This window comes from Musca autumnalis, unplaced genomic scaffold (assembly GCF_047663935.1).
Source record: "Musca autumnalis isolate F117 unplaced genomic scaffold, ASM4766393v1 scaffold_2, whole genome shotgun sequence".
Lineage (NCBI taxonomy): Eukaryota > Metazoa > Arthropoda > Insecta > Diptera > Muscidae > Musca > Musca autumnalis.
Genome location: NW_027411755.1, coordinates 236211372 through 236324940, shown reverse-complemented (window position 1 = coordinate 236324940; position 113569 = coordinate 236211372). Strand labels below are relative to the sequence as shown.

Here is a 113569-nt window from a genome sequence, read left to right as displayed (position 1 = left end):
TTCCTTCTATAGAAACCCTTTTTGACAATGATTTTATGTTGAGGAGCTTTTGTTTCACCCTGAACGCATATTTATCTCACACACATTACTTCACATTGCCGCTTAGAACCAAACCGATTATCATTTCCTCCACAACCTCCATAGTTGAAACGAACGCAGGAATTATTTTGACGAATATATGTCCATGACGGTCTATAGTCCATGCACCAAACTCTACTGGGTCCATTTGTTGCAGGTGGATAGGAACACATTGCTAAAGAGAAGAATCATCAGATATTATTATATAAAAAACATACTTAAAACATACTACTTACTTTGACATTGGCCACGGGTAATAACCATCGAGATTCCTAATACTATGAGTAATAAATTCATCATTCAGCTTAGAACTAGATCACTGTTTAAACAGAACCCCAATGAAATGACAATGAGAAATATTTTCTATTGCGAGAAGACTTGAAATAAAAATCGTGTAGAAAAATTGTTGTGACCACAACTATTCATAAATGTTAAATATAGGTGCGGTTAATTGCAAAGTATTTACTTTAATTCGCTTTGATTCAAGTTTATAGTAAGTTTATATAAAATTGATTTAAAAAGCGAATATACTACTTCACAACACTTTTTATAAGAGTTTCGACTTGTTATGGCGCCCAACATCAAATTAAGTCACACTTCTCTAGAACGATTTTTTATAAGGGCGAAACCTATAGCTCTGCGTGTTGCGTGTGCGTTCAAAAATACAAAAACAAAATACATGTATTTCTAATTGAAAACAACAACAAATACATGTATTTTGTTTTTGTATTTTTGAACGCACACGCAACACGCAGAGCTATAGGTTTCGCCCTAAAACAAAAATGTGAATTACCACACAATAGCTGTGTTCCTTTACTTAACTGCAAAGCGTTCCTTAACCCCGAAAAGTGGCAAAACTGGAAGCAATTTTTAAGAGAGTGAGAGGGAGCGAAAATGTCTTCTTCTACCACAGGCTACCAGCAAAATTTCAGCAGGTAAAAAATGGCAGAACTGATTTTTCGACTTTTGTTTGACGATTACTTCACAATGAAGAAGAAAATGGACGAAAAACAGAAGAAAAAGTCGAACGCTGACAAAACTAAATTAAAAACTGTGAAATAAAAGACGAAAATTGATTTTTTTATGTTTCTTTTTGACATTGCTACCAGATCTACCATTTTCCGTTCCTTTACTTTTCTGGTAAAAATATTCATGAGAGAGCAATTTTGACAATTTTCTCTTTTACCACTCTTACCATTAAAAAAGTAAAGGAACAAAGCTAATATAATCGTTTCTTTATATCGAGTTTTTTCTGTAACGTAGCAATTGGGTGCCACCGTGGTGCAATGGTACGCACACCCGCCTTGCACACATAAGGTCGTGGGTTCGATTCCCCGGCCAGGCAACATCAAAATACTTTTCAACGGTGGCAAAATACCCCTCAGTAATGTTGGCGACATTTCCTGAGTATTTCAGCCATGTAAAACTTCTCTACAAAAGTGGTGTCTGAGACACGCCGTTCGGACTCGGCGATAAACTGTAGGTCCCATATCATTGAGCTAATATGAATCGGGGTGCACTCATTGATATGAGAGAAGTCTCCCCTGTCCCTTATGGGATGTTTGTGGAACAATTATATATTATAATTATTCGTCGCTAGCAGCTATGTATGTTATAGACAAGACCGATTGTAATATAACGTTGGGCGCCACAACAAAGCGAAAGTCTATAATGAGTTTTGTGAAATGAAATGTTATAAAAACATAAACAATGTAACTCTTTTCTGCATCTTTGTGCCCAACGAACAATTGGAGGAGCGAACACCGAGTCGGATCATTACTTTATTGTTGCAAAAGTTCGCAATCCGTCTAAAGTTGCGGGCACAAGCCGAAATTGGATATAGGAAAGTTGCAAACATGTCATACAACCGCAAAAAAATTCAATCAACTTAGGTAGGTTAAATTAGATTAAAGGACGCGTTGCGCTCATAATAGAAAGGTCTTCATTTTGTTCATCAAGTGCTAAAAAATAAGTTATAGAAAGTAGATATTGTGGAAATAGAAAAGAATATTAAAAAACAAAATAATGTAAGTACTTAGAAAAGAAAGTGCTTGTCGTGTATCGTGGTGCGGCCATTTCATCTCGTTACACCCATTTAAGGTCTTCGCCAAACAGAAACAGGCCCTTTGACTCAGGTTCTGAGAAAGCTGTAAGGGATTGAATCGTATGTTCACCCATGATTTACATTCTCGTGGTCGTGAGCATTGCTCGATTGTTTCTGTTCTTCTCCATAGACAGCCTGCAGTAGTCAGCCATTTTATATTCTTCCCATTTCGCTGTAGCCCTTGATTATTCTTACTTTGACTTTCAGGTCGAACTTCTTTAGGGAAAGTTGAAAGGTGGTTTTTCGTTTGGAGAGGATTGGACAGATTGCCTTGAAAACCTTGGACCTGGTTTCCTTGTGTTCAATCCGGTTAGTGAGGTTATCTACTTCCGAATTTGCTTACCACCTTAAGACAAACTGCCGACGAACATCTAGCGGTAGTGCATCGACCTACAGTAAGCACTCTTTTCCTTAGCGCGGCGATATACGATAAAGTTGGGTCTATGGGAACATTCTCGACTAATTTCATTGTCGAGGTTCTATCGTCGACTGCATCGTACCACGGAAGACTAATTCTATCGGATTCGGCCGATGAACAGTCTTCCTGGATTCGCGACAGATCTGGTTTCATAGGGTTAGGGTTTTCCACTGGGACAGATGATAGCCTATCAGCGCAATTACAAAAGTATTGCTTTCTCCATGGTAACAGCCGCAAAAACCTTAATTTACCAAGGAATCCACCAAGGTCGTGCGGCTACCGAAGAGAAAAATGCGTCACATAGGCCTACTCTACAGTGAGTAGCAATCTTAGCGCACCAGAGAGGTATTTCGAGAAAAAGAGAGAGGAGAAAAATATTTTCCGCAGGAAAAAGAGGGAAATGGGAAAGCGGGATTGTGGAAAAATCGATGAAGTCCGAAAATTCGACCAAAGAGTGAAATCTCAAACTGACGCCGTTGGTCATCCTCCTGTATAGATCAGCAAGGTAATTTGGTAACAGATACAGATTATATTCAATACACACGAAGACGACGAAGATACCGCAGATCCAATTCCAGAACATAGTTTTCAATGTATACCGCCCGACCTAGATAGGGGATAAAAGAGCAATGATCCGCTGAAGAATAATAAGGCAGAATTACTAGCCGAGCTGTACAAAACCGTAAGCCACACGCTGATAAGGTGTATGCATCAGCTACACAGAAAAAAAATTGTAGCCATTTGATAAAGAAATTCAAAGATTCAACAAAAAATTTATCGATTTTCCAACAATAAAAAAATTGTCATATTGACAAATTCGATAAAATTATTTGATCACAAAGTAAAAATACTGTTTGATAAAATAAAATTGTAATATTGACTAAAATATTTATTGAATTTGTTTATCTTGAACTGATAAAATATTTCACATATTGACAAAAATATTTATCAAAATATTCCACATTTTGCTTGATAAAAACAAAACATTTTTTTGTTAAAAAAAGTTGTTGAATGCATTATTTCAATCGGTATAAAATTGTCATATTTACAATTATTTCGTTGTTTTTTTTTTTTTTTTTGTTAAATACAAACCCATAGCCACAAAAAAGATACATACACACATTTATAAATGGTGGTGGTTATTTATTTAATAAAAACGCATAAAAATGCCAAAAAAAAAGCAACAGCACACACATAGGTACATAAAATAACAGATACATACAAGAAATAACAGATGAAAGAAAGAAAAACGGAATGGAATAATAAATAACAGAAGTACATAATTATTTGGTTCCACACTTCAATTTTAATAAAAGAAAACAAAAACAATCACTTTTAAATATAAAATACAGGGAACATCGTTGAACGCTTGTCGTTAGTTGTGAAATAAAACACATTCTTCTGCCACATTGAAAATCATCAGCGGGAAAATGGATATCTGTAATTACAAATATATTACATACATATATCAAATATATAAAATGTATTGACGTTATTACCAATATCACATACGGTTGCTTCTTTGTCCAATAAAATATTCTTATTGTCCTTTTGCAGATACGTGAATTCAATTATAAAATGTATTGGGAATTTAATTTACTTGAAAGACACCTTTGCTTTAAGAAAACACAGAACCACTGATTTATTTCTGCGCTACCGATCCACACACAACTACTGCTTTAAAGAGACTGCCAAAACTAACCAAACTGACGGTTAAAAAATATTATCTGCCTAACGTAACCACCAAACAGAACAAAACATGAGAACTCGTACCATTTTTTCCTTCCCTCTTCGTTTGTTAGATTCATAAAAAACTGTAAGAAACTTATTGTATACATACAAGCCTTCACTCGAGCACAAGTAGATAAACAAACCGAATGCCAAACAAACGCATCATTCCTCCATTCGGCAAAAGTGCCCATAAACATAGCAACGACACTCACATCTCACGAAAAAACACAGCACATTGTTGTAGCGCGCGCTCTCTCTCTCTCTCTCTCTATGCCGTAAAAAAGTTTTTTTTCTCTCGCTCTTGAGAGGGAGAACATGCGATAAACGTTGAAACCTATTTTAACAACAGAAATTCATTAATAACCATAAACAAATTTTAATAAATTTTTTGTTTGAAATCGTTTATCGATCGCTTTCTAGTAACATTTTCATGTTTGATAAACATTTTCCCTATACATTCGTAATAATTTATCACCATTCGACAAAAATATGGTGATAAAGCTTTTAATCAAAATTTTCAGGGTGGCTTTTTTTCTGTGTAGTTAGCACATGTGAAAACGTGTACCCGAAGATTGGAACCTGAGCATCCTATGTCCCGTCCACAAGAAAGAAGATAAGGGGCATAAGTATGCTCCCTATTGCTTATAATATAGTTTCTGGGATACTGTGCGAACGACTAAAGTCGAAATAATTAGGCCATGCAAATGCGGCTTTAGACCTGCCAAATCCACGATTGACCAGATATTTACACTGCGACAAATCCTGGAAAAGACCCATGACATGCAGATCGAAACTCTCCATGTTTTTGTTTACGTTCAAAGGGTTTCAAAGCAATGTCTGATTTGGGTATCTCCGCTAAGCTCGTTCTTCGTTGTAATATTTCAACTGATACCTTGTCCGAACTTAAAATAGGAAAGAACTACTCCGAACAGTTCTGTATCAAAAGAGGTTTCAGACAAGGATACAGTGTGATCAAGGCTATACGAGATTCAAACGTCAAAATAAATGGCTAACTATGCCTATGCTAACTATATTGACATCATTGGTCGATCAGTAAAAGAAATAGATGATACATTTAAGAAGGTCGAAGGAGAATCTTCTAAAGTGCGTAAAGTGCGACAAGTCCAAGTTGATGGTATGGACTCCCAATGCGTACATAGAACTTGGACCAATTGTGCTTCGTATAATTTTGAGGTACAAAAACACTGCTACCCGTGTTATTGTATGGTTCTGAAGCCTGGGTACTTACGCAAGCAGATAATGCAGTGCTTGGTTTATTTGAGAAACCAATTCATAAAAATCTGCGGGCCAATATGCGTTGACGACGAATATCGACGTTGTAAGAACCATGAACTGTATCGGCTATACGACATCAGTATAGTTAAACGTATCGAGATACAAAGATTAAATTGGCTAGGTCACACCGACTTATTCTTTATTTGGCTTAAAAGTTTGTGTATACATACATGTATAGATCTTGGATTGGGCGCCAGAATTACATGTTAAAAGAATTCAAGAGTGCATGTCAAAAATTTCCTAAGATAAAACCGACGATTGGACGTCAAAATTAGTCTATTAACGGATGCACGATTGGGCGCCAGAATTTCCATATTGCTCACCATTAATTCTCTATCAACAAAACCACTATTGGGATTCAGAAATTCTTTATAATTTGGCCACAAAATTTCATTATGATAATATCCCGGATTGGACACGAAAATGTCTTTATGGAAATAACTGCAATTGTTTTCTTTATGAAAATAACAATGATTGCGTGCCCGAATTTCTATATGAAAAGTCCAACCTTTAGTGAAAATATCCATGATGAAAATAATCGGATTGTTAAATGAAACGAGAATTGATAGAACAATTTGTCTATTATCAGTTTTACACTTCCGTTACACATGCCAGTGAATTGGTGCCAATTGAGTACATGTATTATACTCGAAAATGCCGAAAAAGTGTTCGACTGGCATGCAGTTTTCTTGTGTGTTTACACATACCAGTGCAAGTTCAATTTCAAAATTATTTTAAGCCGCATTAACACACAAAATTGCATTATATTTCAGATTTAAAACCCAATTCACAACATATTTTATTACTTCATTCAAATTAAACAAAACAAGACGACGACGATAGTGAAGTCTATCATAGTTATAAGTAAACTTGACACTAGTTTTATAAGTTATAAATATTTTCCCTGAAGATGCAATTTAAAGGAATTGCGAAATATTGGAAATAATAAAAACAAAAACATGACCTCAAGCTCGAAAACCACTTGTTTAATTTGAATACAAATACAAAAGGTCGAACAAACAGCACAGGAGAAACATATTTTATTACTTTTTTATTTTATTTAGTTTTAAAAAGATTGTTTTCAATCATAAGCATAATGAATGTGGTATTGCCGCCTTTTCAATATTGTATAATCCCAGAGGGGAAATTATTTATCAACCTATATATGCATGAAAAACATCAAAATTATGTCTTTACTAACCACTAATATAATATATTGCAGCTACCAAGACGTATTATTCCTAATCTTTTTGAAAATATGCATTAAATCTTTGCATTCTTAAAAAAAAAAAAAAAAAAAAACAAAAATGTACATGGATTAAAAAATAGTCTCGGCAACTCTTTTTTCATTTTCGACATATCACTGGCAGCCAGCTCAAAATTTTGCTAGCATGAAAAATTTAGTGCCAGTGGAGTCGACAATTCAAAAAATGTAATTGTGGTAGTAAAATATTGTGTATGTATTGAATTTTTCGAACTGTCACTGGCATGTGTAAAGGTTGGGTTACGTATGGTCGCCAACATATCCAGAAGCCAGAATATTAATATAAACATGGCCGTGATTGAGAGTCAGAAGTGGCCTATTAACATGTCCACGAATGGTCTATTAACATACCCAAGTTTGGGCACCATAATTGATCATTAACAAACCCACTGCTTGGCGCTAGAATTTTATATTATCAGGATCTCTCTCGGAAAATTAATCATATTCTGATACCGCAGCATGATAGACGACTAAAAAAGACACGTGTCTGTGATTTTCCCATTACTTTTTGAACTCCTGAATTCTACCTGGCAATACAAAAAATTCAAGCGGAGAACGCCATGATGTCCCAATATTCCATCTTCAATATTCCATCTTCATTTTTCCGATAACATAAAGGAACAAATGTCATCGTAGTATAAAATAGTAGCTTCTTGCAGGTTCTTGAACAAATCAATTATTTTAAAAATTTGGCGTACAGAAATAAAGCCCCATGAAATAACATCCCAAATTGAAAATGAAAAAAGGCCCCCAAAAGGTATATGGGTAAATCCTGCGTGACGAACGCTACATTTGTACGCGTTTTCGGGCAAATATATTAACATTTTTTGAACTTTCCAGATAGATGCATTGAATCTATACATGGTATTTAATAGAATTTGAGAGCACTTTCAAATGCTATAAAAAAAATTTTTTTATCAAGTATAATTAGCGGAAAGAATTGATTATAAGTTATTGTGACGCACGCTACAAAAAGTGGAAGTAGCCTCCGACCTTGTGCTATGTTTTCATAATTTTTAGCAAATTTTGCATAATAAAGCACACAAAATGAAAATTTTAAAAGAAAGATGAATATAAGAGAATTCTAAAACAATTAATTTTTAGGCAAACAATTTTGTATTTTTTTTCCAAAATCAGCGAACCTAATGTGACGCACGCTACGTGATGCACGCTACATTTTTTCCAGTATATAGTAAATAAAAACCAGTGTATTTATTTTAACGAAACAATGTATATTTCTTGTAAATAACGTTATTTAAGTCATATGTTATGTTCATAAATAAGTTTATCAATGCGTATATGTTTATAAATAAATTTTATGTTTTAATGAATCTGACGTTAGTGCGATTTTGAGCGGATTTTTGTTATATGACGAAAAATAATGTTTGCTTTTAATTCCGGGAATGCTCTTAACGTTAGCCCATCTCTCCGAAAGAATTCCAGCTGATTTTTGTATATAACTACTGCTTATATATAAAATGAAAATACCATTTGTATTCATTTTTGCCAAATTAAAAAAAAATCATGGGCATTATTAAGAACAATATTCTGAGCTTTTACCATTTTCCAATTTTTTTTCTTTACGACAGCTCTGATTCCGTCTACTGCACCCTTTCCGTGAGCAGTTGCAAAAAATTCCACTCAAATTTTTCTTTGAAAAAGGGTATACTACTTAAAATGAATTTGTTTTTAAATTGACTTGCACATCCATCAGAAAATAAATATAATATTAACTGAACTCAAATCGCTACGAAAACAGAATAAAACAAAAATAAAATACAAGAGAAAGTGAAAACAGAATTAAAAGGCAAATTTTTTTTTTTTTTATTTTTTGGGAGAACTCAAATCGTGACGAACGCTACAGAAATTAATGCACTGTAATTTTTTTATTTTTTATTATTGTAGATTTTTTTTCTATTTCCTTAAAAGCAGGATATTAATTTAATTTAAATTTATAGATGAATTTAAAAAAAAAAGAAATTTCTGCCCACAGTATAAAAAAAACATAATTTTTCGTGACGAACGCTACACCGCTTGGATCTGTCTTTTCGTACCTAATTTCGCTTTTTCCAAAATAGTAAAAGATAATATTTTCTGTCAAAATCTAAGAGAATTGAGTTAATAACAATATAGCTTTTGAGTTTACCACTTATGTTAACACTAAAGTAATAATATGAACATGTAAAAAATGTACAATTTTTGTATAAAATTAAAAAACCTGAGGTAGGGTAGAATTTTGTAATAATTTTTGTGTTAATAATGATAGAAAAAAAAAGTTTTTAACATATTTCTAAAATTAGATATCCAGTCTAATCTTCTGTGAAAAAATAAATTAATTTGGATAAAATAAAAAAATTTTTGGCTGGTAGACTGTTTCTGGGATTTGCCCATATGGAAAACAACAACAAAGCTTTTGGGGCCTATTTCCGTCTTTTTGGGGCCAATTTGTCTTCACAACAAGTAAATCGAAAATTTGAAAATCAAATTGGGGTCTAAATAATGTTGGGGTATAATTGCATTTTTCATTGGGGCCTTTTGGCACATGTTTAGGGCCCAAATGCAATCCAGTGTTTAACAAAAACAACAAATTAGGGTGAGTATTTGAAACTTATTATTAAGAAAACGAAGAAAAATTAGGCTGTAATTTCATAAATTTTATTAAGAACAAAAAAAAACAATTAAAAAATTGTTAAGTTCGGCCGAACTTTTATACCCTCCACCATAAACGAAGTAAAACGGAATAATTATTTTCTTTCCTGTCCACAATTTTAGGCGGAGATATTTTGTGACCACTGATACCTCTAAATAAGGTAAAAAATCATAAAAAAATGTATTCAATCCGTCGGGAACCTTATATGAGGCTAAATTAAAGTGTGGACCTATGGTTTTGGTGGAGAAGTATTGTGACCACTGGGAAACTCAAATGTCGAATTGCAAATACTTCGGTCAAAAATTGTAGCTAAGATCCAAACAAGTAAAAAAGTATCAGTCGGCTTTGCCGACAGAGATATACCCTCAGCCTGTGTATACTGAAACAATTTGTTCCCCAAAAACATGTATTTAAGAGGTTTTAAAAATTTTGGGCGTTTGAACCGACAAAATGTTGATTAGGATTAAGGATCAGAAGTTTTGCGGAGGAGATACTAAAAGGAATGGGTCGAAATTGACCATTATGGAAGTGGACCTCCAGCCACTAAATATGGTGCCTATGGGGTTTTTAAACCCTTCGGGCTGTTTGCTCAAGAAGTATGGACTTGCTCCTGAAAGAAACTTTTACCATCGTAATTGAGGCAGCGAATGCAAGTTGTTTCAGCAAAAAAAAAATCAAAGTGATTCGATATCAGGTCTTAAAGTGAAGTTATACTAAATTTTGTGTGGGAGGTACCGGATGGAGTGGAAAAATATAGTCCATATTTGAACCTGATCTATATCTGGTAGATATATTAGGATGTGTAAAATGTGGACCAAATCGGTCACTCCATTCAAGAGTTATCGTGCGCACATTTTTTCCGAACATTTTTGAACTTTTATGGGGGAGGTACCTGAAGGAGTGGGCCGTTATAGCTTATCATCGAACTTAAACTAAGTTCGGATAAAATATTACGAAGGCCAAATTTTGGACCGAAACGGCAGATCCGTTCGAGAGTTATCTTGCGCTCCAACCACTACACACGCTGTCATGGGGTTTTTTTGCACCTTTCAGCCTATTTTCTCAGGAAGTATGGACTTGCCCCTGATGAAACTTGTACCGTCGTATGTGGGGCAGTGAATACAAGTTGCTACAGCAAAAATCAAAGCGATTAGAGAGCAGGTCTTAAACTGCACTTTTCCGAAATTTTGTGTGAGCCAAATTTTGGACATAATCGGTTGATCCGTTCGCGAGACAGACAGACGGATGGACGGACATTGCTAAATCGACTCCAAATTGTCTGAAACGGATTTCGTCCAAACATACTAAAACCATTATTTCGATGAGGCACATTTTGCCCGTATGAAAGTGTATATACCCCCGTTTAGCATAAATGCTGAGGGTATAAAAACGCTCCGCTAACTTGTTATCGGCGATTATTTTCTATCGCTTTACGTAGTACAAACTTTAAATTTAGTCGCAGAGACGATTGACAACGCGACACGACTCGTGTCGCAATACGAAATCGTCCCATAAAGCACTCTAAAGACGCTTCAGATAACCTGCGGATCCGTCTGTAGACATAGGCACAATAAACGCTTTCTTATGTCCCCAGTTTATCACAGCGAATTTCACTGTGTGAGTCCACTCGAGAGATGTACTACCAAGTGAGATCTGGAGTGTCATGAAAGCCTGCCTCACAACTTCATCATCATCATTAGCCGCGATGCCAACGCAGGACATACATTGTAGGGCAGCAGCACTGCAACTAACGACAGAGGTGAGACAGTCTTTGATTTCATATATACGAACAATCTTAATATGTATTACTTTTTGTTATCAGGCAATTTTTGACGAACTTTCCATGTAAAAGTGTGGTCCGTCATCCACTTTATCAAAATTGCCTAAATATTTGAATTATCCGTCTCATTCAACAAGCGTCATAAATACATGATTTAAACTAAAATTTGTTTGCTTCATTCAAAACAATTATAACATAACTTATGACGATTCGTCCGTCGGATCACATAGGCTTGTCCCTTAAAGGGTCCTTTACCTCTTTATCAATAACCAACAAATAATACGCAGTTTTTTTTTTTAAGTTCCTACCTCTTCGAACTTTAGGTGTATTGTATTTATTTTAATTTATTATCAGTCAATTAATTTGTTTCTTAAAGAAAATGTAAACAAAAAATATTTCCGCATTTGGGTGGTGCAGGATAAACAAAGTGGGAAATAAAATTTCTTAGAAATTAAAAAAAGCGAAAAAACATAAATTTTGTTTATTTAAATTGCAAATGGTCATAATGGACATGATGTTGTGGTTTTTGATTATCTAATTGCCCAGGTTGCTCATGATCGCTTACACTTATTATCTCTTCGTAGATTTGATGAGGTATATCTTGTGGAGAGGTATCCCCATAGGTTATGTGTATGGGTTTGTTACATTTATCTGATTGATTGGCATATGCAAGAGATTTGCAATTACATTCTGAACACATGCCATGTAGAGGAACTTCATAACCTGCTGCATCATTTGTGGGAATGATGCCATTTGCCTCTGTCGTCCCTGGAATATTGGGAATTTGTCGTACAACATCAAAACGCGCAGAGGGATTGGGCACTTGATTTCTCACACAAGAGAAGTTTTTATAGTACGATAAGTGGAACATTTTCTGGCAATATATCCACATGTAGAGTAGCAGGAACAGAAAGGCTATGCCCAGGGGTAGCATAAATACAATGATTAGGGCCTCGGCTCTTTGGTTGCGTTTAAATTCCCATTGATCTCCGTTAGGACCGGCACTATAGAGTATGGCATTAACTGGTATTTGGGGAGTGGGGGTTGTGGAGGTGGTGGTCGATTCTGCGGTGCGAGCTAACTCCTCTGCTTGTTTCTTTGTTTCGGTGAGGGCTGGGGGATTTTCCGCCGGTACACATTCAAGGCCATTGACATTTATGCGCGATATAAACTTATCATATTGCAGCAGGCGAAACTTTTCCGGATAGCCATGGGCAAATTCATGTAACCACAAACAATCCCAGGGATTGTGATCGGCTTTCAAACGCATTTGCAATGTTTGCCATGTTGGGAATTCTTTATTCACCTCCTGTAGGGCCTGAAGATGATTTCCCCTCAAATCAACATAGTGGCCGTTGGGTATGGCAGCCATAAGTTCATAAAGAGAGAGGCTATGTAAACGATTTCCCCTCAACGACAAACGCTGGAGGGATGTTAAATTTTGCAACCACTCATGAGGAAAATATTCCAATTGATTTTCACTTAAATCCAATTCTTTCAATTGATTTTCATAAGCGTGAAATTCTTTCAATGCATTGCCCTGCAAATTAATCACTGCCACGCTTGAATGCTTATCGATCAGCGTAAATGACTCCAATGAACAGCGTATTATTGTTAGATTGCCAAGAGCATGGGCATTGATCAATTCGACAGCCGTCGCAGCAGCACCACCTCCACCATTATCTATTGCCGTATCGGCCACATAAAGTGTTTGCAGTGTTTCGGGCAAGTGTAGGAAAATCTCTGACGTCATTTGCTTTAGATCCACCAAATGTATGGTTATTGCTGCTGTATATTCAAATAAATCAGCAGATTTCAACATCAGCACCGGTTCTTTGTAGATTTTCAAATGTTCCAATGCTTTGAGAGATCGCAAGGCTTTACTCTGTATCACCTTAAGGGAATTACTTTGTAGCTCAAGGACACGCAACTGGGGCTGGTGACCTTGAGGGAAGCTGTCATCATCAATGCTGGCAATTTCATTATGCTGCAAGAGTAAATATTCCAATTCTAGGTGGTCGCCGTTGTTGTTTTCTCCACCGTCCATGCACTGCAAAGGCGCCAGAGATTCCATGTGAAAATGTTGCAGTCCCACTTTGCTGACATTCGCACAGATCGGCAGAAATTCCAAACCATATGTGTGTGCGTTTAGTGATGTTTGGCAACCGTCCAGCATTACAGCTTGTATGCCCACAAAGCGACGTTGCCACAAGGCTGAAAATGCTGGCATAACAACAACCTCTTCCACTTCACCTTTAACATCCAATCCATTATTTTCCAAATTTTCACTTTGTTTTTCCAGGCAATCAATCTGCATGGCAATGCCATTGGCCATTTCTAAATTTTGATATAACTCCGCACGAATATTACATGCATCCTCGTTTGTCCAACAAGATTCATCATTGCTCCACACTAATTGGAATCTTCCAAACATCCATAACAAAATTACAAAATATTCTAAAAATCTGCTCCACACAATTTTCATTACGCATTAACACCTTGTCGTCGTTTTGGTTTCGGAATCTGTTTTGATTTTTTTGCACTACATTCGAAAAGGCGAACGCGTACGAATTTGGAGAAGGAGATCGTTCCGATACGTTCACTTTGGTTTCGTCTAAACAACTACTGGCGAGTATTAATTTTCTTTTCCACCCAAAGTTGAACAAAAAATACGTACGAATATTCTTCTCAGAGAAAACAAAACACCGCCAACAAACAGCAAATGATTCAACAACTGTTGCCGCCGCCTCATGGATGCCTCAACCCAATGTTTTGATATCTTTTCACAGTTGATTTGGCGATTCCAAAATTTAATGTTTGTTGTTTGTCTTTCCTTTTGGTGAGAGTGTTTGGCGCTTTTCTTTCGTTCGTCAGCAATTTTCAATCTGTTCAATCATTCAATTTCCCGCTGTGAATACGCAAATGAAAATTGTGAGTGTCGTCGTCTCACCGTCCAATTAGCGAGCAAAAGTAATGAGCAGTGGGAGAGGTTGGGTGGTCTGTTTACTAATAAATTATTCTGCGAGCCCATCATCTATGTCATACAGTCTATAACACCTTTCTTAGATGATGCGCATGAATGAATGAATATAAATATATATTTTTTACAGTGGCTCAGGGGGAGGAAATTGGCAAAATAGAAAAGGAAAAATTATATACACATAGAGTGGGACACATGAGGAGATTAATCTGCGATCTTTAAGAGATATTAACTTTTAAAGACTTGAACTACAAATAAAGAATAATGGCGCATGTATTGCCGCTTTAAGGCGTTACTAACTTTTGTTTAACATGTTCCGGAACATGCAGGAATCAAAATTTTTACCACCATTACTTACTTACTTAGCTGGTCCATTACAGAACATTTGTTCCATAGACCGAACTAAGAAAATATCTCCAATTCTCTCTGTTTAGTGCTTCGCTTTCTGGAATACCGCGCCTTGCCATCTCTTCATTCACTTGTTTATATGGCCTAGCCAACGCAATCGCTGCATATCGATACGTTTAACTATATTGATGTCGTTGTATAGCAGTTACAGCTCGTGGTTCACACGACGTCGATATTCACCTTTTATCAGTTTTGATTTTTTGTTGGGCTTTTCTTGGTCAGATGAATTTTATGACAATAAAACGAGTTTTATTTCATTTTTTGCTCGACGTTTCGCCGGCTTTTTTCCAGCTTTTTCAAGAGCTTTTTTATTATTGAAATTCTGGTAACAATTTAGAATTAGATTTATAATCGATTAAACATTTTTTCAACTATTGCACTTTAATTATTACTTACTTTATTTACTTTTCATAACTATTCATTCTTATTAATATTAAAAACTGGACTCCGCAACACATAATTAATATAATAAAATAAATAATCAAAATAAAAATAAATAAATCACAGTAAATTAAAGCCAAATCACAGATGGCGTTACGTTATTGCAATGGAATACTGAAGGTTTGTTTTATCTTTGTCTTCTTTTGTGTTCATAGATATGCCAAGTCGTTGTTGTATACGTAGGCTTTTAAGTGTATATCTTCTATTTTCCCTTTTCTCCATGGTAGAATGATAAAAGGTAATCGCATCTGCCAAATTCAGGTAAATACAACCCTGTATGTCTGTACGGGAGCGTGTCAAATACAGAACAACAATAATGTGAAATGACATTTCATAACAAAAGTCAAAAACATTTATTTGTGATTATTTTTATGTTATATTGAATATATCAACAAATCCCATGGCTGGTAAGGCGCACATATAAAAACCAATTTCAACACCACAAAGTCTCAACAACCCCACACTTCTAGATGCTGCGGAAACGAAACGATTGGGAAATTAATCAAAATAACAAAAGAATCTTCATGCAACAACACCGAATATATGTATTTATATGAAGTAATTGACTGTGGAAACTTCTTGGATTCAATCAAATCGAATGCACAAAGTCAAGGATGACATACATTTTGGAAAAGCCGCAGCTGAATCAATTTCAAACAGATTAACTACAGTATCAACAAATCAAGCCGCATCGACATAATCACATAATTATTAATGAATGGACCGGTCTGTGGTAAGATATGCGGCGCCAGCGTGGTACGAAAATGTTAGTAGTAGAAGAATATCCAAACGTGCCAGAATGTCGCCCTTGGACAGCGTGCATCCTCATTATATTCATGAGGATACGAAGATTTTACCGATAAATCAACACAACAAGATGTTGTCGATACAGTCAATACCTGTTTGTTTATGTTTTTACCGCCGTGAGCATTCCCGTCACGATCATGTGGACAGGCTTCCCCATCCAATCAATTTAGTAGAGATTTGCATGACCTAGAGAGAGAGGTCCAATGGTATAAACGAGAATTTCTAGATCAAGACTTTCAGGCCGACTTCAATAGCATTCATACTGACGCAGTTGCGCAGGCCTACAAAGGTACAGTGGTTTTAGCCCAGTTAAGATCCGGGCGATGCAGCCGCCCATATTGGGCCCGAATTGATGTCACGATACCCAACACATCCCCGGCATGTGGATTGGGACCACACAATACGTTGCATGTTTTCAACTGCCCAGCTAGCCCCACTCACCAGTCTCTTGATTCTTTAAGGACAGCGCCAGTCCAGGTTGCAGAATTTTTGAATCTGGATACAGAGGAACCAAGTACCAGAATAAAATATACTAACAAACCTGTTTGTGATGCTACAACAACACAACAATATATATTGAGAATTGCCTTCTGACCAACACCTTCACCACAACAACAGCAACTATTGGCTGTTGTCAATATTGCACCGAATCAGCAAGAACAACAAATACCTATGCAAACACAAACATTCACGACCATTCCCACAATTGGCTGGGTCAAATCATCAATATTCCAAGCTGACGTTTCCAGTGTTACAGCCATGGTTAAATAATGTGTAATAGACTATTGAGATAGTCTATTACATAGGATACACCACACTGAAAAGTTTAGACAGACAATTCCTGACATCATTACTTTTATAGATATAAAAATCTTGCTCATTCTTTGTGAACTTCTATTAATAAAAAGGCATAACAAACGTTGTTTCACTTTTTAAATTTGTATTTATTTATTTATATTGAAACTCAGTTTAACCGCTTTGCAGGAGTAAATGCTTTGGTTTCTTTCCTAGAAAAGTCCCAGACCTTAAATAGATTGCCATCATTGCCAATTTTGCATAAACCAGACACCAAATTTCTTGTGTAATCGGCATTTCTTCGTTAGGCAGAGGGCAGTAATGATCTTTCATTTGGATTCGTGAAACAACTTAGCCAGAGTATGAAGTTTGTCCAAATCTTTGCAGGCTGGCTGTGTAAAAATACAATGATTATCATCAATTACTTCATGTTTTTGCAAAGCTCCAACGGTTGGAGCAGTGTAGGGTAAACCAACAACAAAATCAGCATTTTTAATATGTAAATCGCTTGCATTTTTTGAAGACTGGATTGATTATAACGATTTTTTTCGTTTCAATTTAAAACAAATTCAAATGCAAATTTAATTTTAACTGACATTTATAGATACATATGTACATGTAAACACACATATAAACATTCTCTGTCAAATTCATTTTGACAATGAATGTACTTCAAATTCAAAATTTAAAAAAAGATTTGAATCATATGTTAGCATGAAACTACCTTTATTCTTGTACCATGCTTTTCTCCTTGTCTAATATTTTGACGTTTTTCCAATCAGCTGTATGACCATTCTCTTTCATCGCAGATTGGTCCGTAGATCTTTCGAACAATTTTTCTCTCAAACACGCCAAGCACTGCCTTATCTGTTTGCGCAAGTACTCAGGCTTCAGAACCGTACAACAGCACTGGTAGTATAAGTTTTTTGTTAAACGTTTTTTTTGTTTGACGAGTTGTGACTTTGTTTTTAAACTGCTTACTTAAGCCAAGGTAGCATCTGTTGGCCAATACAATTCTTCTCTTTATTTCACAACTGCTGTCGTTTCTTGTGTTTACGGCGGTGTCGAGGTATACGAAATCTTTTATTACCTCAAAATTATAGGAACCAACTTCAACAGTTGGTCCCAGCTCAATGGACGCATTGCGCGTCGACGCCAACAACGTCTGGTCTTCTAGCCGTTTACCGCCAGACCCACTTTAGCAAATTCTCCTTCGACCTTCATAAAGGTATCGGTTACTTCTTTTACTGATCGTCCCATGATGTCTATATCATCAGCATAAGCAAGTAACATGTGGCTATTGGTGTAGATTGTGCCACTTCTTTTGACGTTTGCCTCTCGTATAACCTTTTCTAGCAGGATGTTGAAAAGATCACACGAAAGGCTGTCTCCTTGCCTGAAACCTCTTTTGGTACAAATCTCTTTGGAGAGGTTCTTTCCTATTTTAATTGAAGATCTTGTGTCAGTTAGAGTCATTTTACAAATGAGCTTTGCGGGAATACCAAATTCAGACATGGCTTGGAATACCTTTGAACGTAGCGGGCTGTCGAAGCCTGCTTTATAATCGACAAAAAGGTGGTAGGTGTCGATCTACATCTCTTGGGTCTTCTCCAGGATTTGTCGCAGGGTAAATATCTGGTCAATGGTGGACTTGCCAGGTCTAAAGCCGCATTGGTATGGCCCAATTATCTCTTTGACTATAGGCTTTAGTCGTTCGCACAATATCCCTGACACTATCTTGTAGGCGATAGGGAGAAGACGTATTCCCCTATAGTTGAAGCGTAAAGTCTTATATCCTTTCTTATGGACGGGATACAGGATGCTCAGGTTCCAATCGTCGGGTACGCGTTCTTCCTGTCTGATGGAGCTAACTTACTGATGCATTCACCTTATCAGCGTGTCGCCTCCGTTTTTAAACAGCTCGGCTGGTAGGCCATCGGTTCCTGCAACCTTATTATTCTTCAGCTTGTTTATTGCTGTCTTTACCTCATCTTGGCTGGGTGGCATACATTCAATACCATCTTCTGGGATTGGATCTGTGGAATCTTCGTCGACTTCGCTACTATTGGACACCAACAGTTTGGAAAAGTGCTCTTTCCATATCCTTAGCACACTATCTGTATCAGATACCAAATTACCTTCCTGGTTTCTACCGGAGGATATACCAGTGCCAAAACCATCAGTTTGATGTTTCACTCTTTGGTAGAATTTTCGGACTTCATGTTGTCTCCTGTACATCTCGATTTGTTCACACTCCCGCTTTTTCATTTCTCTCTTTATTCTGCGAAAAAGACGTTTCTCTTCTCTCCTTTTCTCCCGATATCTCCCTCGTGCACCACGCTTTGGTATTGATTGTAAAGTAACCCTATATGCCGTATTTTTCTCTTCGGTAGCAGCACGACACTCCTGGTCATACCATGGATTCCTTGGTGGAGGTCTCTGGTATCCAAGTACTGATTTTGCGGCTGTTTGCATGAAGTGGGCAATGTTTTGCCATTGTCCTGATATGGTATCGGAACGAGGAGTGCTTTGATTAAGCAATTGGGCCAGTTGAGTGGAATATGCTGTGGCTATCAGTTGTGATTGCAGCTTACCGATGTCCAACTTCCGTGCTGTGTCTGTTCGCACTTTCCTTGCAACGTTTAATCTGGTACGTACGTTTGTTGCAACAAGGTAGTGGTACGAGTCTATGTTTGCACCTCGAAGCGATCGTACATCCAACACGCTCGATGTATGTCTTCCATCTATCACAACGTGATCAATTTGATTTGTTGTTCTTTGATCTGGCGACAGACAGGTGCCCTTATGAATATCGAGATGCTTAAATCTGGTACTGCTAACTACCATGTTTTTTTGCAGCTGCAAAGTCTATCATCCTCATTGTCAGATGTTTCACTGTGGAGACTGAATTTCCCAACTGTTGGGCCAAAGATATTCTCCTTTCCAATTTTGGCATTAAAATCGCCTAGAATAATTGTAATGTCATGGGCAGGGCAATGGACATAAGTTTCTTCTAAGCGCTCTTAAAATATATCTTTGGTCTGTTCGTCCTTGTCCTCAGTGGGAGCATGAGCGCAAATAAAGCTGATGTTGAAGAATGTTGCTTTTAATAGAATTGCAGCGAGTCTTTCATTCACTGGGGTGAAGCTGGAGACCAGATGTTTTAACCTCCGAGCAACCAAACTCATGCTTTGTGTCACGGCAGCAATAATACAGTGCATCACCTTTAGTTGTTGTTGTGACGCCTTTCCCGTTCCATCGTATTTTCTGTATGGCAGTAATGTCGGCCTTGTACTTTTCAAGTACATCTGCCAATGCTTAAACTGCACCTTCTCTATAAAGAATGCGAACATTCCAGGTGCAGATTCGCAAATAATTTTCCTTAAAACGTTTGCGGAGTTCGTCAACGTTAGAGGGGTTTGTTTTTCTTTTATTTCGTTTTTTCATAGTAGGCCGTTTTTCTAGGGGAGGGTTACTAACCAGACGCCCAAACCCAAGTTTTGAACGCGCGGCACATGTTAGCTCACTACCTTTAACGGGTGTTAAAGGCAGCTACCCCAGGTGACACCACGGGGAGGTCTGTGTGCACTTGAGAACTAGTCCTCTGCACAATCGGAGCCCCCGTGGATCTCCGCTTTTCTTTTCCCCCTCAAATCTGGCAACTGTCGCCGACGAAGCAGTCGAAATATGCGGCACCTTATGCGGCTGCTTGATCTGCCCCATTTTCTGCACCAACTTCGTAGCGGAGAGAGTCCCACTAGTGGGTTCTGACCGTTTCGTTGACTTCGGGGTCGAAGGCGTTGGGCCGCCCAACCCTACTGCAGACACCAAAGATGTCCGCAAAGGACTCGAGAAGCTTGACACCCCCTGTACCTTTATCATAGCCTTAGGGCGGAGTCAGAAGATCTTCTCAATTTCTCGGGTATTTGCGCTCAATCCGCCTCACAAATAGAATTTTCAGCCCGATTTCGGGAAATTCCGCCTGAGTTATCTCGGTGGGGTTCCTGCCGATGTATTTCGTACAGTCATTTATAGCCTTTTGCTACTTATATCTATCCTTGCGTTGTCTGTCCCTGCTTTTCCTGGTTGTAGGGAACGTGAGGCCGGTTACATGGACAGTACAGGCTTGTGGGATCCGACCGACTCTTTATCGTCCAAGCGAGTTAGCCTCTCAATGTTTCGCAAGGTTTCAGCTGCCTATGGTAAATGAGGAAAATAATTCCTTGGACGCTTGAGATGGGATAATTGTAATATCAACCTCATCATCAGTCAGAGGGAAGTCTTCCCAGTCACACGGAGGTGGACTCTCCTAACTCAATCAGAGTTAGGAGATCTCTCCTGCAGGAGATCGAGCAATTTCCTGCACTGTGGTTATATGGCGTAGCTAACATGGTACACGGTCGCGGTCGTCATGCTGTCGTCCCCGTCCGAGGAGAGCAGTTGTTGTACTAGGTGCATCGTTGTCCGTTGTCATAGCAGAAGTCAATTCCGATGGTGTATCAGAGTTTGATATTTTCTGTTTGTTTTAAGTTTAATATCATCCCTAGAACTGAGAACAATCATAGCCCTCCTCTACCATGATTAGGGCTCTAATACTCGTTGAGGCGCCCAGGTATCACACCAGGCCCCGTCCTAATACAGTTGGTACCCTAACTGCAAACCTTTAGAACACCGATGGGCACGATGTTGCGTAATATCCCGTTGTTAGGGGATCTCCTTTTTTAGGAAGAAGATCAATAACCTGAAATAACCTTTAGTCATACCGAACTCTCTGCCTATCCCAGTGCAATCCACTTGAAGTGCAGGGTTTGCATTTTTAAGTGCATTATCTAGGAAATAGAAGAGTTGTGAACTTAAGCCCCCACATAGCTTCAAGATTGTTATACACCGGGTGTGGTGATATCTCCTCGGCTGAGAGGACAGTTGTATGGTATAACACACTCCTCTTCGCCCTAACAAACTGATGATGATTTGCCGATAAAAATAACACCCGCAACTCTTCGGAGATGTCCCGCCGTTGAAAGTAACAGCTATTCAACCACCCTTCTTTCCCGGATTCGATAGTGATTTAACCGTTACGCACAATTTACTTAATCATGTACCAATGTTGCATTGCCTCAGGTAATCTACCCGTATGCTCGCATACTAGCCTGTATACATCAAGAGTATGTTCTCTAACACTTCAGGGTTTTCGGAGTTCGTACGATGAAAGCAAGTTGCCAGGACACGTCATTTATCAGACCTGCTACATTGGTGGTGCGAGCTATGGCAATCTCCTCTTCGTTCAACGTGCAAAATGCCTAGGATGGAATGCCAAAACTCATGATGATTATTGAAGTCCCTTAGAGACAAATGGATATTGGCCTTCCAAAGGGAACTAATGTCGGGCATATAACGCTGAACGCAATGTGTCGCTAGAGTCAAATTTATGCGATATAGGTCAGTATGGGAAAGACTGGTGTTTAAGGAAGGCAGTCCTCCTACTCTTCATCTTGTACGATCCTTGGGCAAAACCCTGAAGCCATCGCAAGCAACAGGTGATGGTGAACATTGTTTCCTGGATTTCGGCGACCACGATATTTCTCCGACTCATAAAGTCCACAATTTACTTGACTTTGTTGGGAAGACCGTTGCTTTTGAATTCCAGGGATGTGGCATTTCCTGGGCGCTGAATAACAAGAAGTGGTGTTTGGTGATTGGGATGGCTCTCACAGTAACACCAAAGCAAGTACTGCAACGAAAGCATCTCCTTGTGCTGCTTTACTGGAAGAATCTTTGCCTTCTCATGTAGATGGTCCACTGAAGACTTGAGGAGGCACCCTGTTGCTGTTCTCAGGGCGGCATTCTGACAAATTTGAATCACTTTCCAATGCGTATCAACTAAATTCGGGGACCAAACTGGCGCCGCATAGCTTAGCACAGACCAACCTATCGCGTTATATGTGGTCAACAAGGTTTCTTTATCTGCACACCAAGTGCTGCCGGCTAGGGACTTGAGGACCTTGTTCCTACATTTCAGTTTGTCGCAGATAGCTGTGGCGTGTGCGCACGACGTGAACATAGTGTCGAGTGTGACGCCTAGAATTTAGGGGCAGTTTGTGGTTATAATTCTGCTACCATCGACCACAATATTCAACTCTCTTCTATACTGCGCCGTCCATGTGGTGAACAGAGTGGCTGTAGATTTTGTGGCGGAAATCTGCAATCGGTTAAATTGGATTTCAGTCTTTCACAGATGTCACCAGGGAAGCTACCTGACGCCAGGATCGTATAATCATCCGCTACGTTACGATCTCAATGTCGTCTGTAGGTGGCGGAATGCAGGAAAGGTAGATGTTAAACAATTCCGGAGATATCACCCCACCTTGGGAAGCTTCCTGTTTCAAACTACGGGGTTTGGACTTCTTGTTCCTGAATTCCACGTACGACTGGCATCCACACACACAATTGATTATCCAACGTTTCAGACTTGGTCGGAAGGTTGTCTGCTCAAACAGCGTGGAGTGCCTGACAGTATCAAAGGCTTTTGAAAAGTCAACCGCCACCATCACCGTTCTATCACACGGCCTTTCCTGGTTGAGACCTCGACAAATATATGTGGAGATGGCGTGCAGCGCTGTTGTCGTGCTGCTTACGGAATCCATGCTGATGATCGGCAACTGGATAGCTATTTCTGACACTGGAGAGGATTAAGGCCTCAAGGGTCTTTGCTACAGGCGACAAAAGCGAAATCGGCCTGTACAATTCACTTTTGCTGGCATCCTTGCCTGGCTTCAGTAGCGGGACCACCCTGCCCATTTTCCAGACAATGTGGGTGTCTAGCGACAGGTTGAGAACTTTAGTGAGATACTCCACTCCCGGCTCATCCAGCTGTTTCAGCATTACCATGGAGATTACATCAGGGCCCAACGCTTTGGATGATTTAGCGTTCCTGATAGCATTCGCAACATCATCCATTGTAAACTGTGATGGTTCATCTTCTGCAGGAAGACTTATGTATGGGCCGATTCCGTACAGCGAGGCGAGTCATGTCGCGTCGTCTATCGTCTCTGCGACAAAATTTAAAAAATGCACTACGTACAGCGATAGAAAATAATCGTCGATAACAAGTTATTTTTATTTTTTTTTTATTTTATTTTTATTCGTTAGTAAAAATGAACGGCGACAGCTAATTTGTTGTCGCCGGAAAATGAACATTACGGCGACAAAATTTGACGTCGTCGTGCGACTTTTGCCATACGTAATGGAAAAATTGCAACTGGCAACGCGACACGACTCGCCTCGCTGTACGGAATCGGCCCATTAGTAATCTTCTTTTCGCCCTGTCACTCCCGGGGTGCTCGACAAACTGCCGATTAAATAACTTGCGCACCTCTCCGGGTCAATCAAAGTAATCTCGCCAAACGTGACTGAGGTTCTATCTTCCCTGACTTAACCGTTACCCACAATTCACTAAAACCGTCACCAATGTTGCAACTCTTCAGATGATTTAACCACTTTTCCGCTTATGCTTGCCGGCCAGCCTGTTAACTTCCAGTGTCAGCTCCTTGACTCTAGGGTCACTGGGGTTGGCTCGAAGAAGTCCATTTGCTAATCCCGCCGCCTATGCTGGGAAGTTTGGTCTTACTTCGGGTTTTCGACCAGCAGGTATATGGCTAGCGGCTGCAGCAGTGATTATGGGGGTTTTCATGAACGACAATTCCCCGTGAATTTTTTTAATTTCTCCCTTAAGTTGCAATGGCGGAAAGGCAAAACTCACGTGGAAATTTCATTCATGATAACCCCCCCTATGTCTCGGAACGTCCTTTCCGCTACCCGAACATCAGAAGGATTGGGCAGTTCTCTGAAGAGGTGATTGGTGAACTCTCTGAAACCTGGGCAATCAGCTTTCTTACGATTGACGAATGTGCGGCGTTTAGAGGTGATGAAATCGGTTGGTCTGCTTATGGAGACAATTATGAGGAGATGGTCTGATCCAAGGGAAATGACGGTATGGCAGGTAATGTCATTTGTCAGACCTGGTGACACGATGGTTATGTCTGGCGAACTGTGATGATGTATCGGAACGTTCTTTTCGCTACCCAAACATCAAAAGATTGGGCAGCGGTGATTGGCGAACTCTCTGAAACCTGGCAAATTAGCTTTCTTATGATTGACGAATGTGCGGCGTTAAAAGGTGATGAAATCTTGTGGTCTGCTTTTGGAGACAATTATGGGGAGATGGTCTGGTTCAAGGGAAATGACGGGCTGCCTGGTAACACCATTTGTTAGACCCGGTTATACGGTGGTTATATCTGTCGAACTGCGACACTCTCCTCTAAATCTGGTAGGAGCGTCCTCATTGACCGAGCAGAAGGTAGAGCTATCAATCTGCTCAGCCAGCGCTATAACTCCCTGGTCGTTTCCGAGCGCCGAATGTCACATCTCATTAAGGTCCCCCAAGACCAGACGATTATGGCCTTCCAAAAGCTTGCTAATGTTAGGCTTGTAATCTGGGATACAGCTATTTCTCGGAGGAATGTATGCGTTCAGCAACTCTATGTCGGCAATTTCACACCTGACTGCTACCCACATACGTTCCATGTACGGGTCATTAGAGACAGTCTCAAGCGAGATAGGTCTTTATTGGACAGACTGGTGCAATAGGAAAGCTAATTCCCCACCTCCACTTCTGGTGCTTCTGGTTGTTGTTGAGCTTGATTTCCTGCGCGGCCGCGACCTTGATCTTCTTTCCACTATTTCTTCGATCTTACCTCGGAGTCTATTGCAATTAAATTGCAAAAAGGATGAATTTGGATTGGATTCGAACAACAACGGCTGGTGTTAAATGCTGTGCGTGGGATTGCTGCTGAGGGGACTGCAGGGGAGTTTCGTAATCTGACGACGACTCACAGGGGGCTGTGTTCGCACAGCATGCAGCAACATAGTTCCTGTCGTAGTCCCTCGCGTGGACAAGTCCAGAGCATACCCTTAAATGCACCCACTCCTGACATCTATTGCATCTCACCGATGTTTGGATATTGGTGAAAATACAAATGTGGCAAACCGAGCATAAATATATTGGTCCTGGGTTTTCCTTCTTCCCGACACGGACCAAAAGAATTCGGAGCAGGCATTCCGGAATATGCTGGAATATGCTGCTCCCAACACAGAAAAACGGGTTCGGCCTGGTCTACACAGCTTCTATTTGGTGTGAAAGCAGCTCGTTCATCTCTCAGAATATTTCCCCTTGCCTTTGAATTGTGTTTGTATTATGGCTTCTTGAATTTTGTATATGGTGTTGAGCATGGGTGGCGTAGGGGATGAAAGATACCAATGAACGGTCCTGACCGGCTTTAACATGGCAAAGTCCAGGATTTATCTTGGTCCCTCTCTCATCTCAAGTGGACACTGACCTCCCCGTGGTGTCACCTGGGGTAGCTGCCTTTAACACACGTTAAAGGTAGTGAGCTAAAATGTGCCTCGCGTTCACCCATAAGAACATTAAAAACTTGGGTTTGGGCGCTGGGTTAGTAACCCTCCCCTTGAAAAAGCAGCCTACTATGAAAAAACGAAAGAAAAGAAAAACAAACGTTTTAAGGACCATGATATGCGTATCTGCACCTGAAATGTTCGCACTCTTTATAGAGAAGGTGCATTTTAAGCATTGGCAGATGTACTTAAAAAGTACAAGGCCGACATTACTGCCATACAGGAAATATGATGGATTGGGAAAGGCGTCACAACACCACCTAAAGGTGACGCAATATATTATAGCTGGCATGACATAAAGCATGAGTTTGATTGCGGATTAGTAGTTGGTCGGAGGTTAAAACATCTGGTCTCCAGCTTCACCCCAGTAAATGAAAGACTCGCTGCAATTCGATTAAAAGCAAAATTCTTCAACATCAGCTTTATTTGCGCTCATGCTCCCACTGAAGACAAGGACGAACAGACCAAAGATATATTTTACGAGCGCTTAGAAGAAACTTATGACCGTTGCCTTGCCCATGACATTAAAATTATACTAGGCGATTTTAATGCCAAAATTGAAAAGGAGAATATCTTTGGCCCAACTGTCGGGAAATTCTGTCTCCACAGCTAGACATCTGACAATTGTATGAGGCTGATAGACTTTGCAGCTGCAAAAACATGGTGGTTAGCAGTACCAGGTTTAAGCATCTCGATATTCATAAGGGCACCTGTCTGTCGCCAGATCGAAGAACAAAAAATCAAATTGATCACGTTGTGATAGATGGAAGACATGCATCGAGCGTGTTGGATGTACGATCGTTTCGAGGTGCAAACATAGACTCGGACCAAAGGTACGTACCAGATTAAACGTAGCAAACAAAGTGCGAACAGACACAACACGGAAGTTGGACATCGGTAAGCTGCAATCACAACAGATAGCCACAGCATATTCCACTCAACTGGCCCAATTACTTAATCAAAGCACTCCTCGTCCCGATAACAAAACAGGACACTCCATGCAAACAGCCGCAAAATCAGTACCTCCACCAAGGAATCCATGGTACGACTAGGCGTGTCGTGCTGCTACCGAAGAGAAAAATGCGGCATATAGGGCTACTTTACAATCAGTAGCAACGCGTAGCGCATGAGAGAGGTTCGGGAGAAAAGGAGAGAGAGGAGAAACGTCTTTTCCGCAGGAAAACGAGAGAAATGAAAAGACGGGAGTGTGAAAAAATAGAGATGTACAGGAGCCAGAATGAAGTGCAAAAGTTCTACCAAAGAGTGAAACATCAAACTGATGGCTTTGGTACAGGTATATCCTTCTGTAGAGACCAGCTAGGTAATTTGGTAACTGATACAGATAGTGTGCTCAGGATATGGAAGGAACATTTCTCCAATCTGCTGGTATCCAATAGTAGCGAAGTCGACGAAGATACCACAAATCCAATCCCAGAAGATAGTATGGAATGTATACCACCCAGCCAAGATGAGGTGAAGACAGCAATAAACCGGCTGAAGAATAATAAGGTTGCAGGAGCCGATGGCCTACCAGCCGAGCTGTTTAAAAACGGAGGCGACACGCTGATAAGGTGTATGCATCAGCTAGTTAGCACCATCTGGCGGGAAGAACGCGTACCCGACGATTGGAACCTGAGCATCCTGTGTCCCGTCCATAAGAAAGGAGATAAGTCTTTATGCTCCAACTATAGGGACATAAGTCTTCTCCCTATCGCCTACAAGATAGTGAGCACTTGTGCGAACGACTAAAGCCAATGGTCAACGAGATAATTGGACCATACCAATGTGGCTTTAGACCTGGCAAGTACACCATTGACCACATATTTACCCTGCGGCAAATCCGGGAGAAGAACCAAGAGATACAGATCGACACCTACCACCTTTTGTGTCGCTTATAAAGCAGCCTTCGACAGCCCGCTACGTTCAAAGGTATTCCAAGCCATGTCTGAATTTGGTATCCCCGCAAAGTTCATTCGGCTTTGTAAAATGACTCTAACTGACACAAGATCTTCAGTTAAAATAGGAAAGAACCTCTCCGAAGAGTTTTATACCAAAAGAGGTTTCAGGCAAGGAGACAGTCTTTCGTGTGATCTTTTCAACATCCTGCTAGAAAAGGTTATACGAGAGGCAAACGTCAAAATAAGTGGCACAATCTACACCAATAGCCACATGTTACTTGATTATGCTGATGATATAGACATCATGGGACGATTAGTAAAAGAAGTAACGGATTCCTTTATGAAGGTCGGAGGAGAATCTGCTAAAGTCGGTCCGGCGGTAAACGGCGAGAAGACTAAGTCAATGGTGTCGACTCGCAATGCGTCCATTGAGCTCGGACCAACTGGTTCCTATAATTTTGAGGTAGTAAAAGACTTCGTATACCTCGACAACGCCGTAAACACAACAAATGACATCAGCTGTGAAATAAAAAGTAAGTCCCAATTTACATTGGGCGAGTTTACTTGCGGCAATTGTCATTTTGTAGGAGAGAGAGGTGAGGCATATGGTAACCCTTTGCCTCTCAGCACCCTCTCTCACCTACAAACTGACAATTGCCGCAAGTAAATTGGGACTAAGAAAATTGTTAAGTTCGGTCGGGCCGAACTTTTTATACCCTCCACCACAATTTTCAGTCATTTCGGTGGATTAATGTGGCCACAACCTTTAAAATACCGAAAATCGGAAAGTACCGTTCTATGCGGGCTATATAATGGCGTGGAACTATACCTACAAATTTTTGGGGGAAAGTTTCATACCCCCAAAGAACACTAAATACCAAATTTCAGCCATCTTGGTGTGATAATGAGGCCAAAACCTTCAAAATACCGAAAATCGGGAGATATGGTCCTATATCAAAATGTGGACCTATATAAACGTTTTATGGTAGAAATGTTTCTTAGCCTCTGGAAATACAAATTTACAACCGATTCTGTTGTCAAATGGGACTAATACATTCAAAATATATTAAAATGACGTGTACTTTATATGGGGCGTTATATGGGGGCTATACCAAAACGTGGACCTATATAAACCAACTTTGGCAGGAATGTTTTTTGGTCTCTGGAGGCAAAAAATACCAAATTACAACCAATTCGGTGGTTAAATGGGACAAATATCTTAAGAAATCCCAAAATTTCATCCACCTACGTCAATCCGTTCGGACGCTAGAGTGATTTCCACAGACGGACGGACATGGCTATATCGATGTAGAATTGCACGCTGATCAAGAATATATATAGTTTGTGGGGTCTACAATGTTTATTTCGAGTAGTTACAAACGTAGTGTCAAACTTAATATACCCCCATCCTATGGTGGAGGGTATAAAAAGAAGAATTGTATTGGCCAACAGATGCTACTTTGGCTTAATTAAGCACTTTAAAAACAAAGCCACAACTCGTCAAACAAAAATAACGCTTTACAAAACACTGATACTCCCCGCGCTGTTGTATGGTTCCGAAGCCTGGGTACTTGCGCAAGACGATAAGGTGCTTGGCGTGTTTGAGAGATAAATTCTTCAAAAAATCTACTGACCAATCTGCGTTAACGGTGAATATCGAAGTCGTATCGAGATGCCGCGATTGCGTTGGCTAGGCCATATCATAAGAATGAGAGATGATGAACCCGCTAGAAAGGCGTATAAACTCGGGCCGCATGGCGGTGCACCCAGAATTGGCAGGACAAAGAATAGATTGCCCAAACAAGAGATGACAAGGCATGGTATTCCAGAAAGCGAAGCACTAAAAAGACAGAATTGGATATCTTTCCTTAGTTCGGTCTATGGAACAAATGTTCTGTAATGGGCCAGCTAAGTATGTTGAGCAGGGTTATTCCTCTCCAGTTGTTACAATATTCGAAGTCGCCATTTTTGGATAACTGCACAACGATGTCTTTCTTCCACGTTGGAGGCAGTCTTTTTTCCTTCCAAGCTGATATGATGTGAGGTCGATGTAACTCAGCTACGGTTCTGTCGTCTGTTTGTAGAGCTTCCGTCGGTAAACAGTCTTCTCCTGCTGCTTTGTTACTTTTTAGTTGTTCTATTGCTTCTTTTATTTCGTTCAAGCTGGAAGGGTTACACGGTATTTTCAGTTTCCATTGGACTGCTATTGTACATTTCGTTATCTTCAATTACATTCCTCACATTACTAGTTTCTTCGAAACGTTCTATCCATCTTTGAATTTGTTCATCATTGTTAGTAGCTTACCATTATGATATTTTATTTCCTGTCTACCTGTTTCCTTGTCTGTTTTTGCACATATTTTCTTCACTTGTTTCGCTAGTTGTTGATATTGCTCTCTTGTGACATTGATGTTGTTCAACTGCATCTTAAGTTTCCCTCTTTGAGAAATTGGATTACACCCATGTTTCTTCCGCAACTTGGTGATATGTTAATGTGATGTCTTCCCATGCCATGTTGGCGCACAAAGTATCTTTGCAAATATTTAGTCAAATTTTCAAATTGTATTTAATACTTTTCTTTGTTATTATATTTATAGTTTCGGCGTGCCAATACGGTCTAAAGTACATGCGTACTTATAAGTAAATGTACTCTCTCCTCTACATACTTCTCTATTTTTTGTTTATAAAAATATTTGTACTGACCGCTTTGTTATTCAATCCACTGACCGCTTACTAGCTAGTGTGTCTGTTTAATGTGTTTTCTCCTAAAAAAGATGATTGGTAAACAATAAATACACAACTAGCAACAACAAGGAAAAAACACAACCAACAAATGTTTACAAAAAATAGATTTTTTAATAATAAATATGCATTACGTGACGCCAGCATGGCTGCAATAAGTTGATCAAAATGTTGTATTTATATGGAAGACATATGTATGTTGACAACAGATCAGACACGCTCTTCTGATTAAATTTTGGAAAGAATAACAAGAATGATTGGCCAAATATAAATCTATAACTCAACACTTTGTCAGTTCACCTGTGTATCACCAATCTGACATCAGTTGTTATTCCCATGAAAAATACAAACGTCGTTTAATACTTTTAAGGCAATTTATTAGAAAATAAAATAAATAAGACACATTCGGTTACTCCTAAAGATTTTGTAAAATAATCAACTTAACTAATATTCTCATAATATTCTGAAAACAAAAATAATATTCGAGAAAAAAGACACAGACAATAATACAAAAAATAAAATAATACTTTATATAAATGCACATCAAAGAAATGAAAATAAATGATGAAAACTAAAGGTGGATTTCACACAGTCCCGACGAAAATCTTCCGTCTATTTCAATACTTTCGAGAATCACGTTGTGAAACATAATACACAAAATTTTATAAAAACATATGGTCTGTTCCAGAACTGCAAGAATCTACTATTTTTTACTATTTTTTCCGATAACATCAAGGAAAAAATGTTATCGTAGTAAAAAATAGTAGCTTCTTGCAGGTTCTGGAACAGAGCAATACATTAAAAATAATAGTAATAGTAATGCGAGTATACCAAAATATTCAAAAAAAAAAAAAATAAACATAATACTACCCACTTTCATCGGTCTTCAATTTCTTTTGTTTAAAGAATTTCACCGTTCCACCTTGAACTTTACCATATGTGGCGGCGACTTGTAAATGCCGTGAAATCCATTGTGGCAGCTTGCGTTGAATATTCTCCCTTGCATACCGTTCATCCAGCAAATAGACACAAGCATAATCTCTTATATGGCGCACGGATCGACCAATACATTGATTAACAGCTTTCATGCACAGATTCTCATAATATTCTGCACCAGAACCAGGTCCCAGAGTTTTATCCAAATACGACATACGTTCTTGAATTTCCGGTGAATTAACATAGGGATATGGTAGACCAACAACAATAACACCACGACCCAAATCATCGGCAAAATTAAGACCTTCACTTAGCTTACCACCCACCACGGAGAGAAGTAAAGCTCCTTGTTGATGTTTTATTACACGACTATATTCAGCCAATATTTGATCAACATTTTGTTCAGCCGAGCTGCCGCCGCCACCGCCAGCATCACTACGAGGTTCACGAAATACCCGTTTTTTATTTGAGATTCTTTGTAGGATACCCGACTTTTGCAACTGTTCATAGACACTATTTAAATAATCATAGGAGGGTAGGAAACACACCAGACCAGCGGGTACCACATTACACAGATTTTCCAAAACACTACAAAGTTCGTTGAGCTAAATGAGGGAGGAAGTACGGTGTACACTTTAATTTAGGGATGCCTTTGCATTAAATTGAATTGTTATTTACCATTACTGTGGAGGATCTTTGGGAGAAATTAAAACACAAATTACGTCCACTTGGTCCCTTGGTTACAACAAATGGCAAGACAGCATCTTCAGGTACCACATGGTCATAGAAACGTAGCTTTACACGTTCAGGGCAGGAGCTAAATAATTGTTCCGTCAACTCATTTGTTGGCTGCATAGTTCCACCGGCAACAATTATCTAAAAGAGGAGAATGAGGAAAGGAATGAGGGAAATGGGTTAAAGAATTGTGGGAAATTTAGATGGGGAGCAACTGGGGATTTTTAAAGATTTTTAGGAGATCTCAAAGATGCCTGTATATTTGGATTTTTGAAAGGTTTCAAAGAGGGGTACAAAAGTGGATTCTTTAAGGATTTTTGAAGGGTTTCGAAGATGCCTACAAACGCGAATATTAAGGACTTTTGAAAGGTTTCGAAGAGACCTACAAACGTGGATTTTTAAAGAATTTTTGAAAGGTTTCGAAGAGGCCTAAAAACGTGGATTTTTAAAGGATTTTTGAAAGGTTTCGAAAAGCCCTGAAAACGTGGATTTTTAAAGGATTTTTGAAAGGTTTCAAAGAGGCCTACAAACGTTGATTTTAAAGGATTTTTGAAAGGTTTTAAAGAGGCCTACAAACGTGGATTTTTAAAGGAAAGGTTTCGAAGAGGCCTAAAAACAATTTTAAAGGATTTTTGAAAGGTTTCCAAAAGGCCTGAAAGTGTGGAATTTTAAAAGGTTTCGAAGAGGCCTACAAGCGTTGATTTTAAAGGATTTTTGAAAGGTTTTAAGAGGTCTGCAAACGTGGATTTTTGAAAGATTTATAGGAGGCCTACAAAAGTGGATTTTTGGAGAGTTTTTGAAAGGTATCGAAGAGACTTAAAAACGTTAATTTTTAAAGGACTTTTGAAAGGTTTCGAAGAAGCCTAAAAACTTTGATTTTTTAAGGATTTTTGAAAAATTTATAGAAGGCCTACAAAGGTGGATTTTTAAAAAGTTTCGATGAGGCCTAAAAACGTGAATTTTTAAGGATATTTGAAAGGTTTCTAAGTGGTCCACAAACGTGGATTTGTAAGGATATTTGAAAGGTTTCGAAGAGGTCTATTTGAAAGGTTTCGAAAAGGTTTGAAAGGTTTCGAAGAGGTCTACAAACGTGGACTTTTAAGGATTTTTGAAAGGTTTCGATTTTTTTACATTTTTGTAAGGTTTCGAAGAGGTCTACAAACGTGGACTTTTGAGGATTTTTGAAAGGTTTCGAAGAGGTCTACACACGTGTACTTTTAAGGATTTTTTAAAGGTTTCAAGGAGGCCTACAAACGTGAATTTTTGAAAGGTTTAGAAGAGGCTTACAAACGTTGATTTTAAAGGACTTTTGAAAGGTTTTAAAGAGGCCTACAAACGTGGATTTTTGAAATATTTATAGGAGGCCTACAAGGGTGGATTTTTGAAGAGTTTTTGAAAGGTATCGAAGAGACTTAAAAACGTTAATTTTTAGGAATTTTGAAAGGTTTCGAAGGGGCCTAAAACTTTGTTTTTTTAAGGATTTTTGAAATATTTATAGGAGGCCTACAAAGGTGGATTTTTAAAAGGTTTCGAAGATGCCTAAAAACGTGAATTTTTAAGGATATTTGAAAGGTTTCTAAGTGGTCCACAAACGTGGATTTGTAAGGATATTGAAAGGTTTCGAAGAGGTCTACAAACGTGGACTTTTAAGGATTTTTGAAAGGTTCCAATTTTTTTTACATTTTTGTAAGGTTTCGAATAGGTCTACAAACGTGGATTTTTTTTACATTTTTGAAAGATTTTGAAAAGGCATGAAAACGTGAATTTTTAAAGGATTTTTGAAAGGTTTCGAAAAGGCCTACAAACGTTTATTTTTTAAGAATTTTTGAAAGGTTTTAAAGAGGTCTACAAAGATGGATTCATTAAGGATTTGTGAAGAGTTTCGAAGATGCATAAAAACGTGAATTTTTAAAGGATTTATGAAAGGTTTCGAAGAGGCCTGAAAACTTTGATTTTTAAAGGATTTTTGAAAGGTTTCGAAGAGGCCTGAAACTTTGATTTTTAAGGATTTTCGAAAGGTTTTAAGAGGGGTAAAAAAGCGGATTTTAAAGGATTTTTGAAAAATTTATAGGACGCCTAAAAATGTGGATGTTTAAAAGGTTTCGAAGAGGCCTAAAAACGTTGATTTTTAATGGATTTTTAAGAGGTTTCGAAGAGGCCTACAAAGAAGGATTCATTAAGGATTTGTGAAGGGTTTCGAAGATGCATAAAAACGTGAATTTTTAAAGGATTTATGAAAGATTTCGAAGATTCCTACAAACTTGGATCTCGAAGAAGCATACAAACGTAGATTTTTAAAGGTTTCGAGAGGTGAATTTTTAAAGGATTGTGAAAGGTTTTGAGGAGGCGTACAAAAAAGATTTTTAATGTCTTTGAAAGGTTTCGAAGAGGCATACAAAAGTCGATTGTTTTACATTTTTGAAAGGTTTCGTCGAAGAGGACTACATACGTGGACTTTTAAAGATTTTTGAAAGGTTTCGAAAAGGCCTGAAAACTTGAATTTTTAAAGATTTCGAAGATACCTATAAACGTGGATTTTTGAAACGCTTCGAAAACGTGGATTTTTCCAAAGGATTTTTGAAACGCTTCGAAAACGTGAATTTTTCCAAAGGATTTTTTAAAGGTTTTGAAGAGACCTACATATTTACGTGGATTTTTTAAGGATTTTTTAAATATCCTTTCGAGGTAAAATGTTTTAAAGGCTTCGAAAGGCTTACAAACTTGGATTTCATCGCATGGTGGATAGGACTCCTCACCCAGGCATGTCTGGAGGGATCTTCATGATCCAGAGAGATCCACTAGATCAGCAAGCCTAACATTAGCAAGCTTTTGGGAGGTCATAATCGTCAGGTCTTGGGGGACTTTAATACGCATCATGAGATGTGGCATTCGGCCCTCGGAAACGACCAGGGGGGTTATAGCGCTGGCTGAGCAGATTGATAGCTCTATGTTTTGATCGGTCAATGAGGACGCTCCTACCAGAATTAGTTCGCCAGACATAACCATCGTGTCACCGGGTCTGACAAATTACGTTACCTGGCAACCCGCCATTTCTCTTGGATCAAACCATCTCCCCATAATTGTCTCCATAAGCAGACCACCCGATGTTATCACCTCTGAACGCCGCACATTCGTCAATCATAAGATAGCTGATTGTCCAGGTTTCTGAGAGTTCACCAATAACCGCTTCAAAGAACTGCCCAATTCTGATGTTCGTGTAGCGGAACGGACGTTCCGAGACATCATCACTGCTGCAGCCACTCGCCATATACATGTTGGTCGAATACCCGAAGTAAGAACAAACTTCCCAACAGAGGCGACGGGAATAGGAAACGGGCGCTATTAGCTTTGTTGAGCCAACTCCAGTGACCCCAGAATCAGGGAGCTGACACAGGAAGTTTACAGGCTGGTCAGCAAGCATAAGCTGAAGACTTGGATAAATCATCTGAAGAGTTGCAACATTGGTGCCGGTTTAAGTGAATTTTGGGCAACGGTTAAGTTACTCTCGAACCCCGGAAGGAGAGAAGATAGGACCTCAGTCACGTTTGGCGACGTCACATTCAATCAACAGTTTGTCGAGCACCCCGTAGTGACAGGGCGAAGAGAAGAGTACTACGTCACATCAGATCTCTTCCTGCAGAAGATGAACCGTCACCAATGGATTATGTTGCGAATCAGGAACGGCAAATCATCCAAAGCGTCGGGCCCTGATGGAATCCCCATGGTATTGTTGAAGCAGCTGGATGAGCCGGGAGTGGAATATCTCACTAAAGTTCGCAACCTGTCGCTAGCCACCCTCATTGTTCCCGTAGTCTGGAAAATGGGCAGGGCGGTCCCGCTAATGAAGCCAGGCAAGGATGCCAGCAAAAGTGAATCGTACAGGCCGATTTGGCTTTTGTCACTTGTGGGAAAGACTTCTGAGCTTGAGGCGTCAAAAACAGCTATACATTTGCCGATCATCAACATGCCAGCACAGCACGACAACAGAACTGCACGCGATCTCCACATATATTTGTCGAGGACTGAACCAGAGCAAGCCGTGTGACAGAACAGTGATGGTGGCGCTTGACTTACCAAAAGCCTTTGATACTGTCAAGCACTCCTTGCCGTTTGGGGACATCGAGCAGTATCTCCGTTCCTAGAAATCAAGTACCTACGTTCCTGGAAATAATGTGAAACAGGGAGTTCCCCAAGGTGGGGTGATAATTCCGGAACTGTTTAATATCTACCTCTCCTGTGTTCCACTCTCTCTAGCCTTGAGATTGTTACGTATTTAGATAATCGACAGTGGAGATGAGCACAGAGTTGAATGTACTGGTCAATGGTAACAGAATTCCGACCAGTAACTACTCCACGATTTCTCATGCAGACAAAGAAACTTTATTGACCACATTAACACGATAGGTCGTTTCACTGGTAAATTAAGCAGCGGTAATGGAGTCCGATAACATGAGTGAAACGCAATATTCAAACCTGTCAGAAAGCATCCCTGAGAACTGCAACCGGGTGCCTCATCATGTCATCAGTGGACCATCACAATGCCATGCTTTTGTTGCAATACTTGCTCGGGTATTACTGTGTGAGTGTCATACTAATCATCGTATGGAGGGTAGGACTCCCCCACCCACGCAGGTCTGGAGAGATCTTCACGACTTCTAGATCAGCAAACCAGGTTTGGACAGCATCACATATGCAGTCGCAGATGCAATACAAAATTATCGCATAAATGAGGTCCTCGCAAATGGACCTCAGATGGGATGCAGCCTTCAAAATTCCTATAGGGTAAAAATCTGCCGCATATTTTTAACTGACCTATCAATCTCCAGTACTCAACTTTTATTGCATGAATATTAGGACCAGGATGAATGTCTGGACTGGATTCGGATCGGTCTGAAATTTTTATCACAGGTAGGGCTTGCAGTGCTGATCACGCCAATGTATATATCATGGGCAGGAAGCCCATACTTCCCGAGATATAGGCTCCGAAAATTCAAAAATTCCCTTGGTTTTGACGATAAGTTGGCCCATATCTCAGGGATTATGAACTTCCGCAATAAATGTTATATATATTTGTGATCAGGGTAACGAGTCCTATCTGTGGAAAAAATTTGGTCCCGATCCGAGCTTAATGCTTAAACTCATCTTAAGCCGTTTAGTTTAAGTCGAAATTTTTTCATATATAGCCGGCCTTCGGCCGGGGATTTAAGACTTTCTCCTATGGACAGGAACAAATCTCGGCTAACGCGAACAAAATTTTCCTTCAAACTGAAACTTTTTTATATCATCGATCCAAATCCAGTCCGTATATTCAACTTAGGCCGAATTTTATATTGCAATATTGTACGTTAGGACAATATGTTAGAACAATGTTGAAATAGCAGATGAATTATTGCCGGTACTTGGCTCTTTTCAAATCAACTTTACAAAGCAGAAATAAAAATTACTTACCGCTCTTGCTTCCTTGACAACATCTTGGAAATGAGATTCGGGGCGAAGTAAAATGTACTTCAGACTCGGTTGTGAATCATATTTGTTGCTGCCGGTGTTGGTCGACATTTCATCGGTCGCATTTACAAGAATCCGACCATCTTCAGCTTTTTCACAGAGAGCTTCTAAAAATGTCAATAAAGGCCGTAAAGAAGATATTATCATAGTTGGTGCTTGCTTCTTCTCCTCAGTATTGGGTGAAACTTTAACATCTTCCACCACTTCTTGCTTTTTCTGTTTATTCGATTTCGATAATTTTTCTTCATGATTTTGTTGAAGGCGTTTTAGAAGACCAACCGCAGCAGCTGATTTTCCGCCACTCGCGGGTGGTGGTTGATTTTCACTGGGTTTAGGTTCCATGGTAAGAGTTTTGGCAAAGCCTTGGAGTTTTTGTGCAAATCTTGTTCTCTCACAGAATTTGAGCAACTCATAAAGATCAATGTTGAAAAAGTCTCCCTCGGACATTAGCTCATAGGTGCACAGCATGCGAAATTTGTTGGGTTTTTCATTTGATTCTGCAACGGTGGGCTGTGTCGCAGGAGTAGTAAGCAGTTTCACAAGCCTTTTTATTACAAAAATTAATCTATTTATAGACAGTAAATTTGCAGAATTAAAACGTGAAGCATATTTCATTTTATAGGCCACAATTTGATGTTGTACCGACTGCAGCTGACCCAATGTTATTTCACAGCTATAAATATCCGATATACAATCCAATAGATTATGGGCTTCATCGATGATCACAATAGATCCTCGCAAATCAATTCCAGCCAATTCTCGACTTTTCTTGTGCAACAACAACTGATAGGGAAGCATTACAATTTGCCCCATTTGTGTTGCCATTCGCGCTGAATAATAGGGACAAGCTTCCAACTGTTCTCCTTCGCTTACTAAATCTTCAATATCCAAAATTTCAGCCAGAGAAAGTTCACTTAGTTCTTGGACAAGCGATTGAGTTTTGTGTGGGCATTTTCCCACAGATTTCATATTAACACGTGATTTTTTCTTGGCACAGCCATCACCATCACAAGATGTTACCTTGCTGTTGGTATTTTTGGCCATATCCAAACATAATTCATTAATTAGGGCGGTATTTGTGATTTTACGTAGATCTTTGTGTATACACAGCTGCTGACGTGATGCCATTGAAACGCAGCGCACACGTTCTCCATAAACTGTGCGTTTGATTTCCTTTACCACTTGAGCCAATTGGGTATGGGTTCGACTACAAAAGAATATTTGTACATCACGATATTTCATGGGCTTCTCAGATTCTATTTCTTCATCCTCATCATTGTTATCAATTTCTTCCAATACTACATTTTGTTCATCTAAAATATCTTCCTTTCCTCCAGTCTCCAAAATTGATGTTCCCTTCTTTGATTTCTGTCCATTGGCTACTTTCTTTTGTTTGAGGGATTTTTGTTTTTCTTTAATCACCTTTAGTTTCTCTTCGTATTCGTCTAGCAGCTTTTTTATTTCTTTCAACTCTAGCAACTCCTGCTTCTGTTCTGATGTCTTGGAGTACATTGATATCCAATCAGAAGCCACATTTTGTTCTTTTTCTAATTTCTCCACTTCTTTGCTTACCTTTTCTAAGCGCTGTAAAAGTTCTTTTCGTATCAAGGCTTCATGATCTTCCAACCATTTAAGGGCTGAACATGTTAGTGTCAAAGATTTACCTGTTCCGGTAGGACTTTCAAAGATTCCAATCTCTTTGTTTTCCAGCACTTTGTAAAGTTCGATCATCAGTTGTTGTTGTATTTCATAGGGAGGAAATGGAAAATGAAAATCACTGGGAGTTGGCAAGGTGTCTAGTGGCTCGTACATTTTTGTTGTAGTGTCAGTGGATCATTGTGGAACTGTGCGGTAGAGGTGGAAGATGTTGTGATGTTAACTATTTTTCTAATTGAAGAACTTGTTGATTCTCACACATCTCGTAAAAAACACCAAAATGAAAACAAAACATAAATAAACTGACAGCAAAAAAGCGCGCGCAATCGCGTTAAAAACACACAGCCGTTTGATATTTTTAAACGCCGCTGCACAATTTTGTGCACCGAAAAAAATGTTTCTTCTTTATTAACAAGTAAAAAAGTGTCAGTCGGCTGTGCCGACAGATATATACCCTCAGCCAATGTGAAGCGAAACTTTCACCTCCGGACAGATCGAACGTATTTAAGGTCTCTTCAGAATTTTGTGGCTTTTTTTAGATATTTCTTGCCGACAAAAACGTGGATTAGGAATTAACTGCACTAAGACACAAGACCGATATGGGCCATTTTAAAAGTTAAACTAAATTTTGATAAAATATTAGGAGATCCAAAGTTTGGACCAAATTGGTTGCCCCATTCATGTGATATCGTCCTAGCATTTTAGTGAATTTTTTTTAAATGTTGGGGAGAAGTACCGGATGTTGTGGACCGGTATTGCACATGAAACTAAGTTTGGATATAATATGACAAAGACCAAATCGGTTGAACAGTTCGAGAGTTATTGTGCTCTCCGACCGCCACATACGGTGACATAGGGTTTTTTACACCTTTCGGGCTGTTTTCCCAAGAAATATGGACTTGCTCCTGAAAAAACTTTTACCGTCGTAATGGAGGTAGCGAATGCAAATCGCTTCAATAAAAATCAAAGTGATTCGAGAGCAGGTCTTAAGGTGAACTTATCCGAAATTTTGTGTGAGAGCTACCAGAAGGAGTAGACAAATATAGTCCATATTCGAACTTGATCGATATCTGGTAGATATATTAGGATGTGCAAAGTATAGATTACATCGGTCACTCCCTTCAAGAGTTATCGTGCGCAACATTTTTCCGAACATTTTTGAAGATTTGTGGGGGAGTTACCTGAAGGAGTGGACCGATATAGCCCATCTTCGAATTTAAACTATGTTTTGATAAAATATTACGAAGGCCAAATTTTGGACCGAATCGACAGATCCGTTCGAGAGTTATCTTGCGCTCCAACCGCTACACAAGGTGTCATAGGGGCTTTTTGCACCTTTGCCCTAATGAAACTTGTACCGTCGTGTGGAGGGAAGTGAATACAAGTTGTTGCAAGAAAAATCAAAGCGATTCTAGAACAGGTCCTAAACTGAACTTATCCGAAGTTTTGTGTGGGAGGTACCTGAAGGATTGGGCCGATTGAGTCCATATTGGAACCTCATCTAAGTCTGTAAAAATTTCACGATGTGCAAAGTGTGGACCAAATCGGTTACTCCCTTCAAGAGTTATCGTGTGCACAAATTTTCCGAACATTTTCGAACTTTTGTGGGGGAGGTACCGGAAGGAGTGGACCGATATGGCCCATCTACGAACTTAAACTAAGTTTGGGCAAAATATTACGAAAGCCAAAATTTGAACCGAATCGGTTCATCCGTTCGAGAATTATCGTGCGCACCAGCCAGACAGACAGACGGACGGACATTGCTCAATCGACTCAAAATTGTCTGAAACACATTTCGTCCAAACATACTTGGGGTCTAAAACCATTATTTCGATGAGGTACATTTTGCCCGTATGAAAGTGAAAAATTTCTTTAAAATCCACGATTGTTAAAAAAATATAATTTAAAAAATTCAAGATTAATTTAAAAAATTCAAGATTAAAAAAATCTTTGAAAAATTTACGATTTAAAAGAAAATATTCTTAAAAAAATCCACTACTTTTGAAAAATGTTCTTAAAAAATTCACATTTAAAAACAAAACTCATGATTTTTAAAAAAATATTCTTCTTAAAAAATCATCTAAAAATATTCTTAAAAAATTCAAATTTAAAAACAAAACTCATGATTTTTAAAAAATATTGTTCTTAAAAAATATTAAAATAAAATATTCATAAAAAATTCACATAATTTAAAAAAAATCATGATTTTTAAAATATATTCTATTTAAAAAATATACGATTTTTGAAAAAAAAAATCCTTTAAAAAATTCACGATTTTTGAAAAAATATTCTTTAAAAAGCCACTATTTTTGAAAAAATATTCTTTAAAATATCCACGATTTAAAAAAATATTCTTTAAAATATCCACGATTTAAAAAAATATTCTTTAAAAAATCCACGATTTTTAAAAAATCTACGATTTTTGAAAAAAAATATTCTTTAAAAAATCCTCGAACCCTGAAAAAAATATTGTTTAAAAAATCCAGGATTTTTCAAAAATGTTCTTTGAAAAATCCAGGATTCTTGAAAAAATATTCTTTAAAATATTCTTCTTTCACATTTACGATTTTTGAAAAGATATTCTTTAAAAAATCCATGATTTTTGAAAAAAAAATCATTACAAATCTACGATCATTAAAAAATATTCTTAAAGAATTCAAATTATTTAAAAAATCATGATTTTTGAAAAAATATTCTTTAAAAAGCCACTATTTTTGAAAAAATATTCTTTAAAATATCCACGATTTAAAAAAATATTCTTTAAAATATTCACGATTTAAAAAAATATTCTTTAAAAAATCCACGATTTTTAAAAATATATTTTTTAAAAAATCTACGATTTTTGAAAAAAAAATATTCTTTAAAAAATGCACGAACCCTGAAAAAAATATTTTTTAAAAAATCCAGGATTTTTCAAAAATGTTCTTTGAAAAATCCAGGATTCTTGAAAAAATATTCTTTAAAATATTCTTCTTTCACATTTACGATTTTTGAAAAGATATTCTTTAAAAAATCCATGATTTTTGAAAAAAAAAATCATTACAAATCTACGATCATTAAAAAATATTCTTAAAGAATTCAAATTATTCAAAAAATCATGATTTTTTTAAAAATCCACGATTTAAAAAAAAATTCTTTGAGAAATCCACGATTTTTGAAAAAATATTTTTTAAAAGACTCACGATTTTTGAAAAAAAATCATTAAGAAATCCACGATTTGTAAAAAAAAAAATTCTTTGAAAAATCCTCGATTTTTGAAACAAAATACTTTAAAAAATCCACGATTCTTGAAAAAAAAAATATTCTTTAAAAAATCCACGATTTTTGAAAAAATATTTTTTTAAAAATCCACGATTTTTGAAAAAAGAATATTCTGTAATAAATCCATGATGTTTGAATATTCTTTAACAATTCTACGATTTAAAAAAAAAATATTCTTAGAAAATCCATGATTTTTAAAAAAATATTCTTTAATAAATTCACGATTTTTGAAAAATTATTCTTTAAAAAATCCACAGTTACAACCCTTTAAAAATCCACTATTTTTGATTTTTTTAGAGGTAGTTTACACTATCTATTAATGTCATATGACACGAAATAAAAACATTCCATATCTACCCACGCAGGTAATGTGGAGACGTAAGTTTATTACATTTTTGCTGGTGTCGACGCACAAAGAAAATGGCGTAAGGAAAATCCCCAATATTGCACATATTTGTGACTATATAATGATGGAAAATTTCATGTCATATGACATTTACATACAGTGAAAACTACCCCTTAGAGGTAGTTTACACTATCTATCAATGTCATATGACACGAAATAAAAACATTCCATATCTACCCACGCAGGCAATGTGGAGACGTAATTTTATTACAATTTTGCTGGTGTGGACGCACAAAGTAAATCGCGTAAGGAAAATCCCCAATATTGCACATATTAGCGACTATATAATTATGGAAAATTTCATGTCATATGGCATTTACATATAGTGTAAACTACCTCTTACTGTAGTTGCATTTAATGCATGTTCGCTTTTTAACAATCAATTGGTCTGTACCTTTACTTTTGAAAGTGGTAAGACCGGCAAAAGTAGCAAAAGTTGTAAACTGCTATCATATGAATTGTATGGTGTCTGAAGTAAAGGAACGCTTTTCGAGTAAAAAGTGGTAAAACTTGAAGATTCTTGCACGTAAAGGAACAGAGCTAATTTGTGTATTTTGACGCCGTTACTTTTTCTGCTATCAGTACTTGATATTTACTTATATGAGTACTCGGTATTTACTTATATGACGCTATGTGTGAGTGTCATTTATTTGCAAGTGTTAGTGTTTGCATAAGGTGTAGCGGCATTATATGAAAATTGAATTAAAAATATTTTCTTATTAAAATTCCTGGAAATACATAAAAACTGGAAGAACCATGGTTGATTATCCCGATATACTAAACTTTTCTCGAGATGAGCTATTGGAGGAATTCTGTAAGCTCTTTGATCGCTATCAAGATCTGAAGGAGTCAAATGAAGCTGATACACAAAAAATACACGAACTCAAACGATCATTAGATACTGCCACTGCTGCCCAAGCCTACTTATCCCAAGAGTTGGAGCAATATACGAGCAGCGAAAACAATCAGGATGACAATGAATTGCAAAAGGCTCTGAGTGAATTGGCTGAGTTAAGGAAGCGTCATAGTAAGCTGGAATTATCCTATAACACTTTGCAACAAGATCACAATGCACTGCTGGAAGAAAATGCTGCACTTACGAAAACAATAGAAGAATTGACTAAACGTAAAGAAAGTGAACCAGCTGTGGTTGAATGCAAGACTTCGGAAGAAGATTTGCAGCGCATACAAATGTTGGAGTGTGAAAATATGGATTTGTTACAGAAAATGGAAGATTTTCAAGAGCAAACTGTACGCTATACCCTAACCATAGCAGAGTGTGAGGTAAGTTATAATGGTCAGTATTGTTTGTTTAGTAAGAGGTTTTAAAATTTTTTGTGATATGTTTTAGAAAAATATCGAAATTCTTCGTGATCAAATCAACTGTTTAGAGGAGAATTTACAGTCGAAAAAGGCAGATCTTGATGAAAAGGTTCAAATTCTCGAAAGTACTCAAGAGCAATTGGCTGAAGCTAATGCCCAAATTGCAATGTTATCGGCTGCTCCAGAAAATAATGGTAAGATTTGAAGCTGATTTTTAAAACGTTTTCTGTTCAGTTTTTGGTGTTTTTATTTCTTTAATACTGCAATTATATGTATGAATGTCTTTCTTTTTTAGATCGCAAAGGAAACTCCTTATTTGCCGAAGTGGATGATCAACGCCAGGCCATGAAACAATTATTAAATTCCCAAAAGAAGAGTTACATGCAAATGAAAAAGATCTACAATGAAAGTGAGCATGAAATTCGCCGTTTAAAACGTGAAAATATTGCCATGCATACTGAGTTGGAGGCATGTAGTGCAATATTTTGTAACGCTGATAAAATTTATCAAGGTACGTAATGCAAATATGATTCTATAAAAGTCATAGAATATTTTGTATCTTATAAAGCTTGAATGTTTTTCATATTGTCCAATTTCATTCAAACACAATTTATACTATAACCTCAAACATTTGATTTTCCACTACCGGAGGAACACATAAAATGCAATATAATAGAAAGTCTATTGCATTGGGCCATTGCAATAGACGCTTTTAGAACTAGTGGTCGTTTAATGCTACCCACCCCACACATGTACAGATTTTGTGATGCTATTATGACTGGATGGCAATGACCTTTACTCGGTAGACACACGGTGAAAACTTTCTTAAGCTATTTTTAAGTTTTTTGAGAGAGGGGAGAGGAGGGAGATCTCTGTTCTTAATTCACACCAAAAACTTGAAAATTACATAGAAACTTTTTAGTTTAAAGTTTTTTGTGACTACCAATAATCGTCAATTTTTGAAGAATATTTTTTCGGATTATGAAAGAATATTTATTCAAATACATTATCGACAACTTAACGCATAATTTTTCAAAAAGCGTAAAATTTTAAAGAATATTTTTTCCAAAAATTTGGATTTTTTAAAGAATATTTTTCCAAAAATCGTGGATATTTTAAAGAATATTTTTTTAAAAATTGTGAATTTTTTAAAGATTTTTTTAAAAATTTGTGGATTTTTGATGAAAATAATATTTATTCAAAAATTATAATATTTTTAAAAAATCGTGAATTTTTAAAGAATATATTTTCAGAAATCATGGACTTTTCAAAGATTTTTTTCAAAAATCTTGATTTTTTTTAAATTATTTTTTTCATAATCGTGGGTTTTTTAAAAAATATGTTTTTCTATGGATTTCTAAAAAAATATTTTTTCATTATAGTGGATTTTTTTATAAAAATATTTTTTCTGATCTTTGATTTTTAAAGAAATATTTTTTCATAATCGACCATTTTTTAAAAAAATATTTTTTCACAATCGAGGATTTTAAAAAAAAATATTTTTCACAATCGAGGATTTAAAAAAAAAAAATATATTATTTCATAATCGTGGATTTTTTAAAAAATAAGTTTTCATAATCCTGGATTTTTTAAAAAATATTTTTTCATAATCGTGGATTTTTTAAAAAATATTTTTTCATAATCGTGGATTCTTTAAAAAAATATTTTTTCATAATCATGGATTCTTTAAAAAATATTTTTTCATAATCGTGAATTTTTTAAAAAATATTTTTTCATAAACGTGGATTTTTAAAAAAAATATTTTTCATAATCGTGGATTTTTAAAAAATATTTTTTCATAATCGTGGATTTTTAAAAAAATATTTTTCATAGTCTTGGATTTTTTAAAAAATATTTTTTCATAATCGTGAATTTTTTAAAAAATATTTTTTCATAATCGTGGATTTTTTAAAAAATATTTTTTCATAGTCGTGGATATTTTTAAAAAATATTTTTGCATAGTCGTGGATATTTTTAAAAAATATTTTTGCATAGTCGTGGATATTTTTAAAAAATATTTTTTCATAATCGTGGATTTTTTAAAAAATATTTTTTCATAATCGTGGATTTTTTAAAAAATATTTTTTCATAATGGTGGATTTTTTAAAAAATATTTTTTCATAATCGTGGATTCTTTAAAAAATATTTTTTCATAATCGTGGATTTTTTAAAAAATATTTTTTCATAATCGTGGATTTTTTAAAAAATATTTTTTCATAATCGTGGATTTTTTAAAAAATATTTTTTCATAATCGTGGATTTTTTAAAAAATATTTTTTCATAATCGTGGATTCTTTAAAAAATATTTTTTCATAATCGTGGATTTTTTAAAAAATATTTTTTCATAATCGTGGATTTTTTAAAAAATATTTTTTCATAATCGTGGATTTTTAAAAAAATATTTTTTCATAATCGTGGATTTTTTAAAAAATATTTTTTCATAATCGTGGATTTTTTAAAAAATATTTTTTCATAATCGTGGATTTTTTAAAAAATATTTTTTCATAATCGTGGATTTTTTAAAAAATATTTTTTCATAATCGTGGATTTTTTAAAAAATATTTTTTCATAATCGTGGATTTTTTAAAAAATATTTTTTCATAATCGTGGATTTTTTAAAAAATATTTTTTCATAATCGTGGATTTTTTAAAAAATATTTTTTCATAATCGTGGATTTTTTAAAAAATATTTTTTCATAATCGTGGATTTTTTAAAAAATATTTTTTCATAATCGTGGATTTTTTAAAAAATATTTTTTCATAGTCGTGGATATTTTTAAAAAACATTTTTTTCAGATCGTGGATTTTTTAAAAATTTTTTTCAGAACGTGGATTTTTTAAAAAATATTTTTTCAGATCTTGGATTTTTTAAAAAAATTTTTCAGAACTTGGATTTTTTAAAAAATATATTTTCATAATTTTGTTTAAAAAACAACTGTTTTATAATCATGGATTTTTTAAAAAAATAAGTTTTCATAATCGTGGATTTTTTAAAAACTATTTTTTCATAATCGTAGATTTTTTAAAAAATATTTTTTCATAATCGTGGATTTTTTAAAAAATATTTTTCCATAATCTTGGATTTTTTAAAAAATATTTTTTCATAATCGTGGATTTTTTAAAAAATATTTTTCCATAATCTTGGATTTTTTAAAAAATATTTTTTCATAATCGTGGATTTTTTAAAAAATATTTTTTTTAAATATATTTCCATAATTTTGTTAAAACAAAAAACAACTTTTTCATAGTCGTGGATTTTTTAAAAATATTTTAAGAACGTGGATTTTTTAAAAAATATATATTTTCATAATTTATAAAAAATAACTTTTTTATCGTCGTGGATTTTATAAAAATATTTTTCATAGTCGCAGATTTTTATAAATATTTTTTTTGAAAAATGTGTAGTGTATTTTTTAATCAAATTTTTTAACAATGGTGGATTAAAAAAATTGATGTAGCGGATTTTTAAAAATATTTTGTTCATTTTTGTGAATTTCTTAAAAAATATTTTTTCATAGTCGTAGATATTTTTGAAAAGTATGTTCATTATATGTAGTGAATTTTTTAATCAATTTTTTTCACAATCGTGGATTAAAAAATTTAAATTGTGGTTTTTTAATCATTTTTTAAATCTTGGATTAAAATTTTTTCATGAAAAAAACTATTTTTTCCATTTTTGTGAATTTCTGTGAATTTCATAATCGTGGATTTTTTAAAGAATGAACAAATAATCATTAAAAATCAACTATTATTGGAAAATCGTTATAATAATCGTGAATTCCTTAAAAAATATTTGAAGCAATTGTGATTTTTTTTAAAGATTTTTTTTGTTGATTTCTTTGTAAAAAAAATTTAAAAAACTGTTTTTTTAACATTTTCTGTAATCGTGGGTGTATTTTTTTGAGTATTTTCAATAATCGTGGATATTTAAAAAATATTTTTTCATTACTCATGGTTTTTTTTTTTATTTTTTAACAAATTTTTTGTTCAACATTCGGGGAATTTTATAAAAATATTTTTTTCAATAATGTGGGTTTTGAATCTTAACAAATTTCTTTAAAAAGATAATTTCCTTGCTTTCTTTTTGCAGAAAAACTCAATGAACGCGTACGCAGTCTACTAAGTCAAAATGAAGAGCTTGAACGGAAATTAAAATGGAATCAAGAGCGACTAAATGATTTGGCTAAGGAGAAAGGCGTTCTATGGCTTGATTCAATGCTCAGTTATTGCAAGTATGAGTTAACCAAACGCGTTGCAACATGTGTAGATTATATAGGACATTTTATGAAAACTTGGTGTTTTACCAAGCCTCGCTTTCTACTTTAAAGAAACCCCCTTTCAAATCCCTCCTTATGCATCTCAAACCAAAGCATGTTATTTTCGTAACTAAAAACAAAAAACATTTACTAAAATCAAAACAGTCTATCCCAGGAGTACATTTAAAAATGTATTTCTTCTAGCATATAAGTAGTGATTAAGGTCCTTTTTTTCTAAAATTAACTGCATTGCATCATCTATTGTTTATAAAACGTAGTCTGTCCCAATTAGTATGGAATGTACATACCGCATAATACTCTTAAGATACATAAACAAAAACTACAGTAAAGCTGATTTAAAACATCGTCGATAACAATTTGTCCTTACAATCTTTGTAACAGAAAGGAAACGGAAGATCTCAAACGGCAGCTACATAGTGTACGTTTACAAAAGGCCAATTTGGAGGAACAACAAAGGAACTCACAACAAGATTTGGCTAGGTATGTAAAACAAATCATTTTGGACCAATAACTTAAGTATTTATTTTCTGTTCCGCTTTTCTATTTTTAGATGGAGATTTGAGGCATTGAAATCACGTTGTCTATTGATGGATCGTGAACATTTATTAACTGAAAATAAAATTGAATTTAAACCTGTTCATTCATTTGAATTTCATATCGGCGAAAAGGAACAGAATGAGGCAAGGCCACGTATTGTTAGTAGTCGTCGTAGTGCCACATTTGAAAATATAACACGTAAATCGATGACTCCACAAAAGGTGGCAACAATAAAAGATGAAAATGATAATTCTCTAGTAGAACCATCAATTGTCAAGGACAACAAACAGGAGGAGAATACTCAAGAAATTGGCACTGTTAAACTTGAACCGCAAGAGAAATCAAATCACGTGACTGAAGATAAAGAGAATATCACACCAGTTGGTAGTGAAAAATCTGTAAAACTTGTATCACCAACGAAGAGTCCTTTAGAAAACAAAGTATTGACAACTGAAATTTCAAACACCCCACCCTCACGTTCTATACTCACCAAACAACGTGATTTATTCTCCAAAGAACCATCTAAAATTGTTAAATTTTCCTCCAAAGAAGATTTGGTACATAGCTTTACACCCCAAACTCCGTCGCCAAGTGAGTTAGTGACTGCATCAGCAGCGTCTGTAACACCAGTCACTGGGGCAACTGCTGCTGCTTCTTCTAACGCCGGCAATACTAAAGATAAGAAATCAGCTACATTTGCTACAACTCCAGCTGCCAAAAAGAACACCAGCAAAGCTGTTGTTAATCAAACTCGTGCAAAATCAAACATTGTCGTACGTCGTGTCTTCGTAGGATCTAAGCATGACTAGACTATTTTAAATATTTATGTATTTGTATAAGTTTTATTTAAATCTAACAATTTTATATGTATGTGTAAACCCATGTCTGATATTATAATTGTCTTTTTTTAAATTTATTCATCATTCTTGCCAATTAAAATTTGTACTTTATAAAAATTAAAAAAATTGCTCGACTTTTTTTAAGAATAGATTTTCAAGCTCTTTTAAACAAAGGTAAATGTGTTTAAAATATTTTTCAACAAAGTGGAGTTTTAAGGAATTTTTCAAACAACGTTCTCTTTTACAAAATTTGTTCAACAACAGTTGATTTTTTAGAAATCATTTTTCAGCAAAAGTTGGGGATTTTTGAAATGTTTTTTTATTTTCAACAAATGTGGATTTTTTAAAAATTATTTTTCAACTTACGTGGATTTTTTAATAAATTGGTTTTAAAAATATTTTTCAACAAATGTGGATTTTTTAAAAATTATTCTTCAACAAATGTGGATTTTTTAAATATTATTTTTCAACAAATGTGGATTTTTTAAAAATTATTTTTCAACAAATGTGGATTTTTTAAAGAATAATTTTTCAACGTGGATTTTTTAAAAAATAATTTTTCAACCTGTATTTTTTAAAAAATATTTTTGCCATGAATTTTTAAAAAATACTTCAATTGATTTATTAACGTGGATTTTTTAAAAAATAATTTTTCACGTGGATTTTTTAAAAATAATTTCTTGACGTGGATTTTTTAAAAAATAATGTATTTTTAACAAACGCAGATTTTTTAAAAATTATTTTTCAACTTACGTGGATTTTTTAAAAAATAGGTTTTAAAAATTATTTTTCAAAAAACGTGGATTTTTTAAATATTATTTTTCAACAAATGTGGATTTTTTAAATATTATTTTTCAACAAATGTGGATTTTTTAAATATTATTTTTCAACAAATGTGGATTTTTTAAAAATTATTTTTCAACATATGTGGATTTTTTAAAAATTATTTTTCAACAAATGTGAATTTTTTAAAAATTCTTTTTCAACAAATGAGGATTTTTTAAAGAATAATTTTTCAACCTGTATTTTTTAAAAAATATTTTTTTCATGAATTTTTAAAAAATAATTCTTCAACGTGGATTTTTTAAAAAATGATTTATTAACGTGGGTTTTTTAAAAAATATTTTTTCACGTGGATTTTTTAAAAAATAATTTCTTAACGTGGATTTTTTAAAAAATAATGTTTCAACATCGATTTTTTGAAAAATAATTTTTTAAAGTGGATTTTAGAAACTATTTTTTTTTTAATAAACGTAGATTTTTAAATAATTTTTCAATAAACCTTGGTGTTTTAAAAATAATTTTTTGAAAATAATATTCAACAAGCTTGGATTTTCTAAAAACTATTTTAAAAAATAATTTTTCAACGTGGATTTTTTAAAAAAATATTTTTCAACGTGGATTTGTTAGAAAAGTTTTTTAACAAACGTGGATTTTTTAAAAATAATATTTAGAAGTGGATTTTTAAAAAAAATCAACGTGGATTTAAAAAAAAATCAATGTGGATTTTTAAAGAAAAAAAGTCAACGTGGATTTTTAAAAATAATTTTTAGAAGAGGATTTTTAAAAAAAATTCAACGTGGATTTTTAAAGAAAAAAATCAGCGTGGATTTTTAAAAAAATTCAACGTGGATTTTCTAAAAAAATTCAACGTGGATTTTCTAAAAAAAATCAACGTGGATTTTCTAAAAAAAATTCAACGTGGATTTAAAAAAAATTCAACGTGGATTTTCTAAAAAAATTACTTTTTCAACGTGGATTTTTTAGAAACTAATTTTTTTAATAAAAGTACATTTCAACGTGAATTTTTTAAAAATAATTTTTCAACGTGGATTTTTTAAAAAAATAATTTTTTAACGTGGATTTTTTAAAAAAATAATTTGTCAACGTGTATTTTTAAAAAAAATAATTTTTCAACGTGGATTTTTTAAAAAAATATTTTTTCAACGTGGATTTTAAAAAAAAAATTTCAACGTGGATTTTTTAAAAAAATAATTTTTCAACGTGGATTTTTTAAAAAAATAATTTTTCAACGTGGATTTTTTAAAAAAATAATTTTTCAAAGTGGATTTTTTAAAAAAATAATTTTTCAACGTGGATTTTTTAAAAAAATAATTTTTCAACGTGGATTTTTTAAAAAAAATAATTTTTCAACGAGTAGTTTTTATTAAATAATTTTTAACGTTTAGTTTTTATTAAATAATTTTTTACGCGTAGTTTTTATTAAATAATTTTTTAACAAATTATCTTTCAACGTGGATTTTAATAAAAAATATATTATTTAACGCTTATTTGTTAAAAAATAGTTTTTTAACAATAGCGGATTTTTCTAAAAATAATTTTTCAACGTGGATTTTTTAAAAAATAATTTTTCAACGTGAATTTTCTAAAAAATACTTTTTTAACGTGGATTTTTTAAAAAATAATTTTTCAACGTAGATTTTTTAAAAAACAAATTTTAACGTGGATTTTTTAAAAAATAATTTTTTAACGTGGATTTCCTAAAAAAAATAGTTTTTAACGTGGATTTCCTAAAAAAATAGTTTTTAACGTGGATTTTTTAAAAAATAATTTTTTTAATAATTATTTTTTAAAAATTATTTTTTTAACGTGGATTTTTTAAAAAATAATTTTTTTAATAATTATTTTTTAACGTGGATTTTTAAAAAATATTTTTTTTAATAATTATTTTTTAACGTGGATTTTTTAAAAATTATTTTTTTAACGTGGATTTTTTAAAAAAATAATTTTTTTAATAATTATTTTTTAACGTGGATTTTTTAAAAATTATTGTTTCAACGTCGATTTTTTAAAAAATCATTTTTCAACGTCGATTTTTTAAAAAAATATTTTTCACCGTGGATTTTTTAAAAAATCATTTTTCAACGTGGATTTTTTAGAAACTAATTTTTTCTAATAACGTATATTTTTAAATAATTTTTCAATAAACGTAGATTTTGTAATAAACGTGGCCTTTTTAAGACAATAATTTTTCAACAAACGTGGCGTTTTTTAAAAAATACTTTCGAACAAACGTGCACTTTTAAGAAAATATTTTTGAACAAACGAGGATTTTTTGAAAACGTGGATTTTTTAAAAAATGATTTTTCAACATATGTAGGTGTATTTTTTAAAAAATAATTTTTCAAGAAACGTGGATTTTTTAAATAATGATTTTTCAACATATGTGGATTTTTTTAAAAGTTATTTTTAACAAACTTGGATTTTTTTTTAAAAATAATTTTTCAATGTGGATTTTTTAAAAAAAAATAATTTTTCAACGTGGACTTCAAAAAAATAAAGTCGACGTGCATTTTTTAAAAAATAATTTTTTAACGGTTAGTTTTTATTAAATAATTTTTTACGCCTAGTTTTTATTAAATAATTTTTTAACGCGTAGTTTTTATTAAATAATTTTTAACGCGTAGTTTTTATTAAATAATTTTTAACGCGTAGTTTTTATTAAATAATTTTTCAAAAATTATCTTTCAACGTGGATTTTACAAAAAATATTTTTCAGCGCGTATTTGTTAAAAAGTAGTTTTTTAACAATAGCGGATTTTTTAAAAAATAATTTTTCAACGAGGATTATTTAAAAAACAAATTTTCAACGTGGATTTTTTAAAAAATAATTTTTTAATAAACGTAAATTTTTTAATATTTTTAAATAATTTTTTAATAAAATAATTTTTCAATAAGCATAGATTTTTTGAAAAATCGTAGATTAAAACAAATAATTTTGCAATAAACGTGGCCTTTTTTAATAATTTTTCAACAAACGCGGGTTTTTGAAAAAACTATTTTTAACGAAAGAGGGTTTTTTTAAAACTTGGATTTTTAAAAAAATAATTTTTCAACAAAAGTGGATTTAAAAAAAAATCAACAAACGTGGATTTAAAAAAAAAATCAACAAACGTGGATTTATAAAACAAAATTTTCAACAAACGTGGATTTTTTTAAAAAATAATTTTTAGCAAACGTGGATTTTTTAAAAACTAATTTTGCAATAAACGTGAATTTTTTTAAAAAATAATTTTTAGCAAACGTGGATTTTTTAAAAACTAATTTTGCAATAAACGTGGCCTTTAAAAAAAAAAATTCTTCAACAAACGTGACCATTTAAAAAAAATATATTTTTGAACAAACGTGCATTTTAAAAAAATGTTTTTGAACAAAAGTGCATTTTAAAAAAATATTTTTGAACAGACGTGCATTTAAAAAAAAATATTTTTGAACAAACGAGGATTTTTTGAAAACGTGGAATTTTTAAAAAATAATTTTTAAACTTGGATTTTTTAAAAAATGATTTTTTAACATAGGTGGATCTTTTAAAAAATTATTTTTCAATAAACGATTTTTTTTAAATTATTTTTCAACAAACTTGTATTTTTTTTTTTAAAAATTATTTTACAAACGTGGGTTTTCCAACTGTCATTCCCATTTTTATTTTGTTGTTGCAATGTGTGCAATTTTGCACGCCGTTACTTAATTTCTCAATCGACTCAGTGATCCATCCAATGGCAGTAATCATCTGTTGACAATTTAGCGCGGCTAAGGAAAAGAAGAAGAAGAACGAGAGGCAAACAAAAAACACAAATCGTGCGACGCCAAACCAAACTTCAAAATTTTTTCAACCCAATAAATCCAAACAAAACTAACTATGGAGGATGAATTCTTCAATATTCCGCTACAGGATGTTAAACGTGAAATAAGGCGTGGCATTGTCGAGTGTCAAAAACGCGGCTTGATGCAGAGTGTCAAATGGTTGGCTGAAATGAACCATGGTCTGGCTGATGTTGAGCTGGACGGGGATAAGTGTGACTTCAGTGAAGCTGTCATGGAGGGAATCGCACCAGCTGAATATGATAGCTATTATTTGGCCAAAAGTTATTTCGATGTAAGGGAATATGATCGAGCTGCGTATATGGTGAGGAATTGTGAATCGGCCGTACCCAAGTTTCTACATTATTATGCCACCTATATGGGGCTGGAAAAGCGAAGACTTGACTCCACAACCGATCAATCGAATTTAAATGATTCAGGACATGTCAAGGATTTGGCAGAGTTATTGGCCACATTAAGGGCAGAATATTCAAGGGGTCGTTTAGATGGTTATGGCATGTATTTGTATGGTGTTATTTTGAAAGCTTTAAATCTCAATCAGGCTGCCCATCAAGTTTTGGTGCAGTCTATACGTTTGTCACCCATGTTGTGGGCCTCTTATGTGGAATTGTCTCCTTTGGTTACCGAAAAGGAAAAACTACAGACAATGCATTTTGGTGGTCATTGGATGCGTTATTTCTTTATTGCTCATACATACATTGAAATGTATTTGAATGATGAAAGTCTCAAGGCATATGAAGAGCTGCAGGCAGCTGGCTTTCGCAAATGTGTTTATGTGACATCACAGATGGCGCTGGCGTATCATAATAAGAGAGGTAAACGCTTTTTTTGTTTTAATTGTTTTTTCATAACACAATTTTGTTGCTTGCTTTCAGATGTCGATAAAGCCATTGAAATCTTCCAAGAGTTGCAGGAAGTGGATCCTTATCGTCTAGATAATATGGATACCTATTCCAATTTACTTTTTGTAAAGGAACTTAAAACAGAAATGGCCCAGCTGGCCCACAAAGCAGTGGGTATTAATAAATATCGTCCAGAGACGTGTTGTGTTATTGGTGAGTTTGAAAGTGGAGAAGTTATGGGAAAGGTTTGGGCTAATTTTCTCATCTCTTCTTCAAGGTAATTATTACAGTATACGCTGTGATCATCAAATGGCCATAATGTATTTCCAAAGAGCCTTAAAATTGGATCCAAAATTCTTGGCGGCCTGGACATTGATGGGTCATGAATTTATGGAATTGAAAAATACCAATGCAGCTATACAAAGTTATCGCAAGGCTGTGGGTAGGTTTTTTGGAGTCGCAATTGAGGCTTATTGTCAATTTAAATTCCCCGTGAGTATTGCCACTCTCTCCCCTAAGGCAGAGAAACAAAACTCACGGTGAATTTGTTAAGAATAAGGAAGAAGAATACCTTCCGTAGAATGAATTGAATAATTTCAAATCTTCTCTTCTTCTTGCAGAGGTTAATAAACGTGACTATCGTGCCTGGTATGGCTTGGGACAGGCCTATGAAATACTGAAAATGCACTATTATAGCTTGTATTATTTTAAAATTGCCCATCAATTAAGACCCTACGATAGTCGTATGCTTGTGGCCTTGGGTGAAACTTATGAGAAACTGGAGAAATGTGAAAATGTGAGTTTCTTGAATCGACTTGGAAAAATGGGACGTGGGACGGGTAAAGTGGGGTTCTTGAATCGACTTGGAAAAATGGGACGGGTAAAGTGAGGTTCTTGAATCGGCTTGGAAAAATGGGACGTGGGACGGGTAAAGTGAGGTTCTTGAATCGACTTGGAAAAATGAGACGTGGGACGGGTAAAGTGAGGTTCTTGAATCGACTTGGAAAAATGGGACGTGGGACGGGTAATGAAAACATTTCCAGTAGCATACAATCTGCTACAACAAAAACAATTCAAAGATTTGCTTATATTTTCGTAATAATTTATTTACAGGCCATTAAGTGCTATAGTAAAGCCTGTGATGTGGGTGACATTGAAGGAATTGCCATGTTCAAAATGGCAAATCTTCATGAGAAGTTGGGTGAATTTGATTTGGCTGTGCATTGTTATATGCTCTACTGTTCCGATGAACGGGCTGCAGCAGACAAACAAAGTCTCTACCATGGCTATATGACATTGGCCAATTATTATGAAAGTAAGGGAGAATATGATAGAGCCTCACATTATGCCTACAAGTGTTTGGAATCAGATGATGTAAGTAAAAGAAAATTGCTTCCTAATTGTTCTGTTTCCTCATGTTCATTTTTATCATTGCAGCGTAAATCGGAGGCCAAATCTCTGTTAAAAACCATTGAAAATAAACGCAGTGGCAAGGTGATTTCGTTGGACACCCTACCATCATGCTCCACAGCAACTGTGGCAAATGCTGATACCTCATCCGATGATGATATGGATATGGAATTAAGCGATTATAAGCTTTCCCACAAAGAGTTTCTCTGGAGAAGTTGTGGTGGTAGTGGCGGCTTGCCTGGCAGTTCTGCTGCTGCCACCAGTAGTATGAAATCAAGTGTTAATGATTCAGTGGCTCAGGTGTCATCTTCAAGTAAATCAGCAGCCCTGGGGACACAAAAACTTTCTTCATCAGTGACAGCAGATGAAATGTCACTAAGTGAAAGTGATCTTAATACAAATACCTCAATGCCTGCCACCAATACCGGTTCAAATCTATCCTCCATACCACGGCGAACATCTAGTTCGGGTACACAACCGGCCATAGCCACCACATCTAATATTGGTGAACAAGATGAAGATACGCAATCCATGGAAATGTCTTCAATTTCAATAGACTGAAATTTCAATGCAAGTTAGACAGTAGCAACTGGCAGTCTGTCTGTACGTGTTAAGAAGGTTCCTACACGAGAGTTGTACTTTTTCCTCGAGTTTCAATTGACTTTTAATGTTACATCGTGTATAGTTTTATAAACTAGGTATGCACTTGAGATTTAAAATAATACCACATGCCCACAATGGATGTTATCATTTAAGTTGTAAGTTTAGCTTCTTTTAGCTAGTTATAAATTACCTTTAGAGAATATTTTCTTCCTACTTCCTCCTCTCAAACAATTGTATTTATTAGAATTTTAAATAATTTCATCTCTGTTTTATCTTTGCTTTCTTTTCATGTGTTCAATTAACAAAAAAACGATCAAATACAAAACCATAGTGAACTTTAAGAATATATTTTATTATTTCTACCATGGCAGAGATATCCAAGAAAACTTTTAAAAAATTTGTACCTTTAGAGAAATGCTTTTTGGAAAGGCTTTTCAAGGTAAGATGTATGTAGATTTTTTTTTTTTGAAATTTTATAGACATTATTCCGAGGAGGTATCATAAGGAAAGTGGTCTTTTGAAAAATGTTAAAGCTGTCCCAAAGAAGAATTTTAAAGTGAATATTTTAATGATTTTTTGGGATGCAAAACAAAGGACGATATTTTTACTTGTTTAACAGAGGTTCTTTCGGACACGAGTTGTGGCAAAACAACTCCATATCTCTTCCACAATGGTTAAATCCCCCACCAAACGGCTGGCTTACAACTACTGATCATTTCAGTCATGTCGAACTTCTTTAAAAGTGGTGTTGTACTACGTTAGATACGCCCATCGGAGCTATATGTAGTTTCTTATGGTACTATATCACATTACATGCTGTTTTCTACAAATTCCCTGCCATATCAACTATTACAGTTTGCATCGTTCCAGGAATTGAACGATGCCTAACCCGAGTAGCAGGAAATGAAAACATTTCCTCTAGCATACAATCTGCTACAACAAAAACAATTCAAATATCTGTTTATATATTCGTAATAATTTATTTACAATATCAAAATAGTATAAAAACACTTTTTCATATAAAAAAAAACTTAGTTCTTAAAATATTATCTCTTACATTCTAGAAAATATGTATATCGTTGGAACCCCCCTTAGCCCCTTGATTATAGCGCCTTTTTAATGCGCAACCATAAACTGAACAAGAATAGAATCATTAAACCTAAAATCCATATACACAAAGCCATTACATCTTGCCCGTATAAATCTCCAAACATTCCGAAATCCTTAAGAAATTTCTTTGGATGGCGATAATAACAAAATTCAATACTGCACTCCATCTCAGGGCGATCATAGGCGTAGAGGGATCGCAGCAGACCCTCAATGGTGTAACGGAAAAATGAAATGTCACAAAGTATTTTTAAATATGACGCTACTTCAAAGATGCGTATAAAGAAACCGGAAAAGATCAGTAGCGGTATGGTGAGACATGGGACCAAGAAAACACCCATCTGTAAGAGAAGAACATTATAAGAAGATTAGAGAGTCAGGTAATACAATAAAGAATTAGGGAATAGTTTCAGTTGGTCGCTGGTGGTGAATTTCTCAGGTTCAACAAAAGTTAATGAAAAAATTCTCTATAATGGTGCGTACATTAACTCTCGAAAGGAGTAACCGATTTGTTCCAATCTTTGCACATCATAATAGTTATCCCAGACTGCTTCTGTTTAAGGACATGCCTCGGAACGTTTCACCTAATATGCAGTAGATGGCAACTTGGGCCTCCTACTATACCCTTAGAAGGCCACTCGGGCCACCTACTATACATTCGATGCCCACTTGGGCCACCTACTATGCAGTAGATGACCACTTGAGCCACTTACTATACAGTTGATGGTCACTTGGGTCACCTACTATACAGTTGATGGTCACTTGGGTGCCCTACTTCGCAGTAGATGACCACTTGAGCCACTTACTATACAGTAGATGGTCACTTGGGCCTCGAACTATACCCTTAGAAGGCCACTCGGGCCACCTACTAACATTAGATGCCCACTTGGGCCACCTGCTATGCAGTAGATGACCACTTGAGCCACCTACTATAAATTAGATACCCACTTGGGCCAACTGCTATGCAGTAGATGACCACTTGAGCCACTTACTATGCAGTAGATGACCACTTGGGCCACCTACTATACAGTTGATGGTCACTTGTGTCACCTACTTCGCAGTAGATGACCACTTGAGCCACTTACTATACAGTAGATGGTCACTTGGGCCTCCTACTATACGCTTAGAAGGCCACTCGGGCCACCTACTATACGTTAGATGCCACTTGGGCCACCTGCTATGCAGTAGATGACCACTTGAGCCACTTACTATACATTAGATACCCACTTGGGCCACCTGCTATGCAGTAGATGACCACTTGAACCACTTACTATACATTAGATGCCCACTTGGGCCACCTGCTATGCAGTAGATGATCACTTGAGCCACTTGGGTCACCTTCTATGCAGTAGATGACCACTTGAGCCACTTACTATACATTAGATGCCCACTTGGGCCAACTACTATACAGTTGATGGTCACTTGCGTCACCTACTTCGCAGTAGATGACCACTTGAGCCACTTACTATACAGTAGATGGTCACTTGGGCCTCCTAGTATACTTGGGCCACTTACTACAGATTAGATGCCCACTTGGGCCACCTGCTATGCAGTAGATGACCACTTGAGCACTTACTATACATTAGATGCCCACTTGGGCCACCTGCTATGCAGTAGATGACCACTTGAGCACTTACTATACATTAGATGCCCACTTGGGCCACCTACTATACAGTTGATGGTCACTTGGGTCACCTACTTCGCAGTAGATGACCACTTGAGCCACTTACTATACAGTAGATGGTCACTTGGGCCTCCTACTATACCCTTAGAAGGCCACTCGCGCCACCTACTATACATTAGATGCCCACTTGGGCCACCTGCTATGCAGTAGATGACCACTTGAGCCACTTACTATAAATTAGATACCCACTTAGGCCAACTGCTATGCAGTAGATGACCACTTGAGCCACTTACTATGCAGTAGATGACCACTTGGGCCACCTACTATACAGTTGATGGTCACTTGTGTCACCTACTTCGCAGTAGATGACCACTTGAGCCACTTACTATACAGTAGATGGTCACTTGGGCCTCCTACTATACCCTTAGAAGGCCACTCGGGCCACCTACTATACGTTAGATGCCACTTGGGCCACCTGCTATGCAGTAGATGACCACTTGAGCCACTTACTATACATTAGATGCCCACTTGGGTCACCTGTTATGCAGTAGATGACCACTTGATCCACTTACTATACATTAGATGCCCACTTGGGCCAACTACTATACAGTTGATGGTCACTTGCGTCACCTACTTCGCAGTAGATGACCACTTGAGCCACTTACTATACAGTAGATGGTCACTTGGGCCTCCTACTATACGTTAGATGCCCACTTGGGCCATCTGCTATGCAGTAGATGAACACTTGAGCCACTTACTACACATTAGATGCCCACTTGGGCCACCTGCTATGCAGTAGATGAAGACTTGAGCCACTTACTATACATTATATGCCCACTTGGGCCAACTGCTATGCAGTAGATGACCACTTGAGCACTTACTATACATTAGATGCCCACTTGGGCCACCTACTATACAGTTGATGGTCACTTGGGTCACCTACTTCGCAGTAGATGACCACTTGAGCCACTTACTATACAGTAGATGGTCACTTGGGCCTCCTACTATACCCTTAGAAGGCCACTCGGGCCACCTACTATACGTTAGATGCCCACTTGGGCCACCTGCTATGCAGTAGATGACCACTTGAGCCACTTACTATACATTAGATGCCCACTTGAGCCACTTACTATACATTAGATGCCCACTTGGGACACCTACTATACAGTTGATGGTCACTTGTGTCACCTACTTCGCAGTAGATGACCACTTGAGCCACTTACTATACAGTAGATGGTCACTTGGGCCTCCTACTATACCCTTAGAAGGCCACTCGGGCCACTTACTATACATTAGATGCCCACTTGGGCCACCTGCTATACAGTAGATGACCACTTGAGCCACTTACTATACATTAGATGCCCACTTGGGCCACCTACTATACAGTTGATGGGTCACCTACTTCGCAGTCGATGACCACTTGGGCAACCTACTATGCAATAGATTATATGTAGGATACAGTTATTATGCAGTAGATGGGAAATAGGATCACCTACTATGCAGTAGATGGCCACATGTGTTGGGTATCGTGCTATAAATTCGGGTCCAATACGAATTGAGTGAAATAGGCTGACTTTCGTATTGTCAGTTGCTTTGTATTCGTGCATGAAACTAGGGGTTCATCGAGTTCCCTACTAGAGTAATTTTAGGAAATTGCAGTAGTGGGGAAATCGATTTAAGAACCCCTAGTTTCATTCACGAATATAAAGCAACTGACAATACGGAAGTCGGCCATACATCGTCCGAATTTAAATTTTAGCTGGAAACTTCCTAATCTTCTTACGCTATTTACTTTTAAAATTAGAAATTTTTTCATGGCACATTTACATAGGTCCACCACTCCTTTACAGTAGTCATAGGCTGTGGGTATTTAACTTTTTTCCTTTTGTAGTATTATATATTGGGTAGTTTAGTGAACGCGAAAATTTAACAAGTTAATATTTAGAATTCAGATCCAGAGGGGGAATTTTTACTGTTCGGTTGTATAACTAAACATAACCTCAAAAAGTGTTTACATTTATTTATTTAACTCTTACTATCAACTCACCTGCATTTGAAACATTGAGCCACAAACAAGGCCCATAAAGTGACCAATCATACTGGTCAGTAGGCAAATGCCCCAAAACATAAGTGCTCGACCCAACTCCAGCGGTTGTCCTGTCATATAATAGGCAATACATGTCAGCAGCGTAGGACATACGAATTGTAACGGTAAATCGGATATAATTTTAGACATATAATAAGATTTGATGGAATACCATCCGTTAAGGTATTCCCTTATAAATACTGCACATTCCTGAGGACAGAGAAATATGGAGGGCATAGCATTGCCGAAGAATACAAACATAACCACAAAAAATATACACGAAGCGTTGGTTAGGGTTTTGGCACCATCATTACCAATTTGCCAGAACACAATACCAAGTAGAATGGCCACTGCAATGTGCATAATGATGCGGAGACGCACGGAGAGCTGAAAAAAGATTAGGATGTAAATTATAAATTAATTTTATTTTTTTTTTCCTTTTACCATATTTCTGTAGGTTGAGGTGGAGGATCTTTTCAATAACACCATAAATTGACGCCAAACAGATACCCGTTCTTTGGGTCTGATGCCTTCTGTTTCCAAAGAAAGTGTACTAATCATATCGACAGTTGTGTGTAAGGTCTTAAGGTTTGAGTTGGAGTTTCCCAAGAGACCGGCTAAAGAAGGGAGAGTAAAGAGTAACTGTTACATCTTAGCCTTAGTGGCACATACCTGTCTCAACAGTTCCATTATTATTCGCCACTTTACTACTGCAGTTGTGTTTCATTCTGTTTTCATGTATAAGTTTTGACAGCAGCGGATTTGTCACATCACTGCTGACTTCAAGAACTAAAAACCAAATTGTTAGAGAGAGTTAAATTAGTGACGTTCCAAAAGAAAAGTAATTTCCCTCCACTCACCATAATCTGCTGGATTATAATATTGCGGACACTCAAATCCTGATTTCCTTAATTGCTCCAACATCAGCTCCTGTGGCCCTGAATATAAAATGCAACCATTTGACACCACCAATATATCATCGAATAACTGCATAAGCCTAGAACTGGGTTGATGGACAACACAGGCAATAACACGACCATCACGTGCTAATTTACGTAAATACGAAATAATTTGATAAGAGGCAACACTATCCAGGCCGCTTGTTGGCTCATCAAAAAACATAATGGGAGGATTTGTGACCATTTCAACACCAATTGACAGCCGTTTATATTCTCCACCCGATAAATTTTGGACCAATGTGTGACGACTGTGACTGAGGTTCAACATTTCTAATATGTTGTTGATCTAAAAGCACAAAAGGGAAAATAAATTTATATTAAATTTGATCCAGGCATAAATTCGATAAAAGATCCTTAAGACAGTCAAATATCTAAAGGGGTGTGAGGAAAAAAATATTCTTTAAAAAAATTCACGAGGCTCAAAAATATTCTTTAAAAAATTCTCAAAAATATTCTTTAAAAAAATTCACGAGGCTCAAAAATATTCTTCAAAAAAATTCTCAAAAATATTCTTTAAAAAAATTCACGAGGCTCAAAATTATTCTTTAAAAATATTCACGAGGCTCAAAATTATTCTTTAAAACAAACACAAGGCTCAAAATTATTCTTTAAAAAAATCACGAGGCTTAAAATTATTCTTTAAAAAACCACGAGGCTTAAAATTATTCTTTTAAAAATCCACGAGGCTCAAAAATGTTGTTTAAAAAATCCCCGAGGCTCAAAAATATTGTTTAAAAAATCCATGAGCCTCCAAAATATTGTTTAAAAAATCCACGAGCCTCCAAAATATTGTTTAAAAAATCCACGAGCTTCAAAACTATTGTTTAAAAAATCCACGAGCCTCAAAAAAATTGTTTAAAAAATCCACGAGCCTCAAAAAAATTGTTTAAAAAATCCACGAGCCTCAAAAAAATTGTTTAAAAAATCCACGAGCCTCAAAAAAATTGTTTAAAAAATCCACGAGCCTCAAAAAAATTGTTTAAAAAATCCACGAGCCTCAAAAAAATTGTTTAAAAAATCCACGAGCCTCAAAAAAATTGTTTAAAAAATCCACGAGCCTCAAAAAAATTGTTTAAAAAATCCACGAGCCTCAAAAAAATTGTTTAAAAAATCCACGAGCCTCAAAAAAATTGTTTAAAAAATCCACGAGCCTCAAAAAAATTGTTTAAAAAATCCACGAGCCTCAAAAAAATTGTTTAAAAAATCCACGAGCCTCAAAAAAATTGTTTAAAAAATCCACGAGCCTCAAAAAAATAGTTTAAAAAATCCACGAGCCTCAAAAAAATAGTTTAAAAAATCCATGAGCCTCAAAAAAATTGTTTAAAAAATCCACGAGCCTCAAAAAAATAGTTTAAAAAATCCATGAGCCTCAAAAAAATTGTTTAAAAAATCCACGAGCCTCAAAAAAATTGTTTAAAAAATCCACGAGCCTCAAAAAAATTGTTTAAAAAATCCACGAGCCTCAAAAATATTGTTTAAAAAATCCACGAGCCTCAAAAAAATTGTTTAAAAAATCCACGAGCCTCAAAAAAATTGTTTAAAAAATCCACGAGCCTCAAAAAAATTGTTTAAAAAATCCACGAGCCTCAAAAAAATTGTTTAAAAAATCCACGAGCCTCAAAAATATTGTTTAAAAAATCCACGAGCCTCAAAAATATTGTTTAAAAAATCCACGAGCCTCAAAAATATTGTTTAAAAAATCCACGAGCCTAAAAATATTGTTTAAAAAATCCACGAGCCTCAAAAAAATTGTTTAAAAAATCCACGAGCCTCAAAAATATTGTTTAAAAAATCCACGAGCCTCAAAAATATTGTTTAAAAAATCCACGAGCCTCAATGATATTGTTTAAAAAATCCACGAGCCTGAAAAATATTGTTTAAAAAATCCACGAGCCTCAAAAATATTGTTTAAAAAATCCACGAGCCTCAAAAATATTGTTTAAAAAATCCACGAGCCTCAAAAATATTGTTTAAAAAATCCACGAGCCTCAAAAATATTGTTTAAAAAATCCACGAGCCTCAAAAATATTGTTTAAAAAATCCACGAGCCTCAAAAATATTGTTTAAAAAATCCACGAGCCTCAAAAAAATTGTTTAAAAAATCCACGAGCCTCAAAAATATTGTTTAAAAAATCCACGAGCCTCAAAAATATTGTTTAAAAAATCCACGAGCCTCAAAACTAGATATTTGTTGTCTCTTACAATTGTTTCCTTTTCCTTTACTGTGGTCTCTGCAGGTAACTTCAAATCGGTGGAAACTCTCAACGTTTCTTGGACGGTCAGCAAATCCAACATGGCGAAATTTTGTGGGATGTATGAAGACATTTTACGAAATTCGACTATGTTTCGGGGTTTTCCGTTTATTTCAATATTTCCCGTTACCCCAGACGCTCTGCAATAAAAAATGGCAGAAATTAAATCTTAAAAACAAATTTCGATATCAAAATTTGACTTTTTTACTGACTTGAATCCGGAAAGAGCATTTAGTAGGGATGTTTTACCAGCACCTGATGGACCCAAAATGGCCGTAAGGCGTCCCGATTTAAATTCGCCACATGCATCATTGAGTATTTGAGTTGTAAGCGATTTACCTGGAAGTAGAGGCAAGGCGAGATATTGTCTTGTTTCAATTTTGTAGTATTTTTAATTAAGATAATTAAAATAAATTAATCAGTTTCCGGAGATATATTTTGCAAAAACTGTTCCTTTGTCCCAAAGTGTAACTCTTTATTTTATTTGGTCCATGTTTTTAGTTTAGTGTAAAATTTATTGGCGAACAAATATTTATCTAGGCAAATAATTTCATAGACCCATAGACCACAGTTAGGACACTTGACTCGGTCCAACTAAAAACTATTCCGATTAATCTCAAATTAAAAATTTAATGTTTTATAGCAATACATTGTTAAATCTACATGAATCATTGTCGATAATCAAATTAATCAAAACAATCGAACACAGATTATTGTTCTTTATGAATGTGGTTGGCTTATCGGCCATACATACAAACATTCAAACCCTCTGAGTTCAACTAATCTTATCAAACGATTTAATGCCCGATTGTGCAGATTATATCAAAAATTATTACTACTGAGAGACATATAGTTAATAGTATAAATAAAGCTCTTATAGGTTTTCAGTGCTTCGGCATGGTTGCTCCACCAAAACATCCAGAAGGAATCTACAAATATTCCACAATATGACATTAATGTGGCCATATCTTGAAAAGGCAATCTATTCATATGGCACGACAAGCCCCTGATGGGAGCTGGCCTCGAAACACATGGATTCGTATCGACATAACTTGACGAGAAACCAAATTAAGTAAGATCTTAGCAAATCTTACTTATTGCGGGGATAGTTTAGTTTATTCCACTCTTTGAACTTTTAAATTACAGAAGCATTAACTTAATTTAATCGCCTTCACTGTTTCTGTGAATTTAAATATGACCAATGGCCAAGAAATAACAGGCAGCTTGAGTTTAATAATTATAATAATTATATTAAAATTATCTAGAAATATGTAATATTTGTTTCACGGGGTTCATAGTCAGCACATTGAGATTAAAAAAAATAATTGAAGTCAAGAGAAAGGTCAATACATTCCAGATGCAGCTACAAAGTTCAGTGCGTTTAGATGAAAATACATACAGTATGCAATGTTCATATTCGTACACACCTCAATCATGAATAAAATCGTTATTAAATCCGTATTTTTTATGCAAATATGAAACAATTGATGGGAATGAATCATCATAACGAAGAACGATTTAAAAAAATAAGAAAACAAATTTTGAATTTATTCCGTCGTTTAGGTATAGATGGTGCCTGTGTGGCTGGCAAAGTGCGTATTCGTACATCTAGAAGTTCTATATATTTGTAGTATTTAAGGATTTTTTCCAAGCAAAATACCGCTATTTTTTGTTCTTTTTATCTTTTGGAATGACTATGCTTTAGAAAAATGTAAAAATAACGATATTTTAATTAAACAATTGTATGAATAAAAAGTCGGACGAAAAATTTCACATGGAGAGGTTTGTATCCCAAATGAAGGCTACATACCAAATTTCAGTCAATTTGGAGGAATATTGTCGTCACAACTTTCATAATACCGAAAAGAGGGAGGTACCGTTCTATGGGGCTATATGAAGGCGTTGTCCTATATCGACAAATTTCATATGGAGAGTTTTATACCCCAAATGAAGACTTAATACCAAATTTCAGTCAATTCGGAGGAATATTGAGGCCACAACCTTCAAAATACCAAAAATCAGGAGGTACCGTTTTATGGGGGGTTTATGAAGGCCGTAGGCCTATACCGACAAAATTCTGGGGAAAGGTTTTATACCCTAAACGAAGACACAGTACCAAATTTCAGTCATTTCGGTGGGATAATGAAGCTAAAACCTTCAAAATACCGAAAATCGGGTGGTACCGTTCTATGGGGGCTATATCAAAACATGGCCCCTATATCCCATTTGCAATACCAACCATACTAGGAGTAATAGCAACTTCTATACCAAATTACAACGCTCTGTCTTAAAAATTGAGAGCTGTATCTTGATTCCAACAGACGGACGGACGGACATGGTCATATCGACTTCGAATTTTTGAAGTGCTTACTTAAGCCGAAGTAGCATCTGTTGGCCAATACAATTCTTCTTTTTATTTCACAACTGATGTCGTTAGTTGTGTTTACGGTGGTGCCGAGGTATACGAAGTCTTTTACTACCTCAAAATTATAGGAACCAACTTCAACAGTTGGTCCGATCTCAATGGACGCATTGCGCGTCGACACCATCAACTTGGTCTTCTCGCCGTTTACCGCCAGACCCACTTTAGCAGATTCTCCTTCGACCTTCATAAAGGCATCGGTTACTTTTTTTACTGATCGTCCCATGATGTCTATACCATCAGCATAAGCAAGCAACATGTGGCTATTGTGTCACTTCTTTTGACTTTTGCCTCTCGTATAACCTTTTCTTGCAGGATGTTGAAAAGATCACACGAAAGGTTGTCTCCTTGCCTGAAACCTCTTTTGGTACAAAACTCTTCGGAGAGGTACTTTCCTATTTTAACTGAAGATCTTGTGTCAGTTAGAGTCATTTTACAAAGCCGAATAAGCTTTGCGGGAATACCAAATGCAGGCATGGCTTGGAATACCTTTGAACGTAGCGGGCTGTCGAAGGCTGCTTTATAGTCGACAAAAAGGTGGTAGGTGTCGATCTGCATCTCTTAGGTCTTCTCCAGGATTTGCCGCAGGGTAAATATCTGGTCAATGGTGGACTTGCCAGGTCTAAAGCCACATTGGATATGGTCCAATTATTTCGTTGACCATGGGCTCGTTCGCACAATATCCCTGGCACTATCTTATAGGCAATAAGAAGAAGAAATATGCCCCTATAGTTGGAGCATACGGTCTTATCTCCTTTCTTGTCGACGGGACACAGGATGCTCAGGTTCCAATTGTCGGGTACGCGTTCTTCCTGCCAGATGGAAGTAACTAGCTGATGCATACACCTTATCAGCGTGTCGCCTCCGGTTTTAAAAACCTCGGGTGGTAGGCAATCAGCTCCTGATGCCTTATTATTCTTCAGCCGGTTTATTGCTGTCTTTACCTCATCTTGGCCGGGTGGTATACATTCATTCATTCAATAGACTTCATGAAAGCTTTTGATAGTATTAACCGACTCTCTCTATGGAATATTCTGGAACGACGTAACATACCATCTAAAATTCTCAATTTAATCAAGGCCATGTATACCGACTTCAGATGCCGAGTTCTTCACAATGGTAAATTATCAGATCCTATTTAGGTCAAAACAGGGGTAAGACAAGAAAGTATTGTGTCATCTATACTTTTCATTCTTCTCATCGATGATGTAATGCGTCCACCTTTGAATGGCAGACGTGGAATCCAGTGGGCGCTGTGTAAACAGCTGGAAGAATTGGAATACGCTGATGACGTGTGTCTTCTGAGCCAAGTAACTATTCACCTGCAGGAAAATATCAACTCCATTAAAAATAAGTCGCGTTCAGTCGGGCTCGAAATCAACATCTCAAACACTAACACTAACATGCCGGGAGGCTATGGAGCGAACTCGGATTCACACATCCGCATTGACAATGTTGACATCGAATGGGTGGAAAAATTCAATTACCTTGGTAGCCAAATAACGATAAAGGGTGGAGCTGAAGAAGACAGCAACGCTCGATTAAATAAAGCAAAGGCTGCTTTCGGCATGCTTCGGAATAATTGGAGATCTCGACAAATCTCAACACACACCAAACTTCGTATATATAATTCGTATGTGAAATCTGTCCTTTTTTACGGATGCGAAACCTGGAAACGTACGAGTTCAATAGACGGCCGTCTACAAAGTTTTACAAACAAATGTCTGCGGCAAATTTTAAACATTTGGTGGCCGAACCGAATACGAAATGCTGAACTATTGAACATCGCCAATCAAATTGCAGCTACCGTTGAGTTTCGTCAACGGAAATGGCGCTGGATAGGCCACACGCTACGAAGACCTGTAGAAAACATTGCTCGTCAAGCGCTTCGGTGGAATCCCCAGGGAAGAGGCCGACGTGTTGGTGCGCCAGCTAAAACTTGGAGAAGGTCGATCGACGCAGAACTACAAGCTGCAAACTATTCATGGATCGACGTCAATCAAGAATTGCACAAAAGAGTTCGATACAAGAGAATGGTATGATAACAGAAGACAGAAGAAGAAGTTTGGAAAAATGCTCTTTCCATATCCTGAGTACACTATCTGTATCAGTTACCAAATTACCTTGCTGGTCTCTACATGAGGAGGTGCCTGTACCAAAACCATCAGTTTGATGCTTCACTCTTTGGTAGAATTTTCGGACTTCATTCTGTCTCCTGTACATCTCGATTTGTTCACACTCCCGCTTTTCCATTTCTCTCTTTTTCTTACGGAAAAGACGTTTCTCTTCTCTCCTTTTCTCCCGATATCTCTCTCGTGCGCTACGCGCTGCTACTGATTGTAAAGTAGCCATATATGCCGCATTTTTCTCTTCGGTAGCAGCACGACACTCATGGTCATACCATGTATTATTCCTTGGTGGAGGTCTCTGGTATCCAAGTACTGATTTTGCGGCTGTTTGCATGGAGTCGGCAATGTTTTACCATTGTCCTGATGTGTTATCGGGACGAGGAGTGCTTTGATTAAGCAATTGGGGCCGTTGAGTGGAATATGCTGTGGCTATCTGTTGTGATTGCAGCTTACCGATGTCTAACTTTCGTGTTGGGTCTGTTCGTACTTTGTTTGCTACTTTTAACCGGGTGCGTACCTTTGCTGCAACTAGGTAGTGGTCCGAGTCTATGTTTGCGCCTGGGAACGATAGTGCATCCAACACGCTCGATGAATGTCTTCCATCTATCACAACATGATCAATTTGATTACTTGTTCTTTGATCTGGAGACAGCCAGGTGCACTTATGAATATCGAGATGCTTAAATCTGGTACTGCTAACTACCATGTTTCTTGCAGCTGCAAAGTCTATCAGCCTCATACCATTGTCAGATGTTTCACTGTGGAGACTGAATGTCTAGACTGTTAGGCCAAAGATATTTTCCTTTCCAATTTTGGCATTAAAATCGCCAAGAATAATTTTAGGGGTCGATTATGGATAGCAACTCAACTGTAGTTGCGTTGCCAGAAGAGAAAATCATACAATTAAAATAAGTGAAACGACAGAAATGTTTGAAAAATTCATACAATATCAGTGTGTTGAACCTTCAGCTACTAATTTAATTGTAAAAAAGTATGAATTTCAATGTAGAAATTGGATTTTTTATCATTAAATTTGCTACAGGCAACGCAACTGGAGTTGGGTTGCTATCCATAATCGACCCCTTAATGTCACGGGCAGGGCAACGATAATATGTTTCTTCTAAGCGCTCATAAAATATATCTTTGGTCTGTTCGTCCTTGTCTTCAGTGGGAGCATGAGTGCAAATAAAGCTGATGTTGAAGAATTTTGCTTTTAATCGAATTGTAGCAAGCCTTTCATTCACTGGTGTGAACCTGGAGACCAGGTGTTTTAACCTCCGACTAACTGCAAATCCGCAACAAAACTCATGCTTTGTGTCATGGCAGCTATAATACAGTACGTCGCCTTTAGGTGTTGTTGTGACGCCTTTCCCGTTCCATCGTATTTCCTGTATGGCAGTAATGTCGGCCTTGTACTTTTCAAGTACATCTGCCAATGCGTAAACTGCACCTTCTCTATAAAGAGTGCGAACATTCCAGGTGCAGATTCACAGATCATGGTTCTTAAAACGTTTGCGGGGTTCGTCAACTTTAGAGGGGTTTGTTTTTTTTTCTTTCGTTTTTTCATAGTAGGCTGTTTTTTCTAGGGGTTACTAACCCCACGCCCAAACCCAAGTTTTTAACGTTATTATGGGTGAACGCGCGGCACATGCTAGCTCACTACCTTTAACCGGTGTTAAAGGCAGTTCCCCAGATGTTTCCTCAGGTACTAAATTTTAGTGAAATTCCGACTTTAGTGGTCTAGAACTTTTAGGGAATAGCATGGATCATTCCTTTTAACAGAATGATGCCTGAGTGTCCTCTTTCAGCCCATATATACTTTTATACTCTAAATCAATCGCAATTTCTAAGATAGAGCCTTATAATTTGGTATATAAGTTCCATTACCCCTAGGATGTTTGTAATTGAAAATGGGCTATATCTGTCCACGTTTTGATATAGCCCCCATAGAACGGTACCACCCGATTTTCGGTATTTTGAAGGTTTTAGTTTCATTATCACACCGAAATAGGTGGAGTTTGGTACTTAGTCTTCGTTGAGGCCAGAAATTTGTCGGTATAGGTCCACGCCTTCATATAGCCCCCATAGAACGGTACCTCCCGATTTTCGGTATTTGGAAGGTTTTGGCCATAATATTCCACCGAAATGGCTGAAATTTGCTATTTTGTTTACGGCAAATTTCTACCTCCGGCATCGCTTTTGGGTTCATTGCACTTACCGGGCCACCGCACTTGCCGGCGAAAAACATTGAAAGAATTCGAAACAATTCTCAAACAGCTCTAAAACTGCACTTTTGCAAAAATTGTAAACTTTATTAGGGAGGTACCGGATGTAGCCTATCTTTAAACATGATTTAAGCTTGAGAGAAATATTACGATGTTCAAAAGTCTTATCGCGCTCACACACCATTTAGTTGGCTACCGTACGATTTTTTAAAGCTTTTGAAACATTACAAGGACATTCTGGGCGATTTAAGTGGTTATTTTGTGGCCACTGAAATAGGTGGTTAAATATGAAGTTACAACTTATTTTTAGTATCTGTATGTGCATTTCGTATGATTGTTCCACAAACATCCCATACGGGACAAGGGAGACTTCTCTCATATCAATGAGTGCACCCCGATTTATACTAGCTCAAAGATAAAGGACCTACTGTTTATCGCCGAGTCCGAACGGCGTGTCTTAAGACTCCACTTTGTAGAGAAGTTTTACATGGGTGAAATACTCAGGAAATGTCGCCAACATTACTGAAGGGTATTTTGCCACCGTTGAAAATGTTGATGTTGACTGGCCGGGGAATCTAACCCACGACCTTCAGCGTGCAAGGCGGGTGTGCATACCATTGCACCACGGTGGCACCCACTAAATATTTTGTGGTTGCTGAACGTTTGGACAGTTATCAATAATTGCGAAAAATCGACATTCAAAACTGTGAATGTGTACTGCACTTTATAGAGAAGTTCGACTGTACATTAACTCTTTCTTCTTGAGATAGTCCTTGCTACAATGCATATAAAATCACGATTTCTTGCTTAAAATTATTCGACAAAATTGCACGATTGTGACCCTGATAAACTCTTTGCAAATATTTTTAAAAAGAAAACAAAAAATTTCGTAATACTCACATTGTTTATGAACATAATTAATATTGCTAAAATGTAGTCTTAAATCAATTTGTTGTTGTTGTGACGCCGATTTCATACTGACAGAAGAGGCAGCTATATCAATGCCATTTGTGGCAAGGGGTTGCGGCGCCGACAATGTAGGTGTCATGATGACATGTGCATGCTGTGGATGATGATGATGATTAGCTTTGGCACCGATGGTACCGTTGGCCACTATTACTGGCTTAGGATTACTGTTGCTGTTGGTTAATTGAAATTCATCTGCGGCATTAGGCATTGTTGATATTGTATGTTTTTTTTTAATACTTTTATTATATTAGTTGTTTTGTTTTATTTTGTTATTATTTCAAATATTTTGTAAATTGAGCTTGGTTTAATTAAACATTTTTCTTCTGTAAAATATTGAGACACAAAGGATTTTAAAACAAAATCGTATATAATCTAAGTTTAGAGCACTGCTTGCTTTATTAGCCAGAAAACACTTCGAGTTTATGAGACAGGTAAAAGAAGGACTGGGTCAAATTATTCTATGCACAGATCCAACACCGGCCACCTTCCCAAATCTATAGCAAAAAACTTAATTTTGTTTGATAGTTGTAGAGATTTTTAAAACATTCGTGTTCGGTCAAATAGGAACATCTAATTGATTGTTCCAAAACTATGTCAAAATGCTTGCATATGGCTATGTGGCCAAGTTGGTGGTTTTCCCGCTACTTGTGGTGATTTTTGACGTACAAAAACCACTGTTTAAGCAGGAATGTCAAATGTTTTAAGGTAAAAATCGCTACGGACCTATGGTGCGTATGTGGCTGTAGCGGTTTTTATCTCGGAACAGTTGGCATCCCTGGTGGCAACCTTCAATTACGGATTACCGAAAAGTCATTAACCTGTTTTGCAAAAGCGCATGTTTTGTGCTCTTGCATAAATTAAAATAAATTCTCGATCTCTTTTCAGTCGACAGCGATGCAGTTCGCACGCATTTCTCTTTATTAATTTTCAATAAGAATTTGGTAATTAATTTTAAGGTTAATTTAATACAGAGTTTTTGTTCACTTAAATAAAAGCCGGCGTTAACATTATTTTGGCCGCCATCAGACCATCTGCTTTTTCACATGTATGACATCAGCTGTTCTGTATATTAGTATACCCAAAGTGACAACATACATGTGAAAAAGTAGATGGTCTGATGGCCGCCTTAATTGGGAATGAAAATAAAGTAAACAAACAACACATCTTCACAAATTAGTGACCCTTTGCAACAAAAAAAAAAAAAAAAAAAAAAAAAAAATGGCAAACAACGATTTAACAGCAGCATCCACCGTGCCATGCAAAATGATGAAGACGATCCAGCACAGCTATCGCGAAGCAACACTGGTAGTGACAAACAAAAGGCCTCCACAGTGCTTGCCGCCTTAAAGCCTGAATCCATAGCACAGTAAGCCAAAATCGTCACAACTTTGCCAGCAAACGACTGATTCGAATACGTAAAACGGAAAATTATTGAACATTTTGCCGACAGCGAACAGAGACGCCTCAACCGACTTTTGTCTGAAATGCCATTAGGCGACAAAAAACCTTCCGAACTGTTATTCGAAATGAAACGAGTTGCTGGAAATTCAGTTGGGGAAGCAGCACTCAAGCGTCTATGGACAAAACGTTTACCAACATTTGCGCAGCCCGTGGTAGCAGCGTCAACCGGCACGCCAGCAGAATTTACCAAAATTGCCGACTCAATTGTAGATGCTGTATCACCATCACAGGTATGTAAAGTGTCCAAAGGTTTTGGTTTAGTGCATCGGGCATAACCTCTGACAAACAAAAAGCCTTCACAGTGCTTGCCGCCTTAAAGCCTGAAACCATAGCACAGTTAGCCGACATCGTCACAACTTTGCCAGCAAACGACCGATTCGAATACTTCAAACGGAAAATTATTGAACATTTTGCCAACAGCGAAAAGATACGCCGACTTTTGTCTGAAATGCCATTAGGCGACAAAAACCTTCCGAGCTGTTCTTCGAAATGAAACGAGTTGCTGGAAATTCAGTTGGGGAAGCAGCACTCAAGGGTCTATGGACAAAACGTTTACCAACATTTGCGCAGCCCGTGGTAGCAGCGTCAACCGGCACGTCAGCAGAATTTACCAAAATTGCCGATTCAATTGTAGATGCTGTATCACCATAATTCAGTTGGGGAAGCAGCACTCAAGGGACTATGTACAAAACGTTTACCAACATTTGCGCAGCCCGTGGTAGCAGCGTCAATCGCCACGTCAGCAGAATTTACCAAAATTGCCGATTCAATTGTAGATGCTGTATCACCATCACAGGTATGTAAAGTGTCAAAAGGCGGCGGCAGCGAAATAGACGAACTGCGTACGGCTGTAATGGAGTTAAGCATAAAATTTGAGCAGTTTACCACGCGGCCACGTTCACGATCTCGCAAACCTACAGTCGTTCGTTATCGATCCCAGCACCGACAGAAATCATCCGAGCAAAAAAATAACCTCAAATTTTGATGAGTGCTGGTATCATAAAAAGTATGGACGTGAGGCTAGAAAATGTTGCCGCCCGTGTAGACATAAGCAGCGACAAGTGCACACTGTTACAGCGCAGTCATCAAATTGACTTTTGGGGCCAGTGGAGGATTCCAGCGAAAAATCCCCCACTGAATGCCAAGTCACAGACAGACGTACCCGTACAAATTTTCTAGTAGACAGTGGTGCCGATGTCTTCGTCCTTCCTCTTTGTTCAAAAACGTCAGTGATCAAACCGGCAACCACAACATTGTATGCAGCTAACGGTTCGCAAATTAAAGTCATAGGTGAGACGCGCTTAAATCTAGACCTTGGTTTAAAACGAAATTTTTATTGGTATTTTATCATTGCCGATGTGACAACTGCAATAATTGGGTCCGACTCCATTAAATATCACGATCTACTGATTGATTTGCGTCGTAACCGTCTAATAGACAACATCACTGGTCATGATTCTCATTGCAGCTATCGTCGACGTCTGAAATTGCTTGTCTGAAAACATTTTGCACAAACAATCCGTTTGCAGATCTCTTACAAGAATTTAAAGACATCACGACACTCTCGCCATATGGTTCCAGAACGAAATCAAAAATGTTTCAACGAATTGAAACGGCTGTACAGCCCACATTTTGCCGCCCTCGACGATTGCCAGTTGAGAAGCTCGAAGCAGCGAAAAAAGAATTCAATTTTCTCACCGAAGCTGGAATATGTCAACCATATAAAAGCAACTGGAGTAGCCCACTACATGCAAAGACTAATCAACGAGGTTTTCAGAGGTGTTGATTGTGTTTTTCCTTACGTTGACGACATTTTTGTTTCCTCTGACTCCTTAGAGCTGCATCGACGCGATTAGAGATTAGTGTTTCAACGCCTTCGAGAGAATCGACTTGCTATTAATGCACAAAAACGTGAATTTGGAAAGTCTGAGATAACATTTCTTGGCCACCTTGTCACACCCGAAGAAATTCGTCCATCTCCCACAAAGGTTGCAGCAATAAAGGAGTACCCAAAGCCGCTCACCGCTTAGGAGCTTAAAAGATTTATTGGTATGATGAACTCTTACAGAAAGTTTTTGCCGCACACCGGCATAGAATTAGCTGTTTACGTTGACGCATCTGACACAGCCGTAGGAGAAGCGCATGTTGATGGCGACTTACATCCTTTTGAATTTTACTCGAAAAAACTAACACCGACGCACCAGAAGTATTCAACGTACGACAGAGAGCTGCAGTCTATCAAGCCGTTTGTCATTTTCGTTACTTGATTGAAGGACGCCCTTGTTACATAGTAACTGATCATCGACCTTTAATATTCGCCTACAAAGAAAAAATGGAAAAAGCATCACCACGCAGATTGAGATAACTTGATTTCATCAGTCAGTTTACAACTGACATATGTCATACACCTGGTTAACAAAACTTAACAGCTGATGCCCTGTCTAGAATACAAGCCATAAATGATGATTCTGCTCAACGAATTGTTAACTTTAAAGAGCTAGCAGCAGCACAAAAAGTGGACAACGAATTTGAAAAATTTGCTGAAAAGTCAAGGTACGTCCAATAATTCACTATTACTAAAGTCTTTGGATATTTTAGGTTGTGACGAAAAAATTTTTTGTGATACATCCACTTCACGAATCCGCCCATACATACCAAAAGCTTTTCGAAGGTACTTAGCCCATCTTGCTCATCCTGGAATACGCGCAACAACTTTGTTAGTTACATCTAGATTTGTTTGGGCTGGTATGAAAAAAAAAGGTAGCAAACTACGTCAAAACATGTCTACTGTGTCAACACCCGACTTGTACGAGCCACCAGCCGAGCGTTTTTCACACATCAACATCGATATCGTTGTGCCTTTTCCATTATGTGAGGGGCAGCGATATTGTTTAACCATAATCGATAGATTTACACGATGGCCTGAAGCCTTGCCATTATCCGACATGTTCGCTTAGGTGGTAGCCAGAGGTTTCCCATGGGATTTCCAGATTTGGAGTGCCAAAACGAATTACATCTGATAAAGGTCGACAGTTCGAATCATCAGTTTTCCTCAATCAAATGGTATAATAGAGAGGTGGCACAGGACATTTTAATCAGCCATCTTATGTCACGATTCATCAAGATGGGTCTATCACCTTCCTACAATTCTACTTGGCCTACGTGTGGTATATAAACCAGATATAAACGCATCACCTGCAGAGTTGGTATATGGTACTACCTTAGGTGTCCCAGGATAATTTTTCTGAAAAACAATTCTACAACCACCAGCGATTTTGTAGCAGAATTTCGCAATGCGATGAAAGGTATTCAGCCAATGCAAACTTCACACCACTCTACGAAGACATCATTTGTTTGCAAAGATCTCCAGTCAACAACACACGTTTTTATTCAAAACGACTCAATTCGTTCTTCGCTGACTCATCCCTACGATGACCCGTATGTTGCTGTTAAACGTTTTTCAAAGTTTTTCACAGTGCTTGTACGCGGTCGAAGAACAAATGTCAGCATCGATCGCTTAAAGCCATGTTTTCTTCCTGCATCAGAATCGTCAAGCACAACGGAACAGACAACAATTGTACCTTCGTCAAATGATTTCGTGCCTAGCACTCCACACATTCCTGAAGATGATTCCAGTAATGTTACAACTCCAAATTAGCCGATTCGATGTAACTCTTCCAATGCCACATATTCGTCTGAAACTTCACTCAGCAGTTCACCTCAACCGATTACGAAAGCAATAGCTAGTGGAAGACGTATCAAGCCCCCAGTTAGATTCCGGTAGCCTTTCCCAGCGAGGGGAGTTATGTGGCAACCTTCAACTATCAATTACGTATTACCGAACAGTCATTAACCGGTTTTGCAAAAGCGCAAGTTTTGTGCACTTGCATAAATTAAAATAAATTCTCGATCTCTTTTTCTGTCGACAGCGATGCAGTTCGCACGCATTTCTCCTTATTAACTTTCAATAAGAATTTGGTATTTAATTTTAAGGTTAATTTAATACAGAGTTTTTGTTCATTTAAATAAAAACCGGTGTTAACCTTATTTAATTGGGAATCAAAATAAAGTAAACAAAGAACTCATCTTCCCAAATCTATTAAGGTCTCTTTAATTAATTTCGATACGGAACTCGACATCATCATATAAATTGCATGGATTGTGTGTCAAAGTTTGCTTAACAAACGACGAAAGAAACGAGACTGTAGATTCTATAGGTCACGATATATTTGCTTTCATATGGACATATGATTGATTTGACAAAGCTGACCCTTGTATTTCGTGAGATTTGGATGCTTCTGCATCTATCTTCGAAACGGAACTCGGCATCATCATATAAATTGCATGGATTGTGTGTCAAAGTTTGCTTTACTAACGACGTAAGAAACGAGACTTATACCTTAGACAGACGGCAGAGTTAATTTGCATTAACTGTCTTAATTCAAATTAATTCGTGCATTATCCACATTCTTAATGCACAAAATCAAAGGAAATTTAAACTGAATTAAGGTATTTCAATATGGCAATGCTGTAAAAGAGAGCCCATATTCATGTAGGAGAGAGAGCATATTCATGCTCTGGGACACAATTTGCATTGAAAATCAATTGTCTTTTGTCAAATTTCCATGTTTAAGAAAATAAAAAAGGAAAACAAATCAGAAATTTTCGCGTTTCATTCAAATAAGTAGTGGTCTTTCTCGAGTAGAATAGCAGCTAATCGTTTTTCGCGCCTTCTATCAAATCTATTTTTAAAATTTTTATTTTCACAAGCATTTCATTACCCACCATACCAATTCTATCGAAAATAACATCTTCTTCAAATGTTCCTTTTGAGTTTTGCGACCTTTTTTTAATATTAAAAGGACTCAAAAATATCGCGAATAAATTTAATTTATTTTTGCATTATTGTGGTGAAAAGGTCAATGGTAGAAAGTATATTTGTTTCGCATATTTTGGGGAACTTTTGTAAAACTTTATGAAATGGTCTGCTGGGTACAAACAAACAATCCAAACAGCTGTTTCATAAATGCAGAAACTATCGTCTGTCAGGGTAAAAAGTTAATTCAAATTAAGGAATTTTTAATGCAAATTAACGCAAAAATTCTGTCTAGGGTATAAGTCTTTACAATAAAAATTCTATTTTGGGTGGTTTTGTCATTGGAGCCTTCTAAGCTCTCTTCTACCTATTTATCTGTTGCTACAGTTTGGAATGACATATTTTTTTAAAGAAGGCATCTGAAAAAACAATAGCTGTGTTCCAGAACTAAAAAGTTTTTACAATTTTTACGAGTTTACACATTTAAACAAAAATGGCACTGAATGACGCTTTCTTTTAAAGCTTTTTACTTGACAAATTTGACCGTGTAAAAAATAGTAACAAGGATGCCGGCGTCTGATTGGCTAGTACGCCGACTTTGACATTTGTTCCAGCTTTTTTGACGTTTTTTCCAATTTTGCGTTCCCGAAATTTTTGAAAAAAAACTTTTGTGTGACAAAATTTTTTCCCTCATTCTCTCTTTTACGAGTTTTACTATTAAAATGTACGGGAACAATGCAAATAATTTTAAGAATATTGAAATAAAGAGGATACGTTTAAAAGAAAACGGAGTATCATTATAACGAAGATCGTTAAGAATTATTTTTTTCCGATATTGTAAATGATGTGCATGAAATCAAATCTACCAGATAATTTATACCCAGGGCCATGGGAGCGACGCTTCTTCATATAGGTTCATGTCTAATCTAGCTCCAACATTATCAGCGAGAGGATAAACTGCCTACCAGCCAAGCCAAGCTGTTCAAAACCGGAGGCGACACGCTGATAAGGTGCATGCATCAACTGCTAACTAGCACCATCTGGCAGGAAGAACGCGTACCCGACGATTGGAATCTGAGCATCATGCGTCTCGTCCACAAGAAGAGAGATACGAGTGTGTACTAAAACTACAGGGGCATAAATCTGCTCTCTTTTGCTTATAAGATAGTGTCAGGGATAATGTGCGAACGACTAAAGCCTATGGCCAACGAAATAATTGGGCCATACCAATGCGGATTTAGCCTGGCAAATCCACCATTGACCAGACATTTACCCTGCGACAAATCGAAGACCCAAAGGATGCAGATCGACACCTACCACCTTTTTGTCGATTATAAAGCCGCCTTCGACAGTCCGCTACTTTCAAAGGTATTCCAAGCCATGTCTGAATCTGGTATCACCGCAAAGCTCATTCGGATTTGAAAAATGACTCTAACTGACACAAGATCTTCAGTTAAAATAGGAAAGAACCTCTCCGAAGAGTGTTGTACCAAAAGAGGTTTCAGGCAAGGAGACAGCCTTTCGTGTGATCTCTTCAACATCCTTCTGGAAAAGGTTATACGAGAGGCAAACGTCAAAAGAAGTGGCACAATCTACACCAATCGCCACATGTTACTTGCTTACGCTGATGATATATACACCATGTGCCGATCAGTAAATGAAGTAACTGATGTCTTCAAGAAGAGCGTAGGAGGATCTGCTAAAGTTGGGTCTGGCAGTAAACGGAGAAAAGACAATGTTGATGCTATCGAATCGCAATGCGTCCATAGAACTCGGACCAACTGTGGAAGTTGGTTCCTATAATTTTGAGCTAGTTAAAGACATTGTCTACCCCGGCACCGTCAAAAACACAACAAACATCAGTTGTGAAATAAGAAGAAGAATAGTACTGGCCAACAGATGCTACTTCCTACTACACTACATTCAAGTCGTGCGCACACGCCACAGCTATCTGCGACAAACTGAAAAACAGGAACAGATCCTCAAATCCCTAACCGGCAGCACTTGGGGTGCAGATAAAGAAACCTTGTTGACCACATAAAACGCGATAGGTCGGTCTGTGGTAAGCTATGCGACTCCAGTTTTGTCCCCAAGATTATGTGATACGAATTGGAAAAAGATTCAAACCTGTCAACAGGGTGCCTCCTCAAGTCTTCGGTGGACCCTCTACATGAGGAAGCAAAAATTCTTCCAGTAAAGCAACACAATGAGATGCTTTCGTTGCGGTATTTGCTTGGGCGTTACCGTGAGAGCCATCCCAATCACCATCTGGTGGCTATGCCCGACACATTCAGGCACATCAGGAAGGATATACACGCTCTAGAGGGAGAGGTCCAACGATACAGAAGAGAACCCCTAGATCCCCTAATGTATGGTTCCGAAGGTTGAGAAGCTTGGCAGATAGGCAGTGTTTGGAGTGTTTGGTGTGATTCTTCGAAAGATCTACGGGCCAATATGCGTTGAAGGTGAATATCGACATCGTATGAACCACGAGCTGTATCAGCATAGTTTAATGTATCGACATACAACAATTGCTTTGGCTAGACCATGTCATAAGAATGAGCGATGATAAAACCGGTAAAAAGTCGTATAAATACGGGCCGCATGATGGTACATGCAGAACTGTAAGGCCAAGGCTTCGATGGAGTAAACAAGTGGAAGACGAGATCGAGAAGCGCTGCATTTCAAATTGGAGAAATAAGGAAACAAATAGAGAGGAATGGAAATATTTTCTTAGTTTGGCCTACAGGACAAATGTTCTACAGAGAGCCAATTAAGTAAGTAAAGAATCACGGACATTTTACACTGCATATCTGATGGGCATAATTTTTGTTCCTATTAAAATTGACCAGACGGCCTTCGCCTTGGCCGCGTATTTGAAGGACAAATCCGGTGCGGTATTTATTATTAGCTTTGTTCTAGAACTAAAAAGTTTTTACAACTTTTACACATTATACCCAAAAAACCGTTCCCGTACACAAAAAAGTTGTAAAATGTTCACTTCTCTTTAAACAAGAATGGCGCTGAATGGCGATATCTTTAAAAACTTTTTATTCGACAAATTTGAGCGTATAAAAAATAGTAACATGGTTGCCGGCGTCTGATTGGCTGATACGCCGACTTTGACATTTGTGCCAGTTTTTTTTGACGTAGGAGAAGAAATGCTTGGGGGGGGGGGGGGGCTGAAAACCTCGGTAAAATGTTCTCTCTAGCGTTTAAGCTGATCTTTCGGATCTGTGAGTAATACTCCATCTCTATCTTTGATAGGTACAGCCATGTTCACTTTATTTCCAATCATGCGGTTTGTACAGTTATAGAGCAATTTTGAATTTCCTATAGTTGCAGCGGTTTCAGCTTCTTCTGCAATTGATTCAATCCATTTGCGTTTATCGCGTCTGCATAACCGTTTAACACTGGTATCAATTAAGGTGTATGCTTGCCTGGCTCTTCGAACGTCGCTCCGCGTTTTGGCATTGTTGGCCTTCCTCCTCTCGTCAATTTTCGCCCACGTTTCGCCGGAAATCCATTTTTTACAAGATTTTGGCAATTTGCCCAAAACTATTTCGCTGGTGGAAATTAAAGCAGCCTTAATTCTCTCCCATTGCACGTCGATTGGAATATCTCGGGAAACATTTTCAGTTTCAGTTTCTACATTGGAGTAGAAAGCATTGCTTATTTGAGGGCTCTTGAGCTTCCCAATGTTAAACTTGCGTGATCTTATTGTTCCAGGATCATTTGCCCGTACAACTCTTAGTTTCAGCTCTGCAATGACAAGGTAGTGATCTGATGAGATGTCAGCACTACGTTTGTTTCTGACATTCATTATGCTTCGCCTCCACAAGCAATTAATACAAAAATGGTCGATTTGGTTCTTTGTTGATCCATCTGGTGAAACCCATGTTATTTTATGTGCGGTCTTATGCGGAAATAATGTGCCGCCAATGACAAGATTGTTAGTTCCGCAAAACACCTTTAGAAGCTCGCCGTTTTCATTCGCTGTTCCCAAGCCATTGGTTCCCATCACATTTTCAAAATCTGTGTTGACACAGCCTACTTTGGCATTCATGTCGCCCATAACGGGCGACGGGGATACGCTGAAATACTCCCGCTAAGCTACTATAAAACATCTCTTTTTCGATTGCTTCTGCCGCTTCCGTTGGCGCATAGCACTGGATGATTGACACGTTTCGCACCTTGCATTTGAATCTAGCAGTTATTATACGCTCGCTAATGGGCTCCCAACGCATCAGGGATTTTCTCGCCACCGAGCTTAGAAGAAAAGCTACACCATTCGTGTGGGCGCGTTTTCTCCTCGCATTCCGGAGAATATAAGAGATTTTCCACTGTTTAGTATATGCTCGTCGAAATTATTCCATCTTGCTACAGATATACCCAGGATACTAAGACGTAGGCGGTCGAATTCTCTTTCTAGACTTTATTTCAAACTGGTAAGCTAGCCCATTACCAGTTTGAAATAAAGTCTTGACGTTCCAGAATCCAATTCGTGTCCGCTGTTTCATTCCGAAAGTCGTTGCCTTATATCGATCAGTAATTATTCTTTCATTTCTTACAGTTTCAGTAACAATTTAATCTCGTCGCAGTAGGTCGTTAACCTCAGGTCCAAAGCCTGTTTGATAGGCCTGCTATCTGTGGTGTACATGCACACCAGAGTTGTGTGTTGGCCGCCCCTAAAATGGGAAAAAACAGACACCAGTTGTAGCCGCTCCACTGGAATACCGACGCTACGTTGTGAACTGTTCTTAGCTTCAGTGGTGACCTTCAACCTTACCGACATGGAAGGCCCTGCCAGTAGCTACACTACCGCCGGCATCGCTTTTAGGTTCATTGCACTTACTAGGCCCCCTCATCGCGTCGAGGTGACAGTCCCTCGAGAGACGGCACATGAACCATCAATTCCATGTTTTGCCCGGTAAAACTGGCGCTGGTTTGAATCGATGTGTGAGAGCTCGTGTTGTGATGATGCAGAATGATTCGTCTTCTCTTGCTTGTTTTACGAATTTCCAGGAGACGTAGCAAATTGTAGTGTACCACCCAGAATTAACAGTTCTACATTTCTCAAGCCATATATGCTTCGAAGTGATTCATACGTGAACAACTTTCGTTATATTTAGCTCGCTTTCGAAGACCTAAACTGTTGATGCCTGTTTTGTTTCGGGCTCCTAAGCAAAGATAAAAGATTCGACGTCTGTGAAAAACTTATAAAAGTCGTTTGAAGCACCGCGATGGTTTTTATTCACAATTTCTTTGCACCAATCCGCAACAGCCTTTTTGAGCGATTGTTCAATTTTGCTGGATCTAACAAAAAAAATCGATTTTTTTTGGGCCAGGTGTTCATGCAATATCAAATGTTAGTTGGTAGAAGAAATGCGCAATAATGTCTCTATGTGACGGTATATATCATGGCAATCTTGCATTATGCACGACTTAACATTTTTCTGGCACAACGCCCGTTTTTGGACGACCCTCACGACTTTCGTTTTGGAGAGTATCGGCCACGATTGAATTCATTAAACGAGTTTTTCATACGACATACAAAGATTTAATTTGATCGATTGGCATGATTATCCACGTCGAAAATTGTGAAAAATTATCAGACGAAAATTTTCACAAGTTAATTCCAGTTTTTTGCAAAGTGATTTTTTTGTTCAAGTCACTGAAAACAACACAACACAAGGTCGTATGACAAACTGCCCTGAGTACGTTTAGGCTAAAAACTGTCAAACTTTCCTCAAAAACATTTCAAGTGGCGTCCGCGGTGTTGCCTAGGCCAGATAGTTTTCGTGCAGCCCCCGTAGTAGTTTGTTAGAGATGTTTGCGGTATTCGCAAATCGTGCTAAAGTGGTATTGTAGATCTTGTACATGTTGTTAATATTGTAGATCTACAACTGTTTACAATACCACAACAGCGAAATACATGAAAGTTTTATTTACCACAGGGTTGTTAATTTATTCGACATAAAAGTATTGTAAACATTTCATAGTACTTTTACATGGCACAATTACCCTGGTAGTGGAATGGTAAAATTTTGAATATGTTATGTCAAAACTTTCTTTATGTCGTTGGGGAAATTACAACAAAAATAATTTTTTGTAAAGGGATTTGACTTTTCATATTCGATCAGCTGGTGTAATACCACTACCTGGTTAATTGTGCCATGGTACTTTTACAAGTGTGTGGAACAGCTGATTGTCACTTCGTTGTGATTTTTATTTTATGTCGGAGTTTTGTTTTGTGGTAGAAAAAATGGGAAAAATAAAAAGAATACAAGAAAAGAGGCCAAGAAAAAACAATTTTTTTTATGAAAAAGTGTAATAAAACTGAAGCTAAAAGATAGCCTGACGATGATGTTAAGATGTTTTGGTTTGTGAACAATATTTACAAAAAAGACGTTCACACTTCGATGTAAAAACCCTAGTATGTACGTATGTATGTATACAAGAGTTGTAAATCTACCACCATGAGTGATTATCGCTAATATTTAACTGCTTGGTGGTATACAGTTCTTTGTATGGGTGAATATTGCGAAAATACTTGTTTTGGGGGTCAAAAAACGGCAAAGTGAGAAAACGAGTTGAAATAAATATTTTTCGGCTTATACTGTTTTATAAGAAAATTTTGTGCACGTGTATTTATGGATTTTAAAGATTTTTTCAACCCAAGGGAATGAAATAGTCCCACGTAAATTATATTTAAATATTAAATTTTGTTACATTCAATTGTCCTTTCTTTGTTTTAATTAACTACAGCCTTGATTTTGAAATCGGTCATATTCACAGTGGTGTCTTCTTCTTTTCCGCTTAAACTCCTTGAGGAGCATAGGGCCTCTACAAACATTTTCAGGATGATCTGCCATTCGCTATTGCTTTTATTTCACTCCATGATTTTCCGGCCGATTCTAACTCCTCCATAAGACTTCTTTTACAGGAGTTTTTAGGTCTTCCTTTTTTCCTGCTACCTTGAGGATTCCAATTTAGGTCTTGACGACATAGTTTATCGTTATTTTTTCTCAATGTATGCCCTATCCATTTCCTTTTTTTTATGATTATTGTTATTACATCGGTATTGCACCTTTGGTAGAGTTCGGAATTTCTTATAACATTTGGTCACCATATTTCCATTATGTATCGAAGACATCGATTTTTAAATGACTGTAGCTTTGAGTTTAATGCTGCTGTTGTCAGTCTAAATTCGCACCCATAAAGTAGTACGGATAAAACGTTCGATTTGAATATACATATTTATTTTTGTATTCGTCGATATTATTGTAGAGTTCCAAATGGCTCGCTGTTGATTGAAAGCTCAATTTGCTTTGCCAATTCTGTTTGCGATGTCGGCTTCTGATCCACCTTCAATTGCAATAATACTTCCAAGATAAACGAATTTCTCTACGAATTCGATCGGTTTTTCTCCAATAAAGGAAGGATTTGAGTTAGTGGATTTTGCCTTTATTGCTTTGGTTTTATTTATACTGATCTTAGGTCCTGCACTAGTTGACTGTGTTATTAAGTCATTAATCTTCGACTTTAATAATTATCATAGATTGAATAATCTCAAATTTACATTAATTATACCCACGGTAATGATGGAAATGTGATTATTTTTGGATTTAAATGTGGAAATTTTGATTTTATGTATATACAGGTTCAATGTGTTTAGCCAGGATATTGCGTCTGTTGAAAGGGACTGTACTTCCGGAATATTTCCTGGAAAAGATAGCACAAAGGTTTTCTGGATTTCAACCTGGATTCATATGCTATTGATAGATCTAGATTGAGGGGGATACTGGTATTACCATCAATTTGGAAATTTAAATATAAATAACGAAAAAATACTCCGCATGGGAATGTAAAAATTTCAGGAACATGCACAAAAAGCACTAAGCACCTCTGTCGATTATCTTTAGAACTAACGGGAATTGGCCCATGGGAATGACAAAAAATAGTGACACGATTAAAATGTTTCAAAATCATAATGTACGAAATTAAAATAGACTTTGTTCATCCTTCTAGAATAACTCGGCCTACCTTATTTATATAATATATTTTGAAATATTAGTGAATATCAGTGTTTTTTGAGCACAAAACGACTGGGGACACGCCACGGTAATGATAATTTGCAAGTTGCGACCAATTTTTTCATATAGATATGTAGAATATTTTATTTTGATTTTCGAGCCTCTTTTAACGACATCTTGTTTTACATATTCCGTTTCTAAGAATTTAAATTTCTTCAATATTTTCAACCCTAAATGCGTCGGTGGGTGACGTAGGTGATGGAATATACCAAGGAACGGTCCTGACCGGCTTTAACATGGCCCAGGATTTATCTTGGTCCCTCTTTCATCTCAAGTGGACACTGACCTCCCCGTGGTGTCACCTGGGGAACTGCCTTTAAAACCCGTTAAAGGTAGTGAGCTAACATGTGCCGCGCGTTCACCCATAAGAACGTTAAAAACTTGGGTTAGGGCGTCGGGTTAGTAACCCTCTTCTAGAAAATACAGCCTACTATGAAAAAACAATTGAAAAGAAAAACAAACCCCTTTAAAGTGGTGGCACCCTGCGAATGTTTTAAGGCCCATGATCTACGAATCTGCATCTGAAATGTTCGCACTCTTTACTAAGAAGGGGCAGTTTACGCATTGGCAGATGTACTTGAAAAGTACAAGGCCGACATTACTGACATACAGGAAATACATGAAACGGGAAAGGCGTCACAACGACACCTAAAGGTGACGCACTGTATTGTAGCTGCCATGACACAAAGCATGAGTTTGGTTGCGGATTTGTAGTTGGTCAGAGGTTAAAACATCTGGTCTGCAGCTTCACCCCAGTGAAAGACTCGCTGCAATTCGATTAAAAGCAAAATTCTTTAACATCAGCTTTATTTGCGCTCATGTTCCCACTGAAGACAAGGACGAACAGACCAAAGATATATTTTACGAGCGCTTAGAAGAAACTTATGACCGTTGCGCTGCCCATGACATTAAAATTATACTAGGCGATTTTAATGCAAAAATTGGAAATGAGAATATCTTTGGCCCAACAGTCGGCAAATTCAGTCTCCACAGTGAAACATCTGACAATGGTATGAGGCTGATAGACTTTGCTGCAAGCAAGAAACATGGTAGTTGGCAGTACCAGATTTAAGCATCTCGATATTCATAAGGGCACCTGGTTGTCGCCAGATCAAATAACAAGAAATCAAATTGATCACGTTGTGATAGATGGAAGACATGCATCAAGCGTGTTGGATGTACGATCGTTCCGAGGTGCAAACATAGAGTCGGACCACTACCTTGTTGCAGCAAAGGTACGTACCAGATTAAACGTAGCAAACAAAGTGCGAACAGACACAACACGGAAGTTGGACATCGGTAAACTGCAATCACAACAGATAGCCACAGCATATTCCACTCAACTGGCCCAACTGCTTAATCAAAGCACTCCTCATCCCGATAACATATCAGGACAATGGCAAAACATTGCCCATTTCATGCAAACAGCCGCAAAATCCATACTTGGATACCAGAGACCTCCACCAAGGAATCCATGGTATGACCAGGAGTGTCGTGCTGCTACCGAAGAGAAAAATGCGGCATATAGGGCTACTTTACAATCAGTAGCAAAGCGTAGCGCACGAGAGAGGTATCGGGAGAAAAGGTGAGAAGAGAAACAGGAAAAAGAGAGAAATGGAAAAGCGGGAGTGTGAACAAATCGAGATGTACAGGAGGCAGAATGAAGTCCGAAAATTCTACCAACGAGTGAAACATCAAACTGATGGCTGTGGAACTGGCACATCATCCTGTAGAGACCAGCAAGGTTATCTGGTAACGGATACAGATAGTGTGCTAAGGATATGGAAAGAGCATTTTTCCAAACTGTTGGTATCCAATAGTAGCGAAGTCGACGAAGATACCACAGATCCAATCCCAGAAGATGGTATTGAATGCATACCACCCGGCCAAGATGACGGCAATAAACCGGCTAAAGAATAATAAGGCAGCAGAGCTGATGGCCTACCAGCCGAGATGTTTAAAACCGGAGGCGACACGCTGATAAGGTGTATGCATCAGCTAGTTAGCTCCATCTGGCAGGAATAACGCGTACCCGACGATTGGAACCGGAGCATCCTGTGTCCCGCCCATAAGAAAGGAGATAAGACTTTATGCTAAAACTATAGCGGTATAAGTCTTCTCCCTATCGTCTACAAGATAGTGTCAGGGATATTGTGCGAACGACTAAAGCCCATGGTCAACGAAATAATCGGACCATAATAATGCGGCTTTAGACCTGGCAAGCTCACCATTGACCAGATCTTTAACATGCGGCATATCCTGGAGAAGACCCAAGAGATGCAGATCGACACCTACCACCTTTTGTCGATTATACAGCAGCCTTCGACAGCCCGCTACGTTCAAAAGTATTCCAAGCCATGTCTGAATTTGGTATCCACGCAAAGCTCTTTCGGCTTTGTAAAATGACTCTAACTGACACAAGATCTTCAGTTAAAATAGGAAAGACTATGTAAGAGAAACTAATTGTAAGTAAAACTTTAAACTAAGAAATTCGAAATATGATTTGGAACTAAAATGAATGTTTCGTCTTAGGATTTTCAATAAAGACTCCTGATGAAGTTGGAATCAAACCAACGAAACGTAGAGTAAAAAAAGAAATTAGTTTTATTTATCTCATGTACATCTGACCGAAACAGCCCGGTATACAAATATACACATCAAAGGAAAGAACCTCTCCGAAGAGTTTTGTACAAAAAAGAGGTTTCAGGCAAGGAGACAGCTTTTCGTGTGATCTCTTCAACATCCTACTAGAAAAGGTTATACGAGAGGCAAACGTCAAAAGAAGTGACACAATCTACACCAATAGTCACATATTACTTGCTTATGCTGATGATATAGACATCATGGGACGATCAGTAAAAGAAGTAACCGATACCTTTATGAAGGTCGAAGGAGAATCTGCTAAAGGGGGTCCGGCGTTAAACGGCGAGAAGACCAAGCCGATGGTGTCAACGCGCAATGTAGATATGGGCAATATAGTCCCTGGAGCGGATCGATCTTTCTAGTTCCTTTTGCCAAAAGGAACTAGTTCCTTAATATAGTTCCATAGTTCCAAATAGTTCCGTGAGCGATATAGTTCAATTAATCTTTCTCTTTAATTGTTCTTTCTATTTCCTTCGTTCCGAGACCGATATAGTTCAATGAATCTTTCTCATTCCTCTTTCTTTTTATTTTCTTCATTCCAAATAGTTCCCAGAGTGAAGTACTTTAACGAAACGTTTTCTTTTTGTTTTCATCTTTTGGTGGATGAATTGACAAAAAAATAAATAAATTGCATCGATGTAACGAGGATGTGATTTACGTTTATTTAACAAGGTGGCCGAATCTGAATGATGAAGGAACCGAACGTGAAAGATCAAAGTGATTGTGGAATTAAATAAAGAAAATGAATTATATAAATGAAAGGAATTATATGCACGGCTGGAACTATATGAACTAAAGAAACTACATATATAAATGAAAGAGCCGGATATAGTTCCTTGTCCGGAATAGTTCCTTGGAACTAGTTCGTTCCGGAAATACACAACTCTAGCGCAATGCGTCCATTGAGATCGGACCAACTGTTGAAGTTGGTTCCAATAATTTTGAGGTAGTAAAAGACTTCGTATACCTCGGCACTGCCGTAAACGCAACCAACGACATCAGTTGTGAAATAAAAAGAAGAATTGTATTGGCCAACAGATGCTACTTTTTCTTAAGTAAGCACTTCAAAAACAAAGCCACATCTTGTCAAACAAAAATAACGCTCTACAAAACAGTGATACTACCCGTGCTGATGTATTGCTCCGAAGCCTGGGTACTTGCGCAGACATGGTAGTGCTTGGTGTGTTTGAGAGAAAAATTCTTCGAAAGATCTACGGACCAATCTGCGTTGACGGTGAATATCGAAGTCGTATGAACAACGAGCTGTATCTGCTATACAACGACATCAATATTGTTAAACGTATCGAGATGCAGCTATTGCGTTGGTTTGGCCATAAAATAAGAATGAGCGATGAAGGACCCCGTTAAAAATGCGTATAAATTCGAACCACATGGCGGTGCACGCAGAATTGGCAGGCCAAAGAATAGATGGCGCAAAACAAGTGGATGAAGAGATGACAAGGCGCGGTATTCCAGAAAGCGAAGCACTAAACAAAGAGAATTGGAGATCTTTTCTTAGTTCGGTCTATGGAACAAATGTTCTGTAATGGGCCAGCTAAGTAAGTAAGTAAATGCGTCGGTACACCCGTATATACCATAAATTATTCGAGAGTAAATAACACTGTTTGGTAGATCATCATCATTTGTAACATAAGATGGTTCAATTATCACATCTAATACCTCTCCAGTTTGCATTTCCATATCATTAGTAAAATACTTCATCTATCTGATCTTCATCCTTAGTAAGTCCCAGTCCACACTAGAACTATTTCAGTGAAATAATTTCATGATATTATGCGTTCTTAGATCGAGTTCCATACTAAAGTAATTTTATGATTTTGCTATAGTGGGGAACTCGACCTAAGAACGCCTAATTTCATCAAATTATTTCATTGAAATCACTCTAGCATATTCTAAAGATACAATTGGTCTGTTCCTTTACTTCTGAAAATGTTAAAACCGGAAAAAGTAGCAAAAGTTGTAAACGGCTCCCATATGAATTATATGGTGTCTGAAGTAAAGGAACGCTTTTCGAGTAAAAAGTGGTAAAACTTGAAGATTCTTGAACGTAAAGGAACAGAGCTAATACTATAATAACATTTGGTACATATTGTATTTGTTGGGGTAAGTGTAAATATCTTATTTGCGTGGTTAAGTGGGGTGTTGGTTGTGCGTGTTGGAAATTTTGCAGGGTTAACCTTCTTAATGAGGATTTATTTTGAGTTGACATTTGAAACCCAGTAGGTTGATTTTTTTTTTAAATCCCTTTATATGTAAACGCACTATTTACCGTTTATTATTATATTTATAGTTTAATAGTTTATGTAGAATATAACACGGACGTTCCTTTCCGATATTTTCGAAAATTGCACTTGCACTTTATATTTTTAAAGATTACTTTGTGAATTATTGTATTAATAATATTTTGTTTTGATTATTGCATTCACTCTTCTTTTTCAGTATTTCTTTGTTAACTTTTTGTTGTTTTTATGATAAGAATTTTTGTTTACAGAATTCAGACACTTTTTGAACTTTTATTTAAAAATAATTTATTTATTTTAATATGTAAATTTAAAGACGCAATGAACATGACCACGACACCACAAAATATGTCTTGACCACAAACAAACAAAAATTAAATTGTTTTCAATTGGGATTTGCCAATTAGTAACCGAATGGCTGAAGTACTGACTGGCTGACTTTCTTGTGACATTTATGAAGATATCAACAATACAAATTTCAAGTGTACAGACCCCGTTAATGTTGTTACTGATAATCGGACAATGAAACAAACATTGGCCCAAATCCCCGATAGCCAGCCAATAATGCAACAAAATTAGAAATTGAAACATTAACAATGAAAATAAGATTTGATTGGTTGGTACCCGACGATGGCTTATCTGAACACACCACACAAACCCCGCGGAAATCGTGACCGTCCGTTGTAAATCGAAATTAAAGGAAATTTAGCGCAACTCAAGTATCTCAGACGACTTCAAAATGGAAACTAAATTGAAAAATTACACTCATGTTGTTGTGTTGTGGCCATTCATTCAGCCAGATACTCAACTCAAAAATTGCGTTTGAGTAGAAAATGCAAGTTGAATCGGCAATTACGATCATTGTTGGACAGCCAACGAAATAAATTCTAAATTGTGGGAATACTCAACTCAAATTAACAGGTCCCGCTATAAATGTTTAAATTTAAATCTACGCAAATTATTACTGGTTATTTATGTGATTTTATTTTGCATTTCAAAAGAATTTTGCAAATTTTGGGTTAGTTGTTTGAAACTTGTTGCAATGCAACTAAGATTTCTTGTTTTTTGGAAAGTGGTACAATAAAAAATCTTTATCATACGTATGTACATAACTGTGTAGCTACAAGTAGGAAATACCGATTTATTGACAGTGATGTCAACATAGCGCTTTTTTATCGATTTTAGAATTAAATTCTTTCGATATTAAGTGACTATGGGAAATAATCATTATGGGTCCTCCAAACTTAAACTTCATGAAAAAAAACAAGTAAAAAAGTATCAGCCAGCTTTCTTCTTCTTTATTTGCATATTCGATCTCCGAATATAAGCGACCAATAGAATTATATATCATTGTTTGTTACAAATTTTCGTGATTTCCATAAAAGCTTCTCTATTTCTGGCTTCACTCAGTAGGATTGAGAGATTTCCAATGCCGGTCCATTTCAGAATATTGTCAATCCATGATGTTTCTTTCCGTCCTCTGGATGGCTTCCATTCTATCATTTCACCGATTATGGTTTGGAGCAGCTTGTACTTTCGGTTCCTCATTATATGACACTTTTCTTCTTTTTATTGTTGTAATTAGTACACTACTGAATTGGGTATCAAATGTGTCCATGGGATTTTTAGGATACGTCGATAAATCCACGTTTCAAAAGATTCCAGTTTCTTTATGTCAACGGCTTTTAACGTTCATACTTCTGAGGCGTACAGCAGCACCGACCAGACATAACTTTTAACAAATCGAATTTTTGTTTCAATGTTTATGTCATGACTGCATAAGACATTTTTGTATTTGAAAAATGTACCTCTCGCCATTTCTATTCTGCATCGTATTTCTTTTGTGTTATCCCAGTTTTCATTTATCTTGACGCCGAGATATTTAAAAGTCTTTACTGTCTATCTATATGTACATTATTTATTTGTTATTCGGTTGTTTCTTCGTTTCTGGACTTGGATATAACCATATATTTAGTTTTTGGGATGTTGATCCTTAACCCATACTTTTCGCTACAGATATTTAGACGAGTCAGAAGGAATTGTAATTCTGACAGGCTACATGCAATTAACGTGGTATCATTTGCATATCTAATGTTGTTGACGAATAATCCACCAATATATTTATATGGCTTTACGAACGTTAGAGACTGATTCTTGAAAAATTCTTTCGGCGTAAATATTAAATAGTAATGGTGATAGTATGCAGCCCTGTCTAACTCCTCCCGATATTGCAATGGATTCTGTAAGTTCTCCATTAATGCCGACTTGTGCTGTTTGGTTTCAATATAGTTCCTTGATGCATTGTAGTTCCTTTCCTTTGATGCCAACAGAAATGAGGATTTCCACCATTTTGTCATGCTGTACGGTATCGAAGGCTTTTTCATAATCCACAAAACAGATGTATACGTCCTTTTGTACATTTCTACATTTCTGTATTAAAACTTGTATAGAGAGTAGGGCTTCTCTCGTGCCCATGCCTTCTTTAAATCCAAATTGCGATAGCCCCATGTATTCTTCACATTTTTTATATATTCTGGAATGTATAATTCTTAGAAATATTTTGAGAGCGTGGCTCATCAAACTTATTAGTCTGTAATCGGTACCAGCCAGCTTTGTCGTCAGTTAAATAGCTTCAGCCAATACTTACTTATTTGGCCCTCTACAGAACATTTGACCTATAAGATGAACTAGAAAAAGTCGAATCACGAAAAGAAAATGTACTTCGCTGTAGCGTATCTAGTGCAATCTGGCCAGTCCCTTCAAAACCAAGACCAGCTTCACTACTCTCAATGACGAAATCCGATCTAAGACTAACAGTTGGAATAATCACGAGACACTACAGGATAAAATTAATGACTGGCAAATGGGAATAAAATGACATTGCTGATTATTGTAGGCTGTGTGAAGATATAGAAGAGATAGAGACAATCGAGCACCTACTATGCCAAGTGAACGCACGATTCAATCTCTAACAGCCTTCTGCAAAATCGAACCGACAAGTCTGCTGTTCCTCGGCCTGGAATGGCTCCAACGTGAAAAATAACTTTGCAAATACCCACTCTACGTAAACCCACCTTAATAATTCTAATCTAATCTTCTAAATTTTAAATACTCTGTCTATCCACTACGACTATCCTTTCCATAAAAATTTCTCTCTTTCAGGATGAACACCAGAGATCTTCAATAAGCCACAGACAAAAGCGAGCCACTTTTGGTTCTTGAGCATTTAAATATGGAGTGTGTTCGCCACTCGAGTATTTTTACTACACAACAAAAAGCATTTGATGATTTTACGGCCGTTGTTTGAACATTAGAGAGTGAAATTAGTGTAAAACTAATTTTTTAAATACTCTGTCTATCCACTACGACTATCCTTTCAATAAAATTTTCTCTCTTTCAGGATGTATACCAGATACCTCTTGAGTATTGTAGGCTATGTGAAGATGAAGAAGAGATAGAGATAATCGAGCACCTACTATGCCGTGTGAACGCACGATTCAATCTCTAACAGCCTTCTGCAAAACCACACAACAAAAAGCATTTGATGATTTTACGACCGTTGTTCGGGCATTAGAGAGTGGAATCAGTGTAAAACGAATTTTGACTTGTGTGCAAAACTCATAAGTGCTCTCCTGATCTTAGGTGAGTGGCACAACAAACATACTTACGAATAAAGTGGTAGGGATAGGTAAGTGGACTTTCGGTTAATTGATTAATCGACTTTTTGTCTGGAGGGAAAGTTGCATAATCGATTAACTTGTGATCGAGTTTGCCCATAGATTGTTGACTTGGCGGTTTTACACTTTTGGCGGTTTTACAGTTTCAAAAGAAAACTCGAAAATCGACGAATAGTCGATTATAATCGATTTTCTGCGGTTATGATAAAGTCGAGTTTTAAGACAACTGAAATAATCGCAAGACCGAAAAACCGCATTTTAAGTTTTAGACCAAAATCGATTATTGCTTTCCATTACCTATCCCTATAACGTGGGTGAAACAAAATTAAGATTGTGTTTTGTGTGCCTTTGTACGTTGTGTGCTTTTGTTTTCTTTGTAATATTGTGCGCGATTTTGTTTATGCCTTATATTGTTGCTCACTCATTATCATACGAGTGCTTGAGCCACTTGTGTCATTATCATACAAGTGCCTGAGCCACTTGACAGTTGTTACTTGTTGAGCCATGAGTAAGAAGGTAAGGCATAAAATGTTATAGAGTGCGTAAAACGACATGGCAAAGTACACACGAGTATCTTTGAGTATGTATTTTGTACATAGACTTGTTTTTTAGCAAGTGGCTCATGAGTGGCAAGTTGCATTTCTCTGATGAACACAATGGACCATAAGGTCTGCGAGTGGAGCGACTGTCGTTTATGACAGCCGAGCGTCCTTTAACCTAACCCTAGGATAAGATTTCCATTCCTCCTCTTCAATTAGGAATATCGTGTTATTTGATGTGGTCGTCCACTTGTTTACTCCGTCGAAGTCTCGGCATTCTAGTTTTGCGTAAAACGCCATGATGTCCTTATTTATATGCCTCCTTTGTGGGTTCATTTTCGCTCGTTCTTATGATATGGCCTAGCCCGCGCAACCCTTGCATCTCGATACGTTTAACTATAACTATAACTGTGGTGCGATTCTCTAACTCATTTTTTGAGTTACCGACAAAAATTGGTAACATAAAACCGCAAAATTATGAATGAAAAGTTTAAATAAATGTTGACAACGCAGTTGCTATCGGTATAACTGTACGACTACATTTTATTGGTGGCTAATATGCCGAATAATATCGTTAATTGCCGAAATTATAAGCTTTTTTGTCGGTAACTCAAAAAAATGTGTTAGAGAATCGCAGTACTAAAGTCGTTGTATGGCCGATACAACTCGTGGTTAATATGAATATTGGTCCATAGATCTTCCGAAGTATTTTTCTCTCAAACACACCAAGCACTACATTATTTTCCAGGCTTCGGAACCATACAATAGCACAGGTAGGATTTGTACCTCAAAATTATATGAACCAACGTCCACAGTTGGTTCGAGTTCTATGGACGCATTTCGCTTCCATACCATCAACTTGGTCTTCTCTCCGTTTACCGCCAGACCCACTTTTGAAGATTCTCCTTCGACCTTGTTAAAGGTATCAGTTACTTCTTTAGCTGATCGATCAATAATGTCAAATGGTTAAAGGTGAATTTGTCAGGTCTAAACCACATTGGTGTGGCCCAATTATTTTGTTGATCATTGGCTTTAGTCGTTCGCACAATATCCCTGACCCAATCTTTTAAGCACCACGTAAACCAACCAACCAACTGAACGAGTGGTGTGATTTTCAAAACGGTATTTCTTACATACTAATGGAGGCTATAAAGTATAGCAACCACGTAAACCAATCTTTTAATTAATAGTGCGCAGTCTTATGTCCCTATAGTATCTTGTGCTCAAGTTCTTATCGTCGGGTATGCGTTCTTCCTGCCAGAAGGTGCTAACTAGCTGATGCATACACCTTATCAGCGTGTCGCCTCCGGTTTTTAACAGCTCGGCAGGTAAGCCATCGACTCCTGCTGCCTTATTATTCTTCGGACGGTTTATTGATGTCTTTATATCATCTTGGCCGGGCGATATACATTTAATGCCATCTTTTGGGAATGGATCTGTCGTATCTTCGTCATCTTCCTTAGTATTGGAAACCAACAGTTCGGAGATATCTTTCTTTCCATATCAGTTACCATATTGCCTTGCTGGTCTCTACAGTAGGATGCGCCTGTACCAAAGCCATCACTTTTTGTAACGTGACAAAATGTTCTCGTACATAATACTACAACAACAGCTACCCTTACCATACAGAACCAGTCATTCAATAACAAACCTACACTACGTCATTAATATTCGCTCGCAGAGAAATAACGTCTTAGACAAGGGAGATTTGCATTTCAGTGCAACATCAGAACATTCATTGTCATTGCCTACAACAAGTAATTCCCATTTACCCCATATCTCGAGTTACTCAAATATTTCAGAGTTGGATGTTGATGGCGAGCTTACCACTGCAGGAAGTTAGCTACACGGGTTGGAACAAAAGACTGTTCTGAATCCGCAAATTTACACTTCGGTGCTAAAGCGTTGGGAATACTTTTTGAGGGCTACCCATTAAGTTTGTGGTGGCTAATACATACACCGGACTTTCGAGTCAGCTGTTCCACAGGGCCTTCGGTTCAGCAGTTCCACAGGGCCTTCGGGTCAGCAGTTCCAAAGGGCCTTCGAGTCAGCTGTTCCACTGGGCCTTCGGGTCAGCAGTTCCACAGGGCCTTCGGGTCAACTGTTCCGTAGTTAGGAACCAGTGCCACATGGTAGAAATTAGACTAATACCCGAACCCGTCGTGTCCCCGAGCATCAGCAACCGAACCCATCGGGTCCCCGAGCATCTGCAGCCGAACACCGAAAACATCGTCTTCCCGATCATCTGCAGCCGAACACCGAATTCATCGTCTTCCCGATCATCTGCAGCCGAACACCGAAAACATAGTCTTCCCGATCATCTGCTGGCGAACACCGAATTCATCGTCTTCCCGATCATCTGTAGCCGGACACCGAATACATCGTATTCAGGCTACCTTGGTCTGATGTCAGACTACCATTGCCTGGTGTCAGACTACCTTTAAAAGATGTGAAACTTCTTAGTCTGATGTCAGACTCCTATCTATCAATGTCATATGACCCTAAATTTCACTACATTTTTGCTGGTGTTGACGCAAGCATTAAATGGCGTAAGAAAAAACCCCAATATTGCACACATTAACCGCTGTATTACGATGGAAAATTTCAGTACATATGACATTGATTGGTAGTGTAAACAACCTCTTAGTTTGATATCAGACTTCTTAGTCTGATGACAGACTGCATTCAGTCTGATGTCGGACGACCCTTATCTGATGTCAAACTTCTTAGTCTGATGCCAGACTACCTTGGTCTGATGTCAGACGACCGTAACCTGCGCCGGACTCCTTCGCCTGATGTCAGACTACGTTAGTCGGATGTCAGACTACTTTAGTCTGATGTCAGACTACCATAGTTGTATGTCAGACGACTTTTATTGGATTTGAAACTTCTTATTTTGAAGTTTGATACCAGACTACTTAGTTCGATCTACGACTTCTTAGTCTGATGTCAGACTACCTTAGTCTGATGTCAGGCTACCTTAGCCTGATGTCAAATTACTTTAATCTGATGTCAGACTACCTCCTTTACCTGATGCCAGACTACCTTAGTCTGATGTCAGACTACCATAGTCTGATGCCGGACTACCATAATCGGGTGTCAGACGACTTTTATCGTATGTAAAACTTCTTAATCTGATGTCAGGCTCCTTAGTCTAATGTCGACTCCTTAGTTTGATGTCAGAACCCTAAGTCTGATGCCAGACTACTTCATTTGATATCAGACTTCTTAGTCTGATGCCAGACTACCTTGGTCTGCTGACAGACTAGTTTAGACTGATGTCAGACTACCTCAGTCTGATGCCAGACTCCTTAATTTAATGGCAGACTACCTTGTCTGATGCCATTCTACCCTAGTCGGATGTCAGACTACTTTAGTCTGATGTCAGACTACTTTAGTCTGATGTCAGACTACCATAGTCGGGTATCAGACGACTTTTATCGTATGTGAAACGTCATAGTCTGATGTCAGACTCCTTAGTCTAATGTCAGACTCCTTAGTTTGATGTCAGAATCCTAAGTCTGATGCCAGACTACTTCATTTGATATCAGACTTCTTAGTCTGATGCCAGACTACCTTGGTCTGCTGACAGACTAGTTTATACTGATTTCAGACTACCTCAGTCTGATGCCAGACTCCTTAATTAAATGGCAGACTACCTTGTCTGATGCCATTCTACCTTAGTCGAATGCCAGACTACCTTGTCTGATGCCATTCTACCTTAGTCGAATGTCAAACTACTTAAGTCTGATGTCAGACTACTTTAGTCTGATGTCAGACTACCATAGTCTGATGCCGGACTACCATAATCGGGTGTCAGACGACTTTTATCGTATGTAAAACTTCTTGGTCTGATGTCAGACCACCTTAGTCTGATACCAGACTCCTTATCTAATGACAGACTACTTTGTCTGATGCCATACTACGTTAGTCGGATGTCAGACTACTTTAGTCGGATGTCAGACTACTTTAGTCTGATGTCAGACGACTTTTATTGGATGTGAAACTTCTTATTCTGATTTCAGTCTCCTTAGTCTGATGTCAGAATCCTAAGTTGGATAACAGACTACTTAGTTCGATCAACGACTTCTTAGTCTGATGACAGACTACCTTAGTCTGATGTCAGACTACCTTAGTCTGATGTCAGACTACCTTAATCTGATGTCAGGCTACCTTAGTCTGATGTCAGACTACCGCCTTGAATGTGATACTTGGTATCCAACGGATTTCAGGCTCAGAGAGACAGCGGTGTGGCAGTGTTCGCGATTTGGACATGCAAAGGTTCTCTCCCCTTTTACCGAACTACTTGAGTTCAGTGGACTCAATCACATTAGTGATTATATATACCCACTTCACTCAACTTCAACACAATAAACGTGCCAATTCCCAACAGGGATGCCTGGTCTAGTGGCAGTCCTCCTCTTGGCGTTCTGGCCATCTACACAGACGGCTCCAAGATGGAGGATGGCACAGGAGCCGGGGTCTACTGCGAGAACCCACCAATTAAACAATCCTTCAAACACAATGATAATTGCAGCGTCTTTCAGGCAGAGATTTTTGCAATCAGGAAAGCAGTGGAGATGGTCAAAGAACTTGGAAGTAGCCTTAAAGGACCCGTGACTATATTTGTCAATAGTTAAGCGGCTCTTAAGGCCCTCAAGTCGTGGACCATAAATTCAAAAGCTATCCTTGACTGCAAAAACGCTCTACTTGAAGTACGTGATATCGTTGGTCTTTGCTGGGTTCCAGGACACAGTGATATAGATGGTAACGAAGAGGCGGATGCACTAGCACTGGATGGCTCTCAGTCGATTGACCTACCAGTAGAGTCATCTACCAGATCACCAAAGTGCTACTACATCCGAAAACTTCGCGGCTTCTGTCTTGAGAAGGCGGGGCAAAGATGGCAAACGGAACCTGGTTGCAAGGTATCCAAGGCAATCTGGCCTAGCTACTCTCAATACAGAACCAATTCTCTCTTTCCACTAAATAAGTTAGGGATAAAGACCACTGTAGGACTTATTACCGGTCATAGCATGGTCAGATCCCTAACTTATAGATGGGACAACAGTAGTGTAGACTACTGTAGGCTATGTCAAGACCCAGAAGAAACAGAGACGGTCGAACATCTACTATGTAGGTGCCCTTCGCTACTCACGAGGAGACATCGGTTCTTCGGTAGATATGAGATAAATACTCTGACTTTTTTTCATCTACATATACAATTTTGCCAAAAATCTAACATGGCTTGGCAAACAAACCTCTGTATCACAACCTCAGCAACCACACATCCACATCCATACACATCACTTCAGAATAGACCAATGGACTAATCACTAGTGTTGGGCAATCTCGTTCATTGAGCGGATCGATCTTTTTCATTCCGTTCACCAAAAAGATCCGGGTCGTTTAGTTCGTTCGTTGGCTCTTTTTCGTTCAACAATACATTTGACTGTGTTATTTTCTTTTGAAGTCGTTCGTTCTCTGCTGCATATGACTCCGTCGTTCTTTTCACCGAATCGTTCTTTTGAAAATGTTCGTTCACGAATGACACATTGTGTGCTAATGGGGGTGGTTTTGTTTCTGAACGTAGTGGTGGTGGTTTTGATATGAAAGAACCAGATGAACGAATGATGCAAAAGAAAGATATGACCGAGATGTGCTACTGAATGAGATGAGTTACTGAGCGAGAGTATCTCTCTGAATCATTGTTTGTTTTGTGTGGAAATTTGTGCTGCTTGCGCTAGCGCAGCGTTTGTTTAGAGTTTGACTGCAAAACCAATGCTGCTAATTTTGTAAGCAGCAATGACTCGTCCATCGGGGATCTAAATGAACGATATAAAAGAATGAGCTGGATACGGATCCGTTCGTTCTTTTCGCGGAATCGTTCCTTTGAGCCGGCTCGTTCATGAACGACACAACTCTACTAATCACCACACACCACCATATGAACATAAAAAATCTGCAGCTCTTACCACAACCTCAGCAACCACACACCCACATCCAAAACCAGCAGCCACCTCTCACCTACACAAGTCTTCCTTCATCACATTAAACCACTCTATATCAACAAATCTGCAATAGACCAACCATTATACACAACTTCTTTAAGGATGACCCTTAAGGTCTCCGAGTGGAGTAGCTGCCAACAATGGTAGCAGCGCGTCCTAAAACCAAACCAAAGCAAACAATTTGTTATTTCGGATTTTGTTGAAAATTGCGGCCTTAATTTAAATTATTGCACACGTTTTACCCATTGCTGCAAAAACAGTAGTGATCCGAGTCTTTTTATCACTACAAGGTTGGTAAATCATATAATCCGCCTAAATGGAAATTGTGAACGTTTTTTTCTTAGTACTCTACATTGACATCACTATTATGTATTGTCTTTTTCATATCGGTTTGGCTGCAGTCGTTTTGTTGTTACTTTGTATTTGTGTTTGAACAGTGAAAGTCAGTTACGAGTATACTGTTAGTTACATGCTAAGTAGGTCGGTAATGTGGCGAGATCACTGACCTGGGTTTACATGACGTTCAAGTAAACAACATACAGTGAAACCGGTTTACATTAAAGCTATCAAGAAAAAAATATTTTATTGTTGTAATTTAAAAGCGTTGAAAAGCGAAACTAAGATGGAAATGACATTCTGCTAATTCCTGTTTAACCATAATCAATGTGAGTCATATTAGGAATTTATATATTTGGTGGAGAATGGTAGTAATGTGTGCTTGCTGCTGACTGAAAGAAGTTCTTCCAAGGGTAAATATGGAGACTTCTTTCATATAAGAATGTGCATTCCGATTATATTTTTACCATCAATGCCCAGATTACTGTGCTCGATCTGGATCCTAATTGGGCAAAATACTACATATAGAGAACTTTTGAGTTACTGAAATACTTGGGTAATGCTACCCGACATGACGCTAGTGGGGCTCAATTCTGTTTCTTTGAAAATTTTAAATGAAAAATTGTATAAAGGAATAAAATGTCAAATGAAAAAAAAAAAAATATATATATATAAAGAAAATACTTTTCATTTAAAATTTGCATAGAACAAGAATCCAGCCCCAGCAGGCCTTTTCTGTAACTTTTATCGATTGAAAAGTTAACATTTCTTTGGTTTCTATAGCAACTATAAAAAATGAAATTGTTGTAAAATAAACAATGAGTAAAGTTGTTTAAAAGTTACTGCAAATTTATACAGTTTACGCATTGGCAGATGTACTTGAAAAGTACAAGGCCGACATTACTGCCATACAGGAAATACGATGGAACGGGAATGGCGTCACAACAACACCTAAAGGTGACACACTGTATTTTAGCCGTCATGACACAAAGCATGAGTTTGGTTGCGGATTTGTAGTTGGTCGGAGGCTAAAACATCTGGTCTCCAGCTTCACCCCAGTGAATGAAAGATTCGCTGCAATTCGATTAAAACCAAAATTCTTCAACATCAGTTTTATTTGCGCTCATGCTCCCACTGAAGACAAGGACGAACAGACCAAAGATATATTTTACGAGCGCTGAGAAGAAACTTATGACCGTTGCCCTGCCCATGACATTAAAATTATGCTAGGCGATTTTAATGCCAAAATTGGATAGGAGAATATCTTTGGCCCAACTGTCGGGAAATTCAGTCTCCACAGTGAAACATCTGACAATGGTATGAGGCTGGTAGACTTTGCAGCTGCAAGAAACAAGGTAGTTAGCAGTACCAGATTTAAGCATCTCGATATTCATAAGGGCACCTGGCTGTCGCCAGATCAAAGAACAAGAAATTAAATTGATTACGTTGCAGCAAAGGTATGTACCAGATTAAACATAGCAAACAAAGTGCGAACAGACACAACACGGAAGTTGGACATCTTTAATCTGCAATCACAACAGATAGTCACAGCATATTCCACTCAACTGCTTAAACAAAGCACTCCTCGTCCCGATAACATATCAGAACAATGTCAAACCATTGCCCACTCCATGCAAACAGCCGCAAAATCAGTACTTGCTGTACTTACGTGCTGCTACCGAAGAGAAAAATGCGGCATATAGGGCTACTTTACAATCAGTAGCAACGCGTAGTTCACTAGAGAGGTATCGGTAGAAAAGGAGAGAGGAGAAACGTCTTTTCCGCATGAAGAAGAGAGAGAGATGGAAAGGCGGGAATGTGAACAAATCGAGATGTACAGGAGACAGAATGAAGTGCGAAAATTCTACCAAAGAGTGAAACATCAAACTGATGGCTTTGGACTTGGCACATCCCCCTGTAGAGCAAGGTAATCTGGTAACTGATACAGATAGTGTGCTAAGGTATGGAAAGAGCATTTTTCCAAACAGTTTGTAATAGTAGCGAAGTCGACGAAGATACCACAGATCGAATCCCAGAATGGAATGTATACCACCCGGCCAAGATGAGACAGCAATAAACCGGCTGAAGAATAATAAGGCAGCAGGAGTTGATGGCCTAACAGCCGAGCTGTTTAAAACCGGAGGCGACACGCTGATAAGGTGTATGCATCAGCTAGTTAGCTCCATCTGGCAGGAAGAACGAGTATCCGACGATTGGAGCCTGAGCATCCTGTGTCCCTTCCATAAAAAAGGAGACAAGACTTTATGCTCCAACTATAGGGGCATAAGACTTCTCCCTATCGCCTACAAGATAGTGTCAGGGATATTGTGCGAACGACTAAAGCCCATGGTCAACGAAATAATTGGACCATACAAATGCGGCTTAAGACCTGGCAAGTCCACCATTGACCAGATATTTACCCTGCGGAAAATCCTGGAGATGACCCAAGAGATGAAGATCGACATATACCACCTTTTTGTCGATTATAAAGCAGCCTTCGACAGCCCGCTACGTTCAAAGGTATTCCAAGCAATGTCTGAATTTGGTATCCGCGCAAAACTCCTCAGTTAAACAGTTCAGTACCAAAACAGTTCAGTACCAAAAGACGTTTCAGGCAAGGACACAGCCTTCCGTGTGATCTTTTCAACATCCTCCTAGAAAAGGTTATACGAGAGGCAAACGTCAAAAGTAGTGGCACAATCTACACCAATAGCCACATGTTACTTGCTTATGCTGATGATATAGACATCATGGGACGATCAGCGAAAGAAGTAACCGATACCTTTATGAAGGTGGAAGGAGAATCTGCTAAAGTGGGTCTGGCGGTAAACGGAGAGAAAACCAAGCTGATGGTGTCAACGCGCAAAGCGTCCATAGAGCTCGGACCAACTGTTGAAGTTGGTTCCTATAATTTTGAGGCAGTAAAAGACTTCGTCTACCTCGGCACCGCCGTAAACACCGCAAACGACATCAGTTGTGAAATAAAAAGAAGTATTGGCCAACAGATACTACTTTGGCTTAAGTAAGCACTTCAAAAACAAAGCCACAACTCGTCAATCACAAATAAAGCTTTACAAAACACTGATACTACTCGTGCTGATGTATGGTTCCGAAGCCTGGGTACTTGCGCAAGCAGATAAGGCAGTGCTTGGCGTGTTTGAGAGAAAAATTCTTCGAAAGATCTACGGTCGGTGAATATTGACGTCGTATGAACCACGAGCTTTATCTGCTATACAACGACATCAGTATAGATAAACGTATCGAGATGCAGCGATTGCGTTGGCTAAGCCATTTAATAAGAATAAGCGATGATGAACCCGCTAAAAAGGCGTATAAATTCGAGCCACATGGCGGTGCACGCAGAATTGGCAAGCCAAAGAATAGATGGCGCAAACAAGTGGATGAAGAGATGACAAGGCGTGGTATTCCAAAAAGCGAAGCACGAAACAGAGAGAATTGGAGATCTTTTCTTAGTTCGTTCTATGGAACAAATGTTCTGTAATGGGCCAGCAAAGAAAGTAAGTAAGTAAGTAATAAATTTGTATAAATTTCGCACCATATATTCAAAACCGTTAATTTTTTCTTAATGTTTTCTTTTGGAAAAAATTTCGCTGGAATGTAATACACAACTCTTCAGAACATGCCATTGTTGTAAAATGCCTCTATCACGTTGAATTGAGCATATTTTTCAACGAGCATATTTTCGTCTATTATTAACACGACTTTAAGGTTGTCTATTAAGACGACTTTAAGGCCGTCTATTAAGACGACTTTAAGTTTGTCCATTAAGACGACTTTAAAGTCGTATATTAAGACGACTTTAAGGTCGTCTATTAAGACGACTTTAAGGTCGTCTATTAAGACGACTTTAAGGTCGTCTATTAAGACGACTTTAAGGTCGGATATTAATACGACTTTGAGGTCGTCTATTAAGACGATTTTAAGGTTGTCTATTAAGAGGACTTTAAGGACTTTATGGTCGCCTATTAAGACGACTTTAAGGTTGTCTATGAAGACCACTTTAAAGTCGCCTATTAAGACGACTTTAAGGTCGTTTATTAAGACGACTTTAGATAGTCTATTAAGACGACTTTAAGTTCGTCTATTAAAGCGACTTTAAGGTTGTCTATTAAGATGACTATAAGGTTGTCTATGAAGACCACTTTAATGTCGCCTATTAAGACGACTTTAAGGTCGTTTGTTAAGACGACTTTAAGGTAGTCTATTAAGACGACTTTAAGGTAGTCTATTAAGACGACCTCAAAGGCGACTTTAAAGTCGCCTATTAAGACGAATTTAAGGTCGTCTATTAAGGCGACTTTAAGGTAGTCTATTAAGACGACTTTAAGGTAGTCTATTAAGACATTAAGGTAGTCTATCAAGACGACTTTAAGGTAGTCTATTAAGACGAATTTAAGGTCGTCTATTAAGACGACTTTAAGGTCGTCTATTAAGACGACTTTAAGGTCGTCTATAAAGACGACTTTAAGGTCGCCTATTAAGACGACTTTAAGGTGGTCTATTAAGACGACTTTAAGGTCGTATATTAGGACGACTTTAAGGTAGTCTATTAAGACGACTTTAAGGTCGTCTATTAAGACGACTTTAAGGTCGTCTATTAAGACGACTTTAAGGTCGTCTATAAAGACGACTTTAAGGTCGCCTATTAAGACGACTTTAAGGTCGTCTATTAAGACGACTTTAAGGTCGTCTATAAAGACGACTTTAAGGTCGCCTATTAAGACGACTTTAAGGTAGTCTATTAAGACGACTTTAAGGTCTTTTATTAAGACGACTTTAAGGTTGTCTATTAAGACGACTTTAAGTTGTCTATTAAGAAGATGACTTTAAGGTTGTATATTAAGACGACTTTAAGGTCGTCTATAAAGACGACTTGAAGGTCGTATTTTATTAAGACAACTTTAAGGTCGTCTATTAAGACGAATTTAAGGTCATCTTTTAAGACGACTTTAAGGTTGTCTATTAAGACGACTTAAAGGTCGTATTTTATTAAGACGACTTTAAGGTCGTCTATAAAGACGACTTGAAGGTCGTATTTTATTAAGACGACTTTAAGGTCGTCTATGAAGACGGCTTGAAGGTCGCCTATGAAGACAACTTTAAGGTCGTCTATTAAGACGAATTTAAGGTAATCTTTTAAGACTACTTTAAGGTCATCTATTAAGACGAGTTTAAGGTTGTCTATTAAGACGCCTTTGATGTCGTCTATTATTAGCTGTGTCGTTTTACGTGATAATTTGTTATAATTATTAGGAAATATTGCTAAATGCTGTCTGTTTACACAAAAGTTCAGTAAAAGAGAGCGAGGTAAGATAACACTTTTGACAGTTGTTTGCTGAGAAGTTGCTAAAGGCTGCTGAAAGAATTTTTTTTAATCATCTGCTGAATGTTTATCTGATTTTGTGGAAAATTACTATAAATATTACGATTTAGCTATATTTATTGATTATTTTATTACTTATTCACTTATTTAGCTGGCCCATTACAGAACATTTGTTCCATAGACCGAACTAAGAAAAGATCTCCAATTGTCTCTATTTTTCGCTTCGCTTTCTGGAATACCGCGCCTTTTCATTTCTTCATCCACTTGTATGCTCCATCGAAGATTAGGCCTGCCGATTCTGCGTGCACTGCCATGTGGCTCGAATTTATACGCCTTTTTAGCGGGTTCATCATCGTTCATTTTTATGATATGGCCTAGCCAACGCAAACGTTGCATCTCGATACGTTTAACTATATTCATGTCTTTGTATAGCTGATATAGGTCGTGGTTCATACGACGTCGATATTCACCGTCAACGCAAATCGGCCCGTAGTTCTTTCGAAGAATTTTCCTCTCAAACACACCAAGCACTGCCTTATCTGCTTGCGCAAGTACCCATGCTTCGGAGCCATACATTAGCACGGGTAGTATCAGCGTTTTGTATAGTGTTATTTTTGTTTGACGAGATGTGGCTTTGTTTTTAAATTGCTTACTTAGACCATAGTAGCATCTGTTGGCCAATACAATTCTTCTTCTTATTTCACAACTGATGTTGTTTGATGTGTTTATGGTAGTGCCGAGGTAGACGAAGTCTTTAACTACCTCAAAATTATAGGTACCAACTTCCACAGTTGGTCCGAACTCTATGGACGCTTTGCGCGTCGACACCATCAATTTGGTCTTTTCGCCGTTTACCGCCAGACCCACTTTCGCAGACTCTGCTTCGACCTTCCTAAAGGTATCAGTTACTTCCTTTACTGATCGTCCATGATGTCTATGTCATCAGCGTAAGCAAGTAAAATGTGGCTATTTGTGTAGATTGTGCCACTTCTTTTGACGTTTGCATCTCGTATTACCTTTTCCAGCAAAATGTTGAATATGTCACACGAAAGGCTGTCTCCTTGTCTGAAACCTCTTTTGGTACTGAACTGTTCGGAGAGGTTCTTTCCAATTTTAACTGAGGACCTAGTGTCAGTTAAAGTCATCTTACAAAGCCGGATGAGCTTTGCGGGGATACAAAATTCAGACATTGCATGGAATACCTTTGATCGGAGGGGACTGTCGAATGCTGCTTTATAATCGACAAAACTGTGGTAGGTGTCGATCTGCATCTCTTGGGTCTTCTCCAGGATTTGCCTCAGGTTAAATATCTGGTCAATGGTGGACTTGCCAGGTCTAAAGCTACATTTGTATGGTCCAATTATTTCGTTGACCATTGGCTTTAGTCGTTCGCATAATATCCCTGACACTATCTTATAGGCAATAGGGAGAGGACTTATGCGCCTATAGTTGGATCATACAGTCTTATCTCCTTTCTTGTGGACGGGACACAGGATGCTCAGGTTTCAATCGTCGGGTACGGGTTCTTCCTGCCAGATGGAGCTAACTAGCTGATGCATACACCTAATCAGCGTGTCGCCTCCGGTTTTAAACAGCTCGGCTGGTACGCCATCGGCTCCTGCTGCTTTATTATTCTTCAGCCGGTTGATTGCTGATTGTGGAGGTCTCTGGTATCCAAGTATGGATTTTACGGCTGTTTGCATGGAGTGGGCAATATTTTGCCATTGTGTTGCTATGTTATCGGGACAAGGAGTGCTCGCGTTAAGCAATTGGGCTAGTTGAGAGGAATATGCTGTGGCTATCTGTTGTGTTTGCAGCCTATCGATGTCCAACTTCCGCGTTGTGTCTGTTCGTGCTTTATTTGCAACGCTTAGACGGGTACGTACCTTTGCTGCAACAAGGTAGTGGTTCGAATCAATGTTTGCGCCTCGGAATGATCGTACATCCAACACGCTCGATGAATGTCTTCCATCTATCAGAACATGATCAATTTGATTTCTTGTTTTCTGATCTGGAGACAGCCAGGTGCCCTTATGAATATCGAGATGCTTAAACTGCTAACTACCATGTTTTTTGCAGCTGCAAAGTCTACCAGCCTCATACCATTGTCAGATGTTTCACTGTGGAGCCTGAATTTCCAGACTGTTGGGCCAAAGATATTCTCCTTTCCAATTTTGGCATTAAAATCGCCTAGAATGATTTTAATGTCATGGGCAGGGCAACGGTCATATGTTTCTTTTAAGCGCTCGTAAATTATATCTTTGGTCTGTTCGTCCTTTTCTTCAGTGGGAGCATGAGCGCTAATAAAGCTGATGTTGAAGAATTTAGGTTTTATTCGAATTGCAGCAAGTCTTTCATTTACTGGGGTGAAGCTTGATACCAGATGTTTTAGCCTCCGACTGACTACGAATCCGCAACCAAACTCATGCTTTACGTCATGGCAGCTATAATACAGTGCGTCACCTTTAGGTGTTGTTGTGACGCCTTTCCCAATCCATCGTATTTCCTATATGGCAGTAATATCGGCCTTGTACTTTTCAAGTACGTCTGTCAATGCGAAGACTGCACCTTCTCTATAAAGAGTGCGAACATTCCAGGTGCAGATTCGCAGATCATGGTCCTTAAAACGTTTGCGGGGTTCGTCAACTTTAGAGGGGTTTGTTTTTCTTTTCTTTCGTTTTTTCATAGTGGGCTGTTTTTTCTAGGGGAGGAGGGTTACTAACCCGACGCCCAAACCCAAACCCATCTATTAAATTAATTTAAAAAATGTAAACAAAAAAATATTACTTCACCCGTGACAATGTTCTTTTCGGAAACATTGCCGTGACCAGGATTCGAACCTGGGTTACTACGGCCACAACGTAGGGTCCTAACCACTAGACGATCACGGCTATGTGAAGTCTTATTGCCATCGCAAACAAATAACATTCAAATAGCAATTGTTGTAAATGGTAGTTGAAAAAAGAGTGAACCAGTTTTGGTTTTTGTTGTCCAAAATAAAAATAAAGTGAAAGTTTGCTGCAAAGAGATCATAGCTTCGTCATTGCCAAGGTAATTATTTTTTTTTAACTATTTATTTTTATTTTTAAACTATTTTGAAATTGTTTCATTTTTAAATGCATTCACAGCAACATTTCACATAGCCGTGATCGTCTAGTGGTTAGGACCCTACGTTGTGGCCGTAGTAACCCAGGTTCGAATCCTGGTCACGGCAATGTTTCGCCAAGAAGAAACATTGTCACGGGTGAATTGTTGTTCTTTTTTAATTATGTTCTTGGAGGTTAATTACTGTTTGGACAGTTTCAAGATAAGAAAATAGATTTGGCCTTTTCTCTAAGAAGATTCGAACTCAAATTCGTTCGAAGTTCTACTAAACTCCTCTTGTTGTTTTAGAAAATTTTTGTTTGGTTGAAAACAAAAATGAAACTAATATTTATTTTAAGTTTGTTAGTAGTTTGAACGAATTTGAATTCGAATCAGGCCATAAAATTACAAAAAAAAAAAACTAAAATCTTTTATTTACATTTCATACAATTCTATACTCACCATGGCACAATTACCCATGTAGTGGCATCGTAAAATTTTGAATATGTTATGTCAAAACTTTCTTTATGTTGTTGGGGAAATTACAACAAAAATATTTTTTATAAAGAGATTTGATTTTTCATATTCGATCAGCTGGTGTGATACCACTACCTGGTAGTTCTGCCATGATACTCACATAACATAATGGAAGATAAAGTCGAAATCAAGTAAAAATTATTATTTTTTTTGTTTATTAACTTCCGTTAATTTTCAAATTTTTTACAGCATTTTTTTATTCAAAACTCATTACATATTGAATTTTTTAAAATTATATACAATTTATCTAACAACACAATACGACAATTTTACACCCATTTTATAAAATATATCAGTAGTTTACATGCAATGCAAGCGCATTTGCTGTGCATTTTAAAATTGTCAATATCCGCTGAACTAGAAAATTTATTTTAAATAATTACAGATAAAATATTTTCGATTAAAAATAATAATAGACTTCATGAGACAAGTTTATGGCGTAAACTTCGATATGTATGTAATTACAGCAGTCATTATAAATGTGTAAAAGTTATAACTAGACACCACTCCAGTCAAATTTAAACCAACAGAAGCCCATGTTGACCTAACCTCCTAGGTCTATGAAATAGTCGCTGTGGATTTTCGAATGCGAACTGTAAGTTTTTTTCCTGCAGAAATCTGAGTACGATTTTATAATAAAAAAGTTTGTAAAAAAATTAAAGCAGATAATTTCAAAACAACAATACAAAATTGAGCACAAGTTTGCATATCTCAAACTGTTCCATTCATATATCAGTTCATCCATTTACATGAGTAACAAAATGATGCGCACTTAGAATACTAATATCTTGGGATCAATTTCATGCGTCCACGTTGTAAATTATTTTTATTTTTGTTTATTACTTTTTATAATTATTTTGTTTTTACAGTGTTTTTTATTTCTCTTAGTTTGTAACGAGTTGAACTTTTTTCTGTGCTCGTATTTTATTTATTGTCCATTTAATGCACATAATAAAAGCTTTAATTGAATCTTTTACAGCTATAATGCCGGCAGATAGATATGATATGCCTGTAGTTATTTTACTCATCATCATCACGTACATTGAGTCAGATAAATGAGTAATTTATTAAATTTAAAAACTCAATAAGAACAAACAAACATCTCACTTAGTCCCGGTTCACACTAGAGTGATTTCATTAAAATAATTTAATGAAATTATGCGTTCTTAGATCGA

General features: G+C 37.2%; 6 protein-coding genes and 2 non-coding genes across 16 annotated transcripts; 3 read left to right on the top strand and 5 right to left on the bottom strand.

Moving 5' to 3' along the window:
- Positions 1 to 11632: 11632 nt before the first annotated feature.
- LOC141395368 (uncharacterized) lies at positions 11633 to 14291 on the bottom strand. The gene has a single exon (XM_073971065.1). The coding sequence runs from the start codon at positions 13804 to 13806 to the stop codon at positions 11803 to 11805; it is 2004 nt and encodes a 667-aa protein (XP_073827166.1). The 5' UTR covers positions 13807 to 14291; the 3' UTR covers positions 11633 to 11802.
- Positions 14292 to 31223: 16932 nt separating this feature from the next.
- Positions 31224 to 40090, bottom strand: LOC141395369 (ATP-dependent DNA helicase DDX11). 2 transcript variants are annotated; one of them, XM_073971067.1, is made up of 4 exons: positions 39704 to 39839; positions 37983 to 39623; positions 32478 to 32675; positions 31726 to 32404 (listed from the first exon to the last, which is right to left on the bottom strand). In XM_073971067.1, the coding sequence occupies exons 2-4, from the start codon at positions 39549 to 39551 to the stop codon at positions 31730 to 31732; spliced, it is 2442 nt and encodes an 813-aa protein (XP_073827168.1). In that variant the 5' UTR covers positions 39552 to 39623; positions 39704 to 39839; the 3' UTR covers positions 31726 to 31729. The 2 variants fall into 2 exon arrangements, with proteins under 2 accessions (XP_073827167.1, XP_073827168.1); XM_073971066.1 differs by having other exon boundaries at positions 31224 to 32404; positions 37983 to 40090.
- A 3903-nt stretch (positions 40091 to 43993) lies between these two features.
- Positions 43994 to 50464, top strand: Spindly (spindle apparatus coiled-coil protein 1 spindly). The gene is made up of 6 exons (XM_073966362.1): positions 43994 to 44646; positions 44714 to 44879; positions 44981 to 45196; positions 48776 to 48917; positions 49344 to 49442; positions 49513 to 50464. The coding sequence occupies exons 1-6, from the start codon at positions 44119 to 44121 to the stop codon at positions 50306 to 50308; spliced, it is 1947 nt and encodes a 648-aa protein (XP_073822463.1). The 5' UTR covers positions 43994 to 44118; the 3' UTR covers positions 50309 to 50464.
- A 4401-nt stretch (positions 50465 to 54865) lies between these two features.
- Positions 54866 to 58157, top strand: Cdc23 (cell division cycle protein 23). The gene is made up of 6 exons (XM_073971064.1): positions 54866 to 55776; positions 55837 to 56016; positions 56081 to 56245; positions 56424 to 56599; positions 56917 to 57177; positions 57241 to 58157. Exons 1-6 carry the CDS (start codon positions 54999 to 55001, stop codon positions 57772 to 57774), a joined length of 2094 nt encoding a protein of 697 aa, XP_073827165.1. The 5' UTR covers positions 54866 to 54998; the 3' UTR covers positions 57775 to 58157.
- A 615-nt stretch (positions 58158 to 58772) lies between these two features.
- On the bottom strand, positions 58773 to 93624 carry LOC141395365 (ATP-binding cassette sub-family G member 4). 8 transcript variants are annotated; one of them, XM_073971059.1, is made up of 10 exons: positions 93491 to 93599; positions 92896 to 93136; positions 73521 to 73912; positions 66057 to 66183; positions 65795 to 65984; positions 63494 to 63878; positions 63306 to 63422; positions 63078 to 63250; positions 62595 to 63020; positions 58773 to 59264 (listed from the first exon to the last, which is right to left on the bottom strand). In XM_073971059.1, the coding sequence occupies exons 3-10, from the start codon at positions 73795 to 73797 to the stop codon at positions 58920 to 58922; spliced, it is 2040 nt and encodes a 679-aa protein (XP_073827160.1). In that variant the 5' UTR covers positions 73798 to 73912; positions 92896 to 93136; positions 93491 to 93599; the 3' UTR covers positions 58773 to 58919. The 8 variants fall into 8 exon arrangements, with proteins under 8 accessions (XP_073827160.1, XP_073827161.1, XP_073827162.1 ...); XM_073971060.1 differs by having other exon boundaries at positions 93516 to 93533; XM_073971061.1 differs by lacking the exon at positions 92896 to 93136 and having other exon boundaries at positions 93491 to 93624.
- On the bottom strand, positions 83075 to 83932 carry LOC141392543 (uncharacterized). Its single transcript, XM_073965479.1, has one exon. It carries the CDS (start codon positions 83930 to 83932, stop codon positions 83075 to 83077), a length of 858 nt encoding a protein of 285 aa, XP_073821580.1.
- A 17968-nt stretch (positions 93625 to 111592) lies between the features above and the next one.
- TRNAH-GUG (transfer RNA histidin (anticodon GUG)) lies at positions 111593 to 111664 on the bottom strand. Its single transcript has one exon. It is a non-coding gene; the product is annotated as a tRNA-His (tRNA).
- Positions 111665 to 111915: 251 nt separating this feature from the next.
- Positions 111916 to 111987, top strand: TRNAH-GUG (transfer RNA histidin (anticodon GUG)). The gene has a single exon. It is a non-coding gene; the product is annotated as a tRNA-His (tRNA).
- The last annotated feature ends 1582 nt before the right edge of the window (positions 111988 to 113569 follow it).

What these genes read in the sequence shown, in the direction of transcription:
- LOC141395368 (XM_073971065.1), bottom strand. Translation starts at nt 13,806, where the DNA reads ATGAAAATTGTGTGGAGCAGATTTTTAGAATATTTTGTAATTTTGTTA.
- LOC141395369 (XM_073971066.1), bottom strand. Translation starts at nt 39,851, where the DNA reads ATGTACGAGCCACTAGACACCTTGCCAACTCCCAGTGATTTTCATTTT. An exon ending in TTGTCAAGGAAGCAAGAGCG is followed by an intron (nt 32,676 to 37,982) that starts GTAAGTAATTTT and finishes CTCCTCTTTTAG; the next exon opens with ATAATTGTTGCCGGTGGAAC. An exon ending in AAAGATCCTCCACAGTAATG is followed by an intron (nt 32,405 to 32,477) that starts GTAAATAACAAT and finishes TCCCTCATTTAG; the next exon opens with CTCAACGAACTTTGTAGTGT.
- Spindly (XM_073966362.1), top strand. Translation starts at nt 44,119, where the DNA reads ATGGTTGATTATCCCGATATACTAAACTTTTCTCGAGATGAGCTATTG. An exon ending in TCAATGCTCAGTTATTGCAA is followed by an intron (nt 48,918 to 49,343) that starts GTATGAGTTAAC and finishes TCTTTGTAACAG; the next exon opens with AAAGGAAACGGAAGATCTCA. An exon ending in TCACAACAAGATTTGGCTAG is followed by an intron (nt 49,443 to 49,512) that starts GTATGTAAAACA and finishes TTCTATTTTTAG; the next exon opens with ATGGAGATTTGAGGCATTGA.
- Cdc23 (XM_073971064.1), top strand. Translation starts at nt 54,999, where the DNA reads ATGGAGGATGAATTCTTCAATATTCCGCTACAGGATGTTAAACGTGAA. An exon ending in GGCGTATCATAATAAGAGAG is followed by an intron (nt 55,777 to 55,836) that starts GTAAACGCTTTT and finishes GCTTGCTTTCAG; the next exon opens with ATGTCGATAAAGCCATTGAA. An exon ending in AAGTTATCGCAAGGCTGTGG is followed by an intron (nt 56,246 to 56,423) that starts GTAGGTTTTTTG and finishes TTCTTCTTGCAG; the next exon opens with AGGTTAATAAACGTGACTAT.
- LOC141392543 (XM_073965479.1), bottom strand. Translation starts at nt 83,932, where the DNA reads ATGAATGCCAAAGTAGGCTGTGTCAACACAGATTTTGAAAATGTGATG.
- LOC141395365 (XM_073971061.1), bottom strand. Translation starts at nt 73,797, where the DNA reads ATGCCTAATGCCGCAGATGAATTTCAATTAACCAACAGCAACAGTAAT. An exon ending in AATGCTCTTTCCGGATTCAA is followed by an intron (nt 65,985 to 66,056) that starts GTCAGTAAAAAA and finishes TTTTTATTGCAG; the next exon opens with AGCGTCTGGGGTAACGGGAA. An exon ending in TTATAATCCAGCAGATTATG is followed by an intron (nt 63,423 to 63,493) that starts GTGAGTGGAGGG and finishes TTTGGTTTTTAG; the next exon opens with TTCTTGAAGTCAGCAGTGAT.